The sequence below is a fragment of the Diospyros lotus genome, chromosome 10, assembly GCF_014633365.1.
Source record: "Diospyros lotus cultivar Yz01 chromosome 10, ASM1463336v1, whole genome shotgun sequence".
Lineage (NCBI taxonomy): Eukaryota > Viridiplantae > Streptophyta > Magnoliopsida > Ericales > Ebenaceae > Diospyros > Diospyros lotus.
Genome location: NC_068347.1, coordinates 15,103,379 through 15,246,765, shown reverse-complemented (window position 1 = coordinate 15,246,765; position 143,387 = coordinate 15,103,379). Strand labels below are relative to the sequence as shown.

The 143,387-nt window shown below is 37.3% G+C and overlaps 3 protein-coding genes across 5 annotated transcripts; 2 read left to right on the top strand and 1 right to left on the bottom strand.

Moving 5' to 3' along the window:
• The first annotated feature begins 79,418 nt into the window (after positions 1–79,418).
• LOC127811132 (1-phosphatidylinositol-3-phosphate 5-kinase FAB1B-like) lies at positions 79,419–97,383 on the top strand. Its single transcript, XM_052350843.1, is given in 13 exon segments — positions 79,419–79,616; positions 83,077–83,196; positions 84,821–84,958; positions 86,080–86,887; positions 86,994–87,182; positions 89,319–89,500; positions 91,569–92,150; positions 92,152–92,958; positions 92,960–93,121; positions 95,180–95,446; positions 96,583–96,645; positions 96,648–97,075; positions 97,205–97,383. Coding segments are annotated over 12 exon segments (3,783 nt in total). The 3' UTR covers positions 96,915–97,075; positions 97,205–97,383.
• Positions 97,384–99,588: 2,205 nt separating this feature from the next.
• On the top strand, positions 99,589–100,875 carry LOC127811131 (uncharacterized). Its single transcript, XM_052350842.1, has one exon. It carries the CDS (start codon positions 99,589–99,591, stop codon positions 100,873–100,875), a length of 1,287 nt encoding a protein of 428 aa, XP_052206802.1.
• Positions 100,876–108,422: 7,547 nt separating this feature from the next.
• LOC127811361 (alanine aminotransferase 2, mitochondrial-like) lies at positions 108,423–124,680 on the bottom strand. Of its 3 annotated transcripts, none has more exons than XM_052351132.1 (13): positions 124,005–124,680; positions 123,446–123,511; positions 123,299–123,360; positions 121,529–121,607; positions 121,329–121,433; positions 121,110–121,220; positions 120,438–120,575; positions 120,240–120,314; positions 119,929–120,049; positions 119,684–119,838; positions 117,922–117,996; positions 117,345–117,539; positions 108,423–108,554 (listed from the first exon to the last, which is right to left on the bottom strand). In XM_052351132.1, the coding sequence occupies exons 1-13, from the start codon at positions 124,068–124,070 to the stop codon at positions 108,438–108,440; spliced, it is 1,365 nt and encodes a 454-aa protein (XP_052207092.1). In that variant the 5' UTR covers positions 124,071–124,680; the 3' UTR covers positions 108,423–108,437. The 3 variants fall into 3 exon arrangements, with proteins under 3 accessions (XP_052207092.1, XP_052207094.1, XP_052207093.1); XM_052351134.1 differs by lacking the exon at positions 108,423–108,554 and adding an exon at positions 110,190–110,378 and having other exon boundaries at positions 124,005–124,677; XM_052351133.1 differs by lacking the exon at positions 108,423–108,554 and adding an exon at positions 116,686–117,236 and having other exon boundaries at positions 124,005–124,677.
• Positions 124,681–143,387: the final 18,707 nt, after the last annotated feature.

The window sequence follows — 143,387 nt, the reverse complement described above, 5'->3', positions numbered from 1 at the left end:
GCCATTTTCTCATTTAATTCCTTTTCATCGAAGGATTTTACCAGGCTCCAAAAATCACCATTTAAACCAATCCATTGATGGATCACCCATTTTGGAGGAAAAACTCATCTATTTCAAAATAAATGGATTTTTGGGGTATTTAGGAGAAAACGCCGAAAATTTAAAATTTTGAAATGGATGAGTTTTTCCTCCAAAATGGGTGATCCATCAATGGATTGGTTTAAATGGTGATTTTTGGAGCCCGGTAAAATCCTTGCCAAACCCTTCCATGCTCAAGCTTCTTTCTCTTGCCAAACCCTTCCATAGCATGCTTCAATACCTACAAGAGGTCAAATAACCTCATGAGCTCCAAGAGCTCAATAAGGGTGCAATGACATAAAGTATGGAAATTAACAACATAGATGCTAATGCCATATGCAAGTGCCTAGGGTTCCAATACCTCAACCCTCAAGGTTAAAGGCTTCAACATACCCACCCAACACACAATTTCATGGCCATGAGTCTCATGCACACAAGCATATGCAAAGCAAGCACAAAAATGTTAAAATGCATACAAGAGTCATGCTAGCCTCCATCCACTTGGGGCTTTCCCCTTACCTCATACTCCATGGCTCTTCAAGTTTCCAACAACTTCAAGCCTCCAAGATCACTTCCTTTCATTTCCTCAAACTCCTTACATGAAAAACAAGCCTAGGATTATAAAGAAATCCTTTAAAAATGAGAAATACAAGAAAATTCTGAAACCTTTATCTCTAGGCTTCTTGGATTTCTTCTTCTCCTTTTTCTTCTTCTTTCTCTCTTCTTCATTTCTTTCTCCAAATGGCCAAAGGAAACCAAGACTTCCCTTCTTGCCATTTTATACTAGCTCCCTCATATTTCAAGAATGCATCCTATCCATTAGATTTATTTGGTGAGAATAAATCCTCACCATCCAAACTAACACAATCTATGGCATTAAGTCTTGTTTAAAATCCACCATTGGATCTTTTCTCACTTTACAAGACAACATCTTAACCATCCAAAGGAAGCACAATCCATGTGCTTTGCTAGGTTTTAATCCTAGCCTTTGATTTAATTTGGAGATTAAATCTCCACCTTCCAATCATTTCTCTTTAAAATCTCTCCACCATTTGGCAATCCATGCCAACTTCCAAGATTTAATGGCAACCCTTGGATCACTTTCCCATTTCAAGAATTAATCTCATCCCTTGAAATATCCTTTCTTTCCCATTTAAATTAATGGGACTATTTTCATAACCATCACACTTGAATGACATAAATAAATTTCTTTCCCATTTAATTTAATGGGACAATTTTCCACCATCACATGAGAGACCACTTGAAAGACATAATACTTTCTTTCTCATTTAAATAAATCCCACAATTTTCCAAGCATTAATGGGTGACCATTTTCCCATTTTTCATTAGATTTATTTAAATCTCATATTTTCCAAGGCATTAATGGTGACCATTTACCATTTTCTTTTGGATTTACTTTAATCCATATAATTATGCCTCTCATTAAATGCTTACAAGACCAATTATCATATCTTTTGCATTTAATTAAATCATTCCTCAACTCATAATTCCACATATATATATACATGCTCCTACATTTCTTATATATATTAATTTCTCTCAAATTCCAAGATTATGCCAAGTGTCACTCCAAGACACAACTTGGCTTCCAATTCTTGTTCTTGGTCATCCATGTGGCAATACCACATTTATTTACCATTTTAGGGAAAAATAATTATTCTCCTCAAATAATTTAATATCCACCATTTTCCCTATTTTCCATAATTAATTTCCTTTATGGAATCACTCTAAATCACCAAAATTCTCATTTCATGAATTTTTAATCCCATATCTCCACATAAACACAAATTTGGGATTTATTTTTCTTACTCATCTAATTCCACATAGGAATTATTTCCAATTTGTCAAAATACCCTTTTTATTGGATTTTCCTATCCAAATTACCAAAATACCCTTCTCATGGGCATTCTCAATCTCAAGGATCATCACTTTCTCAAGGGCATTTTTGGAAGTATATTTACTTCCTTTCCTATTTTCTTAACACCGGTTACACCGGGTGTTACATTCCACCCTCCTTAAAAGAATTTCGTCCTCGAAATTCACCTTACCATAATCTCCTGCCCAAGATAATCGCATTCTCGGGCTTCATGGCAAATTCTCGTGCTCGAGAACCTCATAGCCTATTCATTTTTCACATTTACCTTGGGTTACACCTACCTCAAGGCTTTGCTTTAGGCCTTTGATCCTCCGACTCTCGAGGACCTTCACCGATCGAATACCGCTTTGGCCTCCTGCCAAACCGCACCTTTGGTCGCTGGTCTCGCTTATTGCAACGCTGTCCATCTACAGATGGATTTTTTTTTCTCTGCCGCGAAGCATCACTTTGCTAACCACTTCCCATTTTCCATCAGTCAAACAACTTTTACTAACATTGCTTCATTGATCAGTCTACCACGGTTTTACGCCGATCACACACGACAACGTTTCACACTGCCAAATCACATGGCCACGATTTTACGCTGGTCCAACCAGCAACGTTTTAGCACTGATCATCCATCGCAATGTCTCTTTTAGTGCCCACAAGACACTCTGACACCCATTCATCATGGCATACCGCCATTATCACACGCACGCATAACCTAAGTTGATCCTCATGGCAACCTCTCATTACCAATCAACTTATCGTGCTAGTACTACATGGGAAGCACCTATTTGGCCCACCTTGCCAACTTCGACCATTTCATACATGGTCTTCTACCTTGACCAGCCGACCCTCATTTTCGATATGATTACGCAAAATCCACATACCTAACACCATGCCAGGTAATTACACCGTTCAACCGTACGTACATTACCCGAGTCCAACTCGAGCTTGGCGACGCACGCACCATTACAATCTCACCTCGAGCTTAACCATGCTCGGGCCACAACCTTCTCCCAACCAGGAGTTCTTGGCATTTAAGCACACAAGGTACTTACTAGCCGATATCGCATGCTAGTAGGGGTCTCTTACCCATACAAGGGAACTCTTCACTGAGCAACCCCTCTTCAATTCTTCACCTCATTTCAGCTTTTACAATTATGTCCCCATGCTAGGCCTTACCTTGGCTATTTACCCTACCACGAGTCCAGGATCCTACCATTGCGCTTTAGGTCGCGGGACCATTAATCGGCCCTCGTCATCACCCACGGTGCGTGGCACAAGTGAATGGCTTGTTACCATCTGCACAATCACTTACTACATCGCACCAGTAGGATGACTCGTGCCTTTGGTCCGCACCACAACAAGCTATCTTGGTTACACCCCCACTCTTGTAGCGGTCTTCAGCCAAACTCACTCACCCAGCCTCAATTTCATTGGGATTTACAAACCTCACCATTTCTCAATGGAGCTTCTTATTCTTGAGGTATGACACTTCCAGCCCTCCTAAATCAGGTTCATTCTCAACCCGCAATAGACACCTGATTTAAACCATACATAATGGTTCCTCTTGTCCTCCTCAGTAAGGACAACACCACGACAGCAACGAATTCTCCCCCCATGGTCGTTGCATCTCAAACTTCACAGGCACCAGCCTTCATGGCAATTCACACTCAGTCTTGAGGTCCTACCATGCACAATGGCTACCTTTGACCTTCCTGACAACATCTTTTCCCTAATCACGTCGATGACACCACCATGTCATCTCAAAGACTTGCTGCTCTTCGAATCTCACTGGTCATCGCAACCAGCACGACCCCACTTTTAGGCCGCCTTCTTGATATCACTATCTATAATTATAGCAACTAGCTAGTTCCCTGAGAGACTCTGGCTTCTCTCGGATTTCTTATACACTTTACTATAACTAGCTCACACCACTCGGTGGCCAACCTCATTGGCTCTAACGCCACCATAGCTTCACTAGCCGATTTCCTTTCACAACCGTTAACCTTAGACACGAGGTTAACTCTCATCAATTGCCCGCACTCTAAGGCATCCCTTCAACTGCATCACTCACAGCTATTAGGTGATTTCATCGCCTCAACACCACTACTGGAAACCAATCTCGTCCCATAAGCTCTTTCTTCGAGCTCTTTTTATTCATTGGCAATATTTTAAATTTGCCATCGTCTTCCATCTAACCAACTCGCTTAGCTCTAGCCGGATTGCCCGGCTCATAGCCAACACAACCCGACTCCGAGCACTACTCTTACAATCATCGACTATCACTTCGATTTAAACTCCACCTATTGGAAATCACCCCCGCTACTCTTGTGGAATTTCACGCTTCCACTTGATGCCGTAGGACTCACCTTCCTACTCAAGCACTCGCCATTTCGCTAGCTTTTCCCCGGGTGATCTTTCCTGATGAAGTTGTAGCGCTTTAGGAAGTTCATCTCACGCTGTTGCCTCATTCTCAACTTCTCTTAGGAGAACATCTCAAGTTCTTCCCAGGACACATTTCACACTACCATTGATAGCTCTCACTCCTAAGCCACACTCCCTTAAGCAGCACAATTTTTGCCTTGACTAACCATCTTTTGTCACCTCGGATCTCTTTCTCGTCTGGTCTAACCACCAGGGCCCGCTGAACCTTTATATTGCATACACAACAACTATTAAGGCTTTACCTCATAGTCCTTGAGCCTCACGCTCCCAATCATTGCCATCAAGTGCTACCACCTGGCAACTGATCATGTGCCATCAACTAGAAACCTTCCAGTGCCACATGAGAACACTTTCTCATTTCACATCGACACGACCCGAACTGACACCAGTCTGTGCAATTGCGCACCTTCACAGATTTCAAACCGTGCCTTAGCTATATGTTCAGCCTATCACAACTCACTTCACTGGGTTAAAGATCCCTTTATTCGAAGCCTTCACGCGCTTCAATATTCCCATCTTATGGTTAGCTTCCAACTCATAAGTCTTTCCCTTCACGGCACTTACGTAACATTCTCAAGCCATTTACCGACTCCACCAATCAATCCTTCTTCTTGCATCACCGCAAGGTCTCATAGGGTTCATCATCTCGATTTACCCGACCCACTTCGATCAAATTAACCACCACCTCGTTAGCATCCTTTAATAAGGAGTATCACCACACATCTTGTTATCACACCACAAGATATCACCCCTTTTAATTCACACACCTTCTTGCTACTTTGACACCAAAAGCACAACCACCATCACCTCAACCCTTTCGGAATTTTAGGTCTGGCTTAGGCATAACCTACAGCATACCCCAGGTCTTCGATGTCTAATCGTCTCCACCACAGACAGGTTATTCCACGTGGAGGGCTGCAGTCCCTCCTGTGGACTAACCGTCTGCATCCAGTGGTCCCTAGCATTAGACCCGTTAACGATAGGCATCAACCGTAGCATTATTCCCACGCTAGACCCGTTTCTTTTCCTCGGGTTTCTTTCTCAAACAACTCGTAGATCTTCAGTCCTTGGCCATCTGCATAGTCATTGTGTTGCCCTGTGCTTCAGGCGCGCCAACACCTGGTCACCATCGTCGTGTCACTCCCATACACTGGCCCAACACTGGTTCCCCATCGTATTGCCCTGTGCGTCAGAGAGTCAACACCCAATCACGTGTCACTCCCATACACTGGCCCAACACTGGTTCCCCATCGTATTGCCCCGTGCTTCGGAGAGTCAAGACCTCATCATTATTACCGTGTTGTCCCTTACACTGGCCCAACAACAGTTTCTTACAGCATGGCTCAAGTCTCACTCTGATCTGTTTCGCATCTCGTAGTGTGACTTTCAGCCTTCTAGTCACACTTTTTATATCGAATCTCGACATGACTACTTCGCCACGCTCGCAGCCACTATTCTTACCAAGCGTCTTACTCGACAACAAATCTATCAGATCCCTAACGCACTCCGCGATTTCTCCTTAGGACTACTCTAAATATCGTATCCTTTACAAGAGATTCTCGGTCTCACCTGACCAAAATTCCTAAGGTGCTGCTCCAGATCTCCGACATTCGACCGTCACCTGCAGTTCACTAAATCGCTCAGGCCCACGGGCCACTTGCCCTCAACAAGAGCCAACTCATTAGTCCTCTGCCACACGGTCATAGCATCAGATCCATCACACCGAGCTTTGCACCCGTAGCATCCAAGCTATTTAAAGCCTCTCGAGCTACGATGGTTCTGCCACCACCTTACCCGAGCCATCTCGCTTGGTTATCCTTGCCTTGATAACCTCAAGCTCATACCATAAGCCCTGCTCCTCAAGACTTTACATCTCTTATCACCTAAGAGACTCTCAGACCACTTCGCATTTTGAGGCCTCATGATCTTACCCCACAAGATCATATCTCACGGCTCTCATTCCACATTTGGAAGCTCCAACTTTCCATGACAATGAACTCAAACCATCATGATTTATTTCATCACCTAGCTCATTCCAAAAGCTTGGTTATCAATGATCTCTCAGTCCACAACCGACACGCTAAGCCTACCTCCAGCTCCTGCACCCATAACCATGGAGCGCCTTGCATTACCTTCTAGGTAAATTGAGACCTCTCGTCTCTCCTTGCACACTCACGCATACACTCAGTCACTACGCCCGGCCTGGCCTTCCACACACCTCGCTCGGGCTTCCTTGACTTGGAATTAAAATTCCTAGGCTTCACCTTGCTCACATGCCCCTGCCCACTTGGCATCCGAAGTTGGCATTTCTTATGCGCGCATAGTCCACGGATGTCTTGTTGCCAATATTTACTACCCTCGGCGCACTCACCGTTCATACCCTTCACTGGGCGACCTCCGCGTCTCCCATCAAGGGTCTCATAACCTTAGGCGTCATCTCGACCCCAGGCATCAAAATGAGGGTCTATTCACCTCTCATCTCCCGACCTTAGGCGTCTCGCCTGACCCCAAGCATCAATGAGAGTTTTAATTGGCCCCTCATCCATCATTCACATGAACGGTCACTTGGCCTTTCATAATTAGGACTCCTAATCCCATGGCTCCCACGCGCATATCTACACATGCCTAACTCCTTTATCCCAATTCTGGATTCCCTTGGATTCCAACTCGACTCACTTGGGATTTCCATCTCATACAAACACCCACTAGGGTCCATTTGCCAAACATCTATCCTGTCTTAGGATATATACTATTTCATCATGAAACCAACTAGGGTCCACTCACACCCTAGACACGTCCCATCCAGGATCTCCATAACCATACGATCACCTCGGACCATATGCATCCCTCATGCATAACACACACCCAACTCCCCTCGGAGTCTTTTTGCAAGTCACCAACGTCACACCTACTCTGGCCATGACTGGCATACACCTCACATGCTTGCTTCGCCTCGAGCCTCTTTACAAGCAACTTTAGCTTGCTCCATTCCCGGAGTTCGTCACACGACCTGTTGACGATTTCTTTCTTTGGGCTTCAAGCTAATTTCAACCTTAGCTCACCCTAGTTCAAGCACACAACCCTTAGCACGCCACCCATACAGGAACAACTCCATTCCCTTACACATGCTTGGTCATATCCCCAACATAGGGACACTCCGCTAACCCATTCACGGATTAGATATACCTCGAGCCCTCCAGGCCCTTTCATGACTCTTGTCATGATTTGGCTTCGTGTCCCCACACGAGCCTCAACACTTCACTCGCAAGGGAATCTTATCCTTAAAATGTTTCATGAACCCCAAATTTCTACATTCGGGTCCTCGGTACCAATTGTAACACCCGGTGTAACCGGTGTTAAGAGAATAGGAAAGGAAGTAAGTAAACTTCCAAAAATGCCCTTGAGGAAGTGATGATCCTTGAGATTGAGAATGCCCATGAGAAGGGTAATTTGGTAATTTGGATAGAGAAATCCAATAAAAGGGTATTTCGATAAATTAAAAATAATTCCTATGTGGAATTAGGTGTGTAAGTGAATAAAAATCCCAATTTGGTATTTATGAAGAGATATGTGGGATTAATAAATTCATAAATAGTATTTGGGAATTTTAGAGAGATTCCATGAAGGAAATTAATTTTGGAAATAGGGAAAATGGTGAATATTAAATTATTTGAGGAGAATAATTAAATTTTCCCTAAGTTAATGAATTAATGTGGTAATGCCACATGGAGGACCAAGATAAAGAATTGGAAGCCAAGTTTGTGTCTTAGAGTGACACTTGGCATAATCTTGGAAATTTAAGAGAAATTATATATGTGGATTTATGAGTTGGAGAAGGAATTAATTAAATGCAAAAGAAATGTTAAATAGTCTTTCAAGCATTTAATAAGAGGCATGATAATATGGATTAAAGAAAATCCAAAAGAAAATGGTAAATGGTCACCATTAATGCCTTGGAAAATAATAAGAGTTATTTAAATGGGAAAGAAAGTATTTATGTCTCTCAAATGTGATGTTGGAAATTAGTCCCATTAATTTAAATGGGAAAGAAATTATTTATGTCTCTCAAGTGTGATGGATGTGAAATTAGTCCCATTAATTTAAATGGGAAAGAAATGGAAATTAGTCACTCATTTATGAGTGAAAATGGGGAGATTAATTTAAATGGGAAATAAATATAAATTCAATGGATGAGATGTATTCTTGAATTAGAGAATAAATCCTATGGTGGGGATTTAAAGAGAAGAAATGGCATGGATTGCCATCCTAATAAAAGTGTGCTTTCTTTTAATGGTGGAGATGAAGTCTTGTAAAGACAAAGGAAATCCAATGGATGAGAGTAATCAAGACCAAAGCACATGGATTGTGCTTTCTTGTGTGGTTGGGATTTTCTTACAAAAAGCAAATGGAAATCAAGGGCTAAGATCAAGTCTTGAAATTGAGATTTCAAGACAAGGGTAGTATTTAAAGGGAAAGTAAGCCCTTGTCTCAAGTTTTTGCCATTTCAAAGAGAGAAAGAAAATGAGAGGAAGGAAGAGTTGTCTTCCAAGAAGAAGAAAGAAATGAAGAAGGAAGAAAGAAGAGAGATATGAAGAAGTCTCTCATGGAAGAAATAAATGAAGAAAGTAAGAATGTAAGTATTCTTCCTTAGGCTTGTTTAAGTTTCTTCCACTTCTTTATTTGGTAGTTTAGCCTCTTTAAATTTTTTTTTAAGGAGCTCTTAAGGAGAAGAGTGGGAAAATGAAGCTAAGTGATTCTTGAAGCTTCAAAGAAAAGAAGAGGTTCTTGAGAAAGAACAAAGGTTGAAGGCAATGAAGCAAGGAGATTTTTAAAGATTCAAAGAGAAGAATGAGGTAAGGGATGGCCCCAAGTGGTGGAGGCCTTGCATTGCATTGTAAGTAGGTTGCATAAATCTTTATGTATCTTTTTGCATGCTTTACTTGTACATGAGACCTATGGCCATGGGGGTGGGAAAGAAGTGGTAGGTTGATGCCTCAAACCATGTTGGGTTGTGAGGATGGAATGACCTAACCATACTTGCATGCATTTGTTATTACATAGACTTGTTATGCTTGTATTTACTTTGCATATGCACCCTTATTGAGCTTAATAGCTCATGAGGTTTTTACCCTCACATGTAGGTTGTGAAAGCATGGTAAAGTAAAGGAAATGGTGGAATGGCATGTGGAAGCTTAGAAAGAAGATTCGAGTGTAGGTTATGGCTTATGGAAGCCTATGTTATTGTGTTTGAGTCATGAGATGTAAATTAACTTGATTATTAATGGTTGGTTAAAGCCTAAGATCATATGTGTATTGCATATCTTGAGAGTATTTGATTTTATATTAAGATGAGATGTTGGCTTATGGCATTTGAAGCCTAAGTTGTGATGTAAGTCTCATTGTTAAGGTATGTTGTAATAAATAAAGATTAAGAAGGGTTGTTTGAGAAATAAGGCCTTACAATGAGAAAAGTGGAGGATTTGATGCATTTGGAGGTGTGTGAAATTTCTGGAAAATTGGGAGTTGAGAAGCTCAAAAAAAAAAAAAGAGAAAAAAAAAAATGAAGTGAAAGAGCAGCCAGCAGCTGGCTGCTGTAGCAGGCCGCAAGGCGGCCGCGCTCGCAGCCAGCCGCGCAGGCGCGTGCGCGGGTGGCCGCGCGCCGGTGGCCGGGCGCGCAAGCGGCCGCGCGCAGGCAGGCCCGCGGCCTGCGGCCAGCGGGGCCCCGCGCGGGCCAGCGGGCCCCGCCGGCTAATTTTTTTAAAAAAATTGGAAAAATTGGGGAATTTTGGGGTATTTCTTAATTGAATTTAGGCCACGGAGGAATTTTTAAAATAAATGAATTTTTCGGGCATTTTGGAGAAAAGGCTGAAAATTTAAAAATTTGAAAATGATGAGTTTTTCCTCCAAAATTGGTGATCCATCAATGGAGTGGTTTAAATGGTGATTTTTTTGGTGCCCGATAAAATTCTTCGATAGAGAAGAATTAAATAAAATGAGAAAATAGCGATTGGGCGCCTGAAGGAGATTTTCTTTATAGCTAATGCGGTGTGGCTAAAGCCCAATTCTGCTAGTGAATCCTGGGATTCAACGAAGGGAAGGACGAGCCTAGTTCCCACCTAGGGCGTTTCTTCTTGAAACATGGTCCGCTCTTCATCAAAGACCGGGCAGGTGGACAATTCAGATAATTGTTCACGAGTAACACCCGTAAGTGGGAGCGGGGCGTTACACCAATCCCACACTTGGGCATTTCACTCCTCACTGCTCGACCCGTATATCTTTTACGGCATATCATCTCAAACATGATATTTTCCCTATTCCCATAGCAGGAATATCCGAGCACTCCATTCGCATCACTACAGTCCTTAGGGTCCTCGGTCACTTGTGGTTCTACTTCCAAGGCCTTCCGATCAACCTTCAATCACATTTCTCCAAGCATCCTCTACTTGATGCTCCAACCATGCTCTGATACCAAACTGTAACGCCCCGCTCCCACCTACGGGTGTTACTCGTGAACAATCACCCGAATTGTCCACCTGCCCGGCCTTAGGCGAAGGGTGGATCGTGTTTCAAGACGAAACGCCCTAGGTGGGATCTAGGCTCGTCCTTCCCTTCGCTGAATCCCAGGATTCGCTAGCGGAATTGGGTTTTAGCCACACCGCATTAGCTATAAAGAAAATCTCCTTCAGGCGCCCAATCGCCATTTTCTCATTTAATTCCTTTTCATCTAAGGATTTTACCGGGCTTCAAAAATCACCATTTAAACCAATCCATTGATGGATCACCCATTTTGGAGGAAAAACTCATCCATTTCAAAATTTTAAATTTTCAGCGTTTTCTCCTAAATACCCGAAAAATCCATTTATTTTGAAAATTCCTCCGGGGCCCAAATTCAATTAAGAAATGCCCCAATTTCTCCCAAAAATTCCAAATTTTTAAAAAATTTGGTCGGCGGGGCCCGCTGGCTTGCCCGGGGCCCCGCTAGGCGCTGGCCGCGCCCGCGCGCGCCTGCTCGCGCGTGCCCGCACGCGACCGCCTGCTGGCGCGCGCGGCTGCGCGCCTGCCCGCGCGCGCGGTTGCGCGCCTGCCTGCGCGCGGGCTGCAGGCTGCTGCTTCCAGCAGCCTGCAGTTGCCCCATTTCACTCATTTTCTCCCTTTTTTTTTTCCTTGGGCTATAAAACCCCAAATTTTCCAGAAATTAAATTTAAATAAATAACTTCACATTCATCTTGGTTTGCCTCTAATTCTCCATAATTAAGGCTTAATCCACCTCTTGATGAATACACAACATATCATACCAAAGTGAAGTTTTTGCCTAGGCTTCAACATGCCATAAGCCTAGGCAATATACACTTTGGGCTTAAGAAACCCTTACTTAAAGCATATACAATTTAAGCATAAATTACACCATTTGAGAAAAATATTCAATGTCTTCATGCTCAAGCTTCTTTCTCTTGCCAAACCCTTCCATAGCATGCTTCAATACCTACAAGAGGTCAAATAACCTCATGAGCTCCAAGAGCTCAATAAGGGTGCAATGACATAAAGTATGGAAATTAACAACATAGATGCTAATGCCATATGCAAGTGCCTAGGGTTCCAATACCTCAACCCTCAAGGTTAAAGGCTTCAACATACCCACCCAACACACAATTTCATTGCCATGAGTCTCATGCACACAAGCATATGCAAAGCAAGCACAAAAATGTTAAAATGCATACAAGAGTCATGCTAGCCTCCATCCACTTGGGGCTTTCCCCTTACCTCATACTCCATGGCTCTTCAAGTTTCCAACAACTTCAAGCCTCCAAGATCACTTCCTTTCATTTCCTCAAACTCCTTACATGAAAAACAAGCCTAGGATTATAAAGAAATCCTTTAAAAATGAGAAATACAAGAAAATTCTGAAACCTTTATCTCTAGGCTTCTTGGATTTCTTCTTCTCCTTTTTCTTCTTCTTTCTCTCTTCTTCATTTCTTTCTCCAAATGGCCAAAGGAAACCAAGACTTCCCTTCTTGCCATTTTATACTAGCTCCCTCATATTTCAAGAATGCATCCTATCCATTAGATTTATTTGGTGAGAATAAATCCTCACCATCCAAACTAACACAATCCATGGCATTAAGTCTTGTTTAAAATCCACCATTGGATCTTTTCTCACTTTACAAGACAACATCTTAACCATCCAAAGGAAGCACAATCCATGTGCTTTGCTAGGTTTTAATCCTAGCCTTTGATTTAATTTGGAGATTAAATCTCCACCTTCCAATCATTTCTCTTTAAAATCTCTCCACCATTTGGCAATCCATGCCAACTTCCAAGATTTAATGGCAACCCTTGAATCACTTTCCCATTTCAAGAATTAATCTCATCCCTTGAAATATCCTTTCTTTCCCATTTAATTTAATGGGACTATTTTCATAACCATCACACTTGAATGACATAAATAAATTTCTTTCCCATTTAATTTAATGGGACAATTTTCCACCATCACATGAGAGACCACTTGAAAGACATAATACTTTCTTTCTCATTTAAATAAATCCCACAATTTTCCAAGCATTAATGGGTGACCATTTTCCCATTTTTCATTAGATTTATTTAAATCTCATATTTTCCAAGGCATTAATGGTGACCATTTACCATTTTCTTTTGGATTTACTTTAATCCATATAATTATGCCTCTCATTAAATGCTTACAAGACCAATTATCATATCTTTTGCATTTAATTAAATCATTCCTCAACTCATAATTCCACATATATATATACATGCTCCCACATTTCTTATATATATTAATTTCTCTCAAATTCCAAGATTATGCCAAGTGTCACTCCAAGACACAACTTGGCTTCCAATTCTTGTTCTTGGTCATCCATGTGGCAATACCACATTTATTTACCATTTTAGGGAAAAATAATTATTCTCCTCAAATAATTTAATATCTACCATTTTCCCTATTTTTCATAATTAATTTCCTTTATGGAATCACTCTAAATCACCAAAATTCTCATTTCATGAATTTTTAATCCCATATCTCCACATAAACACAAATTTGGGATTTATTTCTCTTACTCATCTAATTCCACATAGGAATTATTTCTAATTTGCCAAAATACCCTTTTTATTGGATTTTCCTATCCAAATTACCAAAATACCCTTCTCATGGGCATTCTCAATCTCAAGGATCATCACTTCCTTAAGGGCATTTTTGGAAGTATATTTACTTCCTTTCCTATTTTCTTAACACCGGTTACACCGGGTGTTACACATATACATCATTATATGCATGCATGTAATATATATATGTGCCATGTGTAATACATATATATAATATATAATTTATTAATAACATTAAATTATTTTTTTAGGCATGAAGAATTCAAGCCCATGAAGAATTCAAGTCTATGAAGAAATCAAACCCATGAAGAATTCAAGCCCATGAAAAATTAAAGTTCATGAAGAATTAAAGTCCATGAAGAATTAAGGCCCAATTTGAGCAACCCATGGAAGATATTATTTGGAGAAGGCCCAAAGATTATTTTTAATTCTAATGAAGATTAAAAAACTAATTTATAGAAATCTATTTTTATTTTTTATGTGAGAGCTTTATTAGGTGTGTTTTTTAGCTAAAATCCATTTAACTATTAGGTGGATATTATAGCTAAAATCCATTTAACTTTATGAGTGCTTTATTAGGTATGTATTTTAGCTAAAATCCATTTAATATTAGGTGTGTATTATAGCTAAAATCCATTTAACTTTAAGTGTGTGAGTGCCCATTAGATATAATTATGTCTAATTGAATAATTGAAATTGTGTGGTTTGTATTGCATCTTGTGGCCTATAAATAGCTCACTTGATTGCATTTGTAAGTGTGATTATTATTCTTGAATCAAAGTTTAGTTATTTCCTTAGAATTCTCTCTTTGAGAATTGCTTTTGTTCTCTCTCATTTTCTTTATTATTTTCTCTTGTGATCTTACTTCCTTTCTTTCTTCTTTTAAATTCTTATGTCATTTATTGTTACTTTATTATTCACCGCCTAAATGGCCGGTTAATTTATGCCTTTAAATTTCTGTAATTTTAATTATTGTCTTTTAATTGTTCACCGCCTAAATGGCCGGTTAGTTGATGTCTTTAAATTTCTGTAATTTTAATTCTTGTCATTTAATTGTTCACCGCCTAAATGGCCGGTTAGTTTCTGCTATTTTAATTCTTGTCATTTAAATTCTGTTATTTAAATTACGTCGTTTAAATTCATGTCAATTAACTTTTAAATGGAAATGAGTAGCTAAATCTAATCTTGGGTTAAGGCAAGGACAGTGTCCAACGTCAATGATTCCCAAAGAAAGCTGCGCTTTAAATCAGTAACATTAATTTAAATTTCAGTATGAGTGTATCTTAATTATTGAGAAATCACTAGGTTTGGATTGGAGCGTAAGCCTAACTTAGAGCTTTCATGCCATGTATGAGAGTTACTAGAACTGGAAACGCTATCATACCCAAACCCGGATGATTAATTTAGTTGTTTTGTATATTAATTGTAATTGGATTTATGGTAGTTGCTTAAATTAGAATCCCACATATCATGTATGGGGATTGCTTAAACTAGAACTATCATCATCTCTAATTGTATTTAATAACAAACCCTCATATCTGAAATTAAATTAATGTTGCTAACATTTTATACTAAAATTTGGGAATCAACGGGTTGGTACTGAAATTGTCTTAACTTAAGCACTATCCAAATTCATATTTTTACGTTTAATGTTTATTTCAATTTTTGCCTTACTTTATTATCTAGTATCTGTTGTCTAAATAAAAACCATAAAAAATCATGTTATCAAACCATCTAAATGCGTGTGCGTGTGTGTGACATTCTTTTTATTTTGCCATAAATAAATCTCTCAGTGGACGACCTGGACTCATCCAGAAAGTATAAATTTAAATTTGGACTACAACTGCACTCGTACACTGACGGGTATAAACCTCTCGCCTAAATAAAGAAAAAAATATAAAAGTTTTATTATGATTTATTTTTATTGTGTTTTAATTGCAGGGTGAGAGTGCAGTCATGCACTCATAGGTATTTCGTTAAAGAGGCTTAACATCCCGACCCGTTATCAACAGAAATGTGTAGCCCCTCATGTCTGCCCACCGTTTAGTGTGGGGTTCTAGGCTATGAGACTTTTAAGGAAATAAAGTCATGCCTCTCTTAACAGCTTAAGCTTTTGGCATGGTGGTAAGTGCTTGATCTAGAAGTTTAACAACTCAGGTCTCAGAGAGAGAGTACGAGCTATAAAAGGTCCAAAAAGGTCTGATTGCCATGGAATCAACAAGTATTTATAAACACTTGACGATGGGACCCACGCAACATGTGGGATGTGAGTGAGTCTCTCAACTTTTCGGGAAAAATGCATCGGGTGAGGGCGAAGGGCCTGGAGGTATCTTTAAGGTGAAAGTGTTGGAAATTATGATCTGATCATAAGTAGCGAAAAAATAAAATCTTATTTTATTAGTATCACGTTTTTCAAATCTTATGATTAAATCGAAGATAGAAATGAAAGGCAACGAAATCTGATTTCGTTGTCGATTAGCTCATCGTATATCTCCCACATGTGAGATGCCGAGTTAATCCACCCGAAATTGCCAAGACTCCAAGAGACTTAAAGAAAGAAAGGATGTAAAAAAATTTCTCAAAAATTTTCGTTTGGATTCAACTAATTGATCTCTTGGATTCTAGGTTTAATGGCCTATTTATAGGTAGAAACCCTAAAACCTTAAGTGATGTTGGATTGGGCTTTAAGTGCTAGCAAAAAGCCTAATCCAACTTGATAATTAAATAAATAATTGCACTTATAATTTAGTAATTCCACAATTACTAAATTTGCTCTTTTTTTCTTTTAAAACGATTTCTATTGGGTGGGACTTTCTGAGTTCACAATTAAATTGACAATGAGAATTAATCAATTATTAATTCTCGTAAATCATGAGTGATATCTAGCAATATGTCATGATTATCTAATTTAATGTGAAGCAGGAATGTGAATCTTACACTACGGTGCCATGCAATACAGTCCCTCTATCATTCTATATCCTGACGAGATATGAGATCACGAACAATAGGTCAAATCTCTTGATCTCGTTATATGACAAAATCCAATAATCCAACTTGACTAATATGACACAACCTCTACGAAATCCAAATTTCATAATCATATTATCTCGGCCAAAGATTTATCGTCAAGTGACCATTGGATCGCATAGGATATTCTCCTTGTATATCTCAAGGTGATAAATTCCATGTATGATGCACACATACCTCATGTGTCACTGAACTAGGCACATAGATACGTACAACTATCCCTAATTAGGATAACCATATAATATTGTTGATGTCCTAATCCACCAACACACAGATACCCATGTCATCTCAGGTCTGAGGACTAATGCAAATCCGTAGTTAATATTGAATCATTTACTCGTGAGATAAAACCCATGTGATTCAATATTAATAGTTCCGTTCAGTGAACTCGTTCCTATAACGAGCACCCACTCGTCTTCCTTTTATATCTCATACAAAGTGGTATGAGCCCACCAATCTTATCTTTCGGTATCTTATACCAAACAAGGAGGAAGACGATGTGCCGGTCTTTGCAAGTTGCTAATTATCCGGGTTAGGAACTCTATAGTCAGGAACATATTTATAATATAACGTATTGTGGATTATCCATCTCGATTATTCTTAACAATTAAGAATGGTATTGACTCCTTATTATACTAAAGGATATTTGTATGTTCAATTCAAACCATATCGCAATTTAAATTAAACATAAAACTTGCCATTAAATAGAATTTAAAGAATTATAAGATCAAGCCCTATTGTGTTACTAGAATTGATCTTAAAGGCTTATATCTAATAAAAAGTGCCCCAATGAGTATCCTCTAGTGGATCCGAAGACTCTTCGAAGCCACAGGGTAACTTGGGCCTATGAGACTCTAAGTGAGTTTTCGGGTTATACAATGCTGAGGTTTAACCATCCCAGAGACTCTCTGGAGGCTCCGGGGGACTCACGTCCTAGAAGACACTTTGGGGTCTTCCGGACCTATCAAAATACTTTTATGATCTTCGATTTTCATAGAGCACCCCACAACAAAAGCTCCCCATTCTTGCCTTTGACTAGAAGGCAAAGGGTAATGTGGGTGCCCGATACCAGAATGTTAGGATACGGGCTAACCTGAATCAGTTGCTAAATCATGGGTTATTAGGAGAGTCTCCAAGGGATTCTTGGCGACCCTTAGGCTTCCGAAGACCCAAACTATAAATAGGCAATGGTCCCTGATGGGCCACACCTTCGTCTTTTTCCCAAAGAGCTATAGTCATCCGGAGCACTTGAATACTCATCCGCTTCCCCCGAAGACTTGGCATACCTTCTTAGTCCTGGAGACTTTTTCCCTTTTGAAAATAAAAATTCCTTGAGGTAAACCCCCGATGGCTTCTTTCCAACCTCCCACCGAAATTATGATTTCACCCAAGCTACAAGCCTCGGTACTAAAAGGCAAGATTGCAGACGACATTGCGTGGTCTTACCGTATCCCATAATCATAGAAACCAAGGGGTCCTAAGGCAACAGAACTTACGCCTACTGTTGAGAAATGCAGGATAGTGGTCCATTTGAACAACTTAAGAGCGGGACTTAGGATTCCACTACACCTTATTAGGATGCAATTTTTGGAGGAAGAGATGTTGGTGTCGGCCTAACAACATCTGAATAGTTGGGATGTGTTAGTGGGATTTTTTTTCCTTATGCAAGGAGTGCGGAGTAGAACCCATAACTTCCCTATTGCACTAGTTTTATCATGTCTGGACCATGAGAGGCGAAAAGGAATTTGTGACACTCCAAAAAATGGCTTATAAAGTTAGGTTGTTCACGGGCGGGCCTCAAATGTTGGAGGACTTCGAAACTAAGTAGCTCGTAGTTTGGCTACCCCCAAACTATTGGAGATCGTTATGATTTTAGTCCACCGAAGAAATAAGGAGCGCAGTGCACAAGTGGCCAGACATAAATTGACTAGTGAAAGAGCACTAGGAAGAGATTAATAAACTGCCCACGGGGTTCGATGGCCTTGGTCGACTTAACATTTGACAAGTGCCTTATTGCAGTTGGATGGATGGTTGTTAGGGAGGACGATAAAGTTGATTCATCAAGATTGACAGAGTCCTAGGAGGCTATTTCCTTGTCACGAAGATATGGATGTGGTGGGAAACAAGGATGCAATAAGAGAAGAAAATGAGGAAGGGTACAAAGGGAAGTCAGACCTTGAGGGTGCTCACCTTGCCCCTGTTGTTGTACTTTTTGTATATTAGTTTTGATGATGAAAAACATATTTTGTTTATTCCCTAAGTCATGAGTCAAGGTTATGGTTTTCAACATAAATCAATTTCAATATCAAGTATTACTTTGTTAGAATGAAAACCAAATGAATTTCAAGTATAGAGATTTCAAAGTCATATTTTTTCTAAGTCTGGAAGGTTAGCACCTTATAAGGAGACCTATAAGAAAATGTTTTCTTTTTAGAAAATTATCTAGCGGTATTTTGATATAAAGTATTCATTGTTGTTAAAACGATTTTTAATGAATTTTTCAAGAAATGGGAAGTATGTATTTTGGAGGTGGTACTATTGCTAAATCTTGAGTTTGTACTAAAACCCAAATTCTACTTTCTTATTGATAAGGATTTTGATTTTCTAGATATTTTTATTGAATCCAAATAGGGGGTACTTTGTTATTTACATTTATGTATTAAAGTAAATGGAAGGTAAAATATAAATTAAGGAAAATGATGTCATTTAGTAAATATGTTGAAATGTATTGATTTGAATTAGCTCTTGATTGGTCGACTAACAGTATGCTCATTTACCTTTAAAGCTTGACTTGGTCGACTAAACCTATGGGATCTGTAGACTAACAGTGTGTTTGTTTGTGCCTTGGTCAACTAACTATAAGCATTAGTTGACTAACAGTATATATGTGATGGTCTTGGTCGACTAACCTTAAACCTTGGTCGACTAACAATGCTTTTGATATTACTTAGTCGACTAACTCTTTGAGTCTGTTGATAGATGGGTACCCTTGGTCGACTAACCACCATGGGTATCTTTGTCTTGGTCAACTAAGTGCCTTGTTGTCTTTATGACTTGGTCGACCAACCTATTTTCTCTATCGACTAAGCTTGTTATTTTGCTTGATTCTATCGACTAACCATTTTCATCTGTCGACTAAGTTTCTTTCGCAGAAAGCACAACGGCTAGTTTTTCAAATCCCAACTGTCACAAACGACTAGTTTCTTTTTCAATCTTCTGGAATGCCTATTAAAACAACCCATTGATGACCAAGAAGAGGTTAATGGATTGGAATGAAGTGAAGTGAGCTTAAGAATTATTTCATACTTCTTGATTTGCATTTGTGCTTCAATTTTTCTCTTAAAAGGCTTTCTAATAAATTTGTTTCATTTGATTCAAGCCTTGTATCTTTATTGAGAGTCATTGTAACTAATAGTGTATACTCTTAGAAACTCTCTTTTGTATCATTTTTTTTTTTCTAGCTTGTATTGCTAAAGGGCTTGCTTGAAAGCAAGATGTTGTATTTCCTAGCTTGGTGCTAGAGGGCCTATCCGAAGTGATAGGAGGTTTTAGTGAATTGTTTGCAAAATCCTTAGTGAGGAGCTAAGGTAGTGGATTAGGCTTGGGTTAAGCCGAACCACTATAAATCCTTGTGTCCATCTCTTGCTTGTGCTCTTTGTTTATTTATCTTTCCAAGCAATTTCATTATTCCTCACTACATATTTATCTTTGCAAACTTATATTTGTCATTTTATATGCTTTACATTTTTTTTTAAATCTCTAAAACCTCAATTTGTATCAAATAGATTTTCAAGTTCAATTAAGTTTTTTTTTAAATTACCCAATTCACCCCCCTCTTTGTGTGTGCCATAGCACTTCCCAGTCTAACAACCCCCCCCTTTTTTTTTTGCTTACTACTTTGCTTTTTGCTATCTCAAGGAATATACAAATGATTTGTTATTTTTGGCTTGCAGAGATGTGGCAATTTGAAAGGATAGCGCTAGCTAAGTTGGTTGGGTCCTCATAACAAACAGGGTAGACCTCTTAGGAAATGCAGCTGCAAACTACTCACACTCCCCCTACCAAGAAAATTGAGGAAGGGGAAATCTCTCTAGCTTAAAGGAGCAAAAGAGATAAGACAGATGGAGAATGAACAATTGCAATAAAGGCAACCGCAAAACCCATTTCTAATGACTTCTTCGACTTTCCCCCGCTGAACCTTCCTCCATCCCCTTAGGCTTTTGGTGGATATGTTGAGGCAGGAGACTTAACAGAACTGTCATCATTGCTGAGCCTAAAGACGTAGTCTTCTTTGGAAGCTGCCAGGGCGACAGAGGATGAGGATGAAGCACAAGCTCAATTGGAAAGGTATCATGGCTAACATCGTGCTGTGTACAACTTACCTTTCCTACAGCTAACAGAGCACCCATCATGCCAGGAGCTGGACCTAAAGTCCAAGATACACCCACCCCTACTTTCTTCCATGAGACCCATCCACCAAGGAGAGGTCCATCTATGACATTGTCTACTAAAAATGCGCAATTTCCAAGTGCACCTCAGACTCTTGGAAATATATTCGTTGAGGGATCCTAGTGTCAGGGCAAGGCTAATTTACGCCATAATGATGCCTTGCAATGAGCCGGACTTCACGAGGAGCACCTTAGAAAGGTAGTATGCTACGGAGCAGTGCTAAGTCAAGGTATGAGAATTTTTAGACCTCTTTTGGCATTTACCCCTTTCTTTTATGGCTACTGATATTTTAATTTTGGATTAATTGACAGGGGATCCAACGACAAGTCATTGCTTGGTCGAGGTATGAGTCTCGCGAGTGCTGCCCGCAGGCCCAAGCTAAGGGGAAATTCCCAAGTGGAAGGACACTGGCCCTACCTAATGACACGGGGCATACGTTGGGGCACTCTATTTTGGTGTCACGATTCGACCTAATGTCTACGTCTATGCATATTTTGTTTCAATCTACAAAGCGCCTACATCCTCAACAAAGAATATCAACGTTTTTGTATTAGCAGTTCGACAGAGCACTTATGTCTGTAATAAAGAATAAGAATATCAATATTTTTGTTTTGGTAGTTCGGCAGAGCGCCTACGTCTGTGATAAAGAATAAGAATATCAATATTTTTGTTTTGGCAGTTCGGTAAAGCGCCTACATTCGTGATAAAGAATATCAACATTGCAGTTCAGTAGAGCGCCTACGTCCGCGATAAAGAATAAGAATATCAATATTTTTATCTTAACGATTTGGTAGAACGCCTATGTGAAGGTATTTACGAATCATAATGCTACGAAAAAATAAAAATTTTAACCATAAATACCTTTAGGATCTCTCTAAGGGAATAGATTATAGAATAATGACAAAGGATTTCCTCTTGACGTAAAGATCCAATACCGAAAAGCGGTGATCATGGAGCCGTTCAAGTGCCTGGCCTCTAACGGTATCCGCGCAAGCTAGCAATCCAAGAACCTTGCAGGGGGCGGCTTTCCTAAGGATGAAAGAGTGCTAGCTCAAGAAGGCAACGTGGGAGCTTTCTCTCATGCATGTCAAACGACATCAATTGCTAAGATAGGCACACGTTTAGTCACAAAAGGGACCACATAAGGGCTATTTATAACCCTTAGGCACAAAACCCTAATTGAGGTTTAGCCTGCATGATATTTTAAGCCCATGTTTTAAGCCATTTAAAACAAAAAATTGGGTTTTCCATTTTATTCTCTTTCTTGGCTTTTATATTTTAAACACTTTAAAACAACCCATTGGACCTTAGTTTTAAACACTTTAAAATAGCCCATTAACCTCCTTAATCCACCTAATATCCTTAGATTAGTTTCATAAATAAGTCCATATATTAATTAAGTAACAATCCACAAAGACTTAAGCCTTTAATTTGGGTAGCCTAGTCCAACTAGGGTTTGAGGTGAGTTATGACAAACTTAATTAAAAGACTTATTTATTATAAGTTCTAAAATATTAACTATTAATATTTAAGAACTCTAGCTCCTCATTAGGATTCCCCAGTCCTAATCGAGCTTGTCATTACCTTGTAATTGAAAACCCTTATTGCGTGTAACCCATTAGGCTTTTACATATGTTGGCCATGACTTTATCGAATAAAGCCACAGGCTATGAACGGAGTCTAGCAACCCATCAGGGCCCCTAATTGGTAGAAGGATCAATTTATGATCACTGCCTTTCAATGATGGTCTTCTCATGCAATTCAATCCCTTTAACGATTTAAAGTATCTTAATCGAGTGAGGACATGGATTGTGCATCAATCCCCATGAGACATATCTCCTCAAATTAGGGGTTGATGAATCCTGTCTTGGCTCACACACAGCCTTCACATGCTTTATGGTGTACCCAATCACTGCCACACTCACACCCCCTATTGAGATGCTTCCATAACAGTGTTAAAGTATACGAATTCACATGCAAGACACAATGGTGACCTCAAGTCGAAAGATCACTTGCAACACTGCCACTAGAGGTTTCCTTAGACACTCTTGCAAGATCCATATGAAATCCTTTTGGTTGGGTCACAATCCAGTGAACTTGAACTCACCAACAAACACTCGTGTACTAGCTTAGGTATCCCATACATGTAGTCTATAAGATCATCTACTACCTTTCCCAAAGGTAACAACATAGCACACACTAGTCTCTTTGTGTCATTGATGTCCCATCTCGATGACAATTTTGACAAAAGACAGGTTTAAGGTTGTACTCTTAGGTGTAGCAAAGACAAATAAATAAGTAATTGATGAATAGATAAATAAAAACAAAAGACAAAGCTTACCAATAAATAACATGAACATGAAACAATTAGATATATTACTCAATAAATATATCACATCTTAATGTATCAAGTACAACTTAACTCTTAAGTTGTAGGGCATACACTAACACTACGTCCACGATATGCGTTAAGGACAAAAGTTGCGGCCAAGGCATGGCGTAGTCGCCTCAAAATAAACGTTTGTTTCTTTTCCATATGGTTATATGAGTCACGCTGGGACATTAAGTTACCCCATATAAAGATTAGCTTTCCCAACCCACAAAACTCCCATAATGTACTCTTTGGATAAGAATTCAACAGCCTTTTGAGAATCATTTTTTCCCAAATCTTATTTTTTCACAGTTGAAGTCCTTGGTCAAATCTAGTTTTTTCATACAGAAGGTTGTTATTAAGCCGAGTCCAAGAGGCTCCATCCTCCTAGCTCTCTGGGGTGAGCTAAGTCAGACCCTCGATCTTTTACTAAGTCACTGCAAGGCAAATAAAAGCGCACGCACCCTCTATCACTACTATACCTTTTTCCATACAAATTTATTTTGTTTATGAAACTCGATACATGTATCTATATCAGTGTATTACAATGTGTTAGTTTTCAGTTAGTACTACCTTCACTTGAATGCTTTTGCCTCTACTCGTAGACCAACGACTTCTAACTTGTAATCTTGACTAATTTGTCTCGAACTCTTTGAGGATGACGTCCATGAAGCGATCAACATAATGTTGCAAGCAGCTCTAGCAATTCTTTGCCTTTGAAGCATTTATGGCAAAGGCTTATGAGAAACTCTCGTCGTAGCTGATTGCATTGTCTTGCTAACGTAGGGCTTGGGATGACTCATGATGAATGTCAAATATCTTCTGGCAAAGAGGGCAGATGTAGTGTAACACCCCACTTTTCTAGGGTGTTAGATAACATAAGATTTTGGGGATATATTTTTTTCCAATATAAACTCCACACAAATAGTTCCCCGACAATCCCGTTATACCTTCTCAGCATACCAAAATAAGAATCAATAAACTAAGACAAGTAACACTTATCATAAATGCGGAGGCTACATCGAAACCTCAAATAGTATATAACCAAACCATTTTATTCATAACATGAAAATCGTACCGTCGTTCAACATGACATCATTAAAAACAAAATACATCATAATTTAAAATGGCATGCTACGATCCATCCACACATAGCCATTACTCCTCGACAATTCCTTTTACTTTGGCACTGCTGCTTTCACCTAGAACGTTTGAATATTCCAGAGACAAAGTCCAAAATTAGATGTTGAATTATTTAAGTGAGAGTTCAAAACACGTTTTTAGGAATGTGTGCAAGACATGAAACAAACTGATATAACTTGACAAGCCCCAACCCAAGAGAATCCCACACAACATTTAACCCATACCACGGGAAAAGAGTAATCTCTTTAGAGGCAACATAACCACATCGACGCATTGGCATAACACCGTCATAGCTTAAAAGGGGAAACGTCAATGTATGAACCCGGAAATCACCCCATCATCATTACGTTCCCACTCAGAAGCATTCTAGACCACATCAACACAAATCCTGGCCACATGATGATCAACACTATCCCTGGGAATCCATGTCCACCTCGAAAACAATGCTACCGCTCAAAGGCCTCGGGGTGGTGTCCACTCCCAACCCCACCACTTAAGCCGATTTAGGGTGGTGTCCACTCTTAGCCCCGCCACTTGTTGACTCGCAAGGGTGGTGTCCACTCTCAGCCCCCGTCACAAGTGGGCATTAATCCTTAGCACGTTTCCCTAGTGCTATCACTCAAGTGCTGCATCACAAGTTGACATCTCACATCTCACATCTCACATGAACAACATGAAAACATTCAAATGCCAGATACCATGAATCAATGCATTATATAAAACAACATTTAATGTATATAACTTATCACACAAAATTCAATGCACATGCATAAACATTTTGGGATGAACCTTCTATATGAAAACAACCATAACAGGTTAAACCGTTCACATGCAATCAAATCGTTTGCATGAACTAAATCAAGTTTTAAGAAGAACCAAAACTAAGTTTAAGGGTAGAACCACTTATAATAAACCAAGTTTTAAGTAAGAACGCTCATCAACCAAAACATTTATAATAAACTAAAAACCAATTGCTGGATCGAACCACTCACCTTGAACATACTCAGAACGCCTCAATTTTCGTGCAAATCCTCAAGTCCTTTTTGCAAAATTCTTCCCTCTTTCTCAATAACAAGACCCTCCCATTTGTTTCCCTCAATTTGGGAGAGATTCTACTCGAAGATGTTTGGAATTGTTTGTGATCAACCTAGGCCCATATTTATAGACTTCTCTAACCAACTACATGTTGCCACCTCTAGGGTCATCATGAGTCTTATCTGCCACCTCAAAGGAGTCATTATGCATCATTATGAGACCTTAACTTAGCTTTCAAGAAATCCAATAGTTGCTTGCCACGTGTCCTTAAGGATAAGATTTTGGAGACTTGGAGGCTAAGTAAACTTTCATAGCCAATCACACGTTGCCACCTTGCGAGGTCATCATGAGCTTTTATCCTATCTCTAGAGTCATCATGAGTGCTTGCCACATGTTCCTAGCTTGGAGACTAAGCAAACTTGGAGACTAAGTTTTGGACTCCTAAGTGATTCAAATGTGGATTTAATGTTGTTTGAAATCCAAAACTCAATTGAAATGTAATTCATGCACCTTCTTAGCTATTTACACATTTGTCCTGCCACCTCATGCTTTGATTTGTGTGTCTCATCATCATTTCTAATGGTTTGCTGGCCCAATTTGTTACCCTATGACCCAGTTGCGAAGTTTCAAGAATTACACTTTGGCACAAACTTTTCAGGTGATTGCACTTAGACCCTTTTTAACTTTGTCCCAGACTAATTTTTAATTGTATTTTAGTCCCTGAAGAAATGATTAATTATGCTAACACCCTAATTTTTAGGTAAATTACACTTTTACCCAATCTCAAAATTACGATTTTTTCCCTAGCTCAGAAACTAAACTTTTGTCTCCAGACTTTCATAATCCCTTGAAATGTCCTATTTCCTCAAGTATCTGAGTTTAAAAATCTCAAGTATTACATCTCTTATGGTCATTCAGTTTTCCAAGCTGAAAATTAGCTGTACTGAAAACTGTCTCTGTTCTGATTGTTTTAAGTATCATAAATCCTATCTCAAGACACTCGTCAATGACATACATTTTTCCTTAGATATTTATATTTCAGGATACTCCCTTCCATCAATTCGGCAATTAGTTAACTAAATTCTCAAATCAATTTTTAGTTCCTTGAACTTACTTAACACTATGCAATATGGGGTATTACATGTAGTGATCAAGAAAGTTGCAGAGACAAGTTGGTGCAGAGGGTGCTGATAATTAATCTAATCTCATCAACACTTCGCGTAGCTCACCAACTTCTACTTTATTTACTTATGAACAAGTCGGCACTCGTTTGCATTAGAGTTGTAATACCCCGAGAGCCCAGAGAAGTTAGTATATATCGAGGATAGTGTAAGAAATGAATTAACACCAGTTAAATACTTTTTAGGCTGAATGTTGGCAAAGAACTCCCAAGTTAAGCGTGCTTGACCTAGGGTAATCCAAGGATGGGCGACCCCCCTGGGAAGTTCGCGTAGGCCCATCAGGGTAAGTTGTTCCTGTCCTTCTTATGAACATGTCTGTAAAATTGACAAGCTCGAGGTATCGCCCCTTGGTTCATGAACCTTCCTACAGGCATTCCTCTAAGAGGGCTTTACCTGAGGAAAAGGCCGCTTCATTTGAAATGAATTCAGGGCGACGCTCTTTCGTGGGGGTTAGCATGATTAGGGAGTTACAACCTTCATCATCAAGTTCCATTTTAATTAGGAAAGGCATGCATGAGAGGCAGGTATTCCTGAACCTTCACACTTTCCTAGATTGGTTCTTCAATTCAAGAACACTCATAAAATAAGATGGGAGGGTATGCTTGTCCACTGAGGGTTGGCGTAATAATAGGGGAAAAGCCTTGGAAGGCTCATAATAGTAAGAGAAAAGCTTGGCGAAAGCTCCCCTGTGCCTACTAAGAAGATTTGGAAACTGAGTTATGAGGAGATGTTGTAAGCTGAGACGTGAGTATCGCAGTGGATTTCCAAACTGGGGTGCCATGTTCATACGATCCATCCTTATAAGCTTTCTCAGGGTAAATGACCTTTAAGTTCATTTCCCACCGACAACGCCAAATTGTTGTTGTCAAAATACAATAATTGAATTTGTTTGTCTTGGGAATAGGCAAAGCAATGTCCTTTGAGAAAATAGTAAGATCCAGGATGCCACTCAGAGGATCAACAAAGGCTAGAGGAGAGCTGAAACTTTAGGAGTCCTCGGATGGATCGTTGGAGTCTCTGAGAAAGTTTCCCTCAGAGGGTTTTTGGGAGCCTGGCTCTAGATGGAACCAGCAAAGTCTGTAACATAGAGACAATTAGAAGGCATGTGGGGATCTTCCCTACACGGGCCCTCCTATGCCTAAGTCAAACACTGATATCCTGAAACATAATGTAAATGTATGCTGATATATGTATGTATGGTATGTTTAATATGGGTATTTGGGGGAGTAGTCTCTCGATGGGTTGTGTATGGTTTAGAGTATGAGTTTTCGGGACTACGGTCTTAAAGAGAGAGTGTGAGTTGTAAAGGGTCCAAAAAGGTTCGTTTGCCATGGAATAGGCAGGTATTTATTGACACTTGACGATGGGGCCCATGCAACACGTGGGATATGAGTAAGAGTCTCTCGACTTTCTGGGAAAGATGCATCAAGTGAGGGCGAAGGTATCTTCGAGATGAAAGTGCCCTGATAAGTATCCTCCATGTGGGTCTGAAGACTCTTTGTAACATCCCGTATCGAGCGATAGGAAGGACCGGAACAACTTACCCTGATGGGCCTACGCGAACTTCCCAGGGGGGTCACCCATCCTTGGATTACCCCAGGTCAAGCACGCTTAACATGGGAGTTCTTTGCCAATATTCAACCCAAAAGGCATCCAGCTGGTGTTGTTTCCTTTCTTACACTATCCTCGATATATACTAACTTTTCTGGGCTCTCGGGGTATTACATTCTCCCCCCTTGAGCACATGACGTCCTCATCATGCGACCTTACAACCGGTCTCAGATCTCCCCCCGATGCATGGCCAATGTGGGATTCGCCTAAGGTGCCTACACGCACCCCCCCTTGGGGACTCAGCGTCCTCGCTGAGGTTTGCCCCACCACCGCGCTCAGTGGCTCAGGGGTTGGCTTTGATACCACCTGTAACATCCTGTATCGAGCGATAAGAAGGACCGAAACAACTTACTCTGATGGGCCTACGCGAACTTCCCGGGGGGGTCACCCATCCTTGGATTACCCTAGGTCAAACACACTTAACTTGGGAGTTCTTTGCTAACATTCAGCCCAAAAGGTATCCTGCTGGTGTTGTTTCCTTTCTTACACTATCCTCGATATATACTAACTTTTCTGGGCTCTTGGGGTATTACACAATGGACTTACCTCCCAATTCCTTATTCTCAGCTAAAGTGTCGAAAAAGTGAAAAGTTTCTTCGGGTGTCTTCTCGTAAAATTCGCCATTGCACATGGTCGACACTAATCTCCCCGACAACAGCGCTAAAACTAATTGCTCTTATCCCCACCTTATAATTTATATTATTTAATTATTTTTTCAATTCAAAATTGGTAGGGCGTTTATACTCGCCAGTGCACGTATAACACAAGTTTAATTTTTCGGATGAGTCCGGGTCGATTTATTGGGAGATATGTTTATGGTAAGATGAATCACACTTGAATAGATCGGTTTGTGTAAAATGAGTAAAAATTTTGGAAAGATTTATTTGCAAGATTCTTTTTATAAATCAAAGCATATTTGTGTTCTTAGAATTTCTCTTTGAGAATTGCTTTTGTGTTCTCTCATGTCTTCTCTTTTGTGTTCTTTCTTGCCTTTAAGTTTCAGTTGATTTTAATTCTGCCTTTACATTAATGCAACTTAATTTATCGTAATTAATTTATGTCCGTTAAATACTGTCTTTTAGATTTCTGCAATTATAATTCTTATTATTTAATTTTCATCATTTAAATTACGCCATTTAAATTCCTGTTAATTAATTTTCAAATGAAGATGTGAGGCTAAATCTAACTTGGGCAAGGCCAGGACAGCGTCCAGTGCCACTGAATCCCAAGATAGCCGAACTTCAATTTGTGTAATATTAATCTGATTTAAATTTAAGCAGTGTGCGTATAATGTATCTTTGAGTTTTGATTGGGGCATGCGCATAATTTAGAATTTTCATGCCACGTATGGAGATTGTTAGACCTGAAAATGCTTTCATACCCAAGCCCAAATGATTAATCTGATTTAAATTTAAAGAGTGTGCGTAAAATGTATCTTTGAGTTTGGATTGGGGCATACGCCTAATTTAGAATTTTCATATCACGTATGGAGATTGCTAGATCTGGACATACTTTTATACCCAAGCCCAAATGATTAATCTAATTTAAATTTAAATTCTGTCCGTGAAATATAATTCAATTTATGGTAATTGCTTAACTTAGAATCTCTCATGCCATGTATAGAGATTGCTTAATCAAGAATTATCATTATCTTGAATTATATTTACTGGCAGATCCTCAATTTAACTCAAATTGATATTACTATTTCATTGTCTATTCGGGGTTTAGTCGGTTTTGGCAATGGAATTGCCTTGTCCCAAGATTTTCTTCCATACACAAACATTATTTTCTTTAAAAAAAAAAAATCTTGCAAATAAATCTTTCCAAAACTTTTATCCATTTTACACAAACCGATCTATTTAGGTGTGATTCATCTTACCATAAACAAATATCCCAGCGAATCAACCCGGACTAATCTGGAAAATTAAACTTGTGCTATACATATACTCGTGCACTGACGAGTATAAACGTCCCACCAATTTTGCATTGAAAAAATGATTAAATAATATAAATTATAAGGTGGGGATAAGAGCAGTTAGTTTTGACGTCATTGCTGGGGACCCCGAATAAATTGGTAGCTTGGTGTGTTATTGTTGTTGTTTTACTACTTTAAAAAATAAAAAATAAATAAATATTTCAAAGATAAAATATATATATATAATATATATTTAAAAAAAAAAACTATTAGGTAACTTTTAGTTACTAAAGAGTGCATGAGACTTAGATCAAGTAAAGTGCTAGAACAACAAGTTCATTCACATCATTCTATAGACTCTTTATCTGTAATTGAACCGTTAAATTTGCAATCTCTAATTTCTCAACAAAACGATAATATGTCTGCTCAAAGGGGTGAACATGCTGATCAAGATCCCTTGCGAGCTTAAATGCTTCGACCTCTCAGGGACTATTTGCACCCTCCGAGGCAAACTACTCCCTCTTGCATTGTACTTCCAGTTAACCATCACAAATTTAACTTTAAACCAGGTACCATTCAGATGTTACTTACTTTTCACGATATCGATTCAAAAAATTCATACACTCACATGAGAGAATTTGAAGAGGTCTGCGGCACTTGTGTCAATCAGAATATCAATGAGGATACTGTGAGGCTAAAATTGTTCCCAGTTTCATTAAAAGATAAAACTTAAATGTGGTTAAACACATTAAAGTCGAGATCAATAGGAACATGGAGAGAAAAGAAAACTAAGTTTTTAAAGAAATACTTTCCGGCCAATAGGACAACATCCCTTCAAAGACAAATGATGAACTTTGCTTGTAAGCCCACCGAGTCATTTGCTCAAGCTTGTGATCGTTTTAAAGATCTACTTCTTACTTTCCCACATCATGCTTTTGAGCAGTGGCGGGTGGTGACTTTCTTTCATGATGCCTTGACCCCCAACCTTAAGATGTTAGTGTCGACCATGTGCAATGGCGAATTTTATGAGAAGACACTCAAAGAAACTTTTCACTTTTTCAACACTTTAGTTGAGAATACTAGGAATTGAGAGGTAAGTCCGTTGTCTTTGGAAGACTCGAGAGAGCATGTCAGTCCGTAGCCTCGAGAAAAATTTTAGATAAGTGAAAGTGAGAACATCAATGCCCGATTAATAGCATTAACAAAGAAGATGGAAGAATTATAGCTAAAAAAAACCAAGGTCGTCCATGAGGTGGAAGTCCTTTGCATGGTCTGTGAGATGAATGACCATATGATAGAAGATTGCCCTACCATTCCTGCTTTTAAAGAGGTCCTATATGGCCAAATGTCTGGATCACAGCCACGTCACACTGAGGGTGGGCCTTATCAGAATCAGGGTGAGAACTACTCAGGGTACAATCCTAATTCCAATACATACCACCCCAACTCCCGTAATCACTCGAATTTTTCATGGAGAAACGATTATGCTGCCCAACACCGTGCACCATTCCCCTCACACTTGCAGTCTTACCAACCAAACCAAGGGTCATCTAGTGCATATCAGCCTCATCATAGGAGATCTCTAGAGGATACCCTACAACAATTCATGCAAGGTCAAATAGGAACCAATACCCCAGTAGCCAAGTTTCAAGAACAAACAAATAGGGCTCTAGAAGACATGAGAAGTCAGTTGACTCAAACCTTGAGTGTTAGAGAACCAGGGAAGTTTCCCTCACAACCAAGTCCGAACCCCGTAAGTCAAGCCCATAAAGCCAAAGGGTCATCTAGAGAGAATCATGAGCAAGTCCAATCCGTCACTATCCTTAGGAGTGGGAAAGTAATTGAGAAACCCGAGGACCCTAGGACAGTGTGGCCTACCATTAGTAAGAGAGACCAAGGGCTTAATGAAGTAAATTATAAGGAAGTGATGGAAGGAAGTAAAGAGGGCGAGAAGAATGCTGAGGAGGAAGAAGGAGAGCAAGAGAGAAAGTAAAAGGAAAAAGGGAAGAGTGTTGAAGAGAGATCCAAATTTGAACCTCGGCCACCCTTCCCTATAAAATTAGCCCAATCAAAAAGAGATAAAACAAATGCAGACATATACAAGGTGTTCAAATAGGTAAGGATAAACATTCCTTTATTGGATGCAATTAAGTAAACACCTTCTTATGCTAAGTTTTTGAAGGATCTCTGCACAATCAAAAGAAAAATCAATGTGCGGGAAAAAACATTCTTGACGGAACAAGTGAGTGTTATCCTTCAATTCAAAACCCCTCCAAAGTACAAGGACCTGGGATGTCCTACTGCATAATTGGAAGCCAAAAAGTTTGTAACGACCCACTAGGGGGTCTAGACGTTTTTGGGTATTTTATTTTGGGTTAAAATTTTTTTGCTTTAATTAATTGAGGGTTGAAAATATTTTTCTTTTCTTATGGAATGAAGAGTAAGAGGAAATGAGAATTTGGTAACCCATCTAAATGGGATCCAAAAAAATGTGGGGAAAGTCCAAGTAGATTGGGCCATTGAGATATGTTTGGAATTTTAATTATATATTGAATGGTCTTGGATTATGATAATTTATTTGGGTTAGTGAGTTGGGCCATGGAATAGCCCACAGCATGGGCTGAGCCCAATTGAGAAATGGGATTTGAAATTCTTAAAAGAAAATCATAATAAAATAAATTAGCCATCAAATGTCAATAGTGCCCTTGGTCTTCCTTTTGACCATTGTAAAGGTGGAGGACAATCAGGTCATTTTGACCAAATGGCAGGTGCAGACTGCGCATTTTCCTTCTTCGTGCTGCACCTACACTAGAGACCTTTCTCTTGAGTGTACCCACATTTCCTATCTATGGCCTCTTCTTCTTATTTCTTCTTTTCCCTCCTAGCTGCTTGTATTTTTCGTCTGGGATGATAGCAGTTTTAGGAATGGAGAATTTCTCTACATAGCAAAGTTATCAGGCAAGTTCTTCTTGCACTCCCTCTTTATTTTCAGAGTAAGCTCGCTTACATGCCCTGTATATCACTCTCTTGGATTTTTTGCTATCTCATGTTTTGTTCTGCAAGTTCTTCTCACACTGCCACTTTATTTGTCAGTGTGAGCTCCCTTGTAATTTATTTTCTCGTGCAAGTTCCCTTGTTAGTCTCTTCATTTTAGTCACTGTGAGGGGTTATATATATAGACATGCACAATATATATTTATACGCTTGTTGTTGCGTATGGTTCACTTTCTGCTAGTGTTCACCGAGTCTTCATCTCTGGGTATTTGTTGGAGTCTCCTTGCAGTCTTGAAATGGGGCTTGTTTTCACCCCAAGCTTTCTTCGTGAATGGCATTTTATATAGCTAGGTGAGAATGAGAACTTCTGCTCGTTCTGCATCCAAAGAAACAGTGTTAAATGTATGTATATATATATCTGTGTGTATATCACATCTGAATGAGCTTGCTGTTCCAAATGCCTCTTATAGTTGTGTGTGCTATGTTGGAATGTAAAATGCTAAGTCATCTGCCACTCTCTGGAATGATTGCATTGAGGTATTCAGAGGTCTCGCATCAAACAACAAAAGCTGAACTGGAAATATATATATACTGTTCGCCCATATATGAGACCCACTTATAAATACATATATACAACATGCGTATCGAGCTAATACCCCTCAGAGATTTGTAAAACTTATTAGAGCATGCCCTGCCTAGCTAATCCACTATATACTCATGCTTAAACAGTCGTTCGAATGCCCCTGTTATGTTTTGTTGGGCAAACCTAGTTTTATATATATATATATATATATACATGTTCATCTTCATTGATGTTCTAGCGAGCTCGTTCCAGCTCTTTGCCGCGAGCTCATACCTAGATGCTTTCTGACCATAAGCTCAGTCGTGAGCTCTTTCCTGCTAGTTCGTTTCTCAAGTTGTTGACCTCGAGCTCGTCCAACGAGCTCTTGCCCAACCCCTTGACCACGAGCTCGTTCAGCGAACTCATGTTCACCTCATGACCTTGAGCTCGTTCCAAGCTCTTTCCGCAAGCTCTCCCATAAGCCACGAGCTCATGACCTCGAGCTCGTCTCGATCTCTTCCCATAAGCCTTTGAATAGGAGCTACCTGCTCACACCCTATCTATTTACCTTACTTTTCCTTAATTTAAGTAAATGTTTGCATTTTCCTTAATTTATATTTATCTTTCATTTACTTTAATACATAAATGTAAATAAGAAAGTACCCCCCATTTGGATTCAATAAAAATATCAAAAAAATCAAAATCCATAAAAATAAAAAGATAGAATTTTGATTTTAGTACAAATTCTCGAATTTGCAATTTTACCACCATCGAAATACATAGTTTCCATTTCTTGAAAAATTCATTAAAAATCATTTTTATACTAATGAATGCTAGTTATCAAAATACTAGGAGTTAATTTTTCAAAATGAAGACATTTTCAAAATATGTTCTATTTGGTCCATTGCCTTAGAAAAATTTCAGGTTTATGTTTGGTCAGTAATTTCGCGTGGTGTGGTCATTTGATTGCATGGGGACTAATCATGAATTTGAGCTATGAGCAAACATGCAAGTAAATGCATACTATCACTAGTTAAATGAAATCACAACAATCATATGATGGAAAAAATAGTTATTAAATTTATAATACCCCTCAGCTGGTGAATCAATATTTAATATTAAATATCATCTCTCAAAGAAGTATCCCTGTGTTATAATTACATTAAGCATTTATGTGGCATAAATTACATCTTGAATGTGGTAAACATTGTAACACCCAATAATCCTAGTGTTATGAGGATGAGAAAGGAAGTAAGAAAACTTCCAAAAATACCCTTGAGAAGGTGTTAGATCTTTGAGAATATTGGTGCCCTATGAGAGGAAAATTTTGGTAATTTGGATAGTAAAGTCCAATAAAAGGGTATTATGATAAATTGGAAATAATTCCTATGTGGAGTTAGGGATGTAAGTGAATTAAATCCCAATTTGGTATTTATGTGGAGATATATGGGATTAATAATTCATGAAAGGGTATTTTAGTAATTTGGAATTAATTCCATAAAAGAATTAAATTGTGGAAAATAGGGAAAATGGAGAATATTCAAGTATATGAGAAATAATTGAATTTCCCTAAATTTGGTAGATAAATGTGGTAATGCCACATGGATGGATGAGATGAGAACTTGGGAGCCAAGTATGGGTTTAAAAGGTGACACTTGGCAAAGTTTTGTTCAAGTATAAATGGGTGATTTAATTAAATGCAAAAAGAAATGATTTTGGTCTTTCAAGCATTTAATAAGAAGCATGATGGTGTTGGATTAAAAGAAAAATCCAAAAGAAAATAAATTAGTCATGCATTAATGGTAGAAAATGGTCCCATTAAATAGATGGGAAAGAAATTAATTATGTCTCTCAAGTGTGATGGTTATGAAAATAGTCTCATTTAAGTAAGTGAGAAATAAATGGAAAATTCAAGAATCCAATGGATGAGATCTATTCTTGAAAAGATAATGAATCCAAATATGGGGATTTGAAGAGAAGAAATGGTATGGATTGCCAAATATTAAAGAGATGGATGGTTGAGATTTAATCCTCCTAAAACATATGGATTGTGCTTTTAGTGAATGGCCTAGATTTATTCTTGAAATATGGAGGCCTAGTATAAAATAGCAAGTGTGGAAGACTTATCTCCCTTTGGCCATTTGTAGAAAGAATGAAAGAAAGAAGAGATGAGAGGAAAGGAAGAAAAAGAAGAAGAGAAGGGAATCAAGGTAAGTTATATTTTTTTCTTCTCTTTATTTAAGTATGCTTTGTATGCAAAGTAAGTTTCTTTTGAGATGCCATCTTAGATGGGAGAAAATAATGATGGAAGCTCTCTTGAGATGAGGATTTAAAGCTTCAAAGAGAAGAATGAGGTAAGGGATGGCCCCATGGGAGGGTGGCCTTGCAATGTGTAGTAAGTATGGTTCATAAATGTATATGTTGCATTTGGCATGTTCTTTTGTGTTCATGAGACTTATGGCCATAGGGTAGTTTGGGAACGTGGTTGAAATGGTGGGTTGATGCCTCTAACCTTAGTGGGTTGTGAGGGCAAAGAGACTTAGCCACACCTGCATGCATTTGGCATCATATAATGTTGTTATGTTCATATTTATTTTGCATTGCACCCTTATTGAGCTTAATAGCTCATGAGGTTTTTACCCTCACATATAGGTTGTGGAAGCATGGGAAAAATCAAGACAAGGTGGACTGGCATGTGGAGGCATGGAAATAAAGATTCAAGTGTGTTGTATGGCTTAGGGTAGCCTATTTTGTGGCATTTGAATTATGTAATGTAATGTAATTGGTTGGTAATGGCTTGTTTAGGCCTAAGGCTATGGGTGTATTTCATTTTGTAGTGTTTGATTTTAAATTGAAATGAGATTATGGCTTATGGCATATTGAAGCCTAAGTTTTGGTGAAGTCTTATTTTTGGAATGTTATAGAAGCATCAAGAGTATGGTTTAAGCCTTAATTATGGAGAAATAGAGGCAAAAATTGAAGGAAACTGAAGTATATTTATTTAATTTAATTTCTGGAAAATTTGGGTTAGGAAGCCCAAATAAAAGGAAATACAAAATGAGAAAAGAAGTGAAGATGGTAGCAATTAGTAGTTGTAGCAGGCCCTGGGGCGCGCTAGGCCGCGCAGGTGCGCGTGAGGGCGTGTAGAGGCCAGTGCGCGCGCGGCATGCATGGCCAGCGTGCGCGGTGCTTGGCCAGCCCGTGTGGCCAGCACCCAGTGGGGCCTCGCGCGGGACCCGGGCGCGCTAGCAGGCCCCGTTGTCCAATTTGTTTCAAAAAATTGGAATTTGGGGGGATTTTTGGGCAATTCTTAATTGATTTTGGGCCCCAGATGAATTTTCAAAATAACAGGATTTTTCGGGCATTTTGGAGAATAATGCCGAAATTTTGGAAAATTGAAAATTATGAGTTTTTCCTCCAAAATTGGTAATCAATCAATGGATTGATTTAAATGGTAATTTTATGGAGCCCGGTAAAATTCCTGGATAGAAATAGAATTAAATATAAATAAGAAAATGGCGGTTGGGCATCTTCATGAGTTTTCTTTTCAACCAAATGCGGTGTGGTTAAAGCCCAATTCTGCTAGTGAATCCTGGGGTTGAGGGAAGGGAAGGACGAGCCTAGTTCCCACCTAGGGCGTTTCGTCTTGAAACATGGTCCACCATTCACCAAAGGCTAAGCAAGTGGACAATTCGGGTAATTGTTCACGAGTAGCACCCGTAAGTGGGAGCAGGGCGTTACAAACGTTATGAAGTAAGATATGTTGAATTTATCTGATGATGGAAAAATACCCGGTATGGGTAAGTAATGTTGAAAGTATGAATATTGCGGAAACAAGAATTTAAATACATGTGGTTGGAAAATGCATACATGTACATGTTACATATATATATGTTTTGCGCACCTATTATTTTGCGCTGAGGGAGAAAGGGTACCCTAGAGCACCTGGCACGGGACGAGGTGGCCATAGCCCGGCATGTTGGCTCCATATTTATTTGTGAGGTTTTATGAAACTTATGCACTTTTGCATGCATTGATTTATGGCTTGAGAGCCGGGAAAATTGATATTGGTAATGAAATGATGCACTCTTGCATGCATTGATTGATGGCTTGCGAACTTGTGAGAATCAATAATGACATTGAAATTTTATGCACATTTGCATAGTGATACATGGTGACATGATATATTGAGTTGAATTGACAAATTCATGAATTATGAATCTTGTATATAATTGTGGAATCATTTATTACTCTTCTTGGTGTTATCATGTTCTTGGATCTTATATATTGTTCATTGTTGCTCGAACTTGTTGAGTCTTGTGGCTCACTTGATCTTCTTTGCCATTCCAGGTAAATGAGAGAGTGTTATTGGGGGCGAGTCCAATAGGACTGCAGCCAAGGGATAGTGGTGTACGGAGATGCATCATAACTTTAAAGATCATAGTTAGTGATTTGGTGAGATTTGTAATAATGAGAATTTATTATGTTATTGGCATTTGAGCCTCTTATCATTTTGTATGGCCATAGAGCCTAGAGTTATGAGATATTGGGAATGTAATTGAACCTTAATTTATTTTTCGCTGCTAGAAATGAAATGAGTTGTTATTTGAGTTCAGTTTTGTTCTATATCATCTATGTAAGGACCTTTTTTCGAATATTCAGAAGGGGGCCCTACAAAGTTAACCTAGCACTTCTTGACTTAGGGGCTAGTATCAACCTGTTGCCTTTCAGTGTCTATCAGTAGCTAGGGTTGGGAGAACTCATGCCCACTAGGGTCACTCTTCAATTGGTTCCTGTTATCCTAGGGAGACAATTCCTTGCTATTTCGAAGGCTATCATCTAGTGTAGGAATGTGATCATGAAACTATCATTTGGGAATATGACGGTGGAGATGGATGTTTTCAAGGTAGCTAAGCAACCAAATGACGAAATGGAATTAGCGGAGGTTGATTTAATCCAGACCTTAAGTGAAGAGTACCTTGAGAAGGCTCTTTATGAGCATGTTATTTATAATTTAGATGAGCAAACTTCAAAAAATATAGAGCCTGACGTTGACTCAGCCAGGGTGATCACACAATTGATGCTTGATCCAGAGCCATTGAAATTATTTGGGAATGAAACCCTACTATCTTTTGTCTGCCCAACCCAATTTGAGAGAAAACCATTGCTGAATCACCTTAAGTATGCATTCTTAGGTGAAGGGGAGTTTTTTCCGGTAGTGATCTCATCAAGCCTAGCATTGCATCAAGAGGAAGCATTACTGGATCTCCTCAGAATGCACAAACAGGCTACATGATGGTCCATCTCTAACCTACTTGGCATTAGCCTCCTCACCTGTACCCATAGGATCCTTTTAGAGGAGAATGCTAATCCCGTGTGGCAAACGCAAAGGCATCTGAACTCGAACATGAAAGAAGTTATCTGAGGGGGAGGTTCTTAAACTATTATATGCAGGTATCATCAACCCCATCTCAGATTCTGTTACGGGTATTTCTCGCTCCATTCTGTGTGGGCTGGACTTAACGTGGTGATTTGGCCTAAATGCTCAAGGCCAAGTAAATCGAACTGAGCTCGTCAAAGTGAGCTCAGATAGTGCTGAAGCTCAGGGTCAAACGTCGGGACCAAGCGAGCTCCCGGTAGCACCTCTAACTTTTTGGCATATTCGAACAAGCCCCAGCCATACTCTGGGTAAGTTCCCAGCGACCTTCATAGCTCGTCGGCTTAGCCCGTCAGCTCGCATCATAGAAGAGACGTGTGTTGCGGCATACCGGCAAGCCAAGGGCTGCACTGACTGGACCTTTTGGGCCCATTCTCTCGGCCCATTTCGCCAGCCCACGCCAGTCCCATCCTGGCCTTCTGGTAACAACATCATTACATCCGCACCTGGATTTCTGGACATCCACATTAATGGCAGATCCCGTCCTCATTAATGAGGGTCTCATCGACACCTTGCCACGGCAGGGACGCCCCCGCCGGCTATTCCATCCCATTGCCTGTACACGTATAAAGCAGGAAAAGAAGCTTCTGCTGATATATATATATCAACCAGCCCTCTTGAGGGCCGAGGTATGTACTCTTTTCCACCAACTCACAAACACCCGATATACTTGCTTATTCGCTCGCTAACTTGAGCTTCGAAGTACCTTACAGGGACAGATCGTTGGCTCAGCAAACCAGACCAGATACCTCACTGTTTCTCTCTCGGGTCTACTATACAGGTGCGGGTTAACAAATCTCCGTCGACCAATTCCGAACGTCGACAGATTCCAAATGGGTCAGTCCAACTCAAGTTGTACCTAAAAATTCAAGAGTCACTGTGATAGCAAATGAGAGCAATGAGCTCATCCCAACGCGCATGAAAACTTGATGGCGTATGTGCATTGATTATAGGAAACTCAACTCCGTGGCGAGGAAGGATCATTTTCCGCTTCCATTTCTGGATCAGGTCTTAGAGAGAATAGCGGGACATGCATTCTACTGCTTCTTGGACAGGTACTCTGGGTATAATCAAATTGAAATCGCGTTAGAGGATCAGGAGAAGACCACATTCACGTGTCCATTCGGGACATTTGCTTACAAACGAATGCCATTCAGTCTGTGCAATTCCCCTGCAACATTTCAAAGATGCATGATGAGTATCTTCAGTGAATTTGTTGAGAATGTGGTGGAAGTCTTCATGGACAACTTCTCAGTATACGGAGACAGTTTTGACAACTATTTGAAAAATTTAAAAAGAGTCTTGGAGCGATGCAAGGAAACCCATTTAGTGCTAAATTGGAAGAAGTGCCACTTCATGGTCACTCAAGGAAGTGTCTTGGGACACATTGTTTCTTTTAAGAGTATTGAGGTCGATCAGTTTAAGATTGAATTAATTCAAAAATTACTCGCCTCGAAGAATGTGAGGGATGTTAGGTCTTTTATTGGCCATACTGATTTTTATAGGCATTTTATTACTTCATTTAATGTCATAGCCAGACCTTTATGTCACATTTTAGCCCTAGACATGCCCTTCGAGTGGACCAGTAAGTGTCAAACTGCTTTTGAGAAATTGAAAAACTTTCTCGTTTCCGCACTCATCATTCAGTCTCCTGATTGGTCCCTACCATTTGAGCTGATATGTGACGCCAGTGATTAGGCGATAAGAGCCGTGTTAGGGAAAAGGAAAAATGAGAAACCTCATGTGATATATTATGCTAGTAAAACTCTTAATGAGGCTCAAAAGAACTACACCACGATGGAGAAAGAGTTGCTAGTAATTGTCTTCGCCCTAGACAAATTTTGGTCTTACCTCGTGGGGTCACTGGTGATCGTTTTTACTGACCATGATGCTTTCAAATATTTGTTCACAAAGCAGGATGCAAAACCAGGTCTCCTTCGATGGATCTTATTGTTACAAGAATTCCATATCGAGATTAGAGACAAAAACGGGGTAGAAAATGCGGTGGTCGACCACTTGTCCCGTCTACCATGCCAGAATCTTAATCAATTTGAAAACCCAATCCAAGATTCCTTTCCTGATGAACAATTGTTTCAAACAAATAGTCAACCTGAACCACCCACATTTCCATGGTACGCTGACATAGAAAATTATCTAGTCATTAGACGGATCCCAGATTATTGGTCCAAATTAGATAAACAAAAAATTTGTAGGAAGGTGGTGACATTTTTTTGGGATGACCCGTATCTGGTCAAGTACTGTCCTGACCAAATCATCCGCAAATGCATCCCCAATCATGAACAACAAAGTGTCATTAATTTCTGTCACACTCTTGCTTGTGAAGGCCATTTTTTCATCAAGAAAACAGTTGCAAAAATTCTACAAAGTGGATTTTATTGGCCAAAACTATTCAAGGATGTGTACAAATTTTGTGCAAGTTGTGATCAATGTCAAAAATTAGGCAATCTATCCAAGAGAAACATGATGTTGTTATAACCAATCTAGCTGTTAGAAGTCTTTAACTGCTGGGGTATAAACTTTATGGGCCCATTTGTCAGCTCGTTTGGGCATGAGTATATCTTACTTGCTGTCGACTATGTGTCCAAATGAGTTGAAGCAATCCCGACAAAGAGCAATTACCATCAGATTGTGGTGAAATTTTTAAGGGAGAACATTTTCATTCAGTTTGGGATGCCACAATCGATCATTAGTGATGGGGGTTCCCATTTTTGTAACAAGGTCATGGCAAGACTCATGAAAAAAATACGATGTCTTGCACAAGATTACCACGTTGTGCCATCCCCAAACCAATAGTCAGGCCTAGTTAGCTAATAGGGAGACTAAACATATCCTAGAAAAGTCATTGCCACCAATCGTAAAGATTGATCTTTGAGATTAGTGGACACTCTTTAGGCATATAGGACTGCATATAAAACGATCATGAGAATGTCTCCATATAGATTAGTGTATGGTAAACCTTGTCATCTACCTGTGGAAATTGAACATAGAGCATATTAGGCAATTCAGAGTCAACAAGAGTTTGACCGAAGCATGCCTTTCTAGGAAGCTCCAATTAAACGAGCTTAAGAAAATGTGAAACGATGCATTTGAAAATGCACGACTAGCCAAGCTTCACATGAAAGAGTTACATGACTGACGTATCATTAGGAAAAGATTTCATGTCGGGCAACAGGTACTCTTGTACGATTCTCGATTGCATTTATTCCCGAAAATATTAAAGTCAAGATGGGTTGGCCCCTTCATAATCAAGTCCATCTCGGAATATGGGGCCTTTGAAATTGAAAATCAGGAGTCAGGGCAATGCCTTGAGGTCAATGGTCATAAGTTGAAACCCTATCAGTATAGTTTTGAGGAAGACCAAGGAAGTGTGGATTTGGGTGATCCACCATCAAATGAGTAAATGAAGTTTCGCATTGTCTGGGAATCTGACTGTAAATGACCATGTTTGCCAATCTATAAGAAAATTAGATGAGAAGCTTATCCCCACTTCATAGAAAGTGTTTAAGCCATTTCTGGACATAAAACCATAGGAAGATATGATCCACAATAACAACAACTTATATATACGCATGATTTTTGTTTGTATTTATTTCTTGTTGAATTCCTGTGTAACTACTTTTGATTGTCAAACCTCTTTCACCAGTTCTACTTTCAGGGCTTAAAGAACTAACATAAATGAAATGCCAGCTAATTCGTCAAATCAATACCATATGTGTACTATGTGGCTCTCAACTCAGGAGCGATAGTTGTTACACGGTTGCAGCAAGCAAACTTAGCCTAAAATTGGGAGAGAAAAAATATTAATTTGGTATATGGAGAGGGAAGTTGTGGATTGAATGGATGTGTTTCACAAGCTGCACATCTTGAAAAATCATATGTGGTAGGTGTAATGCTAATCTCTTTGGCTGATCCACACATTTTCGGGACTACACGCGATCAACTTATAAGAACAACTTCTATGTTTGAACGCATGACTTGTAAGATTTATTAGTCAGATGCCTTTATTGCTTTATCAAGAGGTTTTGGTACAATTGAAAAAATCTTTTGTATAATCTCCTAGGTCAAGATAAATCTCCATACCAAACACATTGGACTTTTAAATGTTAACTAATTTTTTGATGGGTTGCTCTCTTTTCTTGATTAGGTTATGGACCAAAAGTTCATTTCTCTTTCAGCAAGAAAGATTCTCATTTTCGCATCCACCATTGAGGAGCTGCTAGAGAAATTGCATGCTTATGTTCCATAGCACAATTCTTATGAGCCTTAGATAGACTGGTCTGAGGTAATCAGAAGTAAGCGCCAAAGCAGTCCGATTAATTTAGATTTATCCTTGTAAGGCAAGTCTATGATAAGATGGCTGAGTAAGGAGTATTTTTTGTACTCTCGAGACGCATATGTTTATTTTATGACTTGCATTATTTTTTTTTATTTCGATGTGAAAAAAATATATATATATATGGTATTCTCACTTATTTGTTGAAGTTTTAGCAGTTCATAGTAAACTTATAAACTTGTGAAGTTGCAGGTATTCCTAATAACCCTATTTGATTACTGCAATTCAAGTTGGGGGGAGTAAGGTATATTTATGAATTATTCGATCCATATTTAATTGTGAATTTGCAATTACATGCTTGTAGTTTTGTGTAAATTGTTGATTTTTATCTCTTCCTATTAAAAATTTTTAAAAAAAATTATGTGTGTTTTAAATAATGTTATCCCTAAAGCTTTGGAGTTATACACTGATAGCCGGTTAAGTTTGCAATATGAAACATGAATGCATTGATTTCTTATTTCAAAACATATGTGTATAGAATTAGAATAGGTGATTTGCATTCATTGAGTGTTCAACAATTAGAAATTTGTTTATCAGTCATAAAGTCAAAGACAATGTTAATTACCTGATTATCACATTACATGATCTCTCAACATAAGTGGAGACTATTACCCGAGTGAATATTTGAGCCTAATAAACGTTGATTCTGAGTGAAATAACACTTACTCTAAATGCGCTTTATTATTTATCTCATCTTTTCAATAGCTTCAAAACATCAATTTGTTTTGAATGTTTAGAATGATAACGGATAAATTTGGCTGATTTCAAACTCAGAATTTGTTGATTGAGTAACATCATTTTGTAGAAGCATGATAGGAGAATCAATTTCTTACAATTTGGGTCTATTAACTTTTTTCTTTCTTCACATTAACCTCCCTTGTTAGCCAACTTGAGCCATTTTTAACACAATTTCTTTTCTTACCCCCATCTAACCCATAGCCACATGAAGTTTGTCCAACCTGGTGTGTCTTTGAGAATCAGTCTATCTCGGTATTTTCATATTAAAAAAAAAAGAAAAAAAATAGAAGTTCTCTTAGCTATTCAGTACAAGTGTTTCAAAATAAATGCTGAAAAAAATAATATGTCCAGTTTGATATTAATGTTAAAAAAGAAAAATCCTGACACACCCTTTGCACACTTTACCCTTTTTTTTTGACAACCCGTATTAACCTCATAGCCCCATTACAACCCGGTCCAATCCCTCTTGATGCTATAAATCATGTGATCTCAGGATTCGAGTTCGGAGTAGGGAATTCTGTTTAAATTAAGAAGTTATTCATCTAGGGCATTATTCCAATCATGAAGCTATGTCAATTTTCATGTTCTTTCATGAAAATATGTTCTTTGTATTTTGGATGACACCGAGTTTGAACTTGTTTTGCATTTACTCTTATAACGGTGCACCCCTTTGTGTGTACACCAGAGGAATCGTTTTTTTTTATTGGAGAGAAAATCCATAGTAAGGTTTGAAGCTAAAACTTTGAGGGAGTAAGTTTGTGTGTTAGTTATCCTGATTGTCGTTCCTAAGATTTTATGACATTTGACAAAAATCTAATTTGGAATATTCGACTGTATATCAAATAACTGATTCTATTATATGCATTTCGATTTCGAATTTGAAATTTATTTATATTCATGCAAATATTGTGAATAAATCTTGACAAGTGTATAGTCTAATTACTATGGGACTAGCAATATTCAAGTTGGGGGTGTGATTATTGATAAATTTTGAAAAAAAAATTAATTATTATAATTATAACCCTATTTTGATTTTAAATTGCTTTAATAGAAAAGAATTTGCAATATATATGTATAAATAATAAATAAATATATATAATATATATTCATAACATATAGTATAATACATATATAATATAATACATATCTATATATAATATATACCCGATGCATGCTATGCTATACCTCCATGCTATATAAACATATATATATATATATTATATTCAATCGAATTAACATAATTGTATTGGGATGCAGCTAGCCATGCGTGAAGTCCAATTCAATATCTAATCAAACCCACATGTGCAAGCCAGATGGAATTAAAGTTTAAACCAATTTGAAGCCACATTAAGGGCCAGCAGCGTAAAAACATAAGAGAGAAAATGCATGAAGCATCATTTGAAGGCCAAGTCCAACACAAGGAAGGCCCAAGCTCAAAACTAAAGGTCCAACTTGTGGAAACTTTTTTCTCTTTTCATTTTTCTTTGTATTATTAAATTATGAGTGTTTTGTGAGTACTCCACTAATTAGATATTTTGTTTATCTTTGTATTATTAAATTAGATATGTTTTGTGAGTGCTCCATTATGATAATTGTAATTATGTTGTCTTTGTAATTGTGGGTTATAAATAGTTCACTTAGTTGTACTTGTAACCATCCATTTTTTTTTTTTTATAAATCAAAGCATATTTATGTTCTTAGAGTTCTTCTTTGAGAATTGCTCTTGTGTTCTCTCATGTATTCTCTTTTGTGTTTTTTCTTGCCTTTAAGTTTTGGTTGATTTTAATTTTTCCTTTACATTAATGCAACTTAATTTATCGTAATTAATTTATGTCATTTAAATATTCTTTTTTAAATACTATCTTTTAGATTTTTGAAATTTTAATTCTCATTATTTAATTTCCGTCATTTAAATTCCCGTTAATTAATTTTCAAATGAAAATATGTGGCTAAATCTAAATTGGGCAAGGCAATGACAGCGTTTAGTGCCACTAAATCCCAAGATAACCGAACTTCAATTTGTGTAATATTAATCTGATTTAAATTTAAGTAGTATGCGTATAGTGTATCTTTGAGTTTGGATTGGGGTATACGCCTAACTTAGAATTTCCATGCCACGTATGGAGATTGCTAGACCTGGACATACTTTCATACCCAAGCCCCAAATGATTAATCTGAATTAAATTTAAATTTTGTCTGTGAAATATAATTCAATTTATGGTAATTGCTTAATTTAAAATCTCTCATACTATGTTTGAAGATTGCTTAATCAAGAATTATCATTATTTTAAATTATATTTACTGACAGATCCTCAATTTAATTCAAATTGATATTACTATCTTGTTGTCTATCCGGGGTTTAGTTGGTTTTGGCACTGGAATTACCTTGTCCGAATATTTTCTTCCATACACAAACATTCTTTTCTTTCAAAAAAAAAAAAAAAATCTTGCAAATAAATCTTTCCAAAACTTTTATCCATTTTACACAAACTGATCTATTCAAGTGTGATTCATCTCACCATAAACAAATTTCTCAGTGAATTGACCCAGTCTAATCTAGAAAATTAAACTTGTGCTATACTTACACTCGTGCACTGACGAATATAAACGCCCACCAATTATGCATTGAAAAAAATGATTAAATAATATAAATTATAAGATGGAAATATAAAATCAAAAACTGACTGCTCTTATCCCTACCTTATAATTTCTATTTTTCCTAGTTCCTTCTTAGTGGCAGCTTCAGAATTTTGTTAATTCTTTACACTATTTGGGACTACTTTACTTTACAAGTTTCATTGTTTGATTTAATAATGAAATTAATAAATATTTAAACATATTTTTAGATGAGATGTTATAGTAAAAAAAACAAAATATAAAAACTTCTAATGTTGTTTTCAAAACACTAACGATCTCCTTATAAATAATCCAACTATAAATAATCAGAATTTAACTTATGTAATAATAAATTATAAAATATAATTAATTATTATTTCAAAAAAAAAAACAGGAAAAAACGAAAAGCAAAATAAGTAAAAAATTAGTCATACTAGAAGAAACTAAAATCACTTTAGCAAAATATAATTTTGACATAAATTCTAGCTCTTTGTTCTTTTATATGACAAAAAGTTGAATTTTTTTGTGTATAAAAAGGTTCATTTTTTTTGCTATCCGATCGAATCATTATGGATATGTCATTTTAATCCCAATAATGAGTGCCTACCAAATCTGATTAGATATTAAGATAAATACTAATTTAAAAATTTATTTGACATAAAAAATATAGTAATAGATATTTTTAAAATATAATAATTAGTTCGATTCATGAATTAAAATATAATGGCTAATTTAGTATTGTTATCAAACATAATTTTTTGCAATAGGTAAATGTGACCTGATGTTTAAAAATGTAATAGGTTATTTTATTATTTTTTTAAAATGTAATGAGTAATTTAAGACTTTTCCTTAATTATATTTATAAATTAAATTGTATGCAAAGTAATAATAGCTAGAAAAAGGGGAAAAAATTATGAAAAATACTATTGGTACATCATGGGTTATATCTGGGATGACCACCCTTGTGCGAGAGCGAGGAGGAGAGCGTAGTCATGGAGGAGAGAAATGTTGAGAGGGTGGTGGTTGATACCGATATGGGGGAAGATTTGGTATTTATGAGCGTGGCAGAATGTTAACAGGGGTGGAATGCATTTAATTTTTTATAGCCATTTTCATTAGGGTTTTTAAACAGAGAGAGAGAGAGAGAGAGAGCGAGGAGGAGAGCATAGCCGTGGAGGAGAGAAATGTCGAGAGGGTGGACCGATCAGCCGCCGTCGCAGACGCAGCGGCGGATCATGCGAACTCAGATTGCTGGCAATCTTGGGGAATCGATATTCGATAGTGAGGTGGTGCCCTCGTCTATTGTAGAGATTACTCCCATTCTCCGTGTTGCCAATGAAGTTGAAAAAGCCAACCCTAGGGTCGCTTATCTCTGTAAGTTAATTCTTTCTCATTATTATTTACAGTCTTTTCATCTTTTGCCCAATGTTTACAGCCTTTTAATTGCCACATTTTGCTAGTTTTAGCGTTTTCAAGTGATTTTCTTGCTCGTCTAACCAAAAGTTGAGTTAATTTTCACTTTCGGGAGGATTAAAGTACTCTGAGAAAGTGATTGAAAATGTAACTGAACTTTGGTTGTGCGGCTAAGTGTATGCACTTTTCATTGTCTGGCTGCCGATGCATGGTGATTTAGATGGTGGATTGAATTGCAGGGCGAGTTTTGAGGACTAATTACTATTTCTGAGAATGAATTCTGATGTCTTCTGCCTTTGAACCATTTAAGTCTGTTCTTGCTGATTGATAGTTTCTTTCAAATCTAAACTCCTTACAGTCTTGCTAATTGTCATGTATGAAACAACCTCTTTCTGCAATCTTTATTATTGTTCCTATGGTCCTCTTTTGAGCAGTTAAGCAAGTGATTCAGTTAAAAATAGATGCAGAACTTTATTAATCTTCTGAATCAGGGACCTTTGGATCCACTGAATTTGAAAATGACGTTTGGCATAACAATGGATTAATTGTTCAACCAATTGGATTTATTCTTCCTTTTTTCTGCTGTTTCCCCGAGAATCTATTGAGATAATAATAGTTGAATCAGTGAATGACGTTAAAAATTCAGGTCTAGCACATATTCCCTTGGGCCTAAAGATTCTACTGCATACATGCATGTCTAGGTTTATGTAACATAATGGTTTCTTAGTGCCACTTGATTAAACAGAAAAGAAGCATTGGAATCACTTGAAGGAAAGGGCATTATAGATAGAAAGTCAATCCAACTTGATAGATGCAAAGAAGCTAGTGTTTTTTTTTTTTTTTTTGTGTATGGATTTTGAGGAATCTTAGGTTACTTATGCTAAGCTCCCACTTATTGTAATCCAAGCAAGTTATTTATTTTATTTTGCTCCTGACCTAAATGTTTGATGGAAGTTATGGATCATTGTTTTTCTCTGATGCCAAAGTTAATGCGAGACAACAAAGACAAATGGAAAAAGTTGGGAAATGGGAGAAGAGAATTAGGAAGGAAGAAGAAGGAGAAGTAGAGAGGGAAAGAGGTCAATAGGGAAGAAATCTCAATTGCCATTCCAAAATCAATAACCTTGATTACATCCATATTACCTTTTTTATAGGCTAGAGATAAATCAGCTCTTTGATGAAATAATACTAAAACAAAGCTAAAATCTAATTGAACCTTACTACAATTTTTAGAAGTTAAAATTTTACGTTGGATGCGCTTCCTGATGCAACCCTTTAGCGAGGGAATGATGGGATAAAGTCTCAACACCATATTCATATAGAAAAGTTTGATACGATGGAGGTGAATGGAGATAAGTGATATGATTGTGTTCCATTGCAGAGTTGATATTGTAAAACCAATTCGCACAACATGGAAACCTTACTTGAAATCTAAAATTTAAATAAAACACAAATAAGAAGAACTTTTGATCCTTGCTATGATGAATGTAACTTCAAAGGACTAGAGCTCAAGGAAGAATTAAAAAATGGCTGGAAGTTCTGAGGATTTGATCAGACAAGCATGTAATAACTGTTGGATATAAGTGCATAGAGTGAAGCAGCTTTCTAATTGCCACACTTGATTCTGTGTAAGTTGAGAAAAGAAAAAAAGGTTGGTCTCCAAATGTTAGGGAGCGTAATAGGGCTTAATTTTATACATATTTTTATCTAATTTCGGTCTTTAAGTTTGTGCTATTTTTCCTACTCAAAGTATGAGTTTATATGGATTTTACATAATTTGGAAACATTTACTGTCTGTCCATGCATTTATTACATATTTCTCTGCAGACCTCCCTATATGGAGAGTAGGATGTGGATAAATTTAAGGCTTCTCTGTTTGCAGCCTAAGTATCATAGGTTCAAAACATAGAAAAGGCTCTTTTTGCTTCAGTGTAAGGCTGCACCCTTTTGATGCTTTCCTGCCTGCGAATTGGTAGGAGTCTTGGTGTGTTAACTTCCTTTTGTCCTATATACTTAATTGTTAGGTAGTTGTGGTTTATGCAATTAATATATTGGACATTAAATTAATGGGTTGAATTCACTTCGAAATCATTTGCTGTTTAACTTCTGTGTAGAAGATATATGGATCTAAAAATTATTTAGTTATTTAATTACTGAGCTTGTATAAACACTTTATTTTTCTAGCTTCAAACATTTTCTTACTTTTCCAAATTATTGCTGTATCAGTGTATCCCTCATGTTTCTAAGATGTTTTGAAAACATCTGCATTTCTAAACTAATCAAAAACAAGAAATTGGAATGAACTTTTGATCCTTGCTATGGTGAATGTAACTTGAAAGGACTGGAGCTAAAGGAAGCATGAAAAAATGGCTGGAAGTTCTGAATATTTGCATTAAACTAGATCAGCTAAGTATGTAATGATTAAGTTGGATATAAGTGCCTAGAGTGAAGCAGCTTTCTGATTGCCACTGATGCATGTTGATCTTCAGTAAGTGCTACTTTAACCTTATTGTGTATGTCCTAGGAAAAATATGCGTTTGTTTCCTAAAAATATATGGTTCAAATTTGCAAAGTTTCAAAAAGAATAAAATTTTGGAGATGTGAGATGGAGGGTGAAAGTTGCTGTCAAAACATTTTCCTGCTGGAATTGGCAATTTTCTAGCAGCCAAAATTCAGGGGTAATATGGTGGCATTACATGCTTTGGAAAATCCTGAAAAATAGTTTATACTCCCAAAATACTTTCACATATTCAAGACATAGTTCATACTCCCAATTTTTCTAGCGGAGCCAAGGCTACAAGTTTAAACAATTTTGGGCATAGCAAGGGTTGACCACTTGACTTCTGAGTGAATTGCTAAAGTTCAATGCCATGTGAAATAATTTATATGTTAAAAAAGAAATTGATTTTTTTTTTGTAGTAGGATAATCACATCAATAATGTGCAGTGGGCGATTAAGCATGCTTAGCATTTGAGGCCATAAACTATACCTTCTTGAGGGATGTCTTTTAGTTAGTATATATTTATATGGCACTTATTTATTCATTTCCCATAAACCTTTCTTTTCAAAGTAATGCTCTTAAGTTTTAGGCTTTTGTCCTTGAAAACTATGGAGGAACCTTGCTTGTCACAGATAGGAAGGACTAGTGTTTCTAATCCTATGAATCGATTGCTTCGGTAAGCTCATTTAACTTTTCAAGAGGCCTGATTTATTTGTAACTGCATTATTGTTTTGTTGCTACATCTGATTGAACTGATGATAACTTAATGTTTTTAGCATTGTCATTGACATTTTCTACACGTGGACTCATGCTTATTATCCTGTGCAGTGTATGCTCTGAGAACAAGTTTCTTCACCCAGTAATGCTTTGTGATAATTTGGACTGGAACTGTATTCTGGTCACCAGTTTGGCTTAAGGGATTGGGTATTTGATCATCAATCCAAGGGCATTAGTAAGTTCTTGCAGGATATCGGATAAGTTAAGTTATTAACATTAAATATGTGGCTAACTTCCATGAATATTAGGCATTAGCATTATGCTGTGTGTGAATGTACGGATGTAATTTGGCAAGAGGTTTAAACATCTGCATCCATGAATTAGTCTCTTAACTCTCTCACACAATGAGAAATATCGGATGACAAGCTCCAAAGAAGGAATAGGTTCATGGAAACATGCAACAGACAAAAAAGGTGGTGCAATTGTGGAATTCCACTTTCAGTTTTATGCTTTTATTTCCAAGACCTGCAATTATGGACTCAAGATAACTATCTATGTTATTCTTTTATTACTTGGACTTGTAGTTCATGACAACTGTAGTTGCCATGTAAATAATCCTTTATGTTCACGAATATTTGTAGTTCTTGGGCGTATTTTGGGTTCTTGACTTGACCAAAGGGAGAAAAGTTAGTGATATCCAAGGGTTGTTATTAAATATCATCTTTTAGTTCTTAGATTCTTCTTGTTATAACACCATTACCCTCAGTGACTTGCCAGTCCTAGTTAACTTTTGGTTGCTAAGACTAGATAGCGTGTGCAAATGCTCCCAGGAATCTAAAATGTGATAGGGTGATCTGAAAAGTCTTTCGTTTGAACTTTGGACTCTTCCATTCTTAACTTGACATAGTAATTCTAACCTACTGTTGACCCTGGAATTCTGCACAATAACCTCTAAGCATAATAGTGGGTTTGGACTACCTCGAGTACCATTCATAATAAGACAATCTTCACTAAAATTTTGGCCTTTTAGGATCGAATAATATAGAGTTCACTACTAATGAGAGAGAGGGTGTAAGATTTGTCCCCAACCCTTTCTTGGCCCCCCCTTCCCAAAAAAAAAAAAAAAACCACCCAACACGCACACAATTTCTTCAATATTGTAGGTTTGATAATCAATTTGATATTAGTTTCTTGAATTCAAGGGGAGCCCATCTCCATTTTTGTATAGCATTATTTCTTATAATAAAATCAAGGGGTTTAGAAATCGTGCATCTTGTAGTATTAATGATGTGAGGTATGCAGTTAAGCAGATATGCTTATGTTTGAAGCTATGGACTCGACCTTGTTATAACTTTTATTTATTTATTTATTTATTTTGTCTCAGTAAGCGTAGGGACAAATGACATTGTAATTAGATATGAAATATTTCTAAAGTATAGGTTAGCTTTAGATAGTAAAAGTGCTAGAAATAGGTGTTGCTTATATTTGTACCTTGCCAGAATTTGATATGTTTTGGCAAGAAAGTACCAGTAGTTTCCCATTCGTCGATCCTAGAACAATTTTTTCATGAATAGTTTTTCATAAAGTTGAACCATTGTGTGATTAATATGATAAAGATGGTACTGTAGTTACAATGCTTGCATATCTATTTGGGTTGATGAAGAAACCGTTGAACAGTTAAGCTGAAATTTTAACTTTGATCCTATGAAGCTAAATTGCAAATCTTGTAAGAGACACAATGCATGTGATTTGTGTATATTTTATTTCACTTAAGGAAGTGTAAAATATGAACTTATAGGTGCAAGAATTTAAGCATAGAAATTTATGATTTGCATTGAGTGCTTCTTACAACACGGACATAGCAGTTTACCGTTTTGGTGTGCATGTCCTTTTTCATATTGTTTAGGTAAACTCTGTTCATTGAAATTTAGTTTTATTCAAGCAAGTTTACTACGAGGTCATAAATTTTCTTTCAAGCTTACAGTTTTATCTATCCTCACCTGCAGGTTTGTAGCTACTTCAATTGCTTTGTTTTCTTCTAGGTGTTCCATTCTGTATACGCTTTGCGTAATACTTTGCCAATGCCTCCTCAATGCTTTGCTTATTATTGTTTATGATATATAATTTTTTAATGAAATGCAGATTTTTTTTTTTTTTTTTTTGTTGTAGCTTTTCTTGTTTCCCAGGAAATGAGGGGTGTTCGTTTTTGTTCTAATTTGCCCTTAGCATGTAAGCTGAACATCATTGGTGAGAATTGTGCTTTTAATTGTGTTTTCATCATAGTTGTTCCATATGTTTAGCTAGCTAGTTTGGTTGTAGCTTGTGGGGAAATTAGGCCCTCTGCGAAAGATATCTGCCTGAAATATATTTCTTCTATCGATTTTGTTGTTTTTGGGTCTGGGAATGAACTACTTTTGCTCTATGCCTATAATACAAATAGGGCATGCAACTTGATTTCTTCCCTCTTTTTGTCCTCCATCTAAAAGTAGTGGGTCCCACATTTTCAATAACACAATCACCAGGATTAATCCAACTAGGCGGGTCAATTACATGAATTTTTGACCTTCAACCATCTTTATACAATGGCCTTACTCTCTCTAAGGCTGTTATATCTTATGTCATGTCGAAAGGTTTCACACCAACTTTACCTTTGTTTTCTTCCACTACTTTTCCTACAAATTATTCCATTCTTCCACTTCTCGCACTTGTGCTTGATCGATCTACGTCTCACATGTCCAAACCATATTAATCCCAACTAATGATTGTTATCAATAGTAAGTGCCATTTTAACGTTATTGTGTATATCCCAGGAAAAATATGGGTTTGTTTCCTAAATATATATAGTTGAAATGTGCAAAGTTTCAAAAAGAATAAATTTTTTGAGATGTGAAATGGAGGGTTAAAGTGGCTGTCAAAACCATTTTATGTTGGAATAGGCAATTTTCTGGCAGCCAAACTTCAAGGGTAACGTGGTGGCATTACATGCTTTGGAAAATCTTGAAAAATAGTTTGTTCTCCCGAAATAGTTTCAAATATTCTAGAAACAGTTCATAGTCCCAATTTTTCGAGGCTGAGTGGGGTTAGAAGTTTAAACAAGTTTGGGCATAACAATGAATAGTCTTTCATACAGTTGAACCACTGTGATTAATCTGGTAATGGAAATGTTGTGATTACAACACTTGCATATCTAGTTGGAATGATGAAGAAATAGCTAAACAATTGAGCCAAAATTTTAACTTTGATCCTAAGAAGCTAAATTGCAAATCATGTAAGAGACACAATCAATGTGATTTTTGTATATATTATTTCACTCAAAGAAGTATAAAATTTGAACTTATGCATGCAAGAATTTACGTAGAGAAATGTATGATTTCCATTGAGTGCATCTCAAAATTCGGACATAGCAGTTTACCATTTTGGTGTGCATATCTTTTTCCTATTGTTTTTGTGAACTCTATTAATTGAAATGTAGTTTTGTTCTAACAAGTTTACAATGAGGTTAGAATTTTTCATTCAAGCTTAGAGTCTTATCTATCCTGACTTGCAGGATTGCTACTACTTCAAATGCTTTGTTTTCTTTTAGGTGTTCCATTTCATATGTGGTTTGTGTAATACTTTGCCAATGTCTCCTCAACACTTTCCTTCTTATTGTTTATGATATATAATTTTTTAATTGCATGTAGATTTTTTTTCCTGTAGCTTTTCTTGTTGCCCCAGGAAAAGAGGGGTCTTGGTTTTAGTTTGCATTTAGCATGTAAGCTTAACACAATTGGTGAGAATTGTTCTTGGAATTGTGTTTTCATGATAGTTATTCCATATGTTTAGTTATAGCCTGTGGAGAAATTAGGCCCTCTGCAAAAGATATCAGCTTGAAATATATTTCTTCTATCGATGTTGTTATTCTTGGGTTTGGGAAAGAACTACTCTGCTCTATGCTTATAATGAAAATGAGACGGTCAACTTGATTTCTTCCCTCCTTTTCTCCTCCACCTGAAAGTAGTTGGTCCCACATATTCAATAACGCAATCGCAAGCCTTAGTCCCACTGGGAGGGTCAACCGCCTGAATTTTAGACCTTCAGGCGCACGTTTTAGGCTTTTGTAGGTGAAAACTATTGAGGAACCTTGCTTATCTCAGATGGGAAGGACTAATGTTTCTAATCCTATGATTGGAATTCTTCGGTATGCTCATTTAACTTTTCTAGAGGCTTGTTTTATTTGTAACTGCATTATTGATGGTACTGTGATTACAACACTTGCATATCAAATTGGATTGATGAAGAAACAACTCAACAGTTGATCAAGAATTTTAGCTTTGATCTTAAGAATGTAAATTGCAAACCATGTAAGAGACACAATGTATGTGATTTGCATATATATTATTTCAGTTAAAGAAGTATAAAATTTGCGCTTACTGGTCCAAGAATTTACACTTATAAATTTATGATTTCCATTGAGAGCTTCTCAAAACACGTCCAGAGCAGTTCACTATTTTAGTGTGCATGTCTTTTTCTTATTGTTTAGGTAAACTCTGTTATTTGAAAGTTAGTTTTACTCCAACACGTTTACTTTGAGGTCAGCATTTTTCTTTCAAGCTTGCAGTCTTATCTATCGTCACTTGCAGGTGTGCAGCTACTTCAATTGCTTAGTTTTCTTCTAGGTTTTCCATTCCGCATGCAGTTTGTGTAATACATTGCCAATCTCTCCTCAACGCTTTCCTTCTTATTGTTTATGATTTATAATTTTTTAACGAAATGCAGATTTTATTTTTTTGGTAGCTTTTCTTGTTTCTATGAACGGAGGGGTCTTCGTTTTAGTTGTTGTTTGCATTTAGCATGTAAGCTGAACATCATTGGTGAGAATTGTGCTTGGAATTGTGTTTTCATCATAGTTATTCCAGATGTTTAGCTAGCTAGTTTGGTTGTAGCTTGTGTGGACATTAGGCCATCTGCAAAAGATATTAGCTTGAAATATGTTTCTTGTGTCGATTTTGTTGTTCTTGGGTTTTGGATAGAATTACTTTTGCTCTCTACCTGTAATACAAACAGGATAGGTAACCTGATTTCTTTCATCTTTTTCTCCTTAATCTGAAAGTAGGTGGTCCAACATATTCAGTAACACAATAACAAGCCTTAATCCCCCTAGGTGGGTTAGTTGCATTAATTTTAGTCTTTCAATTATCTTTATCCAATGGTCAACTGCATTATTGTGCAACTGTTGGAAATGTATGCCCTAAAGACACGTTTTGTTTAATTTATGGTAATGATGTTTCTTTTATTCAGTTTATGGCACATATATTATTTGCATTTAATTGTTGGAAAAATGTCCATGCTATTAAGTAAGTGATTCATATGATGGGTCGTTCTTCACAGTTAGGCATGAGTCATGGGTACTTAATAAGCAAGAAAAACATTACTCTTGATCTTTTGACAGAACTGGGCATTCTATCATGATAAGATCATTGTGCAATAGATCCTAATGGAGGATGGCTTGCCTTAGCCAGTAAACAGTCCGTTTACTCTAATTGTACAAGCGCATTTGGAATGCGTAGAGTGGACCTGTGATAGAAGCTAATGACAAAGTACTAATTATCATGGAGCTAGTCTATCACTGCTACTACGTGGACGAGTACTCTAATACTTGAGTATTAGTTGGTGGTCTAGTGAACCTAGAGCTATATTCTTAGATTCATTGTAGGTGAGGTCTATCAAAGATCAATATCCTTTTGAGTTGGGAGTATGGTTTCTAATTAGCTAAGACAGACTAATACAAGATAGTTTCTGTGATTCACCCCCTTGTGATTGTCCAAGAATAATCAAATAATCCAGGGCCCTGGGAACGTGACTTATGAGTGTGTGCTTCTGGGTAGCTCCCAGTGATAAGCAAGTACATTCGAGTAGTCACGGATTATTGGACTAGTGATCTAAGGATGGTAGAAATCATTTAGAGAGGTGTTGGTACATTATTCCTTTCTAAATGATGGGTGTTACGGAGAGGGGTATTTTCGTCATTACACTAGTAAGTCAAAGACATGGCATATGCAAAATTATTCGTGGGGTCAGTGTTACCATATGGTGATAATTGGAACACTTAGAATGACAAAATATAGCTACTAGGTAGCAGGGATATTTTGGTCATTTTAGTAGCCATGAATAATTTGTCTTTTGGTCCCCGGGGTAGCTCGATGTAACTCATGTATTTTTTAATACATTTGGCTTGTTGGATGAATTACATTGAGAGAGAATTATTTTATTCAGAATGGTCCATAATTAATTGGGCTAGAATAAAATAATAGTTCATTAGGGTTTTTAATTAATTAATTGGGCTAACCCAATTAGAAAATTAATTAAATGATCTTGGCCCATTAGGGTTTGGCCCACTAGGGTTTTAACCCTAGGGTTCTCCCTATATATATCTCTCTTTGCTTGTTTTTCATTTAGGGTCGTTTTTGCTCTTCTTCACCGAAGGGAGGCCACGAGTTCGAGTCATATTTCGGAAGATCGAAAGAGAGCCTCGAAGTTCTGATGCGAAGGAGCCAAAGGATAGCAGGACAGCCGTCGTCTCCACCACGCGAAGAAGCTACCGCGCATCCTGCCCCTATCGCCCCATTCCGATCAGTAATCCGCCGTAAAAGTAAGTCTCTTAGATTCTAATCAATACGAGGAACGGTTTTGATTTTAAACCGCTTCCGTTGCATGCTATGTTTCCTCGTTAATGATCCTTCAGCAACTCCACTTGTAGTTTTTTGATTTTATTTTTGAGCCTTGCAATTTTGGACTCTGGACAACTATTTATGTTTTATGGTTTTATTACTTGAACTTGCAAGTTCAGGACAACTGTAGTTCCCATGTAAATAATCCTTAATGTTCACGAATATCTGTAGTTCTTTGGGAGATTTTGGGTTCTTGACTTGACTGGAAGGAAAAAGTTCGTGATATCCAGGGGTTATTATTAGATATCATCTTTTATTTCTTAGATTCTTCATGTTATAACACCACAACCCTTAGTTACTTGCCAGTTCTGGTTAACTTTTAGCTCCTAAGACTTGATAGCGTCTGCAAATGCCCCCAAGAATCCAAAATGTGGTCGGGTCATGGTAAAAATCTTTAGTTTGAACTTTAGACTCTTCCATTCTCACCGGGACATAATAATTCTGACCTACAGTTAACAATGGAATTCTAAACAATAACCTCTATGCATTATAGTGGGTTTGGAATAACTCGAGTACCATTGATAACAAGACAATCTTCACTAAATTGGCCTTTTAGGATCGAATAATTTGGAGTGCACTACTAATGAGAGAAAGGGTATAAGAGTCACCCCCAACTGTTTCTTGGTCCCCCCCCCCTCCAACACAAACGCGCACAACTTTTTGGGTACAGTTGGTTTTATAATCATTTTGGTATTAGTTTATTGAATTCAAGGTGAACCCATTTTTATTTTTGTATTGCATTATTTCTTATAAAAAAATCGTGCATCTTGCAGTATTAATGTTGTGAGGTATGAAGTTAAGCAGATATGTTTATGCTTGAAGCTATGGACTCGACCTTGTTACACTTTTTATTTATTTATTTTTTTTCTTTGTAAGCCTATAGACAAATGGTGTTGTATTTAGATTTAAAATATTTCTAAAGTATAAGTTCGTTTTATACAGTAAAAGTGCAAGAAATGGTTGTTGCTTATATTTGTACCTTGTTTAAATTTGATATGTTTTGGTAAGAAAGTACTAGTTGTTGTCCATTTGTCAATCCTAGAACAATTTTCTCATGAATAGTCTTTCATACAGTTGAAACACTGTGATTAATTTAGTATTGATGGTACTGTGATTACAGCACTTGCATATGCAACATATCAAGTTGGATTGATGAAGAAACATCTCAACAGTTGAGCAGGAATTTTAGCTTTGATCTTAAGGAAGCTAAATTGCAAACCATGTAAGAGACGTAATGTATGTTATTTGCTTATATATAATTTCGGTTAAAGAAGTATAAAATCTGAACTTATAGGTGTAAGAATTTACGCTTCGAAATTTATGATTTCCATTGAGTGCTTCTCAAAACACATCCAAAGCAATTTAGCATTTTAGTGAGCATGTCTTTTTCTTTTTGTTTAGGTAAACTCTGTTAATTGAAAATTAGCTTTATTCCAGTATGTTTGCTCTGAGATCAGAATTTTTCTTTCAAGCTTGTAGTCTTATCTATCGTCACCTGCAGGTTTGCAGCTACTTCAATTACTTTGTTTTGTTCTAGGTGTTCCATTGCATATGCAGTTTGTGCAATACTTTTACCAATGTCTCCTCAACGCATTCCTTATTCTTTCTGATATATAACTTTTAAATTAAATGTAGATTTTATTTTTTTTTGGTAGCTTTTCTCGTTGCCCAAGAAAGGAGGAGGGGTCTTGGTTTTAGTTCTAGTTTGCATTTAGCATGTAAGCTGAACATAATTGGTGAGAATTGTGCTTGGAATTGTGTTTTCATCATAGTTATTCCATATGTTTAGCTATCTAGTTTGGCTATAGTGTGTGTGGAATTAGGCCCTCTGCAATTAATATCAAATTGAGATATACTTCTTCTATCGATTTTGTTATTCTTGGGTTTGGGAAATAACTGCTTCTGCTCTATACCTGTAATACAAACAAGACGGGCAACTTGATTTCATCCCTTTTTTCTCCCCCACCTGAAAGTAGTTGATCCCACATTCAATAATGCAATCACAAGCCTTAATCCCACTGGGATCGTTAGCTGCATGAATTTTAGACCTTTAGTCGTATGTTTTAGGCTTTTTTCGGTGAAAACTGTGGAGGAACCTTGCTTATCTTAGATGGGAAGGACTAGTATTTCTAATCCTATGAATCAAATGCTTTGGTAAGCTCATTTAACTTTTGAAGAGGCCTATTTTATTTGTAACTGCTTTATTGTTTTGCTGCTACATCTAATTGAATTGATGATAACCCAATTTTTTTTTGCATTTTTGTTGACGTTTTCTACTTGTAGTCTCATGCCTATTATCCTGTGTAGTGTATGCTTTGAGAACAAATTTCTTCAACCAGCAATGATTTTTGATAATTTGGATTGGAACTGTATTCTTGTTACCAGTTTGGCTTGAAGGATTTAGTATTTTGTCATCAATCTAAGGGCATTAGTAAGTTTTTGCAGGATACCGAATAGGTTAAGTTATTAACTTTAAATATGTGGCTAACTTTCACAAATATTAGGCATTAGCAGTATGCTGCGTGTGAATGTACGGATGTAATTTGGCAAGAGGTTTAAACTTGTGCATCCATGAAGTAGTCTCTCAACTCTTTATCACGAATAGCAATATCGGATGACAAGTTCCAAAGATGGATTAGTGTCATGGAAAGATAGAGCAAACAAAAAAGGTGATGCAATTGTGGAACTCCTTGTAGATTTATGGTTTTATTTTCGAGACCTGCAATTATGGACTCATGATAACTATCTATGTTTTCAAGATAACTATCTTGGACTTGGAGTTCAGGACAAACTGTTGTTGCCATGTAAAAAATCCTTTATGTTCACGAATATCTGTAGTTCTTGGGCTGATCTTGGGAACTTAACTTGACCTGAGTGATAAAAGTTAGTGATATCCAGGGTTTGTTATTCGATATGATCTTTTAGTTCTTAGATTCTTCTCATTGTAACACCACTACCCTCAATGTCGTGCTAGTTTTGGTTAACTTTTGGTTCCCAAGACTAGATAGCGAGTGCAAATGCCCCCATGAATTTTGCACAATAACCGCTACGTGTAGTAGTTGGTTTCGACTGCCTCGAGTACCATTTATAACAATACCATCTTCACTAAAAATTTGTCCTTTTAGGATCGAATAATATAGAGTACACTACTAATTAGATAGAGGGTATGAGAGTTGTCCCTAACCCCCCACCCCCCAAAACCCCCTTAACACACACATGCACTAAATTTATTGAGTACAGTATGTTTGATAAACAATTTGGTGTTAGTTTCTGTCACGACCCTAGGATTTAGCTAGGGTCTAGGAAGGAATTGGGAAGGATTCGGGAGGGAAATGGATAAGAATTGGAGGGAGATATAGAGCAGAAATCAAGAGAAATGAGAGAGAATTAGGAAGAATGAGAGGGAGAAAGTAAGGAGGGAAAATATGAATTCACTATATTATTTCAGCATACATTTCTCTACATACCAAGACCTATTTATAGGCTGTTTAACTAGAAGTAGAGTCTAAGAACAACACCCATGTGCACTATAACAGAACTAATAGCATTTCCTAACCAACAATGTAACTAATTACAGCTTTGTCCCTATAATATCCCAAGGGTCGTGACAATTCCCCCTCCTTGAAAGGTTTCTTTTCCCCAAGAAACTTATTACAACCAAGCCGGTGTCTCTTCATCCAATGCCTCTCTTCACCAACTGGTTTCTTCTTCATCTTTTCTTGTTCTTCTCTCGTATTTCTCTTTGCTCTTGCTTTCTCTTTTCTTCTCTCTCCACAATAACAATATTATGACTTGCTGCAACACCAATCTCAGCCATCCACTTCTTCCTTATTGCCATGAAAAATGGTTCTAAATGAGCGATCAGTCCTGCAACCCTATCTTTTCCAACCATAGAGATAATTTCAAACCTCTCTACAGGAAAAAATCTGTACAATACTCCCAATTCTTCTGGCTGCAATGTTACCTTTGTCTTGTTTTGTGTGCCTATGCCAATGACATTCGTATGAGATGTTCCAAGCAAGTTGCTTGGTACAATCCTCTCTTCTTCCTCCGGATCACCCCAATGTTTAGTCTTATTAACTGGTTCTTCCTCATAGTTGGGTTGGTCTTGTTGTAGAACTCTAGAAACATCACCATCGAGTGGACTATCATATTCCTCAGTAGGAGGTTTGCCCCAACCTCCTACTTGTTGATTGCTGGAGTATACCCTAGGCACACTTTCAGCAAGTATTTCCTCCTATAGCACCTCAGTCTCATACTTTGTATCAGCTGCATGTACACCATCTTCCTTTTCCACTGCTATTTCATTAGCTCCCTGCACTACTTGATGAGCAGCCTTAGGAACTCCAATGATAACATTAGTTTTGGGCCTTTCTCCAAACCGAGTACACAAGGCGTTTACAAACTATGGCCAGCTCCATTCTACCCTTTCCCAGCTCCAATTTTGGAACCAAGCATCTGCAACAGCATCCAAATAAGCTGCAGCCATTTTCATTTTCGCCCCTTCCACTACTCGGTGTTGGTAGAACATCCGTTCGCACCGTCGAATCCACCACTGAGGTCTTTCTCTTTCAAATGGGGGAATGTCCATTTGTGACTCTGGAATGGTGGAGTGATTACTGCCAACCCCTTGGTCCCAATTATCCTCATCTACCTCAGCTTTGTCCTCCGCTTCCTGATACCCCCTCGAATCCTGTGATCTCTGTCTATTCATTGGCATCGTTAGAATGGGCACTGATGAAGCCCTGGGGGTGAATTCCATTGGAAGACGGACATTAGGTTGCCTAGCTAACATGCTCAAGGCATTCAACTGCTGGCTGATCTGCTGGCGGAACCCATCAATTTCCTCTCGGAGCCCGCTAAAGGCTAAATCCAACTTAGCCGCATACTTCGATTGGCTCTGGCTAATCTCTTTTTGAGCTTGCCGACACCCCATCTCCAAGGTCTCCAAGCGGTCATCCACCTGCCCTTGGTTCTGGTGTTTCCCACTTTTAATAGCATCCCATCAATTCCATCTAGTTCACCTCGTGTTGCCTTCAATTCCGCCTTAGTTAAGATGCAATAGCTAAGAACCGTCGCCTTCTTAATCTCAACTTCTGGACCCATTTTCGATCAAATATCCGGCTGCGCCACTCTGATTTTCCTTTCTCGAATCTAAATTCCGCACCCTAAGTTCGCCCAAACCCACTGCACACGCAACGATTAGACCTGGAATCACACAATTGAAATCGTTGGTTTACTTCACCTTCCAATATTACAACAACCACATGTTGATCAGCTTTGATTCAATTCACCCCAGGCCTGCCTCCCTTCTTACCCAATCACCGACCACAAGCTCTGTAATCACCGGAATTCCTTATCTCTGCTTGGCTCAAAATCGCGCAACTCCATTTCAAAGGAACCGATCTGATTTGATTTGCAATCAGGGACACTTGAGTTTATCCCCACTTCCAGATTGTAGCTAGGATCAAGATCAGGTGCGTTAGATCCCTATTTGAGGAACGTCGCCTCCAGAATTCCAGTCAGATTAGATTACGGAATCTGCTCCGCCTACTAATTCTGGACCTATATCAGCTCCAAATTTGCCTCCAATAATCGCTTAATCCAGCAGCTCAGAATTCACCGAGATCTGAGTCGTCTTCCCCAAAATCAAAATCTGCAATCTTAAGTTCGCCTCAATCAATTGTACATGACCGCCTATGTCCGCAATTAGCGATGATCAACATGCTCAAGGATCTGCTTCTCACACTCGCCTTCCTTCTAGCTATATACTCACGAACATAGCCGGTATTCGCAATGGATAAACACCTTCTGGCCTTGCTCGCAATCGCTACAGATTTAGCGATAGTCCCCAACCATTTCTCCTTCTCCACAACCGAGGTCACCTCTTCCCCTTGGCCACATGCACGCCTTCCTTGATTGAACAATACTTCCTAGATTTCTCAAGTCGAAAGACACTCCTCCGTCGAAATCACTGGATTGAATTCGCCTAAATTCCGTTCGCTCTACCTGAACCTCCACCTTCTATAATTGATTGACTCAGTTGTTCGATCAATTCTCCCACCATTTCCAGGAATGCCTACTGCACTCGGTCAGTGCCGATAATTTTTTAATTAAATGTAGATTTTTTTTCCTGTAGCTTTTCTTATTGCCCTGGAAAGTAGGGGTCTTGGTTTTAGTTCTAGTTTGCATTTAGGACCTAAGCTGAACATAATTGGTGAGAATTGTGCTTGGAATTGTGTTTTCATCATAGTTATTCTATATGTTTAGCTATCTAGTTTGGTTGTAGCCTTGTGTGGACATTAGGCTCTTTGCAAAAGATATCAGTTTGAAATATATTTCTTCTGTTGATTTTGTTGTTCTTGGGTTTTGGATATAACTAGTTTTGCTTTGTACTTGTAATACAAACAGGACAGGCAACCTGATTTCTTTCTTTTTTTTCTCCTTGATATGAAAATAGTGGGTCCCACATATTCAATAACACAATAACAAGCCTTAATCCCCCTAGGTGGGTCAGCTGCATGAATTTTAGACCTTCAGCCATCTTTATCCAATGGCCATGCTCTCTATAAGGCTGTTATATCCTATGTCATGTCTAAATGTTTCACAACAACTTTACTTTTGTTTTCTTCCACTGCTTTTCCTTTAAATTTCCTCCATTCCTCGCTGCAGTGCTTGATCGATCTTTATCTCACATGTCCAAACTATATTAATCACAACTCATGCATATTATCTATAGTAAGTGCTACATTAACCGTATTGCGTATGTCCCAAGAAAAATATGGATTTGTTTCCTAAAAATATATAGTTCAAATGTGCAATGTTTCAAACAGAGTATAATTTTGGAGATGTGAAATGGATGGTGAAAGTAGCTGTCAAGACCATTTTCTGCTGGAATAGGCAATTTTGTACCAGCAAAATTTCAGGGGTAATATGGTGGTATTACATGCTTTGGAAAGTCTTTAAAAATAGTTTGTACTCCCAAAATGGTTTCAAATATTCTAAAAACAGTTCATTCTCCCAATTTTTCGAGCTGAGCCAGGGTTACACGTTTAAACAAGTTTGGGAATAGCAAGAGCTGCCCACCTGAGTTCTGAGTGAATTGCTAAAGTTCAATGGCGTGTGGAAAAATTCATAAGTTTAAAAATTTATTGAATCTTTACTTTTGGTAAGGTCATCACTTAAACAAAATGTAGTGGGATAATTAGCACACATAGCATTTGAGGCCATAAACTATACCTTTTTGAGGGATGTCTTTTAGTTGGTATATATTTGTATGGTACTTATTTATTCATTTCCCAAAAACTTTTCTTCTCAAAGTGATGCTCTTATGTTTTAGGCTTTTGTTCGTGAGAACTATGGAGGAATCTTGCTTATCTCAGATGGGAAGGACTAATGTTTTGAATCCTTTCAATCGAATTCTTCGGTGAGCTTATTTAACTTTTGAAGAGGCCTGTTTAATTTGTAACTGCATTATTGTTTTCCTGCTGCATTTGATTGAATTGATGATAACTTAATGTTTTTAGCATTGTTGTTGTCATTGTCTTTGATATTTGATAATAAATGCAAGGGAATTAGTAATTTCTAGCTTGATACTAAATAGTTTAAGTTATGTTTGGGCAATAAAGTTTATGTAGTTGTCCATGTGTTGATGTTAGAACAATTTTTTTCATGTTAGTCTATCATACATTTGAATTGCTGTTATTAATCTAGTAATGATAGTACTGTAATTGCTGCACTTGCATACCTAGTTGGATTGATGAAGAAATAGTTCAACAATTGAGCATAAATTTTAACTTTGATCCTAACGGTAAATTGCAAAACATGTAAGAGACACAATTTATGTGATTTGCATATATTTTATTTCACTTAAAGAAGTATAAAAATTTGAACTTATGCATGCAAGAATTTATGCAGAGAAATTTATGATTTCCATTGAGTGTTTCTCACAATACAGACAAAGCAATTTGCGATTTTGGTGAGCATATCTTTTGCCTATTGTTTAGGTAAACTCTGTTAATTAAAATTTAGTTTTGTTCTAACAGGTTTACTATGTGGTCAGAATTTTTCGTTTAAGCTCATAGTTTTGTCTATCCTGACCTATAGGATTGCTGGTTCTTCAAACGCTTTGTTTTCTTCTAGGTGTTCCATTCCATATGCAATTTGTGTAATACTTTGCCAATGTCTCAACGCTTTTCTTATTGTTTATGATATATAATTTTTTCATGAAATGGAGATTTTTTTTTTGCCATAGCTTTTCTTGTTGCCCAGGAAGGGAGGGGTCTTGGTTTTAGTTGTAGTTTGCATTTAACACGTAAGCCAAACATCGTTGGTGAGAATTGTACTTGGAATTGTGTTTTCATCATAGTTATTCTATTTGTTTGGCGAGCTAGTTTGGCTGTAGCTTGTGTGGAAATTAGGTCATCTACAAAAGATATTAGCTTGAAATGTAACGACCCATTAGAGGGTTTAGATTTTATTTAGAAATTTTTGAATTTCTTAATTAGTATTGTTTGGAGGATTTTTGCTAATTAATTGTTAATATGGAAATCTAGAGATTTTAATTGAGAAAATAGCTTTTAAATAGCATTAATTCTTTTTATTTATGAGAAATTAAATGCAAGGACTTGAGGGTCATTTAAGGATTTGATGTTAGTATTTAATGAGTAAATAGAATTATTGTGATTAAGGGATTGAAGAATCCATCCGTGAGACGATTGGGTTAGAAGACTCCTAGTTAAAATAGGAGAATGAGTTATGGCGTTAGGGCTTCTTAGATCAGTGTATATATAGTTTCATAAGCCATATGTTCTTCACGCCTCAAGAACAGAGAGCCAAGAAGCAATCAGTGAGTTCAAGGTTTGCATAGGAGGCTCTCGGGAGATCATTGAGTCGATCAAGAAGATCATAAGGCAAGTATCCTTCCCCTATAATCCTTTCTTACAGGTCTTGATCGAGTTTGATATCAGATTTCCAGAATTGAATCAGTTCCAGTGCATGTATATATATATATGTGCGTTACAATGAGTTATATCAGTTCAGTGCATGATTATATATATATATTTACATGTGTACAGTGAGTTCACAGCAGGCATGCATAATTTCTTTCAGCGATTTTCATCAATATTGTTGTTGAATCATTCTCAAGTTTGTTTGGAATCAGTTGGGATTTGTTTTCTCAAGTTTTCTTTCGGAATGGTGTAGTAATGTTAAGTTTGTAAATCAAGATATCATCTCTGTTCGTGAATTATGTCTGATAAGATTCCAGTCATTCGAATGAGTCTTGTGTCATAATTCGAATGAGTTCCAAAGCATCCGAATAAGTTTTAGTGTTATCGTAAGCTTTTGCCTTATAATATTCCAGTCATTCGAATGAGTCCCTTGTCATTCGAATGAGTCGTGTGTTATCATATCATTCGTATGTGTTTTTTGGTTTATCATTCGAATGAGCTTCCTTGTCATTCGAATGAGTCCTTGAAGATGCGAGTAAGCTGTTGCTTTGTATAGTCTAGCATTCGAATGAGCATTCTTGTCATTCGAATGATCCATAAATTGATTCGAATAAAGTTACTGTTGCATTCGAATGAGTCGCTTTTTGCCAGTTCAAAAGTTGGAAATTTTCAAAATTCATTCGAATGAATTTGTGAGTCATTCGAATGAGTCCCTGATCAGATCCGAATAGCCTTGTTATATATCATCTATCATTCGAATGAGCCTTCTTTCATTTGAATGAGTCTCTGTCATTCGAATGAGTTTTCTGCCATTCGAATGAGCTTGCTGAAATCCGGTTTTTTTTTCATTTGAATGGGCTGCTTTTTCATTCAAATTGCTTCCTTTTGCTTCCTCAATCATCCAAATAGTATCAAATGGCATCCGAATGGCTTCCAATAAATTCTTGATTTAAGTCTTAAATTTAATATAAATATTCAATTATTCAAATATTGAATTTTTATGCCAAAATATGGTAAAATCCAATATGCCATGCCTATACTCAGAAATTTCAGAATATTTGAATCTCAATATAGTTGATAAAAATCATATACCATGTTTAGCAGTTAATTATGACATAATCAGCATTATTTTGTGAGATTATGTGCATACATATTTGTATGAGCATTGAGCATGACTTTATGTGGAGCACTACATATCGTGTGCCAGCATTTATATGAGCATTGCATTATGCGTGCCAGGCGGCTTGTCCACGGGGATCCCACTAGTATCAGTTCAATTATATCTCAGTTATGAGTTGCTCGCCTGATGTCGACCAGAGAGCTAGGGGCATATTGCCCAAAGTATGTGCTTACAGTTTTTATGTTTGCAGGACTCAGATCAGTCAGGTATGTATTACAATTATGTGGGCCTACGTACCAAAGTTGCATACCTGCATTTAGTTACAGTTATGTGCATTACATCTTATAAATTCCATCCAGTGATTATTATATCTCTCAGTACAAGTTCAGTAAGTATTTTTATCAGTATCGATATTTTTCGATTCAGCTTAAGTTATTCTTTCTAGTTTATTACTTGCTGAGCTTTGTAGCTCACCTTTTACTCTTCACCATTCCAGGTCCTAGTGGGGGAGTACCAGATGTGGGGCCTAGCAGTAGTGTCCAGTAGTGTGTGTACGTGGAGCCGCTCAAGACCAAAGATGTCTGGGAGTTGTTAGTTTATTAGTTAGTGCTTGATCAGTTTAGATTTATTTTATATTCCAGTTTAGGGATTTTCCCTTAGATGTAATTTATGGTTTTTAGTTATTGACTCAGAGTTTTATTTCAGTTGATTGAGATGTTCATTTTGGTATCAGATTTCAGTTTATCAGTCAGTTTATTTTATTATCTCCAGTAGCACCTCTTCTCGGGCAGTTCTAGGAAAGGGGGTGTTACATGAAATATATTTCTTTTATCGATTTTGTTGGTGGGTTTGGGAAAGACTTACTTTTGCTCTATCTTTCTTCCTCATCTAAAAGTACTAGGGCCCACATATTCAATAACACAGTCAGAAGCCTTAATCCCACTAGGAGAGTCAGCCAGATGAATTTTAGTTCTTTAGTAGCATGTTTTAGGCTTTTGTCTATGAAAACTATGGAGGAACCTTGGATATCTTTTTCCTATTGTTTAGGTAACTATCTATGTTTTATGCTTTTATTACTTGAACATGCAATTCATGACATTTGTAATTGCCATGTAAATAATCCTTTATGTTAAAGAATATCTGTAGTTCTGGGGTTGATTTTGGGTTCTTGACTTAACTCGAGGGACAAAAGTTAGTGATATCCAGGGGTTGTTATTGTGTATCATCCTTTAGTTCTTATATTTTGCTTGTTATAACACTAGTATCCTCATTCACATGCCAATTCTGGTTAACTTTTGGCTCGTATGACTAGGTAACGTTTGCAAATGTACCTAGAAACCTAAAATATCATTGCGTTATGGTAAAAGTCTTTCGCTCGAACTTTAGATTCTTCTATTCTCACTAGGACATAGAAATTCTTACCGATGGTTAACTTTAGATTCTTTTATTCTCACTAGGACATGTGCAGTATGCCAGCAATGGAAACACAAACAGGTGTTGTATCCAGGTCTACTACAGCCCTGGTAATACCACAACAAACATGGGAAAGCATTTCTATGGACTTTGTAGGACTACCTAAATCAGAAGATAAATATGTGATTCTGGTGATAGTCGATCGATTGATTAAGTTAAGGCATTTCCTCAGCTTATCTCATCCATTTACAGCCCGAGAAGTGGCTAGAACATTTTTGGATCGAGTGGCCAGCTTCCATGGTATTCCTAAAACCATTATCTCGGATAGAGATAAGGTTTTCATAAGTTCATTTTAACAGGAGTTATTTAAGAAGCTGGAAGTGGGATTATGTTTGTCAACAGCCTACCTGTAAGCACCTTAGGCAAATCCCACATCGGCTATGCAAAGGGGGGGAACTGGGTATATAAGTGCGGAGGGTGTTCTACATAGTGACGCGCGTTTTGGGATTAAATCTCAGAGCGATAAATCGGGGATTGGTTGCGACCTGAAACGGACAATACGTTGCTATGTGGACCCCAGCCGTTACAAAATGGTATCAGAGCCGACCCCCGAGCCTCTGAGCGCGGTGGTGGGGCAAACCTCAGCGAGGACGCCGAGTCCCCCATCGGGGGGTGTGTGTAAGCACCTTAGGCGAATCCCACATCGGCTATGCAAAGGGGGGGAACTGGGTATATAAGTGCGGAGGGTGTTCTACATAGTGACGCGCGTTTTGGGATTAAATCCCAAAGCGATAAAATCGGGGATTGGTTGCGACCTGAACCGGACAATACGTTGCTATGTGGACCCCGGCCGTTACACTACCACCCTCAAACGGATGGCCAAACAGAATGAGTGAACCAGTGTTTGGAGGCATATTTGAGGTGTATGTGCTTCAACCACCACAAGAGTTGGAATAAATGGCTACCATTTGCACAATGGTGGTATAATTCCACTTATCACAATGCCATCAAAAGAAATCCTTATGAAACTATGTTTGGATATAAACCTACATTACTACCTGCACTATCAAGGTATCAATCTACTATGGCGGATGTGGAGCAGTACTTCCAATAGAGACAACAACTGTTAGAAGTCGTAAAAAGAGAATTAGCTACTGCTCGTAACAGAATTAGCTTCTCCCCTCCCTCGTCTTTTTACAATTGATTGCCTATGTCGCCGCCATTAATGGAAACAAGCCACCAGCAATGAAGGGTGAGAAAGAAGGAGGTGGCCAGGGGCAAGAAAAAGGCAAAAATGGCAATTGCGGGGGCAGCGACAGCGCAAGGTGGAAGGCGAAACCCTAGGTGATTTGGAGAAGAAGATGAGTTTTGACGCATTAAATGTTCGGTCGACCCATTAGGTTAGATTTGGATCAAAGTCAAGCATGGGTTTGTTTTGCTAATGTGTCCATTATTGGACACAACAGCATGCCACCTCAGCGTGACGTATGCATGGCCACACGCCTGACTACTTTAGGACAAAATTAAAACAAAAGTTAAAGCTCGATGATAAAATTGAAAAAGATATGAAAACTGGATAATAGTGAAAAATGACCCTAAGTTCAGTGTAAAATAGTCTATTTGGCCATATTTTTATGATGATTTCGACTGCAGGAAGTCGTTGGATTGTTCTGTGGAGGTCTACATACAGTTTCAACGTTGGAAGTTATCACTGTAGTGATTTTTTACCTTTTATTCCCTTGTATTCCTTTCCCCCCCCCCCCCCTTTTTCTTTTACGTCTTGCTATTTCAATCATGATGTTTAAATAGTCATTCCATTTTAAACTAATTGTGTTGTGATAGCTTTTTACATCAACGGGCATGTTCTCCACACTAAATGCTTGGGAAATGAGAGAGCTCCTCTACTACACAAACATGTAACACTTTGATCTTACATTCTTAGAAACCCAGGCATAGTATTTTTGCACAATATATTATGCATCGCCTCCCTCTCTTCCCCTTCTTAGAGCAATATATTTTTATCAATTTTTAAATTACGGAAAGTAGTTGCATTGTTCTTTGGAGGTCTACAAGCAGCTTCAACGATTTTAGTTATCACTGTAGTGATCTTTTACCTTTTATTCCCGTGTATTCATTTCCCTGTTTTTTTTTTTTTTTTTTATGTCTTGCTATTTCAGTCATGATACTTAAATAGTCATTCCATTTTAAACTGATTGGGTTGTGATAACTCTTTTCATCAGTGGGCATGTTCTCCGCATAGAATGCTTGGGAAATGAGAGAGTTTCTATACTACACAGTCATGTAACACTTTGATCTTACTTTCTCAGCAATCCAGGTATTGTATTTTTGCACAATATATTAAGTATCGCCCTCCCTCTCTTCCCCTTCTTAGATCAATATATTTTTATGAATTTTTCAACTACGAAAAATAGTTGGATTGTTCTTTCGAGGTCCACATGCAGCTTCCACGCTTTTAGTTATCACTGTAGTGATCTTTTACCTTTTTATTCCCTTGTATTCCTTTCATTTTTTATTTTTTTTATGTCTTGCTATTTCAAGCATGATGTTAAAATAGTGATTCCATTTTAAACTAATTGGGTTGTGATAGCTTTTTACATCAATGGGCAGGTTCTGAAGACTGAATGGTTGGGAAATGAGAGAGCCTCATATCCTACGCAGACAAGTAGCTCTTTGTTCTTACTATCTCAGCCACCCAGGTATGGTATTTTTGGACAAAATATTCTGCAATTATTTTACTTTTCGGCGTTATCCATGTAAAATATTTTCACTTCATTTTGGTGGATTGTACTTATTTGTCGAGGGTGGATCAAATGATTCTTTGATGGAAAAACCCTTGGGATTTTCTTGGTGCCTAACGTCTAGCTTTATGATTGGGTTCCTTTTAAGCAATTGCAATTGCCCTTTAATTTCAAGCCACTTATAATTGATTATGATCTCATCCCAAGAAATTGTGACTTGTTTCTTTTTTTTTTTTTTTTTTGCAGTTCAGTTTCCCGAACACTTCAGGCATGGTTATTTTCTTCTACTAGGGAAATGGTTGTGCTCGGTTGAGGAAGAACTTGTTTATTCACGCCATCCCCTAGGTTACAATAAGTCTTAGTTGCACGTTTAATAATCTATCATCACACAGTAAGCTAATTGAAAAAACACAGAATATGAAAAAGTGAATGCATAAGGGTTTTTAGGACATATGATTACAGCAAACTAGTGATGGAACTCGGTTGTGCAAGTAGATGATGCTTAACTGCTAAGGTTTGAATAGTTGTAAAACCATTTCATTTTGTTAATATTCTTTTAAGTATTTGAGCATTTCAATACTGTTGAATTGTTGGTCGAGTACTTATATTTTATCATTACTTACCGTCATTGATTTTTTTTTCAAGTGCACAATTTTTATGTAGGGAATTTTTGACGCTATACTAACTGTAAGATGTTTTGCTTAGGTGAAGTATGAGATTTCACGCTCTTATGAGAAAGTTGATGAGACACTAAAGCTTATTCTTAAAGACGTTGTGAGTTCCATTATGCATTACTCTCATTCTCTTCCCCCTTCTTAAAGCAATATATTTTTAGGTTGAATAGACTATTTTATCCTAAGCTTAGGGTTATTTTTGAATTTTATCTAGTTCTGACATTTAGTTCAATTTGGTCATCAAATTTAAACTTTGATTTCAATTTTATCCCCAAGCGGACAGGCGTGTGCCCCAGCATACGTGGCGCTTAGGTGACATGCTGATGTGTCCATTGTTGGAGACATCAGCAAAAGAAACCCATCATCTTCATCCCTCAGGCCACTAGGTTTTACATCCTAAACAGTTGTCGCCGCCTTCCTTGATCGCCAGTCGCCTTTTTGTTCTCTCATCGAGGGGTCACCCGAGGCCTCAACCCTCTGGTCACGCCACGCGAGCCATGTTGAGCACGAAGCTGTTCGGCCATGGGAGTGACCAGAGGTCATCGACCATGGCGTCAATGGCTATTGCAATGCCGAGATTCGACTCGTGGTTGAGAGGACTCGCGTAAATCGGTCGAGCAAAACGATAACCACGTGGGCGAGCCATCGACCAAAAGGGACACGAACAATCATTTAGGGCAATCATGGTGAACCTCGATTTTGGAGAACATCATTGATGATGGCGGAAGGAAGGCCCAATCGATCGACGGCAATAGACCCATGGCCCTTGTCATCTTCTAAACATCGATCTCGCCATGGTCGTTTTTTCCCCTCGACCTCGGGTCTTCTCCCCTCTCTCTTGTTTTTACAATTGGTTGTCTATGTGGCCGCCATTAATGGAAGCAAGCCACCGATAATGAAGAGTGAGAAAGAAGGAAGCAACCAGGGGTAGGAAGAAGGCAAAAATGGTAACGGTGGGGGTGGCGACAGTGACAGCGCAAGGTGGAAGGCGAAACCCTAGGTGATTTGGGGAAGAAGATGAGTTTTGACCCATTAAATTTTTGGTCGACCCACCGGGTCGGATTTGGATCAAAGTCAAACATGGGTTTGTTTTGCTAATGTGTCCATTATTGGACACAATAGCACGCCACGTCAGCGTCACGTATGGAGGGCAACACGCCTGTCTGCTTTAGGATAAAATTAAAACAAAAGTTAAAGTTCGATGATAAAATTGAAAAAAATGTGAAAACTGGATAATAGTAAAAAATAACGCTAAGTTCAGCGTAAAATAGTCTATCTGGCCATATTTTTATGATGTTTTCGACTGCAGGAAGTCGTTGGATTGTTCTGTGGAGGTCTAAATGCAGCTTCAATGCTGGCTAGTTATCACTTTACTGAATTTTTACCTTTTATTCCCTTATATTCCTTTCCTTTTTTTTTTCTTTTTACGTATTGCTATTTCAATCATGATGCATAAATAGTCATTCCATTTTAAACTAATTGGGTCGTGATAGCTGTTTACATCAGTGGACATGTTCTCCGCACTGAATGCTTGGGAAATGAGAGAGCTCCTCAACTACACAGACATGTAACGCTTTGATCTTACATTCTCAGCAACCCAGGTATGGTATTTTTGCACAATATATTATGCATCGCCCTTCGTCTCTTACCCTTCTTAGAACCATATATTTTTATGAATTTTTCGATTACCGAAAGTAGTTAGATTGTTCTTTGGAGGTCTACATGCAGCTTCAATGCTTTTAGATATGACTGTAGTGATCTTTTACTTTTTTATTCCCTTGTATTCCTTTTTTTTTTTATGTCTTGTTATTTCAATCATGATGTTAAAATTGTGATTCCATTTTAAACTAATTGGGTCGTGATAACTTTTTACATCAATGGATAGGTTCTCAGGACTGAATGCTTGGGAAATGAGAGAGCTCCAGTCCTACGCAGACAAGTAGCTCTTCGTTCTTACTTTCTCAGCCAATGAGGTATGGTATTTCTGGACAAAATGTTCTGCAACTATTTTACTTTTTAACGTTATCCATGTAAAATATTTTCACTGCATTTTGGTGGATTGTACTTATTTGTCGAGGGTGGATCAAATGATTCTTTGATGGAAAAACCCTTGGGGTTTTTTTGGTGCCTAACATCTGGCTTCATGATTGGGTTCCGTTTAAGCAATTGCAATTCCTCTTTAATTTCAAGCCACTTACACTTGATTATAATCTCATCCCAAGAAATTGTGACCAGTTTCTTTTTCTTTTTTGTTTTTTTTTTTTCAACTCAGTTTCCCTAACATTTAAGGCATGGATATTTTCTTCTACTAGGGAAAGGATTGTGCTCAGTTGAGGAAGAACTTGTTTATTCACGCCATCCACCAGGTTAGATCAAGTCTTAGTTGCACGTTTAATAATCTATCCTCACACAGTTAGCTATCTAAAAATACACAGAATATGAAAAAGTGAATGCATAAGGGTTTTCAGGGAATATGATTACTGCAAACCAGTGATGGAACTCGGTTGTGCAAGTAGATGATGCTTAACTGCTAAGGTTGGACTAGTTGTAAAACCACTTCATTTTGTTAATCTTCTTTTAAGTATTTGAGCATTTCAATATTATTGAATTGTTGATTGAGTACTTATGTTTCATCATTACTTATCGTCCTTGATTTTTTTATCAGGTGCACAATTTTTATGTAGGGAATTTTTGGCGCTATACTGACTGTAAGATGTTTTCCTCAAGTGAAGTACGAGATTTCACGCTTTTACGAGAAAATTGCTAAGCGACTAAAGCTTATTCTTAAAGAGGTTGTGAGTTCCATTATGCATTACTCTTCGCCTCTTCCCCCTTCTTAGAGCAATATATTTTTAGGCCGAATATACTATTCAATCCTGAGCTTAGGGTCATTTTTGAATTTTATCCAGTTTTGACATCTAGTTCAATTTGGTCATCAAATTTAAACTTTCATTTCAATTTTATCCCAAGCGGACAGGCATGTGCCCCAGCATACGTTGCACTTAGGTGACGTGCTAATGTGTCCATTGTTGGAGACATCAGCAAAAGAAACCCATCATCTTCATCCCTCAGGCCACTAGGTTTTACATCCTAAACAGTTGCCGCCGCGTTCCTTCATCACGGTCCCCTTTTTGTTCTCTCATTGAGGGGTCACACGAGGCCTCAACCCTCTGGTCACACCAAGCGAGCCATGTCGAGCACGAAGCTGTTCGGCCATGGGAGTGACCAGAGGTTATCGGCCATGGCGTCGATGGCCATTACAATGCCGAGATTCGACCCTTGGCTAAGAAGACTCGCGTAAATCGGTCGACCAAAATGATGACTGACGTCGGCGAGCCATCGGCTAAAGGGGGACACAAACCGTGAATTAGGGCAGTGACGGTGAAGCTCGATTTTGGAGAACATCGTCGACGATGGTGGAAGCAAGGCGCAATCGATCGATAGCAATAGACCCATGGCCCTTGTCATCTTCTAAACATCAATCTCGCCATGGTCATTTTTTCCCCTCGATCTCCGGTCTTCTCCCCTCTCTCGTCCTTTTACAATCGGCTTCCTATGTGGCCGCCATTAATGGAAGCAAGGCACTGGCGATGAAGAGTGAGAAAGAAGGTGGCCAGGGGCAGGAAAAAGGCAAAAATAACAGTAGAGGGGGCGGCAGCAGCGCAAGGTGGAAGGCGAAACCCTAGGTGATTTGGGGAAGAAGGTGAGTTTTGACCCATTAAATGTTCGGTCGACCCACTGGGTCAGATTTGGATCAAAGTCAATCATGGGTTTGTTTTTCTAATGTGTCCATTATTGGACACAATAGCACACCACGTCAACGTCACGTATGGAGGGCCACACTCCTGTCTGCTTTAGGACAAAATTAAAACAAAAGTTGAAGTTCGATGATAAAATTGAAAAAAATGTGAACACTGGATAATAGTGAAAAATGATGCTAAGTTCAGTGTAAAATAGTCTATTTGGCCATATTCTTATGATGTTTTCGACTGCAGGAAGTCGTTGGATTGTTGTGTGGAGGTCTACATGCAGCTTCAACGTTGGCAGTTATCACTATATTGATCTTTTACCTTTTATCCCCTTGTATTCCTTTCCCTTTTTTTTTTTTTTTTTTTTTTTTTTTTTTTACGTATTGCTATTTCAATCATGATGCTTAAATAGTTATTCCATTTTAAACTAATTGGGTCGTGATAGCTATTTACATCAGTGGACATGTTCTTCGCACTGAATGCTTGGGAAATGAGATAACTCCTCAACTACACAGACATGTAACAGTTTGATCTTACATTCTCAGCGACTCAGGTATGGTATTTTTGCACAATATATTATGCATCGCCCTTCGTCTCTTACCCTTCTTAGAATAATATATTTTTATGAATTTTTTGATTACGGAAAGTAGTTGGATTGTTCTTTGGAGGTCTACATGCAGCTTCAACGCTTTTAGTTATCACTGTAGTGATCTTTTACCTTTTTTTTCCCTTGTATTCCTTTCTTTTTATTTTTTTTTATGTCTTGTTATTTCAATCATGATGTTAAAATTGTGATTCCATTTTAAACTAATTGGGTCGTGATGACTTTTTACATCAATGGGCAGGTTCTTAGGACTGAATGCTTGGGAAATGAGAGAGCTCCAATCCTACGCAGACAAGTAGCTCTTCGTTCTTACTTTCTTAGCCAACGAGGTATGGTATTTCTAGACAAAATGTTCTGCAACTATTTTACTTTTTGGCGTTATCCATGTAAAATATTTTCACTTCATTTTGGTGGATTGTACTTATTTGTCGAGGGTGGATCAAATGATTCTTTGATGGAAAAACCCTTTGGGTTTTCTTGGTGCTTAACGTCTGACTTTATGATTGGGCTCCTTTTAAGCAATTGCAATTCCCCTTTAATTTCAAGCCACTTACACTTGATTATGATCTTATCCCAAGAAATCGTGACCTGTTTTTTTTTTTTTTTTTGCAGCTCAGTTTCCCGAACACTCAAGACATTGATATTTTTTTCTACTAGGGAAAAGGTTGTGCTCAGTTGAGGAAGAACTTGTTTATTCACGCCATCCACCAGGTTAGATCAAGTCTTAGTTGCACGTTTAATAATCTATCCTCACACAGTTAGCTATCTGAAAATACACAGAATATGAAAAAGTGAATGCATAAGGGTTTTCAGGAAATATGATTACTGTAAACCAGTGATTGAACTCGGTTGTGCAAGTAGATGATGTTTAACTGCTAAGGTTTGACTAGTTGTAAAACCACTTCATTTTGTTAATCTTCTTTTAAGTATTTGAGCATTTCAATATTATTGAATTGTTGATCGAGTACTTATGTTTCATCATTACTTACCGTCCTTGATTTTTTTATCAAGTGCACAATTTTTATGTAGGGAATTTTTGGCGCTATACTGATTGTAAGATGTTTTGCTTAGGTAAAGTACGAGATTTCACGCTCTTATGAGTAAATTGCTGAGCGAATAAAGCTTATTCTTAAAGAGGTTGTGAGTTCCATTATGCATTACTCTTCCTCTCTTCCCCCTTCTTAGTGCAATATATTTTTAGGCCAAATAGACTATTTAATCCTAAGCTTAGGGTCATTTTTGAATTTTATCCAGTTCTGACATCTAGTTTAGTTTGGTTATCAAATTTAAACTTTAATTTCAATTTTATCCCCAAGCGGATAGGCGTGTGCCCCAACATACGTGGTGCTTAGGTGACGTGCTGATGTGTCCATTGGGAAATGAGAGAGCTTCTCTACTACACAAGCATTTAACAGTTTGATCTTACTTTCTCAGCGACCCAAGTATGGTATTTCTGCACAATATGTTATGGATCTCTGTCCCTCTCTTCCCCTTCTTAGATCAATATATTTTTATTAATTTTTCGACTATAGAAATTATTTGAAAATTTCTTTGGAGGTCTACATGTAGCTTCAAAGCTTTTTGTTATCACTATGGTGACCCACGTTGGCGAGCCATCGACCAAAAGGGGACACAGATCGTCAGCCATGGTAGTCACGATGAACCTCGATTTTGGAGAACATCATCCACGATGGCGGAACCAATGCATAAGCCAATCGATTGACGGCAACAAACCCATCGCCCTTGTCATCTTCTCAACATCGATCTCGCAATGATTGTTTTTTTCCCTTGACTTTCGGTCTTCTCCCCTCTCTTCTTTTTCCAATGGCCTGCCTATGTGTTCACCATTAATGGAAGCAAGCCACCGGCGATCTAAAGTGAGAAAGATGGAGGTGGCCAGCAGTAGGAAAAGGCAAAAACGGCAACTGAGGCGGCAGTGCTTGGTGGAAGGCAGAAACCCTGGGTCGTATTTGGATCAGAGTCAACCATGGGTTTGTTTTGCTGATGTGTCCATTATTGGACACATCAGCATGCCATCTCAGCGCTATGTATGTTGGGGCACACGCATGTCCGCTTTAAAATAGCATTGAAACCAAAGTTAAAGTTCGATGATCAAATTAAAGCAAATGTCAAAATTGGATAAAAGTGAAAAATGACCCTAAGTTCAGTATAAAATAATCTATTTGGCCATTGTTTTCGACGATAGGAAGTAGTTGGATTGTTCTTTGGATGTCTACATGCAGTTTCAAAGCTGGCAATTATCATTGTAGAGATCTTTTACCTTTTATTCCCTTGTATTCCTTTTCCTTTTTTTGTTTTTTTTTTAAGTCTTCCTATTTCAATCATGATGCTTAAATAGTTATTCCATTTTAAACTAATTGGGTCGTGATAGCTTTTTACATTAGTGGGTATGTTCTCCGGACTAAATGCCTGGGAAATGAGAGAGCTCCTTTACTTCACAGACAAGTAACACTTTGTTCTTACTTTCTCAGCGACCAAATTATGGTATTTCTGTGCAAAATCTTTTGCAACTATTTTACTTTTTGGCATTGTCCATGTAAAATATTTTAACTTCATTTTAGTGGATTATACTTATTTGTCGAGGGTGGTTCAAATGATTCTTAGATGGAAAAACCCTTGGAGATTTCTTGGTGCCTAACGTTTGTCTTTATGATTGGGTTCTTTTAAGCAATTGCAATTGCCCTTTAATTTCAAGCCACTTATATTTGATTATGATCTCATCCCGAGAAATTTTCTCCTGTTTTTTTTTTTTTCAACTCAATTTCCCTAGCACTTCAGGCATTGTTATTTTCTTCTACTAGGGAATGAGTTGTGCTCAATTAGGGAAAACTTTTTTAGTCACGCCATCCATCATGTTAGTTCAAGTCTTACTTGCATGTTTAATAATCTATCCTCATAGAGTGAATCCCATTTCGTTGCTGGAGAATCATATTTATTTTCACTTTCCCCATGCTTGGAAACTTAATAGCACTGGAACACTTTCTATGTGTACATTTTTTATGATGACTGTTGGTTGCACGAAATTGCATTTCTTGATGCCTTCCACACAGGGGGAACTGCTAAGTAAGTGTTAGGTTGTGTTTCCAAATAAAGACCAAGGCGATGACGATGTTTCGAGCGGGTATAGTCTTCATAGGCTTCTGCTCGTGATTGAAGTATAACCATATCACCACTTACTGGCAGTCCAATTAGAAGTTGGGCCATAAGTCCATTTACCAGCTCTTTGGGGGAGAAATGGGCCTAAGCCCATTTGCTCAAGAGATGGAGAAGCCCAGCCCATTTGTTATGATGGCTCATTTTCTTTGAGAAGCCCATTTGTTGGATGCCCTAACTGCCTCATATATATACCTTGTTTAGTTTTAGGAGACTCTCTCTTTCTCCCTCCCCCAAGTCGGTGGCCGAAATGCTCTCTCTCTCTCTCTCTCTCTCTCTCTCTCTCTCTCATATCAGCACATAATATCTCCCATTTACCGACTTTCCTTGTCGCTTTGTGCGACATCTCCTTTCTGATTTGTTTCCTTGCTGATGTGTGCGGTGATCCCCTTGCCATTTTTTGGACTGCGCCTCATCGATTTTCTTCTCTATATATTCGGTATGGCCCGAGTCTTGGGAGGTAAGCTTTTACGATCGATTCATTCTCGCTTCTCCCTTTATCTTCGTGGTTCTTGTTCCTTTGTGGACTCTACTTCGTGTAGAGCATTTTGTTGGCAATAAAGGTTGTTTTCGGCCTAAAGAGAGAGGGGCGATTGGGCAGTTCGGGGTTGGGTTTTGTTGGGTCTTGGTGGCCTTATTATGAGTTCTATTGTGCATCGCTCTTCCCCCTTCTTAGAGCAATATGTTTTTATGATGTTTTCGACTGCAGAAAGTAGTTGGATTGTTCTTTGGAGGTCTACATGCAGCTTCAACGCTATTAGTTATCACTTATCACTATAGTGATCTTTTACCGTTTTTCTCTTGTATTCCTTTCCTTTTTTTTTTTTTATGTCTTGTTATTTCAATCGTGATGCTGAAATAATCATTCCATTTTAAACTAATTGGGCCATGATAGATTTTTACCTTAGTGTGCAAGTTCTCAAGACTGAATGTTTGGGAAATGAGAGAGCTTCTCTCTTAGACATGCAAGTAACTCTTTGTTCTTACTTTCTCAGCGACCCAGTTATGGTATTTTGGAACAAAATCTTCTACAACTATTTTACTTTTTGGCGTTGTCCATGTAAAATATTTTAACTGCATTTTGGTGGATGATACTTATTTGTCGAGGGTGGATCAAATGATTCTTAGATGGAAAAACCCTTGGGGATTTCTTGGTTATTTTCTTTTTCTTGTGAAAGGGTTGTTATCTCAAGGACCAAGACTTTTAGTGGCCGACTTTCCTCTTGTTTTTCATCCAAGAAGAACTAATCATCCACGTTCTCTTCGAACTTCAAATTCTTGGACTCTTTTCTCTCTCTTTCTAAGGGCATAAAGGCTTGTAACTGTAAACTGGACTATTCTCTTTGCGACAGGCAAAAATAACAATGGGTAGGTTCTGAGGACTGAATGTTTGGGAAGTGAGCGAGCTCCTTTCTTGGATAGATGAGTAGGTCTTTGTTCTTGCTTTCTCGACGACCCATTTATGGTTTTTCTGGACAAAAAATTATAAGAAGTTGTCCACCTTTTTTTTTTGAATTTGCAGCTCAATTTCAATAGCACTTCGGTCATGGTTATTTTCTTATGCTAGTGAAAAATTTGTTGCTCGAAGACCAAGACTTTCAATGGTCGACTTCTCCCCCTGTTCTTCATTGAAGAAGAATTAGTCATCCACATTCTATTTAAACTTCAAATTCTTGGACTCTTGTCTCACTCTTTATAAGGACAGAAAGGCTTGTAATTGTAAACTAGATCATTCTCTCTGATACAGGCGGAAATCGAAATGGGCAGGTTCAGAGGACTGAATGCTTGGGAATTGAGAAAGCTTCTTTCCTGGACATATAAGTAACTCTTTGTTCTTACTTTCTGAGCTGCCTAGTTATGGTTTTTCTAGATAAAAAATTCTGCAACGATTTTATTTTATGGCATTGTCCATGTGAAATATTTTGAATGCATTTTGGTGTATTATAATTATTTGGTAAGGGTGAATCAGATGAAACTCAGATGGAAAAGCCCTTGGGGATTTTCTTGGTGGCTACCAACTCTGTCCTCATGTTTCAGAACATGTCTCGATAACTTTCTTGATTGGGTTCTTTTAAGCAATTGGCTTTTAATGTCAAGTCACATATATTTGATTTTTATCTCATCCCAAGAACTTGTCTTCCCTTTTTTTTTTTTTTTTGCTTGTAGCTCAGTTTCCATAGCACTTTAGGCAAGGTTATTTGCTTCTTCTAGTGAAAGGGTTGGTGCTCGAAGACCAAGACTTTCAGTAACCGGCTACTCCTCCTATTCTTCATCAAAGAAGAACTAATCAGCCATGTTCTCTTCAAACTTCAAATTCTTGGACTCTATTCTCAGATAGAAATGCTTGTAATTTTAAGTTGGACTGTTATCCTTGCAACAGGCGGAAACAACAATGTGCAAGTTTTGAGCACTGAATGGTTGGGAAGTCAGAGAGCGTCTCTGATGGACAGACAAGTAACTCTTTATTCTTTTTTTAGCGACCCAGTTATGGTTTTTCTGGAAAAAAATTCTGCAACGATTTTACTTTCTGGCGTTGTCCATGTGAAATATTTTAACTGTATTTTGGTGGATTATACTTACTTGTTGAGGGTGGATCAGATGACTCTCAAATGGAAAAGGCCTTGGGGATTTTCTTGGTGGTTGTTTGTCTCGGCCATTTCCATCACTGACCACAGTTTGGGCCGTTCTTCATGAAACCAAGTGAGCTATTGTACTATCTGGTATTGTTGAATATCTCATTAAAGTTATGTTAATAAGTCTGACATTTACCTGCCTCACAACCATATTATATATAACAATTAAACAACTTTATGGTAAATCTTGCAATTACAAGCATGATCCATAAAGGGTTTAGAGAGTACAATGTATTAGGTATATTATCTCTATGTTCTCTTGGAATATCTTGAAGGATGTGCACTGTGACGAAATCTACTAGGAATCTAGATTGAGCACAATCAAACATAGAAATCAAGAGAAATATAGGAACACAACAAATTTAACGTGGTTTAGAGATTGCCTGCTTCCATAATGTCACAATAATGCAATAATCCACTAAACATAGTTTTTGGAAGGAAAGCTACAAGAACCATAAAGTAGTTTATGGTTGGAGATAACTACGAACCTTACAATAACCCAGTTTTATGGCAAACCTAAAAAGCCCCCATAATTTTAACAAATCTAGGTAACTAATTGTGAAACACTTGGAACACAACGTCTTCATAACTAGTTTATTAAATTTCGAAGACACAAGTAATCTCGAGGCACGGTCCAATTAACAATTCAATCAGGGATATCTATTTACCTTCTTGGTGTTTGACTTAAGGTGTCCTCGTAGTGAAGCTTCGCAATTGATTTTAAGAATTAACCTCCCTTTAATTAGTATTTGAAATTCTATATGACATGCATTCCCTTGTTTTATATGCTTTTGATTGTTCCATATCTTTTTGAAAACGAGGGTCATCTTTTTGAATGAGATTTTGAATTTCTTCTTATTTGTTTGCTTCATTGACTCTATTTTGTGAACTCTCCAAAACTGTTAGCAAAGTTGTTGGGTTCAACATATTTGGTTTTTTTCATTAAGTTCGAGATTTAATCAGCCTTTAGTAAAAGATAGATTGTATAATTTAAAGAGAACTACTCATACCTCTACATTATCATTGATTAAATTGTCATCTAAATTTTTTTTTTTTTTTACCAATTTTTTCTTATATATTTGTGGATTCTTGAAAAAAAAAATTTGAACTTGAAATGAGTTATTTTTTTTAATAGAGATACTAAAATATTTCTAAAATAAATTTTAGTTTTGTATAGTAAAAGTAATAGGAATGGGTGTTGCTTACATTTGTACATTGCTAGAATTTGATGTGTTTTGGTAAAAAAATGCCAATAGTTGTCAATTTATCAATCCTAGAATAATTTTTTACATACTGAACTGATCCTTGTTTCAACTACGTAGAATCTAATCATCTACTATGTTCCCTAGCATCTCATAGGTATTTGCGAATCATAAATGCCTATATATCAGGGGGATGTGGAGCTAATTTGCTGCTAATTTGTAGGGAAGATTTTTATCCAAAAGTCGTCTTATGATTCCAACTCCCCTTCTTCTATGGTTGCTACATCTGAGAAAGTACTGGTTCCTGGTGGCATGAGCAATGGCTCTTCATCTACAACTGGTCAATTGGAAGTTGCTGAAACAGTTTTAGGAGATTCCCAGGTGTTTGAATATGCATATCAAACACTTATTCTAGTTCTCCCTTTTACACATGCCAAGACCTTAGTGTGGCCCTTTGTTGCATTTCTTTTGGTTTCATATATCATTGTTTGGTTATATTCATCTTTGTTAGAAAAGTATTGTACATTTAGCATAGCAATTGTTGACAAGCATTTTGCCAATGAAGTGTGCCCAATATAATTAACCATATGGACACTCAAATGATTATGATGTACTATCTTCCATACACATGAAAATTAACTGTCAAGTATTCACGCCATTATCTCTTGCTATGAGGTGCTTTGAATTTGGTAGCATTCTGAACTTTGAAATTGTACATGTGTGAAAGGTAATGACTTTAGAGTGTGGAAGATATCTAGGTATATGTTAGAAGAATAAGGTGTTCCATCTAGAACTGGAAATGAGGTGATTGATATAACTGACCCTGGGGAAAAGAAAAAGGGAAAAAGGAAAAAAATAAAAGAAAGAGAAAAGGAGGGGAAAAAAATTCCAATTGGGGGGGAATGTCAACTCCCTTATAAAGCAACTCCATATTAGGGCTTGTTTAGCTAAGATGAGGAAGTTCCAGCACATGCTATATTTCATTAAAAACTGCCCGCATAAATGATGTAATCTTTGTACAAAATATATTGTAGTTATTGTTGCATTTGTAAATTTTCTTTGTTTGGAACCTTGTGTGTTGGAATGAGGATAAGAAGCTATGGCCAAGATCAAGATAGAGATAAGTTTTTTTTATTCTTTTATCTTTTATATCTATTTTGTGTTTTATCTTCTTATTGTATATTTAAATTTATGTAATCTAGTCCTAAAATATAGGAATGTAATCTAGTCCTAAAATATAGGAGAATTCTTAGGAACCTTTTGTATAAATTCTATTATTGACATCAATAAAATCATCAAGGAATACCGCTTCCCTTTTCCACATGGTATCAGAGCTATAGGCCAAGTATGATACATCGTAAGCCTAGTGCCTTCGTTGCACAGCCTCTGATTTGATCCCTCCATTGGTCCTGCCTTCATTGCACTATTCTGGGCCACTCTTATTTACACCTAACGTGCCTTTATTGCACCCACAAGCCTGTTGTTTCAAGAATTTTTGGTAGCCGAAAGCAATTCTAGATTCCAGTCACTCTAATATTGCAATGGCGGAACTATTAGATGTCGCAAGTCCAAACCATGCAACTGGTGATACAAATCCAGCAGAAGGATACCAACCAAATCACTCTCTAGTGGCTGGTGGAGTCCCTCTGGCCTCAGAACTACCTATAGTCCATCCATCTTATAGGTTGGACGGGAAGAATTATCTCCAATGGGCCCAATTAGTGAAGACTCTACTGAAAGGCCGTGGGAAGGGTAACCATTTGACTGGAAACCCTCCCATGGAAACAGATTCAACGTACATAGCTTGGGACATAGATGATTCTCGCATTATGTCTTGGCTATGGGGAACTATGCAACCAGAGATTAGTAGGAACTTTATGTTCCTAAGTACAGCCAAAGCCGTATGGGAGATAGCGCAACAAACCTACTCCAAACTCCAGGATGCTTCCGTGATTTTTGAAGTCAAGATAAAGATCACAGCTACCAAACAAAGCCAACTCACAGTCATGGATTACTACAACTTGATGAGAGGATTGTGGCTGGAACTTGACCAATATCAACCCATCAAAATGGTATGCCGAGAGGATGCTGCAACACTCAATCGGATAATTAAACGAGATTGGATTGTTGAGTTCCTAGCTAGACTCAATCCTGACTTCGACCAAGTAAGGGTGAAAATTCTCGGTAAGGAGAAACTACCAAATCTTAATGAGGTTTTTGCAATTGTAAGGAGTGAGGAAAATCGAAGATATGCTATGCTAACTGAACATATCACCGAGGGATCTGCCCTTGTGATCAGCAAGCAAGAAGGTAGAGGAAATAAAGCTGGAAAATTAGGGTTCCAGAACCCCGGCAAACTAGGATCAAGTTTCCAGAATAATACCCCTAGTAATAATCGAGACTCACAATGGTGTAGCTTTTGCAAAAAGCCCCACCACACTAGGGACATGCTTTAAATTGCATGGGAAGGAGTTAGTCTTGAGCAAGATTGGAGGCTTCAAGAACATGAAATCCCCAAGTATTCATGTAAATAAGGAACAAGGAGAGGAAGCTGATAAAGGGGAAGCAGAAGCTGATTTTGCTCAACTGAATGCCGAGGAGCTAGGTAAGTTAAAAGCCTTTCTCCAGACGTTTCAAGATGGAGGAACCTGCTCCTTAGCCCATTAAGGTAATTCTCAAGTTAACTTCCCTTCCTATATAGTTTTTTCAGCCTCTAAAATTGATAAGAATAGCAGTTGGGTCCTTGATTCAGGGGCTACCAATCACATGACCCCTAATATTCATTGTTTTATGACTTATGACACCCTTAAGCCTACTAAACATATCCCGATTGCCAATGGAACCACTATTCCTATCCTAGGTAAAGGCAAAGTATCATTAAACTCTCAGCTTTCCCTTGAACAAGTTCTTTATGTTCCAGCCTTAACTACCATCTTGATCTCTATACAGAAACTAACCCAAAATCTTGACTGTTTGGTTGTTTTCTCTCCTTCAATGTGTAAGTTTAAGGACAAGAAAATGGGGCAGATGATTGGTGTGGCTAAAGTTTGAAATGGGCTCTATATCTTGGATGGGGAGAATGATTGTTCTACAAGGAGACAACAACAATGTGTGGCTTATTCTTCATCCTCCCAGTCAGCCTCTAAATTATCTTCTATTTGGTTACAACATTTTAGACTAGGTCATCCTCCATTTAGATTGTTAAAACAATTATTTTTAGATTTTTTTTAAGTCATTAGACCCTAGGAGTCTTAGGTGTGATGAATGCATTCTTGCTAAACATCATCGAGTCTTATTTCCAGTCAGTAACATTTTATCTTCAAAACCATTCTACTTGATCCATTCTGATGTTTGGGGGCCGTCTAGAATACCCAATTGTTCTGGGGCAAAGTGGTTTATTACATTTATTGACGATTGCACACAAATGAGTTGGGTATTTCTTTTAAAAGATAAGACTACTATTGGGTCCACATTGATCACATTCTGCAAAATGATTCAAACCCAATTTGGGACTACTATAAAAAGGCTTAGAACAAATAATGCAAAGGATTACTTTAACACTCACCTGCAAAATTATTTCCAACAAGCGGGAATCATACATGAGTCATCTTGCATTGATACACCCCAACAAAATGGGGTGGCAGAGAGAAAGATGCGTCATCTTCTCAATGACACACGAACCTTACTTCATCATCATTATGTGCCAAAATATTTTTGGGGGGAAGCTGTGTTAACTGCAACTTATGTCATTAATAGGGTACCATCTAGGGTTCTTAATGGTCAAAGTCCTTTTCAATCTTTAAATTCATTTTTTCCAGACTTTAATCTTCATACTCAGCTACCCTTAAGAGTGTTTGGATGTGTATGTTTTGTTCACATACTCAAAATCCATAGAGACAAGTTGGACCCTAGGGCCCTGAAGTGCATCTTCCTTGGATATTCTCTAACACAAAAAGGGTATAAGTGCTACCACCTAAACACCCGAAAGTTCTATGTTTCAAAAGATGTCACATTTAATGAATCTCAGCCGTATTTTGCTCCTATTCCAGCAAGGCCAGCAGATACAAATCCTGTAGATTTGGATTGGGAATTTTTAAATGCAAGTCTCGAGATAAGAGCAGTCGGTCAGGATCCTTCCCAAAATTCCAGCCCTATTTTGACACCTCAACCCTTACCAACTAATCATCCTCACTCGAGGCTCCGTTCTCCTATAAGGTACAAAGGTTCTCCCCATGTGTACAAGAGAAGGAAGCCCATTGAAGAACTGCAACCAGGCCCATCATCAGCTCCGAATACTAGCCTGGAAATTACACCAAGTAAAGATCCATCCACCAACCCCAGTACATCTCAACCCTAATCAGAACCCCTAGACTTGGACCTTCCTATTGCCATTTGAAAAGGTGTTAGAACTTGCACCAAACATCCATTAGCTTCTTATCTATCATACCACCATGTATCCGCTCAATATCAAAGCTTCCTAACATCATTGGATGCAATTGCTATTCCCAAATCAGTAGAAGAAGCTGTAAAAGACCATAATTGGAAGAAGGCTATGTTAGAAGAAATGGATGCCCTAAAGAAAAATGAAACCTGGGAATTAGTTCCTAGAACAAAGGAGACTAAACTAGTGGGTTGCAAGTGGATTTTTAATGTCAAATACAAAGCCAATGGAACTCTTGACAGGTATAAAGCCGCCTAGTGACCAAAGGTTATACTCAATCTTATGGTATTGATTATCTAGAAACCTTTGCACCTGTGGCAAGAATGACTACGGTAAGAATTTTAATAGCATTGGCAGCTAAATTTGGATGGAATTTGCAACAATTCGATGTCAAAAATGCCTTCTTACATGGAGATTTAGAGGAAGAAGTTTTTATGGAAATCCCTCCTAGCTTTACACATGAAGGAGATGGGAAGACTCAGGTTTGTAAACTCAAGAAAGCTTTATATGGACTCAAACGGTCCCCTCGTGCATGGTTTGGAAGATTTTCAAAGATTATGTTTTTTATAGGATACCACCAAAGCCGAGGAGACCACACATAAAATATAAACATACACAATTATTTCCCAGCTATATACAAAGCCCTCTACCGAGACTTAACAACTTAACTAATGAAAATCCTAACACTTCCACTTAGAAAATAAATAATTGTACACATAAATACAAAATTTTAATAATTTTCTACATCTTCAAACTCAAGCGGGGCTATAAATATTAGAAAAGCCCAGCTTGGATCTTCACATCTTCAAACTGGGTCTTCGGTAGATTCTTGTCCACGTTCAATTTTTCTTTATAAAGTACTTGTCCATTTAGGTCACTTTGAACATGTTGAGTTGCTACCAATATCTAGTTAGACAACTAAAATATTGGGTAATTGAGAGGTCTCTTTGACAATGCCTCTGCTATGTCCTCAATGTCAGAATACATCTCCTTTGAGACATCCTAGACTTCTTGTGCCGTCTCGTGGAGGATGAAATTTACTCCAACCTGATGTGCTTTTAGGGTTGGAATATTTCTCCTTTATGGCATTCTATTGTGCCATCTTGTGGAGGATGAAATTTCCTATCAAGTGCCTTTTATGAAAGACAAGCACTATCTTCTTTTACAATGGTAGCTTTTGATGGGTTAAGCTATAACCATATTATGCTTTTTCATGGGATCAAGCAATAACCCTTACAATGCTTTTTTACACTTAGGCTTAAGCAATAACCCTTACAATGCTTTTTATACTTGGATTGAAGCAATAACCCTTACAACTAAAATAAGATGAAGCCAGCATCAACCTCCAGAAAAATAAAGACAACTTGCCATGCTTGTTGTTTAACTCATCCGTGTCAAGTAGATTTTTTTATTTTTAAAAGACACTGAGGTTTTCTTAGCTGAGGCCATGCAAATCACCTTCTTAGGATATTTGGCAAGGCCGACAACGAGGTAGTGACCATAGGGGTGATTTCAAGTGCCGTCATCGAATGACCACATGATGACGACCTTTCTATTGGCTAATCGACCTTCTCTGGTGCAATTGTTTGTGTTCTTTGTGAGTCTGCCTGCGACCAACATCTACAATCTTTGATGCCAGAGTACAACTCTAGGTTGCGCCCTTTCATCTTCTCTGACGACTGCGACAGTTGTTTGGGTTTTGTGTTACAAACCCTTTTGTCTTCCCCATCGATCTCCATTTTGCAACCCTTCACTTTCTCCAACCCAATTTTGTGATTGTGGTCGGTTATCTCTTCAATGGCACTAGGGCTGCGGCTATGGCGGACAAAGTTAAAGGAGATAACCGAAGATGAAGGAGATGTGAAGTGGCTGATGATGGCAGAGATCTCTACCATCTTTGCCACTCTCTCTCTCTATCTCTCTCACTGCTCTAATACCATGTAGTTTTTGGACAGAAATAACTTCTTTCACTTTATTATTTAGATTGGACAAATTTATGCACTAAATAGTAATTGTTTATATGGTGGCAGTTACACAAAAAAAAAAAAAAAACTCACTTAGAAAATAAATAGTTGTATACCTAAATACAAAATTGTGATGATTTTCTACAATATATTATGGTGATATTATTTTTTTAATGGACTTTATTTGTGGATGAAATAGAGAGTAGGTGGAGTAATATATCCTGGTATTTGAGTTATTATTGATGGAACTTGATCAACCGATATGTGTTTTTTGTTGAGTTGGATAAATAATGCAATCTTGATATTTTTATAGTTTACCAGATCACCCACAAGTGTGTTGTCAGAATTCACACACAAGTTCTTGCAATTATCTCGTCTTTTTTTTTTTTTTTTTTAAAAAAAGCAACTATCTTTGTGAATTTGGATTTGTACTTCCAACTATTGGGTCATTAAAATCCTTGTCAAACAAACAGGATGATAAAATTTTAGATTGGGATTCTAAAATTTTCAAGAAAAAAGACAATAGTTGTTATGTGCTCACTGCTGGTGTTATCTGAGTTCTGATGGTTTCTTGATCCCATTCTAGGAATCACTTCAGAAAATTCTGAGCAGGGAAGTGAAGAAAGGTCAACCTGTTACTGATATTTTTGAGATTAATCGATTACGAAGACAATTACTCTTCCAGTCTTATATGTGGGACCACCGCCTGATCTATGCTGTCAGTTTAAATAGCAGGACCCTCCAGGATGAGATATGTAACTCCAATTCAGAGATTTTGGAGAAGCCACTTAATGATACTGAGCTGCTCGTAGATACAAATGTTCCTGTTAAGCCAGGAAATGAACCATGTTGTTCTGACTCTGTTCTTGCGGATATAAGGCTTAAGGCAGGTCATGATCATGGAGAAGTTGGTAGTCATCCTAAACAGGCAGATGTAATTCATCAAGGAAATGCTCTCAAAATGGATTCAAACCATGAAAAAGAAAATCCAAGTGATCTTTCTGTTTGTATGAACAGCTGTGTTGAATCTGAGCCTCCAGAATCCAAATTGGTTGTTCATAGGACTCTATCTGATGGGCAGTTCCCAATTGTGCCAAGTCTAACAGACACCCTTGATGTTGCATGGACTGGTGAAAATCATCCAGCAATTAGAATAACAAAGGCTTATAAGTCCACTTCCTGAATTAAATGGAGGTGACTCTTTAACTGTAGCATCAGTTGTTGAAAAGTTGGAGTTTGAAGACCATGGAGGTAACCAGAGTGGGCCCACAGTATCCAATTCACTCCTTGTATTGTCCATTAAAGGCTCTGATAATATGGAGGATTTTGTAAGCTGGCTAGGAATGCCCTTCATAAATTTCTATAAGTCTTTGAACAAGAACCTTTTAGGGACCAGTCAGAAGCTTGATATGCTTGGAGAGTATAATCCTGTTTATGTTTCATCATTTCGAGATTTTGAATTTCAATGCGGTGCTAGGTTGCTTTTGCCTGTGGGTGCTAATGACACTGTTGTTCCAGTGTATGATGATGAACCAACAAGCATTATATCTTATGCACTGGTATCACCAGATTATCTTGTTCAGTTGTCTGATGAATATGAAAGGCCAAAAGATAATGGGGAAACTACTGCTTCATTCCAGTCTCATGATTCGGGGAATATTCAATCACTTAATGCCTTTGATGAAATGGCCTTGGAATCTTATAGAAGTATTGGATCTACTGATGATAGCATCCTAACCATGTCTGGACATCGCAGCTCATTGTCTTTGGACCCACTCTCATGCACAAAGACTTTGCATGCAAGAATTTCTTTTATTGATGATGGTCCTTTAGGTAAGGTGAAATATAATGTGACTTGTTACTTTGCAAAGCGGTTTGAAGCCTTAAGGAGGATATGCTGCCCTTTTGAGATGGATTTCGTTAGGTCTCTCAGTCGTTGCAAGAAATGGGGTGCTCAGGGTGGCAAAAGCAATGTCTTTTTTTGCAAAAACCTTGGATGATCGCTTTATTATCAAACAGGTTACAAAGACAGAGCTGGAATCCTTCATAAAATTTGCTCCAGGATACTTCAAGTATCTATCTGAATCAATTGTCACAGGGAGCCCAACTTGCCTGGCAAAGATTCTTGGGATATATCAGGTAATTTCTGAGGTCTTGATATGCTTATTGCACCAAATTAACATAGTGAAAGATGTTACTGGATCCTGCTGAGTTGAATTGTCCACAGTTGGAAATATGATATACTTGACTGTGAGTACCTTTAAGTTGGTCAAGACTTTATCATGTGGAATAAACCAATATATTCAAGTTTATAGGGGCTAAATGCTGTATTATATAAACCTTGCAAATTGCAGAGTACTTATGTACGCGGGAGATTTGATAGGTCATGGGGTCAAGTTTCTAGTGTCTAAGATGTTAGTTTAATAGGGACTCGCTAAATATAGTAAGTTGAATAGTTTTAATATTATTATTGTAAAAATATGGATAAAACTCTCTTTTTATGCATTTAAACTCTATGCTATTACGTGAGCACTATTTTAGGTTGGATAAATAAAATATAAAAAATTTAGCCACATCCTCCTGCCATTGGACATGAAAATTAGATGACTCCTGTAAGGCATATACTTGCACCTGGCACCATGTTTAGTCTGTTGCACCATGCAACATAGGCTAAAAGAGAATATGGAGAAAGCTTATTTATATCCACCTAACATAGTAGATGGATGGCATGAGCATGATCCATGTAAGAGGAAATTCTTGAAGGAGTAAACATTACCAACAGAAAAAAAAAAAAAGAATCCTCTTACTTTGGCTGGATTATTTGTGAACACATTTCAACTGAAATTGTTCAGGCTGACATTAACACGTGGTGGTCAAAATTAGATATGAACTGAAAAATTTTCTAATGTTGGCACAATGTAATTTGAAGAAAGATAATGTCTACTCTCTGCTTCGTTGTCATATTTATGATGAGGAAATTGTTTGTTTGTTTCACTGTATTATGCATTATGGTTTTTATTGCAAGGAGATTAGAATGGTCAAAAACATGGGATTTGGGGCTTGGTGAGAAAGAGGAGCTCTGACTGGAAAAAACAATAGTAGCAGCATTTGTGTAGACATTATTGGCTACCATAAGTAGGAAATTTAGTTATGTTATGCATGGAATTGGTGTACCCAGGTCGTTTGGTTCTATTTGCATTGTCACATTTCATATTTTAGAAATAGTTCAGTTTTGTTATTTTGTTACACTTGCAACTAAATTCAGCATTACCCTATCTATTAAATAGTTGTGCTCTGCAAATATTAAATAACTGTGAGTCTTGAGAACTAAATGAGTGGAATTCATTAATATTTTACTAGAAAGGATAAGGACGTGTGACACAAATATGGTTGGCACTGTAATTTTCAACAAATTAGGACAGGAAATGTTGGGGAAGTGACCACAAATGGATGTCTTTTCATATTTACACATGAAACATGAACTATATCTTCATTTTTGCATTACTAATAAATTTTTATTATGTAAATTTTGAAGTCAATGCGATTTCCTTAAACTTTTCCATATGAGGATGTTGGAATTTTATCTCATCATTCCCTCGCTAGTTTCCTGAGGAAGGGCATCCTACTTAAAAATTTTCTACATTGTTCTTTTACATAGATTTGTATTATTAATGTGATTTTTAGAAGTCAATTGACCCTAATTTGGTTAGAGATAAGGTGCAATTGATGATAAAATTTTGAAGTCATTTTTTTTGCAGTCAACTCGAAAAAGAGCTTTGAAGAATCATTGCCCCCTTATTAGTGATTTCCATATGTGTACTTATTTATCAAAACATAAAGTGTAAAAGAAAAGAGTCTTGTTACTACTTCAGAGTTTTTTTTTTTTTGAAAATCTAAACTTTTGCTTTTAGAAGTCTCAAAATAAAAAAAAAAAAAACAGAAACCCTGAAAGAATTATACTTCTGACTCTTTGTGTCTGTTAATATTTGAGATGATATACTATTTTATCTTGTTGAAATCACAAACCATATACTTAGAGCTCTATACACACCACAAACTTGAGCAGCTTTTTTTTTTTTTTTATGCTTTAGAATTAGATAAGAATTTTGGTGGACATTTTGCTTTTTCTACTTTCCAAAGTGCATAGGTCTTTGTCTTAGCATAGGCTCTGAAACTTTGTTATTTTGTTGGCTTAAGGTTTCATCAAAGCATCTGAAAGGTGGAAAGGAAACAAAAATGGATGTTCTGGTAATGGAGAATCTTCTATTTCAAAGGAATCTAACACGGCTTTATGATCTCAATGGATCTTCCCGATCACGATATAATCCAGATTCCAGTGGAAGTAATAAGGTTCTGCTAGATCAGAATTTGATTGAAGCAATGCCAACTTCTCCAATATTTGTTGGAAACAAGGCAAAGCGGTTGTTGGAAAGAGCTGTTTGGAATGATACTTCTTTTCTTGCTGTAAGTTTTCATACTGATACTTTCATGAATCTAGTTATTTCACAGGATCTTATAATTGTTTATAGTGCTTGATCTGGAAGTAGTTTCTATGGGCACAGAATAAGCATTTTCTAAACTAATGCTCCTAGCAGAGACGCCTATATAAATCATCTTTCATTGGCTAATAACCTAGAACAGACATGTAGGCTATGTTTGGAATAAAGATTTTTAGACTGAAAGGAAAATAAATAGTGTTGTTAGTATTGTACGATATGCAATACGTATCGGTTCAATATTCAGTCCAACTGGTAGAAACAGAAGAGTGAACTGGATTTTGCTTTGAATGGCTACCTGAATTGCATGACATTCTAGGTGAATGGCATGTCCAAGCTATTCAAAATATTACTGGAGCAGTGGAATTCTACAATCAGGTTGCAACAGGCCTAGTTGGAACTGCGCAACCCGAATGTGAAACAGCTTAGTTTTCTTCTTCTTCTTCTTCTTTTTCCTTAACCTGATGCAAAGAGTCCTATTGGGATCTTAGGGTTAAAAAACTCAGGTCAAACAGGGCCCTTTTGGTCAAAAACTAAAAAAATATGCAGCATACCAACAGTCTTTCCCTCTTTGAAATCCTTGGTAGCCTGTTTTAGTGCCATACATGGTATCAGTATCGTTAAACTTGGGTTAGAATTACTATTTTGAGTATTTTCTTCATGTTATAGGTATGAACATTTTGTAGATTATAATCTTAAGTTATTTAGCAAATTGTTATTGTATCTTACAATACAATTCACGGTTCAGAAATTAGACCTTCCAATTCACTATTCTAATATCGATTTGACAACTATGAATAAAATAACTTTTAGTGTTAAGACTTCTCCACTATCTTCATTGAAATCAACTATTAATGGAATTAAAATTAAAAACAAAAAAACAGGAAAAAGGAAAATAAAAACTTTAAACTTGATAAGATCTATTCTTGCAAGTGCTTTCCACTATGTGAAATCTTTCAGTGTCTGTCACTTTCCTTTGGGCCTCACCACGGAATGAATATCAGGTTTCCAGCATTCCATTGTTGATCCTTTAGGCTCTTCCATGATCTAGAAGTTTACTTGCTTTCCATTTATCTTAATTCCTTAAATTTCATGCTGATGCAGTCAGTTGACGTCATGGATTATTCCTTGCTGGTTGGGGTGGATGAAGAGAAACATGAGTTGGTTATATTGGGATCATTGATTTTATGAGACAGTACACTTGGGACAAGCACCTTGAGAGTTGGATGAAGGCTTCTGGCTTCCTTGGTGGGCCGAGGAATTCGTCTCCTACAATCATTTCCCCTAAGCAGTACAAGAAAAGGTTCAAGAAGGCCATGACAACATATTTTCTGATGGTCCCGGATCAGTGGCCTCCTGCTACCATCATACCGAGCAAGTCCCAGACTGACCTTTGTGACGAGTACTCCCAAGGTGGCGGGACACAAGTCGAGTAAATCCATAAATTAGTGATCATCAGTGGTCTCCCGAGGAACTCTCACTCCAAGCAAGTCCCAGTACTAATCTTTGTGAAAAGAAGTCTCTCTCAAGATGGTTATGGGACACAATACAAGTCGAGTAAAGCTGTAAATCAGTGTGCCTTTGTACATTTGCAAGTGTAAGTTTTGGAAATCATTCCTCGCATAATCCACGTTAGTTTTGCTTCATTAGTCATTATATTTAATGATTCGTTTTTTTTTTTTTTTTCTTTTGCCTTCTTCTGGCCGTCTTCTGGTAACTCTTTCAGATTGTAGTTCCCTCTTGTCGTCGTCTTGTTAAAATGAGAAGTGCAGGACAAAGGTTATGGCAGCCATTAAACCTTCTCTGGGGGGACTAATATTGGATGGCCTCCCAGTGAAACTTTTGTACATCATCACCCTTGTATTTACCATTCAATATGTATATGAATATCAATGTTATTGATTCCGCTGTTGCGAAAGGTGATCAGGGGTTGCATTGTTAGTGGTTCTGGAGGAAAGGATTGGATAATGAAAGGTTTAGCCAGTCATAAGAGGCAGTAGCTCAACTATCTTCAACAATTCAAACCAAACTCCTCCCTCTTTTCTGGTGGGAAATTTGCAAAAATATTACTGCCCGTAAAGAACTTTGCAAAAATAGGACTCTTAATTTTTTTTTGCAAAATTAGGACTTTTGAGAGTTGAATGGACTAAAATGCCCCCGATTTAAATCAGCCTACGATCCCCTTCGTCTTCTTCCTCTTGCACGCACATCCCCAATCGCCCGCCGACCAGAACATCTCTCTCGCTCATCCTCTGTTCTAAGCATCTAGGGTTGCTGCTTCTTCATCGGTCTTCGCCTTCAAAGCCATTGCAAGTAATTTCAGAGTGTTTTACCATCTTCGATGCATTTTTTGTAATGACTACGTAATGGGTATGCAAATGAACCTCGCTCTGGTTCTGCATTCTAAAGCTCGACTGAGCGAAGGTTCAAACCAGAAACACCCCTAAAAATGTTTTATATCCGGTCGGTTTATATATCGGTACCCAAAAATGTTATGTACCGGCATCATGTATCGGTATAATTGTATCGGTTTTAATTTAATTTAAACCGATACATAGTAACCGATATACTTCTTATTTCAACTACTATATTGGTATAACTGTATCAGATGTAATTTTACATCTATCGATATATAATGTATACCGATATATAATATATACGAATGATATGTCGGTATATCCAATTCAAATTTAATGTATACCGATACATATTAACCGATTTACAACCAATAACAAATAATATATCGATATCAGTTAACTATATCGGTTTAATTTTACGTAAACCGATATATAATAACTGACATATCCTTGCGCGATCGATATTGTGAAACCTATATAACCGATGATAACTAACTTTTTCTACTTACATCCAACCGATGTTATTTTTTTTTTTCTAATTTACAGGAATAGCGGCTCATAGACCAATATTTGTACCTGTGATGTATGGACGTCGGTGGGATGTTGATAGAGGGGAATACAAGTACGTGACCGATAAATGTTGTTGTGTAATACGTGTGCATCTAGGCTTCACATTCGACCAATTGGTAAGTTCCGTATATAGAAGGTTCAATTTTAGTCTTGTTGAGAAGTCGATTGTGATGAAGTACAAGTTTAGGACTCTAGATATATCAGCACCACCAATGCAGATTCAAAGTGATATGGATGTTGAGTGCTTTATAGTTGAATGCTCTCGGATAGAATCGAGAAGCTCATTGTGTGTTGATTTTGTGGACAAATTAAAACCGAGTACACAGCCGAATGAAGAGGTTGCAGAGAATCAAGGATGCAGTAATTTGCCAGTGATACGGCTAGGCAACGATAGTCCAATATGGTCGAACAACGAGGCCACAAGGAACATGAATATGGATGGTTTTCACTACGATGTTAATTGTGATGATTCTGTGGATGGGAATGGGCTTGAAGAAGTCAATTGTTATGATGGTGGATATGGTGCTGAAGATGTTTTTAATTGTGATGATGCAAGAGCAGGTTCTGGAGAAGTAGAAGTTTTCAATGGGATTGATGTTGAAAAATTGGTCCATATCGATGTACAAGTTGGTGATGGCGCTGAGCAGCCTACTTTTCTCCCATCTTTGAGATTATCAAGGGTTAGTTCGGGAACATCGTCCCAGGTGTCAGAAGTTAAGTTAAACCAAATTTTTGCTTCAAAATTTGAATTGCATCAAAGGATGAGTTTGTTGGCATAGAGAAATAATTATGAATACAATGTGGTAAAGTCAACTATGAAGGTATTGTACATGAAGTGTAAGCACGATCAGTGTCAATGGCGGTTGAGGGCAACAACGCTTGGTACTTCTTTTGGTTGGGTAGTCAGGAAATATGTAAATACTCATTCATGTTCATCTTCAATAATGCGGCGTGGTCATTGCTAAGCGAAGAGCAGAGTAATTGGTTCTCATGTAAAACCCTATTACATGGATGTGAAGCGTATTCATAAGCTTAAGAACATTATCAACGATGTTCGCAAGGAATTTGGGGTGAACATAAGTTATTTAAAGGCATGACGATTGCGGGAAAAGGCTTTGGACATGATCCGGGGGGGGGGGGGGGGGCGGAGGAATCATTCCAGTTGCTGCCATCTTATCTGTACATGTTGAAGTTGAAAAACCCTGGGACGATTGCTGAAATCGAGAGTGACAGTAAGAGCATATTCAAGTACCTATTTATGGCAATTGGTGCATGTCTTACTGGATTTCGTAGCCAAATGCGGCCCGTAATTGCAGTTGATGCTTGCTTTCTGAAGGGTAAATATCTTGGTAGTTTGTTTGTTGCCACATGCAAAGACGGTAACAACAATGTATATCCTATAGCATGGGGAGTAGGAGATTTCGAGAATGATGCCTCATGGGAATGGTTCTTCACTAAATTGCGATCAGCAATTGACCATGAGATACTTGAATTGGTATTTGTGTCTAACAGGCATAAAAGCATCAGTAAGGTGGTACTGACGGTTTTCCCTAATGCACTACACGTACATTGTATATATCACATTGGCCAGAACGTTAAAGCTAAATTCAAGCATGAAAATGTGCATGCTTTGTTCTACAAGGCAGCGAAGGCTTATCGAGAATCAGAATTCCATGAATTGTTTAACGAGCTCGAGCGATATGATCCAGCCGTCGGCACCTATCTAAGAGAGGCCGGCTTCAGTCGTTGGGCACGTGCCTATTCGGATGGGAAGCGGTTTGATATAATGACGACAAACATTACAGAATGCCTCATTGCAGCTTTGGTGGATGCACGTAAATTGCCCATTCAATGTTTGATGGAGTATATTAGGAATATGCTGCAACAATGGTTTTATGAGAGACGGGGTCATGCTAGTAAGATGGGTGGACATCTCACCTCTTGGGCTGAAGGACAAATAGCCAAAAGATTTGGATTATCCCAATATTGGCTGTCAGAACCGATTGATATGTATAGATTCAATGTCAAAGATGGTAACTCTGGTGGCATAGTAGACTTGAAGGCGAAAACTTGCACATGTCGGGTGTTTGATTTCGACAAATTGCCATGCGAACATGCCCTAGCTGCTGCACGTTCACGTAATATTGACCCATACACTTTGTCGTCCGCATACTACCAAACAGAGGCTCTGTTGTGTGCCTATGTCGATCCGATTATGCCGGTGGGCAGTCAGGCCGATTGGATCGTATCGGACGAAAGTGCATCTATTAATTTACTAACTCCGGCAACTAGACACCCATGTGGAAGACGCAAGACATGCCGAATTCCTTCATCCGACGAAGAGAAGAGAAGGGTAAAATGTGGTCGTTGTGGTCAAATTGGCCACAATCGCCAAACTTGCTCAAATCCAATAAGTCTGGATGAAAAGAAGGAAGGCAGCAGTAAAGGTGCAAGAGTGGATCACGTTTGACTCGTCTGACATATATGCTTGTATTGAACCCATATATTTGCTTCTTTCACCAATGTTGTAATAAATATTTAAATATACATTCAAATATTTAACAACCATGGAGCAGGTATCATTGCAGTATTTAAAAAGGAATTCTATGGTGATCGATATCGGTTCTGACATATCGATTATCATCACCATTTATGTAAACCGATGAAACAAAATTCTGTATGGAATCTGACCATCGGTAACCGACACAATATATATGGAAACCGATATATTAGCATTAATATCCAATCTATATTAACCGACACATCCATGTCCTAACACTATCGATTTTAAGAGACCGATCTAACAAGGAACACGTGTTTAATTTATAATTAAAAACTGATATCGGTTATATACCGACATGCAAAATTATGTAATAGGGTATCGGTTCTTATGTATCGGTCACGTTACCGACGTACGATAACCGATTATGATGAATGAGGATGATATCGGTTTGTTTGAATCGATCATCGACTGATATTTTGCAAACGAATAACCTTTGTATTAGGATATCGGTTCATATAACCGACGTATGTAAACTGATGAAATAGAATAAAAAAGATATCGGTAATTTACATTAGTATTTGGTCGATATGTTGAACCGATATCGGTATAGATGTTTATTACCTACTTTGGTTTCATAACCGATATCAATGCATGTATATTTAAATTCTCCAATCATATTACAATAATCTAGATGCATTTATAATTTATATTAAATTTAAATTTTTATTACAATAAGGTAAATTTACAATTATAATACAACTATGTTTAACGAATGACAACAATCATTGCAAGTCCAATAACTTGTACACAATATGTACTATGCAAAGAATGTAAATTTACAAGTAAGTACAAATATAATTGTTCAGTTTTTATTTCTCTTTTTGTCTGTTTTATCTACAATCTTGGCTGCAAAATCCCTTGCATCCAATATTGCAAACGTATAAAGCTCCCAAGCCATTCGAGTTCTGAATTTTGAAGCTTTTGACTAGGTCATTTCTACAATTGGTTTGTTGTGGGCCATTAATTCCATCCACTTCAGAACAAAAATCCCACAATCACCACCCCTGCCAATTGTAATCAAGTTGCAAAAATCAATACGCATCACAATCAAAACAATTTTAAATAATAAAATTAAATTAATGTTGCTTACCCAGTTTGCTGCGGAGCATCCTCAATCTTTAATTCCCATTTATCCTTCAGAATAAATCTAGGTTTCAAATCTCCGTATCCACATTTTGTTATAAGTTTTGGTATCATCTCTACCATATATTGAAACTTATTTTCATAACCAATGGGTTTGGTAGAGGAGTAAACATGAACACGTTAAGCGCCCAAATCAACCCTAACTAGAACTCAGTGATTATTATCGATGTTTGCAGGGCAGAGCACGTTATCAGCGTTCAAAAAAGGGTTGGAGTAACCTGTCTCAGCCTAAAGAAATACAACAGGGATGTCGTGATCATCCCATATCTTCCATTTGTCAGCCTTATAAAGATCCCAATCACTTTTCAAGACTTGCTGTGAGAGGTCAAAACGATAAATGGTTAGTTTCCAAAATAAACAGTTAATTCCATATAAATATTGGGATATATATTGATTTTTTTATAACTTACGGCAAATGTTGTATCAACCAATGTTAACTCTTTATTGTAAGTATGCGATTCCTTCATTCTCTTGTTCAGCATGTACACGTAGGCGTCTATGTGCTACAAGGATTTAAACATAATATCATAAACACATATCGGTTATAAATAAATGATCGTAACAGATATCGAATACCGATATATAAGTACAATACACTATCGGTAACATAAATCGGTCATTGGTAACATATATCGATCATTAACCGATGTATGAATACCGATATATGAATGTCGATAAAGGTGTCATAACCGATATATACATAGCAATACATCCGTCGGTAACATATATCGATCATTAACCGATGTATGAATACCGATATATGAATGTCGATAAAGGTGTCATAATTGATATATACATAGCAATACAATCGTCGGTAACATATATCGGTCATTAACCGATGTATGAATACTGATATATGAATGTCAATAAAGGTATCATAACCGATATATACATAGAAATACAACCATCAGTAACATATATCAGTCACACACCGATATATGAATACCAATAGCAGAATTACTATACAATTAGAGAATTACTTACCTCAGATTGGAGCCACTTGTCCGGTGTGGTGAATGTCTCAAAAAAATCCTTATTCATTGAACAGCAGGTTGCGATTATAGTTGATGTTTGACTATTTGGCTTTTTCATATATTTTTCAAAGGACTCCCAAATAATACCAGTTGGAGCACTTATGTTTAGGGGGCTTAGCTTGTCAAGCTTGGAGGTGTATGTGGGTGGTTCTTTGTCCTCCGTTTCAACATCGGGCTTCAATATTGATTCAATTAGCCTTTTTCTTTTCTGCCCCTTCTACGTACGTCTCTTTTTATACGTCGCCTTAATAGGACTTGTTGGACTGACTACTTCTAAGGACACATCCGTCATACCCTCATTTTTCTCCTCTATATTCTCCGTCCCCTTCTCCGTCTCCACATCCTTCCCCATCTCCACATTATCCCCCTCCTCCACCTTCTCCAACTCCTCCACCTTCTCCACGTTCGGCCCCTCCATTTCCAGCCCCGCCTCCACATCCTTCCCCACCTCCACCTCTTCCACCTTCAGCCCCTCCATTTCCAGCCCCGCCTCCACATCCTTCCCCATCTCCACCTCCTCCACCTTCTCCAACTCCTCCACCTTCTCCACCTCCTCCACCTTCGGCCCCTCTATTTCCAACCCCGCCTCCACATCCTTCCCCTCCTCCCATCCTCCACCTTCTCCACCTCCATTTCATTCCCCTCCCCATCCCCATTATTCCTCTCCCCCATAATCTCCACCTTCCCCCAGAATATTTTTAACAAATCCATAATGTCACCTATATCCCTCTTCACCTCCATCTTCATCATTCCGATCTCTCTATTCACCTCCATTTTCATCATTCTGATCTCCATTTTCAGATCATGAACTTCCCTACTAACTTCACCAACTTCATTCTTTAAACATTGTAAATAGTTCTTTAAAGTTTTTATTTTCTTCGGCTCCACATGCATTTTCTTTTATTCACTTTGTTCTTTTTTTTCTTCTACTTCAACCACATTTTCACCCCTTCCTTCTCCTTCAACGATATTTTCTCCTTCATCTTCTTCTTCTTCTTCTTCTTCTTCTTCTTCTTCAGCTTCATCTTCTTCTTCTTCTTCAACCTCCACATCATGTGCGTTGTAAAAATAATCTGCACGCATCTCCTCTTCTGTTGGCACCATATGGATAACATTTTTTTAAAAAATTCCAAGCTCCGTAATTTCTTCTTGGGAGATCTTCGAAGAATAAAGTTTCCATTTCTTTATTCTTGGAGCTTGAGGGCCTTCTCTTATTCTTTTCACAATTTTCAGGTCAACCAAATGTGGCATGACCTCAAACAAAAATATCTGCAATTGAAAAAAAAGAACGATTTAAATTAGACATATCAGTTATAAATATCAATTAATAACATACATATCGGTTAAATAAATCGGCCAATTACCGATATTGCATAACCGATATCCACATTTGTATCGGTTAGTCCACATCGGTTCTCGACAGTATATACATATATATTATAAATATCGGTTAACCAAGGACATATCGGTTAAAAGAATCGGACAATTACAGATATAGTATAACCGGTATCTACCTTTGTATCGGTTAGCACACATCGATGTTCCACCGATATATCGGTTAGTTCACATCGGTTAATAACAGACATATCGGTTCACATAATCGGAACAACGACACTAAATCTCTATATCTCTATAACACATAATAAATCAATACATGTATGGTAAGTGGGAAACCTCCAATGGAATACGTCTTCTTCTTAGCGTTCTGTTTGAACCCATTCAATATGCCTTTTCTGGCACTCTCTATAGTCGTGATAAAGGAGTCGGTTGCCCAAGGGAATCGGTTCAACTCATCCCAATGAGTGGCCAGGTGAAAATACCTGATATCCACCTTCGTGGCATGAGCCTTGGAATTTATTTCCCACATCATCATCAGATATGACATGGATAGGAGCTCGTCATCAGAACACTCCACCTTCCCGCTAACAATATTCTGATGAAACACCTTCATTAACCTCGACCCTGAAACCCCAATCTTTTGGTTGTAATCGGGGAAAAACCTGGCAAATATTTGTGGGGGCTCCTTCAACATGATTTTTCGCTTCGCTGCTTCGCTGTTGCCAAACTTCAACCCCGTGATCAGCGTAAACTCCTCCCTCCCAAATTTTATTTCCTGACCTCTGATCCTGAAGAACAATGATCCTTCCTCGTCTGTCTTTTGCAACAAGCTTAACAATAGCCTGTGGACTAACTGAATGCTCCAAGTTATTCCATGTACCCCATATACAATCTGGCCAAAAGCAGATGCCTTAAACTGTTCCTCTAGGCGAGGATTTTGCTTCAGTATTAGTCCGAATGCCATCAACAGTGCCTTCAAAATGATCATTTCACGTGACTCTGGCGGTGAAATACTTGTTGACCTCCAAGTCCTTATCCCTTGCTATCTTCTTCTCCGTGTTATTCGTCGAAGTTTCCATCTTATCACTATTGTTCTTCTCCTCGAATGACACACGACGTGAGCGCGCCATCAGAAGCAAATAATAGCAATGATCCTTGTTGATGTAACCTCTTCAGAACTTCAATATCAGGCGCAAATGGGAAGCAAGAGCGACGTCGATGTTGGAACAGTCGAAGTGCAACCAAGATGATGAAGAGTCCCTTTTTAGCGGGAAGGGCATTTGTGTCCAGTAAAAAAGCAGTCCAATCGATGGGTGCATTGGTCAGTGCATATGTAAGAAAAAATTCAAATTTTTTATTGATATCGGTAAATCGTATCGATATCCAAACTGAACCGTCTTTACCGATATAATATAAACCGATGTGGCTATTAGGATATCGGTTACGATATATTGGTAAAAATCGATGTATGTCGTCGATATCACAAAGTCCAGCGATGTCGGCAACGTTTATCGATTACAAACCGATGTGGTTTAACCGATATTGAAATATTTAAATGAATTTAATATTAAAACGGTTCACTTCCTAATGTCTGCACCGATAGGACACGTTGGCGACTGGAATTAAATTCATTCCTATCTATACTCAACATATATCAATAATGATGTCCGTTGCAGACTTCCCAATACATAATATATAACCAATATAATATTGGTTACTTGTATCGGATTTAAACAGATACACAGTAACCGATATATTAGTCGATATATGATGTATATCGGTCACTATGTTCGGTTACTTAACCAATATGTATACACCGATATTTAAATGGTTATTACGAAAAAATTAAATATTTGTCCCAATGTCAGCACCGATTGTACATGTCTGGTCTATAAATATCGGTCACCGATACGACAATATAGAATGATGTCGGCAACATGTATCGATTATAAACCGATATTGTTTAACCGACCTCCTTCGTACATGTTACTATCGGTGCGAGTATATCGGTAACTTAACCGATATTTAGACACTGATATTTAAATGTTTAACGACGATTTTTAAAATATTTGTCCATTGAACTTCCCGATGTCAGCACCGATAAGACGGATTGCTCTATAAGTATGGCTCTCATCACGTTTGAGAAGAACAAAATCGAGAATTCGGGAAGACGGCAAACCTTTGAAGATGTTGAAGACTTTGGAGATCACCTTGAAGACGTTGTTCCCCAATGATCTGAAACAGAAGCCATGGAAATAAATCGCTTTCTTCGGGCTTCTTGGAAGCTAGAGCCAGATTCATTAACAAACAGTTAGTGATTGCTCTGACCATTCTGGATTCTTCAACCTCCAAATACATTGCCAAGGTAATACTTTGGCAATGTATTAGGAGGTTGAATAATCTATAATGGTCAAAGCGATCACTGTTTGTGAATGAACCTGCGCTAGCATCCGAGAAGCCCGACAAAAGCGATATATTTTCTGGCTTCTGTTTCAGTCTCCCAACCATTAGCCTTCTGCCTTCTGTTTCACCCTGAAGACGTTGGAGATCAACTTGGATAAGGTTAGTGATTGCTCTGACCTTTCTAGGTCCTTCAACCTCCAATTGCCAAGGTAATACTATGGCAATGTATTTGGGAGGTTGAATGATCCAGAATGGTCAGAGCAATCACTGTTTGTGAATGAACCTGCGCTAGCATCCGAGAAGGCCGACTCTGTAGAAGAGGGACCTGCAATAGAGAGAGAGAAATATTTTTTATTTATTTTTATTGAATTAATGATTTGTTAGTCCTTCTGTAATGTTATTTGTGTATAAATATGAAGTTTGTGTATAATACAACATTACTCTTTATCGGTCACGTACTTATATGAGCCTCTATCAGCATTATATTCCCACCGACCTCCATACACACATGAGCTCTGTAAATTAGAAAAAAAAATAACATTGGTTAGATGTAAGTAGAAAAAGTTAGTTATCATCGGTTATATCGGTTTCACAATATCGGTCGCACAAGGATATGTCGGTTATTATATATCGGTTTACATAAAATTAAACCAATATATTTAACCAATATCGATATATTATTTGTTATTGGTTGTAAATCGGTTAATATGTATCGGTATACATTAAATTTGAATCTGATATACCGACATATCATTCGTATATATTATATATCGGTATACATTATATATCGGTAGATGTAAAATTACATCCGATACAGTTATACCGATATAGTAGTTGAAATAGGAAGTATATCGGTTACTATGTATCAGTTTAAATTAAATTAAAACCGATACAATTATACCGATACATGATGCCGGTACATAACATTTTTGGGAACCGATATATAAACTGACCGGATATAAAACATTTTTGGGGGTGCTTCTGGTTTGAACCTTCGCTCAATCGAGCTTTAGAATGCAGAACCAGAGAGAGGTTCATTTGCATACCCATTACGTAGTCATTACAAAAAACGCATCGAAGAGGGTAAAACACTCTGAAATTACCTACAATGGCTTTGAAGGCGAAGACCGACGAAGAAGCAGCAACCCTAGATGCTTAGAACAGAGGATGAGCGAGAGAGATGTTCTGGTCGGCGGGCGATTGGAGATGTGCGTGCGAGAGGAATAAGACGAAGGGGATCGTAGGCTGATTTAAATCGGGGGCATTTTAGTCCATTCAACTCTCAAAAGTCCTAGTTTTGCAAAAAAAAAATTAAGAGTCCTATTTCTGCAAAGTTCTTTGCCGGCAGTCCTATTTTTGCAAATTTCCCTAAACTCTACCAACTTAAGAGGTTGTAATTATCCAACTACCAGCAAAATTGTAAAGTGAAAAGGAAAAAGGAGAAACATGCATCCACACAAAAAAATGAACGAGATGTGAAGGCGTTTACCGACCTACCCACCCCTCTAGAGTGGAGGTTGAAGGCAGTAGTGGTAGAGCATGTATGATAGATCAGTCTCGGAATTCATCCATAAATCCTTTATGGAAATCTGTCAGGTGGGAGACTATCGCTGGAATCTTATCCTCTTGCGGGAGTATAGTGCACCTAAGATGCCAGGTTCCAGGAACCTTTCCACCAACATACATAGATAGCATCACAAACAAATCAGCTTCAGTTGAGAGCATTGTAAACTAATGGAACATGAAGTGCAGCAGCCACAGTTACATTCAATTATATCCCATTTTTTCATCAGTTACAATGCATCATGCTATATAATTACTAACATTTTAAGAACACAAAGTTCAGCCAGATTATTAGAATTGGTTATTAACAGTAAAGCCAAAAGTGGAAATCAAATATTATCAACACTCACTGGCTGCACTCCTCACTCTACAATTTAAATAGCCTTAATCAGTTTTTGATGTTCAGTGTTGAAATGGTGAGGAGGTTTAAACTCACCAGTGTGTGAGTGTAGTTGTAGCACAAATATAATTTTCGGACAAGTCCGGGTCGATTCACTGGGAGGTTTATTTAACAAAAGAATGGTTCATTCGGGTTGATTTATCCAAAGAGAGCTAAGTTTTCCTGATTGTGAAAAGGTTTTTTTTTTTTAATATTAAAAAGGTCTTGGGTTGAGGTGAGTTCAGAACCAATGCCTTATAAATCTCTTATAGTAATTTAAACAGCAATATTAATCTGAAATAAACGGAGGATCGTTTCGTAGTTATAATTCAAGATACGAATGATTCTTAGCTAAGCAACCCTCATACATGATATGATGGTTCTGGGTTAAGATATCACTGTAAATTTTATTATACTAGAGACTATGATTTGATCGTCTGAGCTTGGGTATATCTCATCTCCAATTCTAGCAACTTTCATACATGGCATGAGAGTTCTAAGTTAGGATGATGACCCAATCCAAACTCACAAAATCATTTATACACTCAACTCGAGTTTAACTCAGATAAATCTTGCATTCATCGAGGTTTGGCTTATCTTGAGATTCAAGAACATTGGACACTGTCCTCGCCTTAACCCAAGATTAGATTTAGCTACTCATTTCCATTTTTAAAATAAATTGGCAGGAATTTAAATGACGGGAATTAAAAGACAGTATTTAAAAGACTATTTTTTAACCGACCATATAGGCGGTATATAATTTAAAGACAATAATTGAAAGACTATTTTGACCGACCATATAGGCGGTATATAATTGAAAGATAATAATTGAAATTACAAGAATTTAAAGGTAGAAATTAACCGACCATTTAGTCGGTGGATAATGAAGTAACAATAAATGACATAAGAAACTAAATAAAAAAGAGAAGAAATAAGATTTGCAAGAGAAAATAAAAGAGAACAAGAGCAATTAAAACAACTAAAATTTCATTCAAGAATAATCCTCTCTTACAAGTGCACCTAAGTGCTCTATTTATAGGCTAAAAGATGTAATGGAAACCACTTAATTATATAATTTAATAATACAAAATATCTAATTGATGATGTAAGCAATGATGTCATTTTAACCATGATGTAAGCAATGATGTCATCTTATCCCATGATGTAAGCGATGATGTCATCCTATCCCATGATGTAAGCGATGATGTCATCATATCCCATGATGTAAGCGATGATGTCATCCTATCCCATGATGTAAGCGATGATGTCATCCTATTTGTGGGACTTGGGCTTTTCATATTTTTGGGCTTTGGGTCTTCTTTGTGTTGGGCTTGAGCTTGGGCTTGGGCTTGGGCCTTCCTTGTGTTGGGCTTGAGCTTGGGCTTAGGCTTGTCTTATGTTGGATTCTATTTGATTGTTGGGCCAAGTGCACATGAAACATCCTCTAGACTCCATAGTTGGCCCATGATTTTGAGCAACAATAATGGGTAATCCAACGTCTTCGATTTATGCCCCTAATTAATTGTAGAAGACAGCTTTCTTGCTTCATCCTGTAATAATATATAATGCAAATAATTATTTATTTTAAGCATAATTATAAAGCCAAAATAGGGATATAATTCATTAGGATATAGGAAATATTGACCCTTATCACACCCCCCAACTTGAATATTGCTAGTCCCTTAGCAATTAGATTATACACCAGCCATGATCTAATCGCAATACTTGCATGAATATAAAAATTTCAAATTTGAAACCAAAATGCGTAGAGTAGAACATTCAAAATAAGTCGAACATTCAAAATTAGATTTATGGTTAAAGGTCATACAATCTTAGGAATGACAATCAGGATGATCAATATACAGATTTACTCCTTCGAAGTTTTGACTTTAAGCCTTACTGTGGATTTTCCCTATAATAAAACGATTCCTCAAGTGTACACACAAGGGGATGCACCGTTATAAGAGTAAATGCAAAACAAGTTCAAACTCGGTGTCATCCCAAATACAAAGAATGTATTTTCATGAAAGAACAGGGAATTTGACATAGCTTCATGACTGGAATAATGCCATAGATAAATAACTTCTGAATTTAAACAGAATTCCCTACTCCGAACTCGAATCTTGAGATCACATGATTTATAGCATCAAGAGGGACCAAACTAGGTTGTAATGGGGCTATGAGGTTAATACGAGTTGTAAAAGAAAAGGGTAAAGTGTGCAAATGGTGTGTCAGGATTTTTTTTTTTGGCACTAATCTCAAATTAGACATATTTTTTTTCTTCAGCATTTATTTTGGAACACTCATGCTGAAAAGCTAAGAGAACTTCCTTTTTTTTTTTTCTCTTTTTTTTTATATGAAAATACCGAGATAGACTGATTCCTAGAAACACACCAGGTTGGACAAACTTCATATGGTTACAGGTTTAGACGAAGGTAAGGAAAGAAATTGTGCTAAGAACAGCTCAAATGGGCTAGTAATGGAGGTTAATGTAAAGAAAGAAAAAGGTTAATAAGCCCAAATTGAAAGAAATTGCTCCCCCTATCATACTTCTATAAAACAATGTTACTCAGTCAACTAATTCAGAGTTTGAAACCAGCCAAATTCATCCGCTATCATACTAGACATTCAAAGCTAATTGATGCTTTGAAGCTATTGAAAAGATGAGATAAAAAATAAAGCATATTTAGAGTAAGTGTTATTTCACTCAGAAGTAACGATTACAGGCTCAAACACTCACTCGGGTAATAGTCTCTACTTCTGTTGAGGGATCATGCAGTGTGCTAATCAGCTAATTACCATTGCCTTTGACTTTATGACAGATAAACCAATTTCTAATTATTGAACACCCGATGCATGCAAATCATCTATTCTAATTCCATACATATACATTTTCAAATAAGAAATTAATGCATTCATGATTCATATTGCAAATTCAACTGGCTATCAGTGTACAATTCCAAAGCTTTAGGGATAGCATTATTTAAAGCACACACATTTTTTTTTTATTTATTTATTTTTTTTTTTTAATTCACACAAAACTACAAGCATGCAATTGCAAATTCACAGTTAAACATAGACTAGATAATTCATAAATATACCTTACTCCCCCCAACTTGAATTGCAGTAATAAAATAGGGTTGTTAGGAATACCTGTAACTCCATAAGTCCATAGATTTATTGTGAACTGCTAAAACTCAAACAAACAAATGAGCATACCATATATATATATTTTTATATTTTCACACCAAAATAAAAATTTCATACAAGTCATAAGATAAACAGAATGCGTCTCAAGAGTACAAAGTACTCCTTACTCAGCCATCTTATCATAGACTCGCCTAACAACATTCCATAGTTTTTTTTTTAATTTTTTATTATTTTTTTATTATTTTTTTAAGAACACAAGAAAAGAAATTTTGTACAAGTCATAGGAGATGCGTCTCAAGAATACAAAAAGTACTCCTTACTCAGTCATCTTATCATAGACTTGCCTTACAGGGATAATTCTAAATTAATCGAACCTTTTTGCCGCTTGTTTTTGATTGCCTTAGACCAATCTATCCGAGGCTCATAAGGATCGTGCTGTGGAACATAAGTATGTAATTTTTCTAGCAGCTCCTCGATGGTGGATGCAGAAATAAGAATCTTTCTTGCTGAAGGAGAAATGAACTGTTGGTCCACAGCCTGATCAATAAAAGAGAGCAACCCATCGAAAAAATGGTTAACATTTAAAAATCCAATGGGTTTGGTATGCAGATTGCTCTTGGCCCAAGAGATTATACAGAAGATTTCTTCAAGTGTACCAAAACCTCCTGGTAAAGCGATGAAAGCGTCTGACTGATAAATCTTACAAGCCATGCGCTCAGACATAGAAGTCGTTTCTACAAGTTGACCGCGTGTAATCCCAGAAATACGTGGTTCAGCCAAAGGGATTGGCATTACACCTACCACATATGATTTTCCAAAAAGTGCAGCTTGTGAAACATAACCATTCAACCCACGACTTCCCCCTCCATACACCAAATTAATCTTTTTCTCTCCTAATGTTTTGCCTAGTTCGCTTGCTGCAAGTGCGTAACAAATATCACTCCCAAGTTGAGAGCCACAAAGTACACATATGGTTTTGATTCGATGAACTAACTGGCCTTCCATGTTTGTTTCTTTTGTATGCCCTGGAAAGAGGTTTGACAATCAAAAGTAGCTATACAACAATTCAACAAGAAATAAATACAAACAAAAATCATGCGTATGTACAAATAGTTGTGATTGTGGCTCACATCTTCCTCTGGTTTTACGTCCAGAAACGGCTTAAACACTTTCTATGAAGCGAGGATAAGCTTCCCATCCAATTTTCTTATAGATTGGCAAACAGGGTCATTTTTAGTCAGATTCCCAAGACTATAGCGTTGGTGGTCACTTATGAACTGGGTTCATAAAGCAAGAAGTTCTCTTTGCACTATTCCACATGGATGCGTCTCAAGAGTCAATCGGATATCATCCAATGACTCCTTACTCAGTCCATCCTTTATGAAACTAATTTTATCTTCTCGATTTACGGACGTAAACCCCACAGATTTGCATCGAGTGTTACAGGTCCAACGAGCACACTTGTAACAACCATTCACTCTTTTAGCTCTTCGTTTCTTTGCAAAACTACTCTTTCCTAAGCCCGGGAAGTGCTTAAAACTAGGTGAAGTTTTGCCAGCTAATCGAACTTTTGCTTCGATCAGCCAACGAATATCTTCAGGGATGTTATTACGCATCAAGATCCTAAGTCTTTCACACCTACCAATATAAATTTGTTTCAAATAATTCATTGGGAGAGATGGATAGTACTTGCGGATTTTTGATAGTTGAAGTTCCATTTTATTTATTTATTTATTTTTAAATCAAAAGACAACTATAATAAGAGAAAAGTAGAAACTATAAATCTTACAAAATGAACGAAAATACCTGATCGAAGAACAACACGAATGAGAGGAAACTGAGCTTGCTTGCAGAAGTGTGGTTTGGCTCATACAGATATAGAGTCTCTTATAGAGCAATGGGTGTCACTATTCTATACTTGGCTCGAGGCACGCCATAATTGTAGGGTCAGGCGCGTCTCTTTTTTCAATGCTTGGTGCCTCTTTTTTCAACATTTGGCAGTGTGCCTCTTCCTTTTTCAACTTTCGGCGTTTCTTTTTCAATGCTTGATGTTTCTTTTTCTTTATAGGATATTGTGTCATTTTTCTTTATAGGGCAGTGTGATTGCACTGCCCCAGAAAAGTGGTTGCCGTCAGCGATATGTCTGTCTCTCTCTTTTCTCTATTTTATTTTATTATATATTTTTAAATTTTTTTTAAGAGTTTTTTTTTTTTTTTTCTTTTCTTCCAGTTAAGAATCAAATAAGTGGTTGCCCACCTATTCGTATAATAACTCCCATTCATTATACCAGTTTTAAAGTTATTTTCAAAATTATGTAAATTAATTTTTCTCATAAATGCACATACATATTTTGAAAATATGTCATTCGGAGGTGTTGGCTTTATTACATTAGAATACGACACATCAATTCGCACAAACACTTCACACATGTTTGGTTTAATTTGATCCCCAATAATATAGACTAGCCCAAAAGACATAAATTTAGGCTCAAGTTTGGCTAGGCCCATGGTATCTTCACATTTGGGCTCTTGGGTTTTATCATCTTCTTTCTCCCAGGCTTCTTCTTTTCTCACAGCATTTTGGCCCAATTTTTCTTCTATGATTGCTCGTACCATCCTAGGGTCATCAAGTCTCTCAATTGATTCATCATTCCTAGGGATGGGTATAGATTGGACCGACTCTTGACCTATGGGTGCATTGAATGACAATTCCTCCCCAAGACATTGGCCTATGGAATTTTGATTAGGTTGGTTTGGAAACTCTCTAGGTTCACTCACGCTCAAGGTCTGTGTAAACTCGGTCAATTGTTCTAAAATGTCACCTATGGCTCTAGTGGTTTGTTCTTGAAGTTCGACCACTTGTGTATTAAAACTCATTTGACCTTGCATAAACTCCTGAAGGGTGTCCTCTAAACATTTTTCATCCTGAGGTTGATAAGCATCAGATCTAACCCATTGTTCTAACTCAAATTGGTGAGGTGGTGGAGGAAAAGGTTCATGAGATTGGAACACAGAGTCATTGTTCCAAGGATAATTCCAACGGTTATAGGAACTGGGGTATTCAGCGTAAAGATTTGGGTCATAGCCCGACAGATAAAAATTCTCCCTCTGACTCTGGTCAAAAGAAAACCTCCCCTCACCGGGATCAGGATGGCCAAATGCATTAGAAGTCACAGACATGCTAAAATACTGAGACATAGAGAATATGGAATGACAATTCAACGGCAGATAATGATGCTAATGAATCAATTAATGTTTCAATAATCATACCTGACCGTAATCTCTTGCACTGTTTAGTAACTAAAAGTTATCTAAATATTTTTTTTAAATATAATTTTTTTAATTATTTATATATATATTTTTTTGAAATATATATATATATATATTTTTAGTTTTTATTTTTATTTTTATTTATTTATTTTAATTTTTGGGTTAGTTAATTTTTTTTTTTTTGTGCTTAATAAAATCATATATACCACACAAAGCATTATTATCGAGTCAAACAAAATTATTTGCACAATAGATTAAATTCAAACACCAATAAATGCCTAAGTACACCTTACCCCCCAACTTAAATTGCGCATTGTCCTCAATCGGCAATAAAATGATAGAAGATAGGCATACCTGACGATCTTCAATGCATGAACTCGTATGCAAAAATTTTTATTTAGACCGTGGAGTGAATTTTTTTCTTTTGTTGTACCTCCCCGGCAACGGCGCCAAAATTTGGCTGCACTCCTCACTCTACAATTTAAATAGCCTTAATCAGTTTTGGATGTTCAGTGTTGAAATGGTGAGAAGGTTTAAACTCACCAGTGTGTGAGTGTAGTTGTAGCACAAATATAATTTTCGGACAAGTCCGGGTCGATTCACTGGGAGGTTTATTTAACAAAAGAATGGTTCATTCGGGTTGATTTATCCAAAGAGAGCTAAGTTTTCCTGATTGTGAAAAGGTTTTTTTTTTTTTAATATTAAAAAGGTCTTGGGTTGAGGTGAGTTCAAAACCAATGCCTTATAAATCTCTTATAGTAATTTAAACAGCAATATTAATCTGAAATAAACGGAGGATCGTTTCGTAGTTATAATTCAAGATACGAATGATTCTTAGCTAAGCAACCCTCATACATGATATGATGGTTCTGGGTTAAGATATCACTGTAAATTTTATTATACTAGAGACTATGATTTGATCGTCTGAGCTTGGGTATATCTCATCTCCAATTCTAGCAACTTTCATACATGGCATGAGAGTTCTAAGTTAGGATGATGACCCAATCCAAACTCACAAAATCATTTATACACTCAACTCGAGTTTAACTCAGATAAATCTTGCATTCATCGAGGTTTGGCTTATCATAAGATTCAAGAACATTGGACACTGTCCTCGCCTTAACCCAAGATTAGATTTAGCTACTCATTTCCATTTTTAAAATAAATTGGCAGGAATTTAAATGACGGGAATTAAAAGACAGTATTTAAAAGACTATTTTTTAACCGACCATATAGGCGGTATATAATTTAAAGACAATAATTGAAAGACTATTTTGACCGACCATATAGGCGGTATATAATTGAAAGATAATAATTGAAATTACAAGAATTTAAAGGTAGAAATTAACCGACCATTTAGGCGGTGGATAATGAAGTAACAATAAATGACATAAGAATTTAAATAAGAAAGAGAAGAAGTAAGATTTGCAAGAGAAAATAAAAGAGAACAAGAGCAATTAAAACAACTAAAATTTCATTCAAGAATAATCCTCTCTTACAAGTGCACCTAAGTGCTCTATTTATAGGCTAAAAGATGTAATGGAAACCACTTAATTATATAATTTAATAATACAAAATATCTAATTGATGATGTAAGCAATGATGTCATTTTAACCATGATGTAAGCAATGATGTCATCTTATCCCATGATGTAAGCGATGATGTCATCCTATCCCATGATGTAAGCGATGATGTCATCCTATTTGTGGGACTTGGGCTTTTCATATTTTTGGGCTTTGGGTCTTCTTTGTGTTGGGCTTGAGCTTGGGCTTGGGCTTGGGCTTAGGCTTGGGCCTTCCTTGTGTTGGGATTGAGCTTGGGCTTGGGCTTGTCTTATGTTGGATTCTATTTGATTGTTGGGCCAAGTGCACATGAAACATCCTCTAGACTCCATAGTTGGCCCATGATTTTGAGCAACAATAATGGGTAATCCAACGTCTTCGATTTATGCCCTTAATTAATTGTAGAAGACAGCTTTCTTGCTTCATCCTGTAATAATATATAATGCAAATAATTATTTATTTTAAGCATAATTATAAAGCCAAAATAGGGATATAATTCATTAGGATATAGGAAATATTGACCCTTATCACTCACCTGACCAAAGCCAGATCCTGGGACAACAACAATTCCGGTGGCATTGCGGAGGCGGCAACAATAAAATGCATCTGGAGCTGCTTCTGCTGCCTCTATTGCTTTCTGAGGCAGGTGAAGACGAGGAAAAAGATACATTGCTCCTTCTGCTTTGTTGCATGATATACCCTCTAAACTATTCTGTGCATCTTCTAATGTCTATTCATAAAGCAATGGTAAAGGAGATATAGCCACAACTAAAAGAATGCAAACAAACAGACATTTCTAGTAAGAAGAGCAATTTGAATTATAAACGGGCAAATTATTTGGGAATTATAATCCCATCACTCACATAAGAGAGATAATTTACTTAAGTTGTTTTAAAAGCTGTTACTTATGCCAATATTACTAAATTCCAAAATTCAGTAAATTATTTATGGTTTTGTTAAAAAAGTTTCTTCAATTTGTTTCTTACGAAAAAAGAAGGGAACATATTTCTGTTGTTATTAACTGATTTCTTTTTTAACATTAAGAATGAACTTTATTTAGTTAGTTGCTTATTTTGGAAAGTATAAGAATGAGATTATTGAATTTAACATACCTTTGCACGCCTTGCTAGGGATGAAAGGATGTCATTTTTTTCTGCAGAATAGGTTTCATAGGACTCATCTCCAATCTACATCATTCATAGAAAGTGCATTTCAATAACGGAAGACGTTTAAAAAGAGGCATGGCATCTAAGAAGCATTGATATGGCTATGGATACATAAATTGGGCACAGAATATGAACATGAGATACAGTAATTTTGCAAAAGATAAGGATACTGATACAGCCAAAAAAAAACTTCTATTAGTAATATATGCTCTGTTTACTATTCTTTTGTACTTTCTTCTTTATGAGCCTTACAAGAGAAAAGGTCATACATAGAATTTAGTCGCAAGCTAGAATTCATGTAGTTGACCCTACATAAATTAAGGCTTGATATGTTGTTGTCTTCATTTTTTAGCAATGTTATGAGCTAACTTTGCCAAGTGGGATTAAGGCTTGATATATTATTATATTAGTAATGGTATGAACATAATAATTAAAAACAGTAAAATATCAAAAAAGTATCATTAATCCATACCATTCAATATATAACAACTAATATATGAAAATATTGAAAAAAATACCATTAAATCAATAATAATAACAACATAAACAAAATTCAAAATGTAAATGAAAATTTAACTATTCTTGATAAGAGTTATAATTAGGCTTAACTAGTGTTTTCTATTCTTTATCCAAAAACTTATTGTATTTCTAGATTTTAACATGGAACAAGTTTTAAAAACTCTATAAAAAAACTCCACCTCCTTAGACATGTCCTTTGTGTGTCAACCAGTGGGCCTGTGTGTTCATCACGTGTCTTAAGATTGCCCAAAAATAAAGGTACTAATAGAAAATTAGGACGCACCATTTGGTGTGTTTTAAGAGTATCCAAGTCCGATACTTGTTGGAACTTGGAAGTGGGTACGACACCCAAAATAAAGTATGCATGCATCCTAAGTGGGCAGGAATGACTATTTGTACATATGCTGTTGGAGAGTCCTAGGATTCTAAGGAGTCTTTCCGTGGGAAAGAGTATGAAACAAAAGAGGAGACTAATGAAGATATGGGCCTCAGTTATGGGCTGCTGCATCAAGATAGAGAAGAAGAACTGACGGGATAAACTTCCTAAAAATCAGGAGAAATTGTAGGAATAGGATTTTGTACATTATCTTGTAAATAACTTCAAATAATGGTGTATTCTACCTGCTAGGTGTTAGGAAGAGATAACATTATCAAATAGAAATTCTGTATATATTATTCCTTTCTTGGAAATTCAAGGCAGGAGTTTGATTTCCACCAACTCAGTTGTTAGTTTCTGGTTCCATTCCATAGGAACCAATTCTGTTCATATGCATTATAGTAAAATATATTCACACTGTCGCTTGATATAACCACACCATCAATGAAACATTATGGCTTAAATATGCTCAATTAAATCTTGTTTCTGTAACCCCCAAGGTCACAAATCTAGAATTCACAATTTATTAATGTACCTACAAGTTATCAATTATACTAGATAGCAAAAGACTTGTGGAGCATCCAACAAAACAGATGATCATGGGGATCGCTTAGCAGCACTTGACAGTTGACAGAATGTTGAGATTGGACTGGTCTTAAATCAGAAATCTTACTTTTATCTTCTGTTTTTTTTTTTTTCCTTTTTTCCTCTTTGTTCCTTGTATTAAAACGTAACTGAATTTAACCAAATTTGATCTAGTTTAGGCCAGCTACCACACTCTTATCTAACCAAATCAAAGAGGAAAAGACAAACCTTGGGAGGGCTCATTACTAGGCTGGCAAGAATTTGACCAGAGATATTTGAACAAAGATTCACAGATGCCACTTTGTAGATTTGTTCCCTTTTCTCAGGAGAAAAGCCAGTGACCTCCATGTAACCTCCTCTTTTCCCACATTCCCCATAATAACCTGAAGCCAACAAGAAAAATAAGCCCTTGAACTTCAAACTGAATATACTTCACCAATCATATGACTATTTGGATAATGAATTCAGCATACCCTTAGAGACCGACTGAAAAGATACCAATGATATGTCCTTCTCACCATACCCCATAGACTTGGAAATTTTCTTGAAGGAGTGAAACTTTTTGTCAGGAACATAAATGTTTTCCTGGTATACCTGTAAAAGTTCGTTGGACATAGTTGGAGACATCAAGCTATATTTCACTCAATTGAATGCATTTAAGGCAAGGAACCAAAGGCAACTTTTCATTTTTCCCAATCAATGACCAAGCCAAGAGAATCATAAGCCCAATTTGAATGATAATAAAAGGAATTACTCAAATCTCCAATCATGTGTCTCTACTCACTTCATCTGCCAGAAGAACAAGTCCTTCCTTCTTGCAAAATTCAATGAGTGCTCGCTGGTTATCCTCGGCCAGAACCTGTATGGATAGATAACTAAGACTATAAGATAATAAGGTCATGATCAGAAATGAAACAATGACTTCCACCCAAGAAGTCTAGATGACCAAACGATCATTTTCCAGAACCTGATTACTACTCACCTGCCCTGTTGGGTTGCCAGGATTTATTACAACCAAGGCTCTGACAGTAATGCCTTTGGACTTGGTAGCTTCTAATTGCTTCTTCAGGTCGGAAATATTCAAGCCCCACCCTGTTGCTTCGTCAAGATAATAGGGAACCTGCAAGAAGTTCCAGTTTATTTGACATTAAAATCTATCATTCAATGGTGAAAACCGATATGACAAAATCAAGCCCTTCGCTTCCGGAGATAAACAAGATCAAATCAAGTTCTCATGATAAAGTAATGTTTTCGTGTGAACTTTTGTAACTACTCTATATTGAAAGCCTTTCATATTAGGTTATCTAGACATGTTGTATATGCTCATATGGCATCCTTGGGTTGGAGAGGATTATCAGGTGATTTATTCAGGAATTCTCAATAACATGTTTGATCAGCTAGAATATTTGCTCCCAGAACTTGGCTTGCAACAAGATCAACAAGGTCGGGTCAAGGTACTTACTATCTAGAGAATTTCTAATAAGTTGATCTTCTGTTTAGTTTAACTCATTACCATGACACTAACTTACTATCTAGAAAATTTCTAATAAGTTGATCTTTTGTTTTTTAACTCGTTAACATGATATTACAACATCTGACCAACCAGTCTTAGTTCTAAAATACTAAAATTCATATTATGGTTGCATAAACATACAAGTGTGCCACCATGAAGTGCAATTGAAGCTGAGTACAGAAGATACTGAGGAATGGGACATAGAATTCCATCCTTCTCCGATCTTATCAATAACTGCATCATCATATGGACCTGACATAAGGAAAGCAAAAATCTGTTACCAATTCTTAGGGTTTCAGCGCTCCTAGTTTCCGCAGATTTCTTTTATATAGTCAGACAGGACAGATATTAATGTTTTACCGCTGGACTGGCACCATCCGTCAAGAAAATATCATTTGGATCAGCAGGAAAACCACCTCTTTCTTCGATGCTAGCAGCAATAGTGTCACCCAACCCTTTGATTCCCTGATAAAAAATATATATAGGACATGCAACATATTTACATGAACAATGTAATTACAGACTTCCATATTATAGTCCCAGGAAAGGATATGGTTTACCTGGCTGTGACTATATGCACCAGTTGCTCTCCCTGGAATTTGATCCAGGACGTTCCAAGCTCGTTCTATGGCATCCGTACTAGCAAAAGCAAGGAATACGGCATTGAGTAATTATTGACAGACACTACATGCAGTTAATTAACCAAATTATAGGTTTCTAAAGGACTAGGTGGAATACTTATGACTTAACATGGTTTTCTCCTTGTTGTTTGACTAAAATTCCCCACCCCCCACATCCACTGCATTTTAGTTTCCCTCTGACCACGATTGCGGCTCCATACAAGTGAAAGTTTTATGTAAATTTGATTGGAGAGAACCAGAAAGAAAGGACTGCTCTAATCTATCTGCTCAAAAGAGAAACTGTGAGCTTTTATTTTTTGTTTATAGTAGGGAGGAACCGCAAAGTGAACAACTACAATTGAAACACTATCTCCAACTTTCCATAAGAAAGTTAAATTAACAGTTCTAATTTCTGTTTATTTCAGAGTTTGAACTTAAATAACAAGAAGTTACCACCTAAAAAAGTAAGGGCAAAATAAAAGTTCATCAATCCCATTCGGTATTTCATGGTTCACTGTGAATGAACACAGTTTAAGGAAAGGCAAGAGCAAGCCAAATCAGCTAAATAATAAGAGATTTATGAAAAAAATCATATAGAAGTCAATAGGAACAGAAATATGCTTGACTAATTTCTCATAAATTGACATATAAAATTGGTGTAATTTCATTGTACAGAATAATTTATATGATTGCTAACCCTCCCACCACTCAACTGACCAAACTCTGAGTCGATTCATTATTTTGTATTACAGATTGACGAGCTGCTCAATGCATACAACAAAATAGTCAGTGGGTGTCATTCAAAATGGGGTTTCATTTGTAAAGCAAAGTAAAAACTCCATCATGCTTTAGAAATTAATTTTAATCATATCTTTTTTTCTTCTTCTTAACAAGTGTCAAGTCTCGGGAGTGAGACTTGAGCTCGTAGGCATTTAAGAAGAGAGAGAGAGAGAGAGAGAGAGAGAATTTGAAGGGAAAGAGAGAAAGAATTCAATTCTCATTCATCAATAAACTCCAATCCTCCTGACTGAGCCTTTTATAGGCTTATTATCCCTGTGGTTACAACTTACTGAGGGAAACGGTAATGCTAACATTCGGTTGGCTCCCGCTTTACATTTGAAATTTTAAAAGAAATTACAAGTAGACCCTTGGGTTGTGACAACAGGTCAAGGAGGATAACATAGACACTTACATAGGAAGTAATGTATAAAAATAAGAGCAGCAGCTTATTGATCAAAGCCAAGGAAGGTAAGAAGAATTCACAAAAGGACAGTTGCTGCATTAAACTGTGGTGGTTGGTTTTTGTTTCAAGTGAAATGCACCAGAGGACATTAAATGTTCAGTTTTTTTTTTTTTTTTTTTGGGGGGGGTGGGGAGGAATTGGGGATACTGAATCAGAAAGCACCTTAAGCAAGAAAAAATAGCCAAAGTAAAGGAGATGGATCTGGTTGAATGGCCAAAGGGCAAAGGTTAAGGGAACTGCCAGGATAAAGGGCAAGATGCTTCAGTTAGCACTTATCATAAAAAATACATAGATGGATCAATAATTATAAAAGAAAATAAAGAAGCCCCAGTTCATAATCAGATTGCACAGGTGTTTAACTAAACAACCTTTTAAGCTGCCAATGTGGCAAACAGTTCCAGCAGTGTGATATAATATCAAGTATCAACAATTTAGAAAGCACCAAACCTAGTATGACTTTTCCATACCTAAATAAGCCTTGTGTTTCACTACTGTCCAAAATGGCTGGATGGTCACATAGTGCAAGAACCTAACACAAGGACAGTAATAATTTAGGTACCGATTAGGCTGAAACATAGATATCTCATTTTCAGGAAAAACTTAAAAATGCATACCTCTAGGAAGAAATTAATTGGCTGCTGACCTAGAGATTGAGGATTTCCAATGTTGCAGTAAATTATCTGATCCAACAGGGAAAAGATTAGTAAAGAAGCAGAAAACCTGTAGGCAAATAATGCTCTGAAGGTATATGGTTTTTTCCATGCAAAAGGATTACTAAATGAATGGAGAAAAACTATTAGTGAATATGAATAAGCTTTTCTATGAAACAAATTCATTATTTGAATTTTCACAAAAAAAAAAATAGTCAAAGAATTGAGTAGTAAAACCCAGGAAGCAGAACTTTCCATATTAGTCAAAATGTGGCTGATTGAATCTTCAGGTCATTCATGGTAAATACGTGACACAAACAGATTTAAGTTCAACTAACATGATAAAAAGGGTAACAGAAAAAAAATCATTCACAAATGATAACTAAATAGTTAGTGAACCAAGTCAAGAAGCCAAAAGCACCAAGGTTAAACCAAAATGCACTCTGCCATGCCAATCGCATTTTTCCAGTGCAAAACATATGTACACAGAATAATGCATCAAGAAAATAAACAACAAAAGTACCTCATCAAAAGGATGAGAACTTGGGTTTTCTTGTATCTCCTGCTGCAATTTCTGTGACCAAAGCATTGGCAGACAGCTCTCAGAGAGACAAGTAAATTGTACAAATTTCAAGGACCATATCCATAATAAAATTCATAAACATATTTTGCCAACCAAATGACCATCAATCATCAATTATATTTAGCCTTGGTATAAGAATGCATCTATCCTCAAGTGGGAATTGCTGCAGAATAACTATGATCAGGCATTATTCCAATGGAATTGACTAAGAATTTCATGATGTTCTACAAATCCACAACTGGAATTAGAACCTTCTGTTTTTCATCATATTACTCCATTCTTCTTGATAAACAACATTTTTCCTCAAGTTTTCAAGAACAATCTAAGGGCAAGCATTTGCAACAATAAGGTTTGCTCATTTCGGACTTGAAGGTCAAGAGTTTGAGCTGTGGAAACAGTCTCCTCACAGAAAAGGATGAATTTCTGTGAGGAAGAAGGCCGCGTAGAAACGCGGCCATCCCCAATCGTCACAGAAACAGCGAGCCTTGCGCACTGGGGACACCCTTAAGGGACGATTTAGGCCTTTCTCGTGCAGCTGTTCTACAAATGTGAGGATGTGTATTCTCCATCAAAAATCCAAAAGATGCCGTACTTAATTATCTTATCATAGAGGGTAGCAAGTAATCTGATATTACCTGGGCAAGGGTGACAATTTCACCACGGACGGCATACTCACATTTCAAAACCTGTAAACTGCAACTTATGTCATTAATAGGGTATCTTCTAGGGTTCTCAATGGTCAAAGTCCTTTTCAATCTTTAAATTCATTTTTTCCAAACTTTAATCTTCATACTCAGCTACCCTTAAGAGTGTTTGGATGTGTATGTTTTGTCCACATACTCAAAATCCATAGAGACAAGTTGGACCCTAGGGCCCTAAAATGCATCTTCCTTGGATATTCTTCAACACAAAAAGAGTATAAGTGCTACCACCCAAACACTCGAAAGTTCTATGTTTCAAAAAATGTCACATTTAATGAATCTCAGCCCTATTTTGCTCCCATTCCAGCAAGGCCAGCAGATACAAATCCTGTAGATTTGGATTGGGAATTTTTAAATGCAAGTCTCGAGACAAGAGCAATCGGTCAGGATCCTTCCCAAAATTTCAGCCCTATTTTGACACCTCAACCCTTACCAACTAATCATCCTCACTCGAGACTCGGTTCTCCTATAAGGTACAAAGGTTCTCCCTATGTGTACAAGAGAAGGCAGCCCATTGAAGAACTGCAGCCAGGCCCATCATCAGCTCTGAATACTAGCCTGGAAATTACACCAAATAAAGATCCCGCCACCAACCCCAATCAGAACCCCTGGACTTGGACCTTCCCATTGCCATTCAAAAAGGTGTTAGAACTTGCACCAAACATCCATTAGCTTCTTATCTATCATACCACTGTGTATCCGCTCAATATCAAAGCTTTCTAACATCATTGGATGCAATTGCTATTCCCAAATCAGTAGAAGAAGTTGTAAAAGACCATAATTGGAAGAAGGCTATGTTAAAAGAAATGGATGCCCTAAAGAAAAATCAAACCTGGGAATTAGTTCCTAGAACAAAGGATACTAAACTAGTGGGTTGCAGGTGGATTTTTAATGTCAAATACAAAGCCAATGGAACTCTTGACAGGTATAAAGCCGCCTAGTGACCAAATGTTATACTCAATCTTATGGTATTGATTATCTAGAACCTTTGCACCTGTGGCAAGAATGACTACGGTAAGAATTCTAATAGCATTGGCATCTAAATTTGGATGGAAATTGGAACAATTCGATGTCAAAAATGCCTTCTTACACGGAGATTTAGAGGAAGAAGTTTTTATGGAAATCCCTCCTAGCTTTACACATGAAGGAGATGGGAAGACTCAGGTTTGTAAACTCAAGAAAGCCCTATATGGACTCAAACGGTCCCCTCGTGCATGGTTTGGAAGATTCTCAAAGACCATGTTTTTTATGGGATACCACCAAAGCTGAGGAGACCACACTATTTATCAAACATACAGGAGAAAAGGTAACAATTTGGCTTGTCTATGTGGATGATATTGTGGTGATAGGGAATGACACAACTAAACAAGACTGTCTCAAACAAAACTTAGCTCATGAATTTGAAATCAAAGATCTTTGTCAATTGCGATACTTCTTAGGCATAGAAGTAGCACACTCAAAGGAAGGTATTTTCTTATCTCAACGAAAATATATCTTAGAGTTGCTTGATGAAACAGGGCAATTAGGGGGTAAAGGAGGAAAGATACCTGTTGATCCCAATACAAAATTGCAAGCCAATAAAGGTGGTCAAGAGGTGGACAAAGGGAGATTTCAACGCTTGGTAGGGCAATTAATATATCTATCACATACTAGACCTGACATATCATTTGTTGTCTGCCAGTTCATGCATGATCCTAATGAAGAACATATGGCAACGGTAAGGAAGATTCTATGTTATCTTAAAGCTACACCTGGAAAAGGGATCTTATTCACTCCAGGGACAGACTTAAAGCTTCAAGGATATACAGATGCAGATTATGGTGGCTCATTGGTTGACCGAAGATCTACAACCAGGTACTGTGCATTTCTAGGAGGAAATCTGATCTCCTGGAGGAGTACAAAGCAAAGGGTGGTGGCTAGATCTAGTGCTGAGGCATAATTTAGAACTATGGATCTAGGTGTATGCGAGCTCTTATGGGTAAAGATTATCCTAGAAGATTTGAAAATTTCGATACAAAGGCCTATTGAACTCTTGGGAGATAATCAATCAGCTATAAGTATAGCCTATAATCCGGTGCAACATAAAAAAACCAAGCATATCGAAATTGATAGACATTTCATAAAGGAAAAATTAGACAGCGGTCTATTGAAGATTTCATATATTCCTTCCAACCATCAAGTGGCCGATGTTCTTAAAAAAGGTTTGCCAAATACTCGATTTGAAGTCTTGATCAACAAGCTAGGCATGATTGATATCTCCTCCCTAGCTTGAGGGGGGAGTGTTGGAACGAGGATAAGAAGCTATGGCCAAGATCAAGATAGAAATAGGTTGTTTTTATTCTTTTATCTTTTGTATCTATTTTGTGTTTTATCTTCTTATTGTATATTTAAATTGATGTAATCTAGTTCTAGATATAAGGTAAGTAATCTAGTCCTAAAATATAGGAATGTAATCTAGTTCTAAAATATAAGAGAATTCTTAGGAACCTCCTGTATAAATTCTATTATTGACATCAATAAAATCATCAAGGAATACCGCTTCCTTTTTCCACATTGTGTATATTTAGAATATAGGTTCTTGTGGTTCATATAATTAGTTTATTTGACACTCATGGTTGGCTTTACTTTCAAAATTTTTTCTATAACAATATAAAAAGATGTGTAGACTTAATAAGTGATTGAGTTTTTATGTCAGAAAACATTATGTTAATTATAGAGTTTGTACCAAAACTTATATAAGCACTAGTTTTTGTTTCCAAAATTTTCACAATTTCAGTTTTTTAAATGAGAATGAGAATGAGTTTTGGTAGTAATGGTAAGGTTGCTCTTTTATAACCAGGAGGTCATAAGTTTGAGTTCTGGAAATAGCCTCTTTCCAAAGCAAGGGTAAGGTTGCGTATATACACCAGCCTCCCCCAACCTTGCAAAGTAGGGAGCTTCATGCATTAGGGTCGCCCTTTCCTCATGTTTGAAGTGTTTTCAGAACATTTCCGTTTCCAAACTAATTGAAAAAACGCATTGAAACAAAATATCAATCCTCAAATGGTGGTATTGGCAATGACTGCTTTAAATATCATACTATTTTTGAGATCTATGTTGAGTGGATTATAATTTCCCACTTTGATTTTATCTATTCTATGCTCATTCTTTGTTTGCAGATTTTACCTGATATAGATAGTATCAAGATGGAGGATGATAGTGAGATAGAAGATAATGATGATGTACAAACACCCAGTGGTTACCAAGAGGTTGCTGGCGAGCAAGATTCTGTTTCTTCTCCTACTGAAGAGAAAGATGTTACAGTTGCAAATGTGGAAAAATCTGTTGCTTCATATGATATAAGCATGGAAAATGATCTGGTTCGGCAAAGATCTATTCCTTCCCCTCACACCGGGGAAAGGATATATGAAATAGATCCACTTCTGAGAAGTCACCGTGAGCACCTTGATTATAGGTCAGATTCTTTTCATCTCTGGCTTTATATGTAATTTTCATGCTCTTATTGGAAGAATATTTCAGCAACATGCTAAACTATTTCTTGGCAATGAACTAGTGCAAGCATTTGTAGACAAAATTACAGCAAATTAGAGAACCAGTAACAATGTCACTATTCTCAACGACTTGCTGGTGTTGCTAGAAAAGTGAACGCTAGTATCTCAAGGGAACTAGTCAAAAGATAGGGAAGGAAACGCTTGAAGAGGGAGGAGGAAGAATACCAAAACCTGAGAAAGAGGTGAACCCAGTCAAGTGGTCTACTAGTATTCAGTGGAGAAGAATCTCAGAGTATAGCAGAGAAGAAGGAAAATCCAGCCGGAGCAAAGGTATTTGAAGAAGAGCAACAATAAAGCAGCTAAAGGAGAAATGATGAAAGAGGGGAAGAAATGCTTAAAAACAAATAGAAGAGAACCTATAGAATAGAGAAAAAAAGAGAATACGAGATGCAAGGGAGAGCTCAAAGATCTTGCAGATATATAACTTTTTATTCATCTATGAAATGAATAAATGATATATTTCTAGGTTTGATAACTCTCTTAGGACGCCTAGAACTCACCCTACCTTAATCTCATATGGTTTCCTAATATCACTAGAATTTTTCCTTAGATATAATAGAAGTCATAATGAAACTTATTATATCAGGATAAAAGTAACAAATTCTTGTAAACATAAATACCAGTAAAATAGATTGTTCTGCCAAATTCTCGTTATATTAGTCACGTCTCTCAAGCAGAAAAATAGATTCTGCCATATACAACCCTTGTTATACTGACCAAATACCAGTAAAAATATATTAAATCACTTTTACTTAAAAATAAATTTTAAGCTGTCACATATTGTGGCTGAACAGGAGGTAAATGCAATATCCGGACTCTTATTTATTGGTAACTTGCAGCGGACAAAATTCCTTAAATTTGAAAGATGTTTCCAATTTGCTTTTAAAGGTCTAACCATGTAACAACACCACTATTTTCCTATTTAGTTTACTAAGGAATGCGTTTTGGCATTTCCCTCTTCTTTCCACCATAAAGCCAATTACAGTATGTTTTAATCTTTGTTTCTCTGTTTTTCTTTTGAGAAAATATTGAGATGCTTGCTGGAGATACACATGTAATGTAATGCTGATTTTATAACTAGGGGTATAATAATTTGATGAGTTTCAATATTTCTGTCCACAATTCCTTGTACTTGAACAAAAGGCTGGCAGGCTGGCTGCAACTTTTTGTGATTAATTCTTGTTGGCTGGAAGCTTGAAATGTGTCTTAAGAATTCAGTAATCATGCATTTGTGCTTGCCGAAATTTGTTTTTACTCATAAAGCACCTTCACGATACTGTTGATGTCCGTGGAAATTTAGCTGCTGCAACTTCTACCGGTGCAGGACCATGGAAATTTAGCTGCTGCAACTTCTACCGGTGCAGGGACGTATGCTAATAGCTGCTATGGATACTTGCAGGAGAGATAAGTGTGAAACTGACATCAACGCTAATGGTGGCTTGAGGAACTCTTATCAAGAAATGGGGCCCAATCCAACTTGTAGAGGCAGCAAATCCAAGCCAGGCACAAAGTTTTTCAGCATCGCTGGCTGTCCATTTGGGAAAACTGCCACCTCCTTTGCTCTATGTTCCTGGTGGATGTAAAGTTAATTGTTATCTGGTTGTCAAGCATTTATGTACTTCGGATTTATGCTGTTTTCCAAGGCAGTGGCAAGCTTCGGTGATATTACTTTTCTCATGCATTCCCATTTTCAGAATTTCGAAGCACAGGTTTATTGATCTTAAGAGTTGGTTAAGCATGTGATACTGATAAAACATGTCTAAAATAATTCAAGACATATAAGCATGATAGTTTTCTAGTTTTCCAAAGTCCTAGCTGCTTCATGCTTTTGACATTCTGGTTTTCTTTCCCTGTTCTCTGAGTAATTTAGTGTCAAATCATGTAAGTTTTATATGAATTAACATTTTCCAATTACCCTAGTATAATATTATCCACTTTTATTCTATTTATTTGTCATATTATATAATATTACCTTAAAATTTCAACGATCCACTCGTTGTCCGCATGCAATTTGTTTGAACTATTTTTTTAAATGAGAGATGTTCCCTCAAATTTTTTATTTCTTCTTTTATGATTGTTTTGTTCAAGGTAAAACCAATTTTGCTTCCATACTACAAATTTATTTTTTAACAGAACTCAATGACAAAAAACTGACGGCACAGTGATGGTATTGGAGCTACCTGGAGACTAACATTGTTTTGATGTACTTCATATATGGGCTCATCCTAATATCATATTCTGATACTTTTGATTTATGGTGTTTTCCAGGCCAGTGGCAAGTTTCAATGAGATTGCTTTTGATGCATTCCTATGTTCAGAATTCCAAAGTACAGGTATATTGATCTTAGAGCTGGGAGGAAGATTAAAAGGAGGAAAAGAGCCTGTGGAGTACTGGCCAAACAGCAAACTCAGAATTTGAGGAAATGAAAGGACGGTCTATTTGTAAAGCAGGAAAACTTTGAGTTAAAAAGGTATTTATATATTTTTTAAAATAATAAAATTTGTCAACTATCGATTCCATGTTCAGAAAGTCAAAAAGTTTAAAGGAGGAAATTTTGAGATGCTACACCGTAATCCTAAATACAATTTGAAATCATGAGTAACCAGCCTCACTGCCTGAGATATATTTAGATGCTTGATGGAGTTTAGTCAATGAACATCTGTATAGAAATTTAATCTTATGCCTAGATAATAAATGTTGATCTGATTAAAATTTGCAAAAGATGGTTTTGACTTGTGTTTAACACTCTTAAAAGGCTGAATGAGAATTTGCAGTGTGGAAATGGAGACAATAAAAAATTTTCTGGTAATTCATTTCTCCTTCCATGTATGGTGGTATTGTGTGAGGTGCTTAACATGTGAGAGTTTCTGATTGGCAATGGAGACAATTGGGTTAAAATGTGTGTTCGTATTGTTTTCTCTGTAAAGCGTGGCATGCTTCCTATGTATATGAAGCTGTTCTTTTTTTTAAGGGATTTCTTATTTAATTGGCAAGTTATCGTTGTCACTCTGCCAGGTATATTGTACTTTCCCGCCTCTTGCAGTCTCGCTGCAACACCCGCTGCTCTAACGAGTTGTCCACCCTATCCAAATGTGATTCCTTCATTATGTATATATACTGAGGGACATATGTGTTAAGGTTTTTTGAATCATCTTTGGATGCCTACTGCAGGCTTTGAGTCCCATCTAGTTTCTAGGGGATTTTGTTTGTTTCTTCACCTTTTTATACTCTTTAAATCTTTGCTTGTTGGTTGTCTTCTTGAATCGTTGTTTGGATCTCCATCAATCTGTATTTAGCTGCTATGGATACTTGCAGGAGAGATAGGCGTGAAACTGGCATCAACGCTAATGGTGGCTTGAGGAACTCTTATCAAGAAATGGGGCCCAATCCAACTTGTAGAGGCAGCAAATCCAAGCCAGGCACAAAGTTTTTCAGCACCGCTGGCTGTCCATTTGGGAAAACTGCCACCTCATTTGCTCTATGTTCCTGGTGCATGTAAAGTTAATTGTTATTGACAGTACTGAGTTATGAAAACTGTTTTCTGTCATAACTTTTCATTTGCCAGGAATGGGAAATTTGTGTCTATAGTTTATGCGGGTAGGAAAATATGAAATTTGTATCAAATTTGTTTGTATGTGACTTGTGTCTGTCATAAACATATGATATTTGTCTTTTCAATTAATTTAATGTACTTCTTATTAAGTGTTTGTCTTGCAAGGGTAAAGGAATAGGTGTTCAATGTATATTCATTTTTCATTTTTTTTCTTTAGAAGAAGAAACAAGAAACGTAAAGAAAACAATCGCCTAGAGCTGTAGAAAGAAAAGCATAGACTAAATACTCTTTTCAAACCTCCTTACAAGGCATCAAGCTACCCTTTAATTCTAAATTTGATTAGAATTCTATTGCATAGGGGAAATGAATTCCATTGCATGACACTAGTGTACTAGAATTTGTTTTCTGTTTGCTGTCTGTTGCAAATATAGAAAAAGTGGCACTTTTATCATTCATCATTTTTATCTCCACTAATAAAATAATAATTTGTGCATTTACAGAAAAATATAATTATATTGGAATTGCTTATATAAGTAGTGCTTAAATCTTAATAATAACTTTTATTATTTCATGGTTAGAATTAAAAAATTTAGTCAATAACGACGGGAAAATGGTTTATTAACGACGACTTATTTAGCCTGTCGTTAAGATTTATCTTATAATGACATGATTTATATTTAGTCATTAATAATACTATATTAACCATCAAAATTAATGTCGTCGTTAGCTTTTGGTCGTTAATAACTCTTTTTTTTTATAGTGTAACTCATCAACAAAATCAAAATGAAAGAGAGCATAGCGAGGAGGAGACCAAGGTTGAACACATCTACGCCGATAAGACTGAACACTAATCACTATGACCATATCTTTGAATTCTTTCCATTGTGCTTGTCCAAATACACTAATGAAGCACGATCCACATCATATATTGTATTCTTTTTAATATGTTCGTAATTTTTAAAATATTGTATTATCAATAAATAATTAATATTTAATTATAACAGCTTTGTAATGCCCCACTTTTCCAAATACATAACAAAGTGAAATATAAGAACACATCACCTATGGGCGTTATGGAAACCCTTATCAACGGAAGCGTTGGATCGAACCAGAAAGCTTAATCAAAGCTAAATAAAGAGGTTTTCACTGTATTTCCTTTATAAGTACAAGAAATGCTCACGACTTCCAATATTCTAAAAAAATAACACATCATTGCAGGAGCAATTGTAGGACACTCACACATACACACTTCTTACAACTTTGAGTATCCTAGCTTCTATTTACAAAACATCATTAAAAAACTTCCAAAATCCAACAAACAACTCTTACCATGTTCATAGTACATAGTAACCCCGACTTACACCCTCAACAGCATAAAAGGTAAAAACCCTTACATAACCCCTGTTTATACAATTGTAGTACATAATGCTCAAACAAAACCAAAGGTTACGTAAGATCCATAGCACATGAACAACATGGGGTTACACTAAACATCAGCCTCCTCGTAGCCTTTTCTTTTGCTTGTCTTCGGGGTACCTGGCATGTTAATATACCTAGGACATTAAATGTCTCAGGGGCTTCAACCCAAGTTAGATATTGACATCTAAGTAAGTGACTCAGAAAAGGTAAGTACATGCGTGCAAATGTAATAATGTTATGAAATCCACCCCTGTGGTAGCAATGCCAAGGTGTTGCAATCACCTTCGCGGTCATCATAGTCACTCCTTGGCTCACCGCAAGAGCACGAGTTCTTCCATGATGGCCCAACAACTTGCCACAGTTACCAACACAAACATGATATATGACAAAGTAGAAGGAATATGCATAGCCAAGGGAAAATATGACATGTAAGCCACGAAAGCATGATATGCAAGCCAACATCCACACACAAGTGAAGCAACAAATGCTCAAAATGCCACAAAACATGCAAGAATCACTCACCTTGATTGGTTACCTTAGGAAGCACGATTTACAATGAGCAGAATGGGTTTTCTCACAGTTTTTCTTATTGCTTGGCACAAACTTCGAGAAAGACCCAAAAATTATGTCAAGGCTTATTCTCCCTCGACTTTCTCCCTTCTTTTTGACAACTTTTTTCTCTCTCAAACTCCCTTCCTTTTCCTCCTTACTTGGTGCCCAAAATGAATAACTCCAAAGCCCTTATTTATAGGAAACTTCGACCAACCAAATCGCGCCACATGTCGAGTCATCATTCCATCCATGAGCATCCAATTAAAATATGCCATGTGTCCCCAAAGATTTGTGCATTTTCATGCCCTTACGACTAGTCTCCCTTGAGATATGAGCCATCACATGTTTAATTTAATTTTTAAGATTCTCCATCATTACATCCCACATGGTTAATTCATTTTTCTATATTTCCCATTATTACACTTTTAATTAACAACTAAATCCCACATGGTTAATTGCATTTTCCATATTTCTCATCATTACACTTCAAATCCTATCTCCAAAAGGCCAATGAATGCTTGCCACATGTCCTTAGGGATAAGGTTTGGAGACTTTTGCAAACTTGGAAGCTAAGTAAGCTTTTCCTTAGCCAATCATGCAATGCCACCTCAAATGGTCATTATGAGCCATCATGTGACCTTATCTTATCTTCCAAGTGACCAATGGTTGATTGCCATGTGTCATTGAAGATAAGGTTTGAATACTTTTGGAAGCTAAGTCTTGAATTTCAAAATAATCCAACAATGGATTAAATGTTATTTGAGATCCGCAATCATTACTTAACTATATTGGAATAAGTTTGGAATCCGCAATCATTACTCCCAAATGGTTTAGTTGGCCCAATTCATTATTCTAATGATCTAGCTACAAGTTTCAAGAACTACACCTTGGCCCAAACTTTTCGGGTAATTTGTACTTAGACCCTTGCAACTTGGTCCGTGGGCCATTTTTAATTGCACTTTTTGTTCCTTGAAAAATGGATAAATTACACTTAGCACCCCAAGATTTTAGGTAAATTACACTTTTACCCAAACTTCAGTATTTATGATTTTGCCACTGGTTCAGAAACTGAACCTTTGCCTCAAGGCTTCTATAATCCCTTGAAAAGACCCATTTCCTCAAATATTAGAACCTAATAACCTCAGGTATTACATCATATTTGAGTTGAAAATCTAGGATGTTACAAGCTTAATAATTATATTAGTGCATTTACAAAATTATATTAAGAATTACTTATAATAGTGTCAGTTAAATCTTAATAATTCTTTTATGTTAAGAATTAATGAAAATAGATTCAATAAGAAAAAACTATAAATATAACCCTAAACACAAAAAAATCAGAGAAAAGAGAAAGAAGAGAAGAGAACATATGAGATGGGATCATAAACAAGGTTAAAAAAGACCGAGATAAACTTGAAAATTAACCAGTATGAGAAACGTTGCAAAGGACGGAAAAGGTCCAGAGTTTCGCAACTTTGTCTCAAGTTCCATAGAAACTTTTTATGAGCTTAATAGTACTGTGTATTTGTTAAGGTTTTAGGAATTTTAGAAATAAGCAGATGAGTAAAAGAGCCTGAGATTTAGGGAAAGCAGATTTTTAGTGTAGAAATTTAGTTTTAGGTTTATTATTTGTATTTGTAAATAAAATAAAAAATAAATTATTTTAAATTATAAAAATTAAAATGACATAGTTTTGTAATTTAAGTATAAAATTATAGATACGTGGATGCCCACATATATATAACATTTGTAATTATGTGTGGGTAAGTTTACAAATAATTACTCACACATACATAACATTTATTAATATATGTAGACAATATAATCCAAAAAATTACTAATTCTACTAATACGTATGTACCCACACAAATATAACTTTTGTAATTATGTGTGGGTCAGTTTATAAATAATTACCCACACATGTTTAACATTTATTAATATGTGTGGGCAATATAATCCAAAATAAATGTCACATTAGTTAACATTTTATCGAAAAATATCCCACCAATATTTGAAAGTGGAGGGAATTTTTCTGCTAAAATAAGTTGGGGTATATCAAGTTATCCACACATAATAAATGTGGATAATATAATGACTTTGTCTAATTTAATCACCCACACATATTACCATTATGTGTGGGTAAATAGCCACATATAATATGTGTGGGTAATTTATGTGTGGGTAAGTTTATAAATCATTAGCCACACATACATAACATTTATTAATATGTGTGGGCAATATAATCCAAAAAACTGTCACATCAGCTCATACCTGGATACCCACACATATATATCATTTGCAATTATGTGTGGGTAAATTTATAAACAATTACCCACACATGTGTAACATTTATTAATATGTATGGGTAATATAATCTAAAATAAAATGTCACGTCAGCTAAAATTTTACCAAAAAATATCCTGCCAACCTCTAAAAGTGGAGGGAATTTTTTCCGCCAAAATAAGTGTAGGTATATCAATTTACCCACACATAACAAATGTGGATAATGTAACAAGTTTGTCTAATTTAATCACCCACACATATTATCAATATGTGTGGGTAATTTATGTGTGGATAAAACCCCCAAATTCTTGTAGTGCATTTCGGGGAGGCCAAGTGCCGGCCTTGCGTGGCCCAGCCGCACCATGTGGAACGTGCTGGTGTCTCCCTTGCCACCCATCCATTTTTCCTGTATTTCATCCCTTCATTATTTGCCAATTTACAGCCACGTAGCAAGAGAAGAATCGAGACCATTATTAGCCTTAATTCAGTGGGTTAAACCATGGTTTGGGATGAAAATTGGGGGGTGGCCATGCCTATAAATAGGTGAACGTGGGTGTGGATTGAAGCCATGAAGTGAAGTGGAGAAAAGTTGGTTCGTGAATTTGAAGAGGAAGAACTCAACAGTGAGGTAACAAAATTAATTTCAAAGTATAGTTTACTTCAATTGATGAATAGTTAACTTAACTAGTTAATTTATTAAGTTAATTAAAGTAGTTAGTGTAATTAATGAATTAAATTGGTAGATAATGTTTGGAATTAGTCAAACTAGTTAAATTAGTAATCCGTGGTTATCTAATGGATTACTTAGCCTTATGGATATATATATGTGTGTGTATAATTGTGATAAGGGAATTGCGGGTGCGCTGCCGGTTTGTTTAACGTAACAGAGTTAATCACCGAGTGACAAGCGATTTGAGGCAAAGGTTTAATATGCTTTGTGTGTAAATTTCTTTTGTCATGGCTTGCATGAGATGTCAAGGGAGTTCCTAGGCATGGGGCAATGGGTTTTTGACCCTGAAAGTCCTAGGACGGGGCCATAAAGGGAACCACTAGGGGTCACCTAAAGCCTGAGATAGGTGCGATGGACTGACTTGCATGCATGTTGCACTTTATTTTTATCTATAATGTCATGCTTATTAATTTACTACATTGCATATTGTCTTTACTGAGTCCTCAGACTCACATCTTTACCTCCACTAACCTAATAGATGGCTTGGGGTCTAAGAAAAGGAAAGCGGTGTTGGTGGAAGAGTCGTCGGTTAACAGTGATTGCAGAAAGTAAGGATAGGGGTCGTGTTTCTGTGTCATTTTTGTAATATATATATATGTGCTTTGTACGGCTATGACTTAAATAAAATCTAATTAAGATCAAATTAAGGTTCCCCCTATCACTAACTCAGTGTGTGTTTTGTTGGGAATGTGAATTGGTCGGTTGCAGTCAGGATTATAAAACATGCTTTACTATTGAAGTATTTTATTGAGCATGCTTCCCACCTAGGGCACCCATATTATTTTAATACTTTATGTTGGTAGGGCATAATCGTCTTTCTAGATAGGCCGGGGTTGTAACCGTGGGTTACTATGGCACCCGGTAGTGGGGGTTAGGGCGTCACAAAGTGGTATAAGAGCATGGCTAGCAATATGAGTGGGGAAAGCTAGTGCATTGGTGGTGTTATGTATGGTCGGTTAAGTGATTAGTGTGAGGAAAATTGTCTGAGTTATGAGTCGAGGATGTTTGGCATAATTTGGATGTAAGTCAGAATGTCCTAATTGATGAGTTGGGGTCGGGAATGGTGGTTTGTAATTTTGAGGTTTGATGAGAGATTGATTCGATGGCCTCGAAAGTAAGGACATGTGGTCCGAGGACCCTAAGGATTGGGTCGAGGCAATAAGGCCTGTGGTGGTTTTAAGGGTATGCTCGAATATTCCTGCTCTTGGAATAAGAAAATATCATGGGTTGAGATGATATGCTCGTAAGTGGTATACGGGTCGGAGCAATGAAGAACCAAAAACCCAAATGTGGGTGTTGGTGTTAAGAACTCGAATGCGGGAATTTGGGGGCGTTCTAAGGATGAAAATTCCTTGAGGTTGAAGTGTTGAGGCTTGTGTGGGGACACGAAGCCGAGTCTTGACAAGAGTCATGAAGGGGCAAGAAGAGCCCATGGCATAACTAATCCGGGAAGAGATTAGTGGAGGGTCCTTATGTTGGGCAATTGGCTAAGCATGCTTGAGGGAATAGAGTTTTTCTCTTAGAGGTGGTGCAATAAAGCTTGTGCGCTTGAGATTGAGTGAGCTAAAGTGGGAATTAACTCAAAGCTCAAGGAAAATAGTCGTCAACAGGCCACGTGACGAGCTTCAGGGAGTAAGGTTACATACAGTGACACTTTGAGCGGAGCATGCATGTAATGCATATGCATGTCATGGACAAGGTAGGCATGACATAACTAGCCTTCAGAAGGACTCTAAGAGGAGTCGTGTGTGATGTACAGATGTTAGATGGATGTGGTACGATGTGAGCGTATCGTTATAACAATCCCAGAGGCGATATACCTAGGGTACGAGTGGACCCTGACTGGTTTCGAGATGAAACGAGGTTTATCCTAAGAAATGATAGGTGTATGGCAAATGGACCCTAGTAGGCATTTATATGAGATGGAAAATCCCTAGCGAGTCTAATTGAGATTCAGAGGAATCCAGATCAGGTATAAATGAGTTGGGCATGTATTGATATGTGTGTGAAAGCCATATCATTAGTAGTTCATGTTGTGAATGACCAAGAAACTGTTCATGTGTTGATGGATGAGGGGCCAAGCAAACCCTCATTGTGATGCTTGGGGTCAGGTGGGACACCTAAGGTCACAAGAGAAGAGGGATGAATATACCCTTATTATGATGCTTGGGGTCGAGGAAGACACCTAAGGTCATGAATTTAAGTCTGTATATATGGATAAATAATTAGTTAGAGTTTTATTTTATAAAAAGAAAAAGTAATTAGAGGAAGCCCGTGTCTATTGTTTAGTAACTTAGTTTTTATTTTTAAAATTGGATAGAAAAATTTATCTCAAGATGTTATAGTATAAATAAATAACTAATAATGTTTTTATTGATTGGAATATGATACATTTTGGGGCCTGTACTGAGAATCAGTAATGCCTCGTCTTGTATTGCTTACAAGGGTATTTTTTGCCAAGTTATGGGAGAATATGGATGTCCGAAGCTTAGTGAATTCCTTAAAGTACATGTATATCTTCATCTGATACTAGACCCAAAGAGTTTAGAGGTACGAATATAAGAACATACAGTTTCTGCCAACTGATTATGTAGTATATGTCAAGAAGAGTCCTTGTAGACTTTGGAGCTTCAGATGCTTGCCAAAACCAACCAGATCTGATGGGGACATCACCTCTAGCAGGTACCCAATCATGCCCAAAGGAATCTCCTCCTTGTAAATATCTATCATGAAGCAACACAATGAAGTGTAACTCTTGGCAACTGGCCGGTACTTAGAAAGCATCTCAGAAAGAACATAATATGCTTATTGTTTAAGCATGAAAAGTTTCTTCACCATTCTTTTTCTCTTCATTTTCCTCATTCCTTTTATCCTTTTTTTTTTTTTTGTGGGGGGCAGGGGGCAAGAAAAAACAGATGAAACACTGTGTCCTTTGAAGATCCATGAAGAAAAAATGCATCTACTAAGTTCCTAAAGCAAAACATGGATAAGTAGATAAATAATATTATTAATTTGGTTATCAAGTGATGATGATGTGATGCTTAAGTTTGCCTTCACAATCATTTTTCTAGTGTGATCGAATCCAATGTTGAACTTTAAGAGTTCTAACAAGGAGAGGCATTAATTCTTCTTCATTGTTCTTCTGAACAAAGTGAAAGACTTCCGCAAGTATTGCCAATTGCATATTACACAATATCCCATAAATGATTCCCTCATATGCCTGGATATGCAAAGAACAATGTTGGTCAAAGAATATGGCTGGTGCAATAGCTAGATATCATCTGGGAATGGTGTTGGGAGTGAAAGGAAGCGAAGAAAAACGGGGCCCAAGGCCAAAAACCAACCTCGAGTGGATCATTGCAAGGATCTATAGGTTTTAAAACATTTTCAAAACCAAAAACAACATTAGAGCAATGGAAAGAAGAAGCGAAAAACAATCCTTGCGAGATTTGATATAACTCATCCATATGCAATAAAAATAAAACCATGCCATAGGGGGTTTTTATCAGTATACCTTTCAAGAAGGACAGGTGTCGGTTGTCTAAAGGGATGCTCCTTCTCCTTGCTGTACAGATGAACTCCCATGAGCAAGCTTTCAAGGTTGAGCGACCACCCCGCCTCCTTGTTGTTCGTCCGACCCAATTAGCTCCTTCAAACTAACTACAATGTCGGGTAACCAACCCTCATCCTCAAGTGTGGAGGACTTAGTCACTCCATGCCTGAGATGTTCTTGGAACCCTCCAATGAAGCCATGCTAGGACCCTCTTGAAGGAGGTGACCCGAAGCTCTACCATGGTTCCCTCTTTGGTTGCTCCTTGGTTAAAGCTTGGAGCAAGAAGAAGCTATGGCCATAGCTCAACAAGGGAGAAGAAGAAGAAGCCACGAGCAACAAACAAGGAAGAATGAATGAGAAGATGAAGAGAGGAGTAGTCATGAGAGAGACTCTCTTAAAACCCTCTTGAAAATCTGCAAATCTTTCTTCTCTTTTCGTGAAATCTTCTCCTTAAACCCATACCCCCTTTTTGCAATGCATTAGAATAATAAATGCTCGAACGCGACAAGTGTGGCAAAATTTTGGTAGATTGAACTGCAATGTTTGACCAACTGAATTCAACTAAACGCTTGCGGTTCAGGTTCGGTAGATCGAATTGCATGGTCTAGTCGACTAAAGCTGCTTATCAATCTGAACCTCACAGTTCCAATTTAGTCAACTGACCTAAAGGGTTCGGTCGATTGAAGCAACCCCATCCGCCCACTTTGATCACGTTGCATTCTAGCCTCACTATTAACGAATAATAGCCTCTGCACTATTCAATAATGCAACCAAGGCCATTGCTATCGAATAACAATCTCCCATGCCCAAAGATCCTTGTGTCCAACACATGCAAGCAACCAACGTCACTGACGAATAGCGATGAGGAACACACCAAGAGAAATGGATCATTAATCCGATACATTACTTAGGACGAAAGATCAGGACACGTCAACTCCTTGACGTTGGTCGATCCCTATCGACCTACTAAGAGGTTATTTCCAAATCTCTAGAGCACCCTGAAAGATTTTAAGTATCCTCCAGCTAGGATTCAGGACGATTCTAATGGTAATGAAGTCGAACTTTATATGAATTTGTTAAGGTTCCTCGATTACCATACACTATAGTCCTCCCACTGACTAACATTCTAACCGAGTGAGAGTCATGGACTGAAAAACTCACAAGACTCGGTAATTGGGTTTGATCTACATAGGTGTGACTGAGGTAGCATGTCGGAGCCAATCTGACATTGGAACTCTTTCCAATTTCATGCTCACCCTAACCAGGGAATTTCCAATCGCTACCAACATAGACCACGCAGGATGTACTCCTTCAACTAATGGAGGTCAATGAATCCCATCAACGGACATCTGCCTCCATACACCACTACACAGAGACCGCGCAGAGAACATTCCCACCTCTTACACCGGATGGTTCCGTTCAATGACAAATCTTTGACACCAATGCACAAGACACTATATCACCTCTAGTCTAAGGATCAGATACACAATCGAGAGCTAGTGACAAATCACTAATCCACAAGCCATGTGATCGTCGTAGGTGTCACATTCAATGGATGTTCTCCAACACCCACTCACATGTCTATTATATGCTGAAGGAAATCCAGTATGGCAATATGTGGTATTTAAGGAACACGCATATTCATCACATGAATATAATTAAACACATACCAACAATCTGATGTAGGGATGGAGTACAAGACCAATTTCTGTACTAAGATCATATCTACCTCAAGCTGTGGTGGTTCTAGTTCGTCCACACCTAGTTTGTTGTCCGGTATCGTTCCGGTCACCTCTTCCCATGCTAAACATAGAGGTCCCGTAGCACCAACACCAGGTGTCTCAATATCTTCGCATGATAATCACGCACTTGAAATTAATCAAAAGCAGAAACGAACGAAGACAGAAGCAGAAAATAACAGAGGCAAAGCAAGCAATAAAAATGGTCTCTGTTTCTTCTTCAATTTCTCGTCCTCAACATTTTACCCGATCATCCCCGCCACTGCCCAATTTCGTGCCACATGTCCCGCACTTAAAATTGGTTGAGGTGGTGCAAGAGTCGACTTTCAAGTTGACTACAGCTTTAGGAGAGTCGACTTTCAGCTACAGGAAGTCAACTTCCACAGCAGCCAATAATCTAAACAAATAGTCAAATCTGCGAATTATCAGCTCATTAAATATTAACAAACCGCAGTCATTAACACTTAATGACACATCCAAAACCATCATTAACTATTAATGATGTCCAAGACACATCAGGTGCACGATGTCGATACCAAACGCAATTCTATATGGTGTGTGACTTTCTAGATTCACTACCCATTAGCAATCAAATAGCACCAAAACTCATTTCGGTATTGGCTAACACCTTGACCCATCACTAGAATCTCTCCATATCCTAATGACGATCTGAGGGTTCCAAAAAAGAGCCTAGTAGCGGCTCAAGACAGTATAAGGTGGTAGTGAAATCTCATTTTAAGTGAACCTATTACGGTTGGCGATTACTGTGAGAAAACAATTATGAGAGAAAAACCTAAGAGAATAGTCTCTTAGTGTGTTATTTATAATAGGCACAACGGGCTTAATAACCTACGGCCTTAGTCTATGGGCTTAGCCTAATTACACATAGTTATAACAAATAAATAAATAAAAACACATACAACATTATGCAATATATCTAATTATACTAATAATTCTAATACTCCCCCTCAAGCTGGAGCATAGATTGTTAGTGTAGGTGCTCTAGACCCAATCAGATTGGGCATGTTGTACACTGACAATTGTAATCATGTTATTATTTGAATAAGGAGTTATTCAAATTCACAAGAAGTCATTCTATTAGTTTCTTGTTATTATTGTAATAACCGAATGAAACTAGATAGAAGTCCATATAATGTATACTGTGAATAATCTATAAAGATGTGAGATGATGCATCACAGTTTCTAGACATCATTAAACGTCCCAAGTCGTAGCAATGTCA

What these genes read in the sequence shown, in the direction of transcription:
- LOC127811131 (XM_052350842.1), top strand. Translation starts at nt 99,589, where the DNA reads ATGTTGAAGTTGAAAAACCCTGGGACGATTGCTGAAATCGAGAGTGAC.
- LOC127811361 (XM_052351132.1), bottom strand. Translation starts at nt 124,070, where the DNA reads ATGCTTTGGTCACAGAAATTGCAGCAGGAGATACAAGAAAACCCAAGT. An exon ending in GTTCTCATCCTTTTGATGAG is followed by an intron (nt 123,512 to 124,004) that starts GTACTTTTGTTG and finishes CTGTTGGATCAG; the next exon opens with ATAATTTACTGCAACATTGG. An exon ending in TTGTTCTTCTGGCAGATGAA is followed by an intron (nt 120,050 to 120,239) that starts GTGAGTAGAGAC and finishes GAACTTTTACAG; the next exon opens with GTATACCAGGAAAACATTTA.